Source organism: Limanda limanda, chromosome 6, assembly GCF_963576545.1.
Source record: "Limanda limanda chromosome 6, fLimLim1.1, whole genome shotgun sequence".
Taxonomy (NCBI): domain Eukaryota; kingdom Metazoa; phylum Chordata; class Actinopteri; order Pleuronectiformes; family Pleuronectidae; genus Limanda; species Limanda limanda.
The window spans coordinates 21,008,502-21,130,397 of NC_083641.1; the positions used below are offsets into that span (position 1 = coordinate 21,008,502).

A 121,896-nucleotide genomic window follows, 5' to 3' on the forward strand; every position below is an offset into this window, starting at 1 on the left:
GATGATGGAGCTCAGTCTGAACACTCTGGATAAAGGTCCTGCAGCCGCCATGTTTCACCCCCAGCGTTATGTCACCCGGCCACCGCTACTGCTGCTGGGAAATGTAGTTTATCAGCAAGAAGGCTCAAAGCAGCTTTTTTTTTATGAAATACAGCGCCCTCTGTGGCCACATGTGGTGATTGATTATGTTGGGATATATGAATTTAAAATATGGATTTTTAAAGGGGTGATATTGATTGATTGGTGTCTTTGTTTGTTAATTATCTTTATCTACCTGCACATATCTATCTATCTATCTATCTATCTATCTATCTATCTATCTATCTATCTATCTATCTATCTATCTATCTATCTATCTATCTATCTATCTATCTATCTATCTATCTATCTATCTATCTATCTATCTATCTATCTATCTATCTATCTATCTATCTATCTATCTTTCTTTCTATCTATCTATCTATCTATCTATCTATCTATCTATCTATCTATCTATCTATCTATCTATCTATCTATCTATCTATCTATCTATCTATCTATCTATCTATCTATCTATCTTTCTAAATATAAGTCCTCATTAAACCAGTGATGATGTAAAGAAATATGAAATGTGAAAATAATTTGTTTATGCAACTCTGAGTTCAATTTACCCTGAGTGGAGAGAGTGCTTGTGTGTGTGTGTGTGTGTGTGTGTGTGTGTGTGTGTGTGTGTGTGTGTGTGTGTGTGTGTGTGTGTGTGTGTGTGTGTGTGTGTGTGTGTGTGTTGTGTGAAAGGAGATAAAAACCCTCATCAGTGGAACACAGATGTCATCGTGTTGACTGTGACTCTAGCCTCCGACTTCTCCTAGGTGGAGATTGAATTTGAATTCTATAAGAGGATGAACAGTCATTGCAGAAAATTGTGAGTATCAATAAAGTATTGTGTGAAATGTGCATGGATGTGTGTGTTTTAATTTTCAGAGAGGTGCAAGTTAGTCAACGGGTTTAAAATGTTCATCACAGCTACTGAAAGTTAAATGTATAGAAACACAGTACTAACAGACGAGTTATAATTTGATTACAAGTCTAACAAAGAGAACACTCCTCCTTTCCAGCTCTGCGAGGATTTTAATAAAGGCTGTTTGAAAGTAACACCTACGACCCTTCATACCTGAACGTTTCCAAATGTGTGTTCACTGCATATATGACCTCCACTTTAGTCAGTTTAAATGTTTCAGGTTTTTATAGATACAGTTGGTGTGTTGGTTAACAGCCTGTTTTTATTTAAAAAATCTGAATAAATTCTTTCCCATAGTGTTGTGCGTCTCTAAATGTCAACACAACTCACCCTCAAGTGTATTCTAACGATACCAACTTAAGAAAATTCACTTCTTCAACACCAACAATACAGACTGAGGTTTTTCCATTTGGCATCAATTTATTAGACTTTTGGGGACAAGGAGTAAGAGATTAGCATTTTGCAAAAGATAGATCGTTATACTGTAACTTCTCTTGAGTTAAAATACTAAAATCATGTTCGAGGCAGGAGGATTTAATTTGCTTGATACACTGAGGCACAAATTTCAAGTCTCTAACAAAGATGATAAAGAGGACTTCATACTATCAGATCTGAATACAAACACTGTGACACTCTTTTCCTAACACCACTGGAATGCCGAGGTAAGCACATGGACATGAACGTTTGTGGCACCGTGTACTGTAGAAGCAGTGTACACAACCTAGCACAGGGTAACAGGATTCATCTGGTCTTATGTACAGGTTCCTTTTAAAAATGTGTTGGAAAATACTTTAAAATAAAAAGATTCCAGTTTCCACTTCCACTGTTTTTTTATATGCAAACACACAAACACAAACCCAAAGAGAAAAGGGTGATCAGCAAGATATAGCAGTGCAAAGTTATCTCAGATATCTTGACCTAATAGCAATGTTAGGAATGCGTTTATTACACATGGAATGTCGGCCACATTTAGATGGAAACTCATGACATTTAAGTTGCATTAATAAGGAGACAAACAAATCATTTTATCCCCAAAAAGCGTGAAAATGTAACAAAAGGCTTAAAAATCCAAGAACTTCACATGAAACATTTGACACGGTGGACATCGCGACAGGTGATTAGTTTGATTCCCATAAAGAAAAAGGAAAGTATTAATGAGGAAGGTGAAGACCAGCAGCCTGAGGCCACGTTAATGCCTCATGCAAACGGTTTCATTGGTCACATGTCTGTCTCCCTTCTTCCTCCCCAATAAAACAGCTGCTTGACGAGATGATGTACAGTTGACGGGTGCCTTCACTACTCCGACGCAGATGAGTCTTGTGTGAGGAGACGGGGGGGTGCGGCGGCTCTACCCGCTCTCCTCCCTTGCCGCCTGCTCCAGGGCGCTCTCCGAAGCCGCCGAGCCCTCGAACCGCTGAGAGGCGATGGCGGCCTGGTGGGACATGCTCTTCCTGACCACGTCACCTTTCCTCCACAGTGTGATTTCCTGTGGAAGGAGAAAAGGTACGAGCACGTTAGTAATATGATTATTTATATGCTTTATGTCTATATGCACTGGTAAATTTAATGGAACTGTATATTAAACTTAAGACCATCTCAATAACCTGGGTTTGCTCACTTTAAAATGTTTTATTGTTTCTGTTGGTGGTTTTTTTTTTTATTATTTATTTTCTTTATAGAAAATAGAGCAATGTTCTTTGTCAGCTTCTCAATCAGGAATAGTTTCTGGTTACCTTATTCTCCTATAAATGCAAACTCAGTATGTTAGTGTTTTTGACTATTTGAAGATATGACACTGGTTGTTTGTGAAGTTGGGATGTGCATTTTATTGATTTTAGTAATCATCAGAATAATAGGTAATAAAATACCTGTTAGTTGCAGCCCTACTATGAATAAATAATAATAAAGGTGTCGGCTGGTTTCAGCTCTTTATCGGTTTGCAGATCGGCTCAATAGAAACTTACACAGACTTTGTTCTGAATGGATGTTTCTATCTTGGGTCTTTACCATACACACTATTAACTCAATAAACCTTTGTGACCCATTCATGGGTATTAGACATCTCTAAATTAATCAGCTTTCTCCAGCAGAGATGTAACTGTATTCAGAGGGTCAGTGAAACCAGGTGCTACATTTTCAGGGATAATTCCAGACTCAGATTAGTGCCAGATGTAGAGAATATTCAGATTATTTTAATACATGCTAACACTGAGCACGAGAGAAGCCGCTCCCTCTTTCATCCCGATCTTACCTGCTGTTTGAAGTAGCGTCGTTCCTCCTCATCGATCAACACCAGGTTCAGGTAATAGCGCACCGAGAACTTCTTGTTGATGTCTCGCATCGTGGGAGTCAGATCATAACCGGCCAGAAATAACCGGATTGGAATGGATTCCCCTGAAATATGAAGTACAGGGGATCAGATTAGATAAGGACTTATTTTAACTGAAAAATAAATGCTCTATATTTTAAAGAAACTTGATCATTTTGAATCAGGGTTGTTTACCCCTGACTGGAGCGCCGTCCATTATCTCATACTTGGCAATAGTGTCATTTTCATGGTATACACTTGGGCCGGTGCCTGTTGTCTCACGTTTGATGATATCAATCTCCATGTGTCTTATCTTAATCCTCACCAACAGGAAATAGATTTTCCCCACAATTACATCTTTCAGATGGTACCTGTCAAAAAATAAATAGAACACAGACACAAGCATAGAATGAGAATTAGAGTTGTAAATAAATAGGTTAGTATGTGTACACTCATCCTTTATAAACTGAACAGATGTTTGTCTGAACGCTTTCAATTGTATCCAGAAATTGCTGTTGATAGATTAATAAAAGTATTCAGTCTGAAACTTAATATAATGTCATTTTATGATTTTCTTTCTTTAGAGGCATTTTGTAAATTCAGTTTGAAAAGTACCAGATAATCATGTTTATTATTTGTGTCAGAGATTTTCATGTCTAAACAAATAGTTGGTGCAGTGTTTCCCCTAGGTTTACAGCTTTTTGGGGGGGGGGGGGCGGCACAAAAACTTAAAGGAATCATGATGTTAATGTGTTTCTTTTAATGATTTTGAACTGTACATTGGATTTCAGCGCTGACAGGCTATTCTGTGATGCTCAGACGTCATGTGTTTGTCCAGTTTGTCCCTTCTGTAGGACTGGCAGGGAGACTATAAATGGCCGGGTCTGGTTTCCTCGCACAACTGCCTGTTTATGCTGTCTACGTATGCGACATAACATTCTTAAAAACAGTGGTGTATAAAGTACTTTAAAGCCATACTTGAGTAAAAGTACAGATATCTTACTTGAAAGTGACTCCGGTAAAAATAAAAGTCACCCGTCAGAAAATGACTTGAGTTAAAGTCTTAGAGTTGCTCATATTAAATGTACTTAAGTATCAAAAGTATCTGGTGTTGAAATGTACTTAAGTATCAAAAGTAAAAGTACAAGTACCAAATTTTATTTCAACTGACTAAAAAATTAAAACAACACTATATATATAATGTAAAATTTTACAAATTTTGAACCCGAGATGCTGAGGTTAAAATAGTATTGGACAATCGATCTGAACTTCTAGCGACAACAAAGAATCAACACAACAGAATAAACAAGTGCCTCTTGATTCTACCTAAGAACACTCATAGACCAAATTAACCTTTTGTGTCTATTAGCTGTATTTTGCATTTTAACTGCCTGGATGTTTACCTGCCTGCTTACCTGCCCGCCAGCTTGTCCACGCATCTACATGTAATCCTGTTTATTTATCATTAGACTATCTTCACTGAATGGGCCTGGGGTTGTGTTTGCATTTGTTTCCAGCAGGGTGACAATACACCTGTAGGGTATCTTGCCTGTAGGGACAACAAAGTGAAGACACAACCCTGCCTGAAGTTGTACACATTGGCCAGTTGTTACAATACATATATAAGACTCAACAGCTTCTAAGTTGTGTTGAGTCAGCACAAAGGGCGACTAAGGATTGGAATTGGCAATATATAGATATATAATATCTTTGCAAAAATTATATTGGCATTATAGTGACTGGAAAACTGGGCCTGATTACCCAGGGTTCCATTTGGGAGGTCCATTAAAAAAATGAATTGTTTGCGTGAATATGCAGTAGTAATAGTCCATGACACAGTGTTGTTTTTGGTTGTGTTGGCTGAAAGTTGTTTTTGCGTTTGCTCATATAATTGGTTGTGTTGTTTGTTTTTCCATCTCGACTTGTTTTAAATCTGTTTGTTTTGTTTACGTGGACGTGTAAGACTAAGTAGACACAGCCAACCAATGATAGTCTATTTGCCAACAGTTTTTGTTTAAACCAACTACTTCCAAAATTTTCTTTAAGAAAAGTTAACCACTTGCTGCTTCAAGCTATGTATTTATGTGCAGATGTTGACACGAAGCAGGAAAGGGAAAACGAATGTGAATCGAAAAAGATTATGTAAAGTCACCTAATAAAAGCCCTCAAAAAGCCAATTCATTTGCGCACGTGCCAGTGTGTGCGCGCATGTGTCAGTGTGTGCGCGCATCTGGATGGAACTCCGCCGTGCGCGATACAGAGAGCAGAGGAGAACTCTAACCGCGCGACCATGTCGAGACAGAGATGCAAGCTATAGACCTGTTTTATAGGTAATGTAACCTTAAAATTATTTAAGTAGAAATCTGGCGCCATATTAAAAAATAAAAAATAAAATAAATAATTAACTTGACCTTCCAGGGGGGGCGGGAGGTGCCGTTGGGGGGGGCGCAGCGCCCCCCTAATAGAATGGTAGGGGAAACACTGTGGTGAATCAATCGATAGAAAATCAGCTGACAATACGTTAGTTTGATCAATTGGTGAAAAAAGCTCTTACTTGGATTTATTATACTCAAACTCGATGTGGAGACAATCTTCAATTCCAACCTCCATCTTAATGGAGGAGTTGAGTTCGGGGTAAGTGCTCAGCGTGTGGACCACGATGTCCATCTCTTTACTGATGTCATTTAGTCTTCGTATCACTGTGGCACGAAGGAAATATCTGCAAATGGAACAAACAAATGTTAAGTTGCTATGTTAAGGCTGGTTAAAGAGTGACACTCAGAGTCACTCATTTCACTGCCTGTAAAGTGAATGATCAAACTTACCTTAGCTTGACATTCTGGCCTGTGTAGGACTCGTAAGGTTTCTCAACGTGAGTGAACTCAAAGTCGAAGGTCTGCGACTGAGTTATTTCACCAGGTCTCGCCAGATCCTTCACCAGCGAAACAAACTCATGATGGTTTCCTCTGTCGTAATACAGCTCTAGAAAAGAAGAATCGGTTGCAGTTATTTTATTATTGAGTCTCATAAAGTAAATTTTGGACAGATATACATCTATGATTTGTTGTATTTGTTGTAACAATTGGGGGAAAGGGCATTACTTTTTTTATTATGACAAATAACTATCTTTTTGAAAATCTAAAATTATTCAGAGGTAAATTTAACTTGCACAAAGCAATGTTTTTAGAGTTTTACCCAAAGAGACAGTGTGGAAATAAGATTATAGGAGGAAGGGATGCAGAAAGGGGAAGTGTTTTTGCTTAAGGATGGGAGGGGGGGCATTTCCTATCTTCACAGAAAGCAGAACTTAATAGTAAAATAAAATTGAGAACTTCTACCCAAAGGCAGAATTATACTACAGGAATATTAGTTAAAATCGTTAAGTGTATTTAAAAAAAAATAAAATGCTTACTAAGTCAACAGGACTCCTCATTTCCCACAATTGTTGTGCTTTGGTTTCATATGTAGTGACGTTCAAACTAAAGTTGCAACCTTTTGTGCAAGTTTTTTATTTTGGTTAAAATTCATTCTTGGACCAGTCAATGGTTCTAAATGACTGTGTTATTGTGAGGATGGTGGCACAGTTTCCCTAATAATCAAATGCAAAGAAGATTGTGTCTTCTGTGTATTTTACAGATATTGAGTGAAAACACTGCTAACTTTTTAAAAGGTAATGAACAGAAGCCAGAGTGTGAAATGTGTGTGAACTTGGTAGGATTGTCAATGTCATTTTCATCAATAGCAATATAACAAAAGTTAAATTGTCCAAGCACAGTGAGGAGGATTCACACACAACTGATCTCCCTTAAAGAGCAACGGAGCAAAAATGACTCAATAATAAACTGATATTATTAAATAATAGGAATAAACAATAATGGTAGTAGAAAAATAAAAGTAATACAAGAAGAGCTTTGAATAATAGTGTGACAATAATGATTATGAACTCTAAACATTTCACTTTTTTACTATAATTTGTAGGTGTGTGTGTTTTTTACCTATTTGCCCAACGAACTCGATCTTGATGCCCTGGTGCTCCAGCCTCTTCCCGGGACTCTTCAGCGTGACGTTCACCTTCCCACTCACCGTCTCTCCATCGTAGAAGAGGAAGTACTTGTCCTTCTTCCCATCCTCTGTCTTGTGCTCGGCTTTCTTCCTCGTCTCCGAGTCGTTCAGCACCACGTCGATCTCTGCACTCTGTCCGAAGCTGAAGAAACTCATGGTGGCGTCGCGCTCCTCTTATCTGGAGAAATGAGCGCAAACCCCCCAGCAGTTTGCTAACGTTGTGAAGAAGAAGACAACAAACACACAACTCAGCGGAGGCCTTCTTCTTCTCTGAGCTCACACACAGCTACACACACACACACAGCTACACCTGGAGGAGACGAGGATGCTTCTCAGAAACACTCCACGTTAGCTACATGTCCGCCCTCGCCTCCGCCGACGAAGATAAACGTGAAACGACGTCTGGAGGGAAAACGCGTAACAACACGTCCATTAGCACGTTAGCATGTTAGCACGTTAGCTGCCTGTTTCCTCTTCTGTCTCTGACTCTGCAGCAGCTTCACAGACACACACAGCAGCTTCACGCTGAGGACGAACCCGACATGTTTGTGTTCTCTGACACAAACTGTTGTCAAACCACCAGGAAGTGCGAAACCTGTGTGACAAGACTGCTTCCGGGTGGGGGTTTTCAGAGTAAAAGCAAACAAGACTGGCGCCCCCTTACCGGAAGTCTGGACCTCTCATATATTCAGGTGAAAATAGTATGATTGTTTAAACTGATTTACTCAATTAAACAACTGTATTCATAAATAGCTATATGCAAAAAGTATTTTGGTCTTTGATTAAAACTACACATTGAATTTTAAATAATACTTATTATAAACTGTATTCGTGTAACACCTTTCAATGCAGCTCAAAGTGATGTACATACAATATAAATATAAAAATAAGTGTAGTTTACAAATGCTGAATCTCTGATTTAATCTCTGCTGTTGTTGCTAACCATTCAGAGCCTTGTATGTAATGACGGGAACCTTAATGTCAGTCCTTTGTGTAACAGGCAACAAGGGCAGAGCAGCTAGAACTCCACTAATGTGTTCTTTCCTCTTGGTTCTTGTTCTAAATGTACTCAGAAGTGTATTTACGTTAAAGTATCTAATAATATACATAATAACAATAACAAAATACAGGCTTCAAATTATCCAAAGTAAATTGTTCTGATTATATATTCAGGAGAATGGTCCCTACCACATAACTAACCTAGACACTGTGGTATTTGGTTATTATTACAGGTTTATCGACTCCTTTATGTCCAGATGTAGAGTGCATGATATCTGATCATATATATAAAGCAATACAAAAATGGTGTAGTATTAAAGTAACATAAAACAGATGTACTAAAGTTTTGTATAATAGTTTTTTTTTGTGTGTGTAGTTTACTGTTTTACTCAAAGTGTTTGATACTTATTGTTAATTCTGTATCTGCATACTTTTGCCTGCCCTGCATGAATACACAACAAAAAAACTTTTAAGACAACATTTACAGTTCAATTGTATTTAATAGTAACAAAATAACATGAACATGTAGAATTAATATCAAATGAACAGTGGACATTTTACAACAGTTCCTGAGTTGTTACACAAATCATTGACACAAATGTTTGAAATTAAAATAATACTGTTATTACTGATGGGCTTGACACTGCAGAAACACACTGAACAGTAAATACTGTACATTTATTTCCAACCAACAGTTTTATTGCCATATTTACAATAAGGTATGGTGTGCAATGTATGAAAATCAAATGATCAAAAATGTTTGTATTTATGTACATTAAATACCAAGTCAAAACTGGACAATATGTCCAATACTCAAGAAATAATTATTAAAGTACAGAAGGTCACTTATTCACAGAAAACAGCACTCTAAAAATCATACTTCACCACCTTTTATATTTTATAATGACTTTGCAGCATAGTGGGATACATGGATCTCAAATTCAAGGTTATATCTGTACTTGCACTTACTTGTTATGTCTGTAAATAGAATAAAGGCTAATGAATTGTGCCATATCAGTCTGAGCTATTCAGCCTTTTTGCAGTCTGCTACTTGTCTGTATAACGACAGTATATACAAAAACTTGTTTCTCCTCTTCCCCACGTGAAACAAACCCGAGAAGAGAATGTGTTGATCTTATGAACGAAGAAAATGTAAAGGAGATTTGTAGAACAATTGCAGTGTACACAGTAAAAAGTTTAAGATTTATAAAAGAGGATTTGTCCAAAAAACAAGGAGAGAGGAACGTGGCTTACAGCATCTTTAGCAATGACACCGTGGAACAAATATCACTGCATTCAAATGGTTTAATAATTAAAAAAAATCTGGATAATGACTCAAACTAAAAATACGCCCCCAATGTTTCAAATGGAAATGAATACTAACAAAATAAAAAGAATGCTGTTACTTTTATAAATACTGTAAAACAGTGCCACAAAAATTATATCAAAAATTATTAAAGTACAGAAGGTCACTTATTCACAGAAAACAGCACTCTAAAAATCATACTTCACCACCTTTTATATTTTATAATGACTTTGCAGCATAGTGGGATACATGGATCTCAAATTCAAGGTTATATCTGTACTTGCACTTACTTGTTATGTCTGTAAATAGAATAAAGGCTAATGAATTGTGCCATATCAGTCTGAGCTATTCAGCCTTTTTGCAGTCTGCTACTTGTCTGTATAACGACAGTATATACAAAAACTTGTTTCTCCTCTTCCCCACGTGAAACAAACCCGAGAAGAGAATGTGTTGATCTTATGAACGAAGAAAATGTAAAGGAGATTTGTAGAACAATTGCAGTGTACACAGTAAAAAGTTTAAGATTTATAAAAGAGGATTTGTCCAAAAAACAAGGAGAGAGGAACGTGGCTTACAGCATCTTTAGCAATGACACCGTGGAACAAATATCACTGCATTCAAATGGTTTAATAATTAAAAAAAATCTGGATAATGACTCAAACTAAAAATACGCCCCCAATGTTTCAAATGGAAATGAATACTAACAAAATAAAAAGAATGCTGTTACTTTTATAAATACTGTAAAACAGTGCCACAAAAATTATATCAAAAATTACTTTGGCAAGTTGGCTGATTTTCATGTGCCTCAGAGAATATGTGCCATGTTCCACCTCTAGCTTCAGCATCTGGAGCATCATTGTTGCAAATTAACCTCAACAGTTTTTGCTTGTGTGTTTGATCCTTTTCCTGCAGCTCTTACCCTGAACCGAAACCCCGTCAGATGATGAATGAACTCTTGTGGCGGAAATGGCCCTGTAAAAAAATAAGAATTAGAAAATCAGTATTTGCAGAGTTAATGGAACATAAATTAAATGCTGTGTATGTTTCAACGATTTTGTTTACCTCATCTGCATCACCGTAGTCAACACCATCAGTCTGTGCTGGCCAGTTGTAGCTGAAACGAATAGATACACAAATTAAAATTTAAAGGAAATCATTCAAATAGTGTTGAACGTTAGACAGAATGACAAAGCAACCGTTTATCAGAGGTGATATTTATACTCACTTGTTTTCATTGTGACCTTTTTTGTGGAAGCATCCACGTCTAAGGTAATGACACATGGAAGCAGCCACACAGAAGAATATAATCACTGCTCCGAAGCACTTGAGGAAAATCCCAAGGATGTCGATATCATCTGCAACAGAACAAAGATCAGATCTTAACAGATTTGTAGGTGGTCTGAAAAATGTCAGTGCCTGTAATTTTGAGTACAAGAGGAGGTTGAACTGTGCAAAAACTTTTGTTTAGGGACCGACTACTAAAATGGATTTAGCTTTGTTTGTCTTTATAAAGTGTTGAGTGAGAAATTATAGTAAAAAAAATCATCTCTTCTTTTCAGCCGTCTTTGATTGAGGTGTCTTTTCACATTTCAGAAACCACCACGGTACATTTTCACTCAGGACATCTGCAGAAGACGTCTCAGAAACTAGCTCATACCTTTGGATGTTTCAAATCTGTGAACAGAAAAAAACATGACACTCACAGACTTCCATTATTTGCACGGGACACTGTGCATGTCCTGCATCGTTCTTCGCCTGGCAGTAGTACTCTCCTGCGTCCTCCTTCCTCAGCCTTCGGAATTTCTGTGAAGACATTTTTTGAAATATTTCAGTGCATTGACAAAGAGCAGCAATGTCCAAAGAATGCTTCAAGATGTCATCCTGTAGATAAATCCTTATTGTCTTTAATTGTTCTGTTACACTTTATGATATGGACATGAAATGTGTTTAGTAATACGGTTGAATTCCTTCCTGTGTGTAAGACTTTTTCTCAGTTATTATATTTGTGAAGTGAACTATTTACACATCACATCACCTTGGCTTTGGATGCATCATTATCCTCCTTTCATATGTGCCAGTTTGGGGTTTAGCTTCCACACGGGCTATCTTTACACACATGGATTAATCCTGCTATTAGTCATATGATGGCTACGGGTTTATTTGGATTAAGCTGTTCACATTTACATTAGATAAGCTGCCATTAAGTATTCTGGATGCTGAAGAGTCTCATCCACAAACAGGTCAGTCAGATACTTCCTCCTGCTTGACTGAGACAAATTCTATTTCTAAAAAGTCATAACTGTACCAATAACGGGCAACAACACGTCTCTGTCTGTCTCACCAGGCCTCCGGTGTCGGGGTTGATGCTGTATGAGGAGTTGAGCAGCTTGGGGGTGTTTTTGGGTTCCTGAGGAAGCTCCTCATTGTTGTGGAACCAGCGGTAGAGAGGAGCAGGGAAGCCCTCGTTCTCCAGACATCGCAGCTCCGTTGATGTCCCCACGGTGACCGCCTCTGGCACGCTGCACCGAGGAACAACTGGTTTCACTGCACACAGACACACAGCAGTCAACAACAGGCGCAACGCATTAGCAACAACCGACTGTTTTTGTTTTTAACTATTTAGTTGATGCATAAAACATCAAAATGAAAAAACCATAACATTTTAGGGAATACACTATATGATAATGCTCTTATCTCTGTACAGGATATATTATAAATAATCAAGATTTTTTTATTGTTTCATCTGGTTGTGTAATAAATTATAAAAATAATAGTTATAGTTAATTAAGTAATACAAAAACAACAATAATGGTAGTAATCAGATAAATACAGTTATACAATAATACAGATATAGAATAGAATTTGTGTGATAAAATAGAATAAGAATACTCATTACAACAATTCAGAATGTATCTATAACTATTACTATAAAATTTGCCTATACACCCCAAATCATAAAATATGAATTCCATAAAAATATAAACACACAGAAAAGCAACAACATTTTAGATTTTATGAGGTGCAGTGTCATTTTCTCTTTGTCTGTTAACAAACAATAATGTAATTCTAGATGTGGTGCAACCATCAGTGGTGGGTATCTGAACCCAGTGTCGGCCGACCGCACCTCTCACTGCGAGACTGATAAGTATCTCATCAAAGTCCCTTTGATCGTCGATGGCGGCTACCTCGCAGCGGTACTCTGCCGTGTCAGAGCGAGTGGAGTTGAAGATCAGGATGTTGGCTGGTTCTCTGAGCTGAGCTCTCTGCTCCAAGTCCCCTACACAGAGAAGAGGAAAAAAACACTTAACAATTCCTCATTCAAATACACAGTGTGACTCTTCACAGAGCAAAAAACAGAATCCGCTGCCAACTTCTTTCAAGGTTCCATTCATTCAATCTTAGCTTTGAGTCCTGAGACACTGTGTTTCCACTCCGTGCTCTGCAGGCTGATATGGTTCTTTTAAAAAGAGACTTTCTGAGCGGTTTACCTGATATCTTGTTTTGGAAGTACACATAACTGGGGACACCGTTTTTAATCTTTTTCCATTCAATCCTTGGGTTGTTTGTTGAGATGGACTCTATTAAACAGGTCAGTTCGATGGCTGTGGAGGAAACAAAGAGCGAGTGAGCAGGAGTCAGGAAGAGAAAAGCTACTTTGGCACAAATAGGTTGGAGAGATTTTCCAGCAACTTACGCTCAAACTCATTTGCCCACACAATCTTGTCCGTGGTTCGAAGGGTAACCCCGGCTGATGATGGAATTTGGCCTGTAGAGAAAAAGGGAAAAAAAAGACACCAAATGAGTAACGCTGACAGCATACACAAGCATTAGCAGACATTATCTAGTGGGCATGTTGCCTAATAAACAGAGGATTAGAAAGATAAATTTAGAAACTAAGAGAGTGTGAGAGGCTTGGGATTCGATTTAGGGCAAACATATCGTATTAATTAATTCCCATTTGTGTTTAAGAGGATTATAACCTGGGGGCAAAACGTGTCAGTTTTAAAGATTTGATGTGTACTGCACATAGTGTTTTAGTATAAACTGACTCGGAGTACAAATATTCAGGCTTCAATATTTGATTTTGTTCTTTTGTAGTGGTTAAATAGTAAATAATTCAGTTGGTGATGGTTCATTGCAAGTGAGAGCAGGTTTTAAAAGTTAAATTACTGCAATGAAATATTAATACAGTGGTATCGGTAAATACGTAGGCAGATATATAGATCTATTGTTTCGATTTTTCTCCAGCACACTGCGTTCGGACTGAAACCCCGACTGAGGTTAAAGTGCTGACTCTCAGCCTCTCAGCCTGTTTCTTTGAGGTTGTCACACCGCGCATACTGAAGAGTCTGTGTAGGAAGGTTTTCATGCACAGTCCCTCTGTGTGCCGCCCTCAGGCCAATGCAGCAGAACACAAACTATCAGCAAAAAAACAGTGCCACTGAGGAACCTTTTCCAGTCCACACTCGTTTTGTTTTCAATTAGTGAGGAAAAACATTAGAAATCAAGAGGGACTTGAGTATTTGTGCAAAGACTAACTGGCTGTAGCTCGAGGCTGATTAATCCGTGTCCATATTAGGTTTTTCAGGTTTTTCCATTTTCTTTATTGTGTTGTGCCTATAAAAGATCTGTTAAAGGCCAAAGTCAGTGGAACAGAGAGTCCATCTCTCCCGCAGAAAAAGATGCTGAAACACCTTGTTTGCATTCCAGGCTTTTTTAATGCCTCTATAAAGCATCACATGACAACCTACCAGCTAATTTGACCCGAACTGGCGCTGTGGACCCATCGCTATTGTTACCATGGCTACAGCAGTGTTTTGCAGCTGATCAGGAAGCCTCCGGGTTCGGACTGTGACATCTCCGACACGCTCTTTAAGGAGATGACCAATAACAGAAAGAGTGGGGCCAGTGACCAACCAGAGCAGACTGGGCTGTTTTGGGCCAACAGCTAAAATGGAGCGTTTCAGACAGAGGGTGAAAGGAGGCGATGATGCAGCAGTGAATGGTCTGCACTTAACAGCATGTCAACCTATTTTGCTAGACCTCCCAAATTAAAAGGATGAAACTGTAAGACATCAACTGTTTCTCATAGCAAGTACGTGTTTATCCCAAAATATCCAATCATTCACAAATCCTCATTTAATTACGACAAAGTAAAGTTACCAAAAAAGAAACAAAGTTGGAGACAATCTATCTCGTGCAAAGTGGTGGAGGATGCTTGTTTCCTTTTCTTTTTGTAGATGTAAGCATTTGCATCAGTGGCACACGAGATCTCACTCGTGTTTGGGTGATGAAACATCTCTGACTAATACCTGGGAGCAGTCAACGATGCATCACCCGCTAGAGCAAAGTGCCACCGTTTCATTTCTGTAAAAATCTTTCCAGATATTTGGTCCAGTGTGCGCTGTTATACCATATTGAAATGTGAGCTTTGTGGAAGGGTTGTGCAATTTTTACATTGTTATATAACAAATTTGGGCCAAACGGTTGGTTAAAAGCCACATATGCCCTAAGACATTACAAGATACAAGGGTTTCTTGCTTCACTAAATTGTGACGCTAAGGTACTCTGAGCTTTAGTGAATAAATAATTTATAGAAATTCCCCCAAACAAAGCAAATGCAAAGGCACAGTCGTAACGCAACAGTGAGACTGTGCTTCCGTTCTTAACATATTTAATCAACATCATCACAACATCATGCCCCCTGGCTCAAACAACACATGACATACACTTATTTGAAGTTCCGTGCTTGGTTGAACTCCTTAAAGCAATCAGTGTTATTTTGTAAATGTCACATTAAAATAACAAGAGGGCATAATTCACAAGTTTGGTAAAAACTGGGCCATGTAGAAAGCCAAGTTGAGCGTTAAATTAGAGAGTCGTGGGAAGGCGGGGGACGACAACACTAAATTAGGCAAATGTGAAAATTATAATTTTCAGATGTACACACGACTCAACAGTGTGTTCGGTTTTAAATGCTGGGAACAAATAAGCATGTCGCTGCCCTACACTCAACCTACTGTGTCTGTGACGCCTCCAAATGTCGTAATTGCTGGGTATACATGTATCTAATAGCACCCACGCTGAGTAATGAAGGCCTCCCTGTGGGGTCATGTGAAGGGTTGCGGATGAAGCAGAACCGAGACAATAACCGTCATCAGGCTTTGAGTACAGCAGGGGAATCTGCTCCTGTTGGCCTGAGGCACTCGGAGCCACTCTGAGGTATCTCTCCGAAGCGGCCCTGTGAGCACACGAGTGACCCTGAGATGTACCGTGTGACTCGGAGCCACCGGGAGTGAGCGTATAGCTGATGCTCAAACATGGGTCCTGCCAAGGCATTCCGGTCATACAGGCGCAGCTGCAGACACTGATGAGATCTGACTCCCAGGTCTCAGCTTCCGTCCCTGTTGCTGACTTTCCCACCCTGTGCATCAAGAGCTATTTTTACCCCAACTGTGACTGGACATCCTGAGAGACACAGAAAGTGCTCGTCCAGCAAACGCACCCTTGACATATGCATATAAAACAGACAGGAGCTGGGGGAATTGAAGAGACTCGTGTCCAGGAACAATAGGAAAACTGAAGCTCTGTAAGATATTGGCCATCGAGTAAAATCTGATGCAATCACAGTGGAAAATATTGAGTTATAATAAATACGCATTAGAACTCGTTATTTCCGGGATTGCGACATGACAGTGTCTCATGCGTCCGAGTCCGTTTGTTTTTGTAAAGCTCTCTGGAACCCTGATAAAAGGTCGTGGAGGAGACCTTTGCTGCATGTGACCTCCCCCGCGTCCATTTGGCCAAAAATGAACAAAAACACTTTTCTGTCTTTATTTTTGCAGTATTTAACAGACTTTACTATAGATGGAGTCAACAGAGGACTGAGTAGATACAAGGAGAAGCAAAATCCAAAATTAGTAACAACCAGGCAGTATTAACATGATTTCTAGTGAAGGTTTATCTAAACAAAACAAAACTAGGCCGTGGGAACCACAGTCGATTAACAAGACAATGTGCAACTAATTACTAATACAGGCTTAGAATAAAAGCATTCATACAGCCAGGCTTGGACCCCCAGTGACACAATGTAGGCTGGGGAGAAGACAATATTTTTGAATTATGAAAATAATCCCAGCGCCTTCTGGAAAGCGAACAGAGGCTGGATTTTAATCCGCCTGCTATTGTAACGCAGAGACAATCTAGGTATAGAGCCCGTTCTGAGGGAAACACGCTCCTAACTAGCCACATTCTGAAATCCTCTTACGGGCTAAATGTGAAAACAACCACCCATCCCCATCCCTGCAACAAAAAGTTGTTGATCCAGTGCATCTATAAAAAGCCAGCTTCCCAGACATTCCAGTGCAGTCTGCTGCAAAATATGCTAAAGGCAGAGTTAGCTGCGGGCGGACGGGGAGCGGAGTGAGGACAAGGACCGGTGGGATTCACAGCATAGTGGAGTGAGTGTGTAAGAACAATTAATCACTCCAGTAGATTAGAGGGAGACAGTCGTGTTGTCATAAATAATTGAGCGATATGTAAGAAAGAGACACGTGAACTGTACTTTGCTCTCGTGTTTTTCTAAAGACGCCTGTGCACGGAAAAAACTCTCAACACTGCAGGATCCCTCACTGACTAGAGACCGAGAGATAATGTCGCTCCGGTAGATTTAATCTCTGCAGTGCCACTGACGCATCAGAGTGCACAGAGTATTGAATTGAACAAATAAATCAAGCAGAATGTTTCGGGGGTAATGTGCAATAAACAACGGAAATATTTTCATTTGACAAAATGGTGTAGAAAAGGAAAGGTTTCATGTGACGCTGATAACTCATATATCACTTTAGTCATTTGAAACACAAAACTACCAATGATTCTCTCATTCCAGCTTCACAGATCTGACGATTTGTCTTCATTGTTACAAACGACTGTAAACTCATGCAAGCGAATCTTATTTTTACTCTGAGGGAAATTCTTTCTCACATTTTTCACTGACTTCTTTCTCCCAAAATAACTCGAGGAAGGAGGCAACAAGGACTTAATTTAAATTTAATAATTCAACTTTCTGCTCTGCTGTGTCCTAATTACATGAAGCATGAATTAAAGAATGCTAATTCCGACTCATCCTCATTATTCAACCCTAAACACAGACGGAAACTTAAGGACAGAATTTTCCATGAATCTATTAATATTAGTCTTAAAACATGACTGCTGCTGTAGTTCTGAGCGATGAGGTCGGACCTGATTCAGCACCAAAGCAGTGTCAACGGCCTAATTAGAGCGAGCGCTGCCTGTCGGCCTTCTCTTGGTCATTTGATTCACACTTTGCAGAAGACCAGGGTCAGAAGTTCAGCCCTTACTGATGCAATTTTCGCAGTGTAACCGACCCACTCCAGCGGGGTGACCTCACAGCAAACGCACACCCGGCTGGACGCAGCACATCGCTCAGCATCCGCCACATTGATCAACTCAAAAGCTCCAGCTGTTTCTAAAGGCAGCCGCCATGAGATGTGTCACCTCTGCTGTGCGGCCTCACCATGACCGAGTACGTTTTCATCTGACGGCCTCGACCTGCGGCACTGACAAAACCCCCCCGCCCACCGCCATCAATCACCACGTGATCACCAAAGGTCAGCGCACAATGTTACTTGTGGAACGGGAGTCGAGCTGGTTGGAAAGATGACCTTTGAATATTCGGTGTTTTGCTAGTTGTGACCGAGAGTAGAGTTGAATCCATTTATAGATTATTTTAATTGACAGATGATTGACCAGCAACTGTTTTGATAACAGATTAATCATCTGAGTAATTTTTCAATCAAAAAGGTGCCTGTTGTTCTACAATGTGAGAATTTCATATCAGAAAACTCTAAATATCTTTACTTTTTAAAATCACAATCAAATACAACCAGACTGTTACAGAGTGACCTTTAAAACACCAACAAATAATAGCTGACTGAACATAATGGTTGGCAGTTAATAGAATATCAATAATGAAAATAATCCTGAGTTGCAACCTGAACCAAATGGTCTGCACATGATGTGACTTCACATTCTGACCAGGCACCAGCTATAACGGGTTCATGACATATCAGGATTAATATTTATATTAATATTTTTAATCTGACCTGATCCTGTAGGCTACTGTAGATCCTATAAGTATCACACATTTACAGGAGACCAACTAATTCTTACTTGTTCACCTGCAGCCTTCAACTGAAGCTGGATCAACAACTTGGTCAACAAAAGCCCCGGGTTCACTAATATATCAACTGTTTGTACTAATTATTAAATTAAGCAACTATCATCAGACACAGTGGACCCTTCATTACTTAATGTTGTGGGTTTTGTCACGGTTCTGTCTGACTTCCAGTTATTTGGGCCGTTTATAAAAAAAACGAATCCTTATCATTAGATTCGCCTGCAAATATTCCCATTGATGATTCTAATCCTAATGAAACCATCATGTGTTGTATGGTGGGGGTTTGTAATGGAGGTTATAAATCCGGCTGTTAAGTGAGAAATTGTTCTTACATAATATATAAGACTTTTAAATAAAGCCATTGGATTAGACTTAAAGATTCACTTACCCGTTAACATCTCTATAAAAAAGCTTTAATCGTGTGATGTCCATTGCTTTTATTATCTGTATTCTTATTATTCATATATTTAAGTTTTATATTAATACTTGTAAAGCACTTTGATTAAGTTATTAATATTATTATTAACATTGGTTGCAGTTTACAATGCCTGTTTAACTTGCACCATCAATGCATCATGGCACATGGAGATGCAGCCTTGACAAACACAAACACACATGTTATATCTGAAATGATCACACACACAAACACACAAGACTGGGATTTGTTATGGATCTTGTCCCCTTCGTGTCAGGACACACGGGACAGGTCTCTTGTCCCTGGAAGACACGCTGGCTCTATTCGTCCTCTGAGGAACGATCCTCCATTGACACACACAGTCACATCGAGGCTCTTCTCTCACAGGTTCATTCAGTGGAGACGTTAAGAGAAGCTTATCTCTGCTGTGTGTGTGTGTGTGTGTGTGTGTGTGTGTGTGTGTGTGTGTGTGTGTGTGTGTGTGTGTGTGTGTGTGTGTGTGTGTGTGTGTCAGGAAACAGTCACTGACGGTTAGTAACTGACACACAAGCGATTTAACGGCTTAACGTTAAATAAGAATAAGAAACGTGTCGGTGACATTACAGTAGAGAAAGCGTGATGAACACCAGGCAGCAGCGGGAGGATCCCTGACCAGCAGCAGCCTGTTTGTGTCGAGCTAGCGGCTGTTCCGGCTGTTCCGTCTGTAGCTCCCACGGCTCCGGATCAGCAGCTTCACCACACGGACATGTTTCTATCCTGACGGAGGGAGAACAGAGGATCAAGCGACTCACCCAGACTCGCGTAGAGAGCGACACAAGCCACCAGCCGAGCGAGCGCCATCTTGCAGCGTCTGGTCCCTCGGTCCCGGAGCCGCGGAGTCAGGGAGCAGCTCGGAGGTTCCAGCAGGAGGAGGAGCAGCGGCGGGAGGATGGAGAGGAGCAGAGCAGCCGACTGCTGGATGTTGCCATCGACGAGTTTCCATAGCTACAAGCGTCGAGGGGGGCGGGCCCTCAGTGCTGTCTGTCAGGCAGGAGGCGGGGCCTTCGATGTGGTCTCCTCCTCCTCCTGCAAAACTGTATCTATCTATCTATCTATCTATCTATCTATCTATCTATCTATCTATCTATCTATCTATCTATCTATCTATCTATCTATCTATCTATCTATCTATCTATCTATCTATCTATCTATCTATCTATCTATCTATCTATCTATCTATCTATCTATCTATCTATCTATCTATCTATCTATCTATCTATCTATCTATCTATTTTTCTATCTATCTATCTAATTATCTATATCTATCTATCTATCTATCTATCTATCTATCTATCTATCTATCTATCTATCTATCTATCTATCTATCTATCTATCTATCTATCTATCTATCTATCTATCTATCTATCTATCTATCTATCTATCTATCTATCTATCTATCTATCTATCTATCTATCTATCTATCTATCTATCATACCCTTTAAATATATATACAAAAAAATCTCACTCTTACTCTCTCTCGCTCTCCATTTTAATGTCTCTCTCTCTCTCTCTCTCTCTCTCTCTCTCTTTATATACATTTATATATCTACCTCTCTCCATCTTACTTTGTCTCTCTCTATATATATATATATACATCCCTATACCTCTCTCTCTTTATATATATATATATCTTATAATGTATCCCTCTCTCTCTCTCTCTCTCTCTCTCTCTCTCTCTCTCTCTCTCTCTCTCTCTCTCTCTCCCCCTCCCTCTCTCTCTCTCTCTCAGTAAATATCGAGGACACTCATTGCATCATTGCATTCCCTATGGCCACTGTCCTTGACTATTACAACTAAATGCTTAGTCCTTATCCTTACCCTCATTCAGACCCTGAAACCAAGTTTGCACAGACACACACGCACACGCACACGCACACGCACACACAGACAGTCATGGACTTCTGTTGTCGTGAGAAAGTGTCGACCTACACCCTCTAGTGGTTTTATTTTCCTATGAGAGTATAAATAGTAGCTGAATATAAATGTACAATGGTGTACAAAGACTAAAAAAGACTTATTCAAAATCAGACTGTTTTCTTCCTACACAGAAGTAGGATTTCAACACATTTGCAATCTCCCCTGCATGCCTCAGAGTATTCAATATGATTTACCTGCATAACAGTAAAAAAAATACTTATTCCACAACGTGTTACTGCTAGAAGGTAGCAGAATACATTTTCTAGAGTTTTTATATTTGCTGTTACTTCACATTTCAGTACACTTAGCTTGCAGAATACAATTTTGCATGAAAAGCAAGATAATCTTATAAAATAGACACAGAATTTCAGGTTAAATTAATGTTAATAACCCCCTCGTGTTGCCTTTTTAGCATTCATATCATCTGTGCACAAGCAAACCACTGAAACATGGTCCAAAATACACTTTACATTTATGAAATGTGGCAATTCTAGCAATGCCTTTAGACAGCAAAGGACACTTTACGATACATAATAAATAATAACAGTAAAACCAAATATCCAAAATCATATTTAGAGTAGCCATATCAAGAGAACATAAGTGACACAAGAATTGTTAAAATGTAAAACCACCATGCTAAGAGACAGAGAGAGGAACTCATGGTTGTGGCCTGTAAGACAACACTGAGGGCAAAAGCAGCTGTAATGATCGCCACAAGGGCATCGGGGCGGAAGATGGACGGTTCACAGACAGGAAATGCCTGAACATCACTGTGCCAGTGTGCCTGACGTCCAACATCAACACTACATCCTCCACTGGACCAATGCTGATTCCCAATGCTACGTCAAAAAAAGGAAAATATTACCGAGGCAACAGAAAGTCCCTGATCTGAAACAGATGTGAGGATAAATAAAAAAACATTTCAACATCTGTATTCTGCAGGAAAACAGCAGGATGCTCTGTGAGTAGGACTTTAGAGCTGGAAACAAAATGATCCTTCTGATATATAATTTATGTCATTTACTTTCTCATTCTATTTATTTTCATGCTTTGCACTGATATACTGTTTGTAACTGTAGCTGCTGGGATTCCTGCAAATAAACAGCAGGTGGCAGTGTAAAACCAGACATTATTTCAGCTGTCAAAACATTAGCATAGCCTCTTATTTTAATGTATGAATTATTATGATAATTATATTGAATATGGTTGATTGTTTGTTTTGTTGGTAACATTATAATAAAGGTTACAGAAAGGGATTATATGCCATTCCAATTATATGTCATAGAACACAATTTAAAAACTATGTCACAGTCACTTTAAATCTCATAACAACCATCTGAACCACCCACTTAAATATAAAAAACACAAATAAGATGAACTTGTTGAGGTTTTACAATTGACCTGCACCATCCTGCCTGCCTGTTGCAGTATTAGTAGAATATGTTGCTAAGCAATCATTCCTGTGTTGCAAGGTCCCTACTGCTGCATCTCTTTGAAAACTGTACATTTCTATTGTTTCACACATGAAGCGACACAATAACTAAATATCCTGGTTTTTAATGTGTCTTGTCTGAGAATACACTTTCCTGGGAGAACATTTCAGAGTATGGAAGAGGGAAACAAATCTAGGCAGTGATGTAAAGTTTACGGAGCAGATTTACTGGATGAAGAGGTTAAAAGAGCCTTTGTCATAAGTGACTGTTGACGTTTCTAGGTGGAAAGTCTCTTAAATGACGAGAAAAAGGCAAGTTACAACCACAGCAAGATGCGAAACGGCCACAAAACAAGTGGAAGATGACAACAAAGAGACACAAAACCACAAAAATAAGGCAAAGCTGTCATAAAAAGATGCACAAATGAAATGACTGAAAAAACTATGTAGACACACAAAGTGACTAGAAAAAGAACCCAAAACCGTTTCATCCAGCCTGTTCATACTCAGTCAATTGAGGTCAATTTCTGATTCATCAAAGTGACTCACATACACTTTTATTCTTATCGCCACATTTCCTGTGGAACGTATTTGCACAAAGCGACGACGGTTTGTTTTCTGCCTCCGTGCATCATTTACTCTGTGAATGTATATATTTCATGAAATGAATAATGCACTGCAGCAACTTTTTTAATCCATTCATTTATTCAGTCTGAAACAGCCACGGTGTTCCTGTAAGCTTGACAGACGAGTCTGACACCAAAGAAACTATTTAAGGTGCTGGAAGAAGCACAGGATATTAAAGCATATCAGCCTAATAAAAGAAACCTGCAGTGAAATGAAACTGTAAATTTATTTCATAGAATAGATTATAACATGGTGAATAATCTAAAGTGCATAAGGGAACATAACAGAGATTGTCCCTGCATTTCTGAATCATTATAATAACAGTTAATGAATCTTGATGGTGCGACACTTGGAAAAAAAAAGAAATACGTCAAAATATATAAAGATGGTATTATGTCTCTAGGATTAACTATACTTAAAATATCAATGTCGGATTTTTAAAATTTTCATTCCAGACATGTTTTTAAATACTTTTAGCTTTTTGTTTTTTAATACTTTATTTACAATTTTAATATTTTTAGCTTTTTTAAATTGAAATCAAATAAAAACATTACTTCCTGAAATGTAAATACTTTCAAATCTACTTCAATCGATATGTAAAGCACAAATGTATGTCCTCCTCTTATATCGCACACTCCAGTCATGTGACTCCTACCTTCTCTTAACTGTTCACTGGTTATTATTAGAGTTCAAACAAAATCCAGAGCAAAATATTCACAATAAATTGGTAAATTCGTTTTGTTTTGGATAAAAATTGGGCAACACGCCTGAAAATTACAGTTAATTTCAGATCTCAGTGCAAACACTAGGAGAGAGCTGTCATTGCAGATGTTTAATGTAATGCATCATTATAAACCCATTTACAGGACAGTGGACCAAGCAGAGAGAGCAGTCATGGCTCAGGAGGCACAGCGGGTCGTTCACTAATCGGAGGGTCGGTCCCCAGCTCCTCTGCTCTCTGCATGTGGAAGCGTCCTTGGGCAAGACACTGAACCTCAGATCAGTGATTAGTGCATGTTGATGTGAGCCACTGTAACACATCGTCTCTTCGCTTACTACTCAGGATAAGTGGTGCACAGGTCGGGAAGATAATGGAAACCCACGTCTAGAGTGATTCAAAGAAATGCTAATGTTCACTATTAAGTGGCTGTATATGTTGGTCATAATTGTCCCAGTTCCTTTGATGGATATTCGTGCGGCTGAGTAACCTTCTGTGAGTGCCAGAAATCTGGCACTCTCAGAATCCCCCTTCCTGCAGCTGTGATTAGTGAGCTTAGAAGCAAATTCATTTTCTCCTCTTAACATTTCTGATATTATTGTTCTGCCACTAACTGTAGTTTTAAGCATATTGAAGATATCATCTGAATTTTAACCAGAAACTGGGTAAGACTGCTCAGGAGGTGTGGGCTAGTTTTCCTCTCTGATCTTAGTTTCTTTTTTAATTCTATATACTGGAGATTTCAGCTGACACACTTTCTGCTTTGGATTTGATTTAAAAGCTGCAGCCGGTGGTGTTGGCGGAGCTCCTCAGAACAGGAGTGGGACTTACAGAAGCGTCCTGAGGTTCAGATAGAGAGGCGGCTCAAATTCCCAGACATGAAGCGAAGTTGGAGAAAGGAGGACAAAGTTTCACATCCTGGTGACTGGGAGACTTAAAGGTGTCTATATAGGTGTCTGTATTTCAGCAGCATGCTCAGTTTAACTTTGCAGCAAGTCAGAGGACAAATGCACAAAGTTACTTTTCAAAAGATGGGATTTATTTCACCCAAAAATATCAAAATACAAAGGGATGAAAAATGCGCTGATTAAGTAGAAAACTGGGCCCATTAAAAGAGGATCTCTGCTTACAAACCACTACATTAACTCAAACACCTGACCTTACACTTTACACAAATGCAGACATATAACATGGCAGATGAGACAAATTTGGAAACAATTAGGGGGAAACTAAATCAACAACACATAAAACTTCACACAAAGAAACTGTATCCCCAAAATACTGGTGCAGCACTTGGTCTTGTCCTCTGTATTTAAACAGGCTCCACCCTCAGACACACGTTTGGCCAAACCAGGAAGTGACGAGTAATTTGGCAGATAAAAGGTAAATCACAATGTGAATCTTCTCAGCTACAGTAACGTTCATCATCTGGCTAGCAAGCGGAATCAGTGTGTGTTGCTAGGCGCGCCACAAAAGTTTCTATATTGGGTGCAGTGGGATTAACTTTCTTAAAGTTACCTCAAGTAAAAAGAACAATGAGTTACTTTTAAATCCCTCTTCCTCTGTGTTTCTCCCTCAAACACATTTACAGATCCCCCCCCCTCGGCCACAGCAGCTCGAGGTCCTTATTCTCTCTCATCAAAGAGATGGCGTCACCCACAGTGAGGTTCATCACATTCACTGAGGCTAAATGGTAAACGATGCTGTGCTTATCCAGGAATTAGCAGCTCCGCTCAATTAACACTGTGGTATTAATAGATTTCACAAGTGAACTGAGAGATGATGACATGATGCACAGGGAGGCAACAATATTTAGAGACCTGGTGATATCAGTGTGATATAACGGGAGCAGGCGGCTTTAAATTTAGATTTTTGTTTTAATTGTCCATACTGTGACTGTGTTTTTAGACAGGAACATTAACGACTGGGTGTATTTTAATCAGACTAACCGCTGAGAAGCATTACTTCTGACAGTACAACACACCTGTACAGAGACGTTTGAAACCATGGCAACCATACATGTTGAAAGGGGTTCAACTTTGTGTTTGAAACCCTGCAGCGATGATGCTAAAGGCTAAGTGCAGGGATTTTACAGTAATGGGTTTGCAGATATCGTGTGAAAATAGTCAGACAGTAGAGCTGCAGTTGAATCAGTCCGTGTGAGGGTTTGATGGACGGGCATTCGATTTATTAGCAGTCCTTTATTTGGAGTTATGTTTGGATTAAGTAAACCAAACTGAAGATGTAGACACTTGCACTTGGAGATCCACCATTCAAACGGGTTGACCACAGACTCCCCCGACGACCACTCAACTTCACCAGTGATTCTCATCTGAGCATCAGTGCAGAGAGTGGAAGTGACTGTGAGGCCCTGAGTCATCCTGCCAACGCGACACACGTGTCAGTCTCCTCTACAGAGATGGGGACAAAACTGTGAAGTCAGTGAATGAGACATGTTTCAGCCCTGTCATTAGAGTTTTTATTTAACATTAAATTCCCAGTTGAAATCACATTATGTATACAATCACTCTCTGAATGTTGTACTGTCCCTATTGGCAAATAAAGGCAGGGACTGAAAAATGACATTAGGTTTAAGCATAACTAAGAAAATAAGAAAAGAGAAAATACAGATCAAAGAAGTTATATATTTGGTTGATATCGTAGTTAAAGGATTTGGAAAAGGAAAGTTCAGAATAATTAAAACTCTCTTGTTCTGTGTGAAACCCACAACGGAGATCCACAATAGTATAAATGACTAATAGAATGTAATTTTGTCAAATATCCACAGTGCGTATTCCCGCAAAACCACATCAACAACGGAAAGGCCGCGGTTGAGTTCTTGTATCAAACGCTGCTGACGTGTTGCTGGTCAAAATCCTGAATGATGCTGACATCAAGTGTCAGAAATAAAGACGTGCAGAGTTTAAAAAACACCCTAAACCGACATGTTTATGATGCCTGGTTGCAGGCAGGTCAGTCCACAGATGCTGAATGAGGCCCTCAGTGTACACATCCACACGTCTCTGTCACTAAAGCATGTGAGTCTGGTAGCTTTTGGGTTAGGGCCTAGTCACACCAATGTATGGGTTTACAATACATGGGATAAAGGACCAATGCAAAAAATGACTGCTTATTTTGAACATTATGGATTAGGAATGAAATGCTCTCCTTTTATTTTTACATTTTTATCTCAAGAGTATAAAATAAAACCTTTACTGCTGCTGAGATTAAAAAGCTGCCTGCTCACAGTGGTGAGGGACTGAGAAGATCCCACTGGACTATGACTTGAAATATAAATCACTGTGCTGCACTCAGAGATTAATATATACATCGTCTTTGTTCTGATTTTCTATTTTTAATTCCTTGTATAAAAATATTCATACATGTATCTTTATAATATGTTAACTTAGTCTCAGTTTGAACAGTTTTTTACTTGTGTTTTATCAATCTACAGGCTCGCTCCGCACACCATTTGTTTGCAGTCATACAGTGAAAATAACAAAAAATACTTGATGCAAAAAGATCTCACTCACAAACAACTCGTAAACTGCTGAAATGAAGCTAAATGAAGAAAATACATAATCTGAAACAGTGGAGTTGAATTTAAAATGTGACCTTTCTTGATAAAAATCAACTGACCTTCCTCTGCTGCTTTTCAGTTCATCTCTGCAGCAGCTTTGAACATAAAGAGCGGAGTGAACACAGGGTCCATTAACGGCAATATACTTTTTTTCTGATCAGCGCGAAGCTCAAACACCCACGTGAAACTCGATAAAAGAATGATGAACCTTACATTTAACCATGGATATGAGAGTTTTCTGCCGAATATAATCCTTAAATTGTTTTTCAGGCCAGCAGCACTGGTCCCTGTTGTATTTGAAATTTAGAAACAGTTCATGTTCCCTCTCTGCCCTTTGGTGAGAGCCGTCCCCAGCTTCCACTGGCAGAGCTGCAAAACTGATCGTCATGTTGCATAAGAGATTATCTTAACTGTTCTTATCTCTTCTCTGTCGTGGTTTGTAGGAAATCAAATTCTTCAAATCTCATCCTGTGGCTTCATGGAGCAAATTACATTATATTTGTGTGTGTGTGTTTGTGTGTGTGTGTGTGTGTCACTGTGGAAAGAGGCTTTATGCTACTGCACATACAGATACAGTGTGTCCTGCTGTTGTGTCAGCACGTGCATTTGGCTTTACGTGAGGCTTTTAAGGAGGTGTGTTGGTAATGTGACCTTGATTTAAATGCAACAGTCAGAGCAAACTAATGCACACCTCCACTAACAGTAACCGTGACACTCTGACAGATGCTCCTCCTTCCAAACGTCTTGGTCACTGATGTTAAACAGCTCCTCTGTGCAGCCCTCGGTGCAGAGGAGACTTTAACATGTGAAAGCGTCCATTCCTCCTGATGGGTCAAACAGCAGCACGACTAAACAAGGACTCCCTGCTGCTGCACTACTGATGATCAGGAGTCAAAACTTGTGACTCATAGCTTGAGTTGTTAATGCCATTGAGTTTGCTGCAGGGTGAAAGTCTCCCTGTAGTGATGCTGCTCTAGAGAGAGGCCCATGTTCTCTGCAGCATCCAACACTGGCTCTGATACCTTTACCTGCTTACACTGGCACATGTACAGAGCTTTTTGTATGAATGTATGTACGTATGTATGTATGTTGTATGTATGTATGTATGTATGTATGTATGTATGTATGTATGTATGTATGTACGTATGTTGTATGTATGTATGTATGTATGTATGTATGTATGTATGTATGTATGTATGTATGTATGTATGTATGTATGTATGTATGTATGTATGTATGTATGTATGTATGTATGTATGTATGTATGTATGTATGTATGTATGTATGTATGTATGTATGTATGTATGTATGTATGTATGTATGTATGTATGTATGTATGTATGTATGTATGTATGTATGTATGTATGTATGTATGTATGTATGTATGTATGTATGTATGTATGTATGTATGTATGTATGTATGTATGTATGTATGTATGTATGTATGTATGTATGTATGTATGTATGTATGTATGTATGTATGTATGTATGTATGTATGTATGTATGTATGTATGTATACAATGCCAATAGAGTAATCTTTAGGCTTGTAATGTTTTACAGAGACGCCATGCTAACTTCCACCCCAATTTTAGGTTTGGTGAGTTGGAAAATGATGTGAATCATATGTTTTGGCCTCTACAATCACCAAGTCATAACCTGACCCAGGCACAGGTAGAACCCAGGTTGTACTCAAACACCTGCACTTTATGCAAGACATTGTTTTAAATTTCTTGTCTAAATTGATCTCTACATTTTTTTGATGTGGCTTTCAACCCTCCAGTCGCACTTCAGGCAATGATGCGGCACTTCTGGAATTCTTGTGGACTTGACACAACGGACGAGAACCTAAAATGTTTGTGTGGTAAATGGTCAATATGGCCAAAAATAGCACAAACTAAATTTGGACCACCTTTGGTTGACATGTGGTATGGTTATGTTTTACTCGTGGACTAGTTCTGGCAGACATGAGTGATCCAAGTGCCAACATCCCACACAGTAGTGTGCCGGATGACCGTGTGACAGTGGGCCAAACCTGGGCCAGAACAATTTTTCTATATGGAGTAGGGTTCAGAGATTTGAACCCCTATGCATACTGAGCCCCATCTGTGTGTAACATGCACAGGCCCTGATGTGATGACTTTATTTGAGTGCACATGAGGGGTGAATGGTTGAGGGACCAGGCTGTGTGCAACTCTTCTCAGACAGAGGGGTGACGTCCTTTCCTAAAAATGATCTAATCCCCCTGAGCAGGTTGGAAAGAATCGTGATAAAAACGTTGAGATGTGTCATGAGAGTATTACTCAGCAGGATTTTACTGCAGGAATTAAACGCTCTGCATAAGAAAATGGAGAATGTCTTTGATTTTTTTAAGTCTTTGATTCCAGACAGGAATAGCCTATGACAGGCTCCTAAAAAAAAAAAAAAGGGAAGGGAAGGGAAGGGAGGGGAGGAGGGAGACAGACAGACAAAAAAAAATGTGACAAAATCTGCAGGAAGGGAAAAAAAACGAGATGTACAGAACGTGGCGCTGAGCAGCAGCAGCCGGTGTGAGGTGCGATGGGATGTGATGAGCAGCAGCTAGAGGCGGAATGCATCCTCCCTGGTCATGCATGCAGAAAAAACAGAGGGAGGGAGTCTGAGGAGGAGGAAGAGCCTCATCACTGGTACCCATGTGTGCAAAAACCATACACACAGGCGAATGGTTTAGTATCTGTCGCCACACCCATCACACAAACCCAGACACGGTGGTGGAGAGGAAGAGAAGAGGAAGAGGAAGAGGAAGAGGAAGAGGGGTGGTGGTGGTGGTGGGGGGGGGGAGAAGCGTTTCATGTCGGTGACAGCGACATGACAACAGCCGAGGGGCGATGGGTGATCGACGGATGAGTCACTCGCATCCTCCAGCAGCTTCATGCCCCTCGTTCATAAAGCTGCGGCACAAAGAGGCGCACGGTGCCAGCGGATGAATGGATGACGGGCGGTGCTGGTGGTGGTCGTGCACGTTGTAGTGGTAGTGGAGGTGGTGGTCGTGCACGTTGTAGTGGTGGTGGAGGTGGTGGTGCACATGGGGCCAGTTTAGGAGAGAGATGCTCCAAGACGTGGACGCGGCTCTTCTGTCAATGCGCATGATTCTGCGGCTCCGGTACTACGGCACGCTCCAACTCACCTTGGAGCTGTGCGCAGAGCCAATGCGCAGCCCCGGAGCCTCGCCGGGCAGCCAATGGGAGGGCGGCGAGGGGGCGGGACCTGTGGCTGCGTCCTCCTCACACCTCGGTTTCACTATGCGCTCGTAGAAACGTCTCCACCGTCTACTACGAGCGGAGGGTGCAGGTGCTCTGTCTCTTCGGGAGAGAGGAGGATGCGGATGGAAGGACGGGGGAGGGATGAAGGGATGAAGGCACGCGCCACGAGAGAGAGAGAGAGCAGGATATGAAAAGGGGGATCGTGCTGCCGAGAGACCGCGAGGTGCAAGGTCGAATATGAGAGATTGGCTGAACGGGGCACTTTGCGTGGTAATAGCTGGTCGGCTCTAGTACTATGATTTGGTATGTGGCCACTCTGATAGCAAGTGTATTCAGCACCAGAGGAACGGCCGCTCAAGGTGAGTTGAAGTGCAGGAATATTGCATATGATCCGATGTGTGCGTGTGCGCGTCCTGCAGCTTTTCCCCTAATCGCACCGTGGTTTTTTTTTTTTCTGTGTGTGTGTGTGTGTGTGTATTGTATGTCAGGTCACATAGAGTGTGGAGCTATTTCATTGTAACGCAGACTCTCTCTTGTGTGACGTGAAAGTTCATCCCTGGTTTAATCACGTAAGGGAGACAACAATTGTCTTGCACAGGCCTGGTGCATGTGCATGATGATATCTGCTGCTGCTGCTGCTGCTGCTGCTGCTGCACATGCCACTGGGAGAAACCCTGGAGTCCACAGTGATGGAGCATGGCAGCGAGAGGCTGATTGATTCTGTCTGTGGGTTCAGGGGCCTGTGATTTGTGATTTGAAACATGCAGAGCAAATGGGGGAATAAGCGTCCTCGCATTCAGGAACGTGTGTGCATTGTATCATAGCAATCAGTCCCACTAGGGCTCTCCAGAGAGGGGTGTGACCGTCTCAGCCCTCAAGATGGAAAAGTAACTAAATAATGCATCACGTGTCAGATAAAATGCACTCCTGGGTTTGATCGAGCCCACTGCTGCGTGCATGGGATCCATGTGCCGGATCTCCACACTTCACATGCACTGGGCCCCAGTGCTGAGTGTGTGATCCTGTGAGCAGCACACAAGCTGCAAGGCTCGTCTGGCGCTGATCTAAGTGCTTCATAAACTAGTCATTCCTGGACCTGCAAACTGCACAATATCCCTTTTGTTCTTGTTTTTCCTCCTGAGCACTCTGCATTGACCCATGTACTTACTTAACCTTGCTCTTCCACTCATGTCCAGATGAGGGAGACATGTGCCAAGCTGTCGCCTGGTAACTGATCCCCATGACCCCACATACCCAGTCAGAACTGGTCTGCCCACAGGTCTGGCTCCTCCTGTGATGACAGACCCACACTGAAAAGATGAGCACAGTGTGAGAAACATATTTAAGAGAAATGTTAGATTTAGGCGCCGAGGACGTCTCAACGATGTCACTGCTTAAATTCTCTATTTCAAGAAGGCATGAATGTGGCTGAGGGACATTGATTCGTAGGTGTTGTCTGGTATCTGCATTGCTCTGGAGGTTATTTACTTTAGGATGACAGGCTGCACCGGAGAGTCACGGATCACAACGTGTTAAAAATGAGAGCTGGTTTACTTCCTCTATTGCAGTTTCCCAGAATAAAGTGTCTGATCTTTGTCTGGTGCTGCACAGAACCTCTCAAACTCATGTTAACACAAACTGTGACTTGTCAGCATCCCTTGTGTCTCAGGATGGAGACCACACAGCAATCTGTCTGCTATTTTGAGAATGTGTGAAGTCATACTTTCGGTGTAGCTGCATTTGTTTCCAGACAGACATATGTAAAGAACAAAACACAACTTCAGTTTTGTGTAGTTTGACTTTTGGACAATATGTATTAAACAAAGCAGAATTGTGCGTTTTTGCTGAGAATTAAATGAGAAAATTGCCACCACTCTTGTTTGCCTGCTCAGCTGCACATGTGAGTCTGTGGCCAGTTAGGTTAGCTTAGCACAAAGACTGGAAACAAAGGGAAACAGCTAGCCTGGTTCTGTTCAATTGTACAAACATCTACCTATGGCATGACATCTTCTGGATTAAATGTCTTTTTGATCAATACAAAAACTGAAATTTATAAATAATCCATTTATTTTGCATGGGGTGTAATATGTTATTTTATTACACCTGTATTTTCTCACTTTGGTTTCCTCTACACGCTAAAGTACAACATGTTCATTTGTGAGATGGGCAGATCCGTCTCTCCCTGCTCCGATTCGTTATGCTAAGCTAAGCTAACTGGCTCCCTTTTCAAACATCTTCTCAGCTTTTGACCAAAAATGTTGAACTAATTCCATAAGTAATGAAAACTATATAAGCTTCTTTGCGCATACTCTGATATGAAGCTACAAATCCTATACTTTCCCTTGGGATACGGTAGGCTGGTGATATGCATATTAACTGAATTAGTATCAGCCCTCTCCAATGAGGGATATAGGCCAAACCAAAAAGCTGGTGGTCCAAACTTGACCTTATAGTCTATCCAATAGAAAAAAAACCTTGGAAGTAACAGTTCTGAAAATCCAAATTTTGTCAGTTCTGGGAGATACAGGTCAGATTTGAAGGTACCAACGGACTGGAAACAGATGGTTAAAAACTAATATGCTCCAAAACAAACAAAGAAAAAGTAGGATTATTGCAGCTCAGTGGAGCTGAGATTTGGCTCCTTTCTCAGGAGTGGTATTTTGTTATATTTGCACTTTGCTTAGGCACAAACAAAGGACCAATGAGTCTACAGTTAAATTAATTTCTTTAATTTCCGCCAGAACATTTTAAAACAGCATAAATTTACTGAAACAGCTCATGTAAAATAATTTGTCTCTGTACATATTTGGATAATACTGACTTAGATGTGAGGCTATATATATATATATATTATGAAACTACATAATCAGTTTGTAGATTACTGTAGATTATTTATTTGTCAGTAAAAATACAAAAAATCACATTGTAAAATAGTATCAAATTGTGGTACTACAGAGAAAGTCGTCAACAGGTATTCCACGAGAAATTATGTGTTTAGATTTATTTTGAATTTTTGAATTTAGATTTAAATTTACACTGGTCAGAACTTCAGAAACTGTTTTCATTGAAAAGTAACAAAAAAATAAAACATATTTTCTTGAGGGTTGTAAGACAAACAACTTTATTACTTAAATGACGATTGGACTTCGATGTAAAAACGTGAAAAGAAAAGCTCACGTCCAACATACTGCAGGACCCTTGTTTTTACCACCAGTCAGTGATTTGCACAGGATTGCTCAGGTATGAACAATCAGTCACAGTAAATGGTGGTCAAAGAAGTTTTCTGGTGCCAAGTGCCCATTGGGGAGGCAGCATATGGTCAGGGAGACGGGAGGTTAGTTCAACAAAGTCAATGATGACTTGGCAACCAATCAAGGTGAAGCAAGAGGGACGCTGATGGCGATATAGAAGTAATTAAATGTCATTGGCAAGTGTTGAGGAGTGGTATATTTGAAGGACTATTTTCATCCTGAGTCACTGATGGCAGACTGACTCCTCTCCGCTCCTGTGCTGGGACTTGGCATTTTTTAAGCGTTTGTTGAACTGGCTTTTGGCCAGATGATATTCATCTTAATTCCCTACTCGTGCGACGGCTCCTTGATGCTGCACACGATCCAGAATCTCCCTCCTGAACCGTGAATTAGCACACTTGTTCTTGTTTCGGGTTTCTTCTGAAGGCCCGTTTCTTCCAAGACAGAGACGTATAGGAGCAGACAGGATTTGTGGAGGTGTCAGAACTGTCACTCACGTATCTGGGGCCTCCCAGTAGTGCTGAATTGGTGTCTGTAAGCCCTCCCACTGTCTCTGCGGGTCCAGTTTCAGATTGGCTGGGCTGTCTTGAGTTTTTGTCGGGTGTTGAAACTGTCTGGGACGTTGTTTAACGCTGCGTTTCCATGATTTGTCAGCAGTGATTGAATTTGTCTGACATCCACTGTGCTTCAATGAGTTGTAATGATATGAGTGTTTTTTTCTTTACAAGTTGAATGATGTCATTAGTTTTGCAAAGTCAGAATTCAAACCTCATAAAACTATAGGAAATGAATAAAAATGTTGTTAGAATTTCAATTTGAATATGTTGGATTTCACTCATTTCAATATGTTTCACCATCTATAAGAATTAAGGTCGCCCTCACCCCTGAGAACTACTGCAGTATAACAGTCAGTTTGTTTAAAAGGAAACAAAGCTGCAAATGAATACAGACCAAACAGTACACGACAAATGTTTGTTTTATTTTTGGCTCAATAAGGTTTTGAGTTGTCGCAGTTTTCTTTCTTGTTTTTGCAGAGATTGGGGTCGTAAATGCAGAGCTCTCTGTTGCGCTCCGTTCATGAACCCCTAATGACCTGAGTAGCTAATCAAAATCGCTGTGAATGTGTTGTATTTTTTCACTTCACAATATTTTTAATCAAAAATTACGACACCACTCCTCCAGCACACAAACAGCAACTCGCTGTAGGAGAACATGTTTTGGTTTTGATGGACCTGAGGCTGTCTACACTCACTGTGTGTAATTTGTATAACAGTAACAGTTTTCCAGTGCATCAGATGTACAAAGAAAATCTGAGTTGGATGTGATGCTCTACAAATTCAAATCCTCTCATCCTTCACATTGTTTTGGCTCAGAAAATTACTTTTATCATAGTTTTGTCATTGGTTTTTTTCCATAAAAGATCATCTCAACAGTTCAAAATCTTCAAGTCTTGGTTCACCTGAGGTGAAAGAACCAAACATCCTCAGCAGCAGATGCAAAGTTCCCTAACTGCATTTGATAAATCTCCATCGGTCAAATTAACCTGTTTCTTCAAGAGTCATTACAGTGTAGTCACTCCATCATTTTCATTAATAATCTAGATTTCTAGCAGCATTGTGTCATTGCTGTTTTTACCTTTTATGTTTTCCTAGCTTTGTCTTTTAAACGTATTTGCTTGACTGAAGCTCAACTTCATCTCTCCTACTCATTTTCCTTGGTGTCGTGCTACAGTCATGAGAGTGAAGCTTAGTAAAGAGCTTAGGAGGGAGCGTGTGCTCAAGGGGTGGATGGCAGACTCTCAGCACTGGGCATGAGCCAGCTCTTCCTGGTGATGCCCCCTCCACCCTCCCCCTCCGCTCTCCTCCCCCGGTCCACTCCCAGCAGAGTCTCCATGCAAACAAACCCTGCGGCATTCTGGGAACGCCAGTTTTTCAGATCATGCAGATCTGGTCGGAGGGACTAACTCTCTCAGCCGCTAGATTATCATCTCCTTTTGAAACAAGTAGTGCCTCTTACTAGTTAAATAAACTGTTGTGGTTGTGTTGATCCTGTACTTACTGGACGTCTAGTTACATTATCTGTGGAGCAAAGATCTAAAGACCATCTGTCTTATCATTCAGCTGAACGCTATATAAGTATAGACCCGTCTGACATGTTACCATTGTAAGTAAAATATCTGACCGGGTGATCGGAATATAACAGGATTTTTGATAGGTCTCAGACTAGGACGAAAGGAGACTGATCTGAAAGATGATATGATTATTTGTTTGCGTGTTTGAACGCTACAATACATTATATTACAATTCTATTTTCTTAAAAAGTGACCGCTCAGTGTTGTACTGCCTTAAAAGGTTTTAAGGTGGAGGTTAGGAGGTTATCTGTACAGCTGTGTCACTTCTGCACATGAGCACCTTATGTTACACGTCCTGTAATTTCCTGCAAAGTTTCCCCCTCAATTCCAATAAATGATCAGGAATTTAGATTTTAATCACAAGGATATTTCTTGTAAAAAAAAGAAAAAATGACACAACCACGCGTAATAATTATAAGGGAAATGAACAATGTGTCAGTGTCTAAAGTTGGCTCGCTGCTCATTCTTTATTTAATGCATTTAAAAATAACTAAGGTTTGGTTAATTCTCCTTACTGGTAGAACATGTTCTTTAGGACTAGTTGGAAATTCTCTGCAGGGGAGTGGATTAGTTTGTAAAGAAACAGCTTCATCAAGGGGATAAAGTCGCAGACCCCTGATTATACAAGTTAGGTTAGTCAGATTAGGATATGGATGCTCTTATCGCTCAGAAGGGGCTAAACCGACCTGATAATATCGAGCCCCTTCATTAGAGAAGGCAGAGTTGATCTTCTTCAATGTCTTTGAATTTATACAATCAAGTACATATTCCAGGGTGGTGGTGGTGGATGAAGGTCTGCAGGCTGACAGAGGTTGAACAGTTTTTAAAAAAAGGGCTGATGTCATCATTCATCCTGGAGCAGGACTGGATGCTGTCCCAGAAAACACCTCCAGTCAATCAGAGGTGACCTGATGGAGCAGTTTGTCAATTCTTTGTATAAGGAGCTATCAGACTGGTCTGTGCGTCCTGTGCAGGCGCCTCTTACTCGTTCTGCCTCTGTTTTTGAGAGGTTTCTAAAATGCAGATGCTGAATCCTTCAAGTCCTCAAACATCCCACATGTTCCACTGTCTGTAGGCCAACACCTGCTTTTTGTTCCAGGCACAAGTTTTCATGCACATTTTGGAATAACCCTGTTAGTGCTGAAACAGAAGAGGTGCAAAATCATCAAACATCTGTTGGTTTGCAGCAGATCGTTTTTTGACGTTTTGCATTTTGAAACATTTAAAAGTACTTCTGCTGTTATTTAACTCATAGATTTGTTTTTTATTTTTACCACAAAATATTTGTTATGTATATTTTACCATTGTTAACCAGTGTGGGGCGACCTAGATGTTTGACGTGTCATAGAAAACAAAACTAAATCTTATTTTGGGTATTCAAACTATTAATGATATCATTTATTGATCTTAGATTTTATTCCTCCGGATAACAATTATTTTAAATATTGGATATTTTGCAGTTTATTTTCTCCACTTATCCTTCAGTCACTAAAACTTGGGCAAAGCTTCCATTACCCAAAGTGATATATATCAATATATATTGATTGCTTGTTTTATGAAGGCATTAGATCAAAACCCAAATACATTCAGTTTGTTATACTATCAATATAGATTCTGATTAATATGATTATTTGCTGGAGCGCTTGTAGATTTCTCTGGATGAGAGAGTTTGTGTATTGTATCATAAATTACATATAGTTATAATTGACAATAATCCACATGATTTGAAAATGTAACAAAACCATCAAAAGACACTCAGGCAAATTCTGAATCTAAACCTTTCCTCCATGTATTAACAATGAGACACATAAATCATCTGATAGCGTAATTCAGCAGCTACTATTCCCTGATATAATAATTCAAATCAGCACTATTTTCTCCCCAGCTTTACTCCACCTTCAATCAGTAAGACATTTCATGCTGCTGAAAGGATCTTTTCAATCCTGAATCTGCCGTGGTTTTTTCTATTCTGAGGAAACACATATATGCATCTGCCAGAAGAAGTGCGCATCTTCAGAGATAAGTGTTGAATCCACACTGAGCACTCTTATGTCGCTCTGAGCTGCAGCTCGAGTGTGTGTGTGTGTGTGAGAGTCATAGAAAGAGGAAGTGAGCGTTAGAGAGAGGGAGGCGGCGAATGGGAAATATATGGAAGTGGATATGTTGATTGGAAGATATGTGGAGCCGATGTCGGAGCAGTTCACATGTAACACAGGAGCTCACTCCCTGTTACATATGATTTATTGACCCCTGAAAACGCCGATAACCAGTTTTAATTAAACAAACTTCATGGAAGTGCCGATAAGCAGCAATGTGCTTCCCTGTAACGTCTTTAAAACACCTTATTGTAAACAATGAAAACTCGTGAAAAAAAAATAACGTGATCGTCTGTAAAAAATGACTGAAACATGGCGAGACTGAGGAACTTCTGTGACTTCAGTCCCTGAGAGATGTCCTGTAACGTGCTCCTCTGGTAGAGCTGCTCCTCGAAATGCTGCTTCGCCCTCTGAGGCTTCTCTGGCACACACAGCCGCTCTCACACATCACTCTCGTCTGTGTCTTTCTTCCTCCCTCTCTTTCTCTGTCTCCGTTTCCCTCCCCATCTCTCTCTCTCTCTGTCTCGCCTTCTTTCTCAGTCTCTGTCTCTCTCTTCTTCCCTCTGTCTGTCTCTGTCTCCTTTATTTCCTCCCTCTTTCTTTCTCTCTCTCTGTCTCGCTCTTCCTCGCTCGCTCTCTGTCTCTCTCTCTCTGTCTCTCTTTCTCTCGCTCTGTCTCTTTCTCTCTCTCTCTCCCTCTCTCTTTCTCTCGCTCAGTCTCGCTCTGTTTCTCTCTTCCTCACTCTCTCTCTCTGTCTCTCTCGCTCTGTCTTGCTCTCTGTCTCTCTCTTCCTCCCTCTCTCTCTCTCTCTCTCTCTCTCTCTCTCTCTCTCTCTCTCTCTTTCTCTCTCTCTCTCTCTCCCTCTCTGTTCCTCTGTCTCTCTGTCTCTCTCTCTCTCTGTCTCTCTGTACTTGCTGTGTGCTGGAGCAGGTGTCAGCACATCCCTGACTGAACATTGCTCGTCTGATCGGGGACCTCTGCCTTTAAATGGAGCTAAATAATGAAGAGAGCAGATCTGTCCTGGATTGTCCCCGTGCAGAAGTAAAAGCAGCAGACGCTGAGGTCTTTGTCTGTGGAGCGACATGCTGGTCAGCATCTTTAGACAGAAAGCATATACCCTCTGGTCTGCAGACTGTTGTGTAAAATGTGAGATGAACGATTTGCTTTACACTTGGACTAAACTAGTTATGAATGCAATTTTGCAGAGTAGTTGTATGTAGTGATCACATTGGAGCTGTGAGTGGATGTATTTTTAATTTCTTCTCTGCAGATGTCAAAATTACCAACAAAGATCAGGCTGTCTGCCAATCTCATAAGAAGCAGCTTCTACCTTGGCTGCCAGGTTGGGTTTCCTATTAGATCGAGATGAAATGAAACCTGAACTTTTGGATTCTGTTCCAGAAGCAAAAAAACCTGTGTATAAATCCCACTGACATCTGTGTCTACGATAATAACTAACAAGTCAGCCCTGGAAACAGAGCTTTTATCAAGTGTGTTGTGCGCCTTGTTTTTTGTTTCCACGTATGGACATTTGTTCCCTGAAAAACAATCTAATATCCTTCTGTATTCAATAATTAAGCCAAATTTAGCAGGGCCATAAATGAGGCTACAAAAATCGAAATGAAACATTGCAACTTGTACAACAAGTAATAAAGTAGTAAATAAAAGACAGAACACATACATCTATGTGTGTAATTGTGGTACTTAAATGTGTAATATTGTGCTTGCTTCTATGGTAGAATTCTGAATATACTGGGATAAAAAAACAGGTGAATGTCATCATCTGAATATACTGTAAACTCAGTAAAAACGTAAGGACAGAAGTGTGAACGTAAATATTCTGGCTGCCTGAATATGTCTCTAGGTGAAGCCCTTTATGCATCAGTAATGAATTATTAAGGGGAAATACGGTTTCTATGCCTTGCACTGTTTTTGTAATCTGTTGTACTTTAGCTGCAGTACACTTGAATTATACAGTCCCAGATTAACACGGACACACACACGCATAAACACACACACACATACACACACGCACTCACACACACGCGCCCACATACACTCAGACCATCCTTATGTGACCTTCAGCGCACACAGGCTGGCATTCAATTACCGCCCTGTCAGTGGCCCATCCAGCCCAGTGGCTGCACGTCCTTGAGACTCTCTCTCCAGCCTCCGTCCAGTCTATATTCCATTACATCCTCCACATCGGGAGCTCTGTCCAGTGTAAAGTGGCGCTCGTATCCGCACACACAGCTCTTCATGCATCCTTTGCAGAATCTCCCCCGCAGTTAGCAATGGTTGTCGTTTCTCGAGCGCTGGATCACACTTGAACGGGAGGTAAATATTGGATTTTTAGTTTTTAATGGGTGAAATATTGCGCTGGTGTCAAAAGAATAGAATTAAGCACCCTGGACCAGACAATCCAAGCAGCGCTCGTCTAAAACAGTCCCTCGTTGAACTCCCTCAGTTTTCATATTTTTCCTCAGTATTGTTCAATGTGTTATTGGACCTCATTAGTGTCAAGACATGTCTCTAGCTCTGCTCTGCCGGATTATTGCCCAAAATTGCCTCCAGAGTCTATTTACTGTACAGATCTGATCATTTCTCATAGTACAATGTTGCAAAAGAGCCATTTTCATCCGCTGCCTCTTGAAAAAACACAGCGAGTTGAAATCTCCTCCAGATTTAACCTCACATGCCCCCGTGGTTCTGCTGCAGTGATTCATGTGCCGGTCTGGACAGCTGCTGATTGACCTCAAGCAGATGTCTCGCTCTGGTTTATGATGTTTGTTACATAACATTGTGTGTATCGGTTAACGTTCTTCTAGGGATGCTTCATTCAGTTCTGGATATTTTCCTTCATAATTGTGATTTGCTTTGATTTTTTATTGATCTCAGAAAAATTTTAAAACACCTCTTTGATTAAAAAAAATTGACAATCGATAAATCGTTCAAAGCCTTTTTTCAGGCTTAGACACAAAACATGGTTCACAGATCCAGAAGGTGTTTCTTCCAGAACCAGTCAGGAAACTTTATCAAGTTCAATTTAATTCATACATGATGCCTTGGCAGACACAAGTCTTTTCTGTTGTAAAACTGATAAATACTGTTTGAAAATACAAAAATCTCACCTTTGTGGCCAAATAAATTCTATATTGTGCTCGCTTTGTGTAATTCCAAGCTGTAGTAAGCCCATTACTGCAGAGTGCCAACAATGAGCCAATTAGTAACAAAAAGGTGAGATTAATGCTTTATTGGAACTGAATTCAAACTAGAATTTAGATTTAGAATTAAAAATAATAACCTGTTTGTTTTTACACATGTGAATAAGACGGTCCTGAACTGTTTGTTAGAGTGAAACATCTGCTAGTTTTACCTCTTTTGCCCAGAAATATTTTTAAAAGAGAAAATCTGGGGAATTCAAAGGTCAAAACAGTTTACAGTAGTGATAATAAATTAAACATCTTGGATTTTGTCAGTTGGAAAAACAAGATATCTGAAAGCTTCAGGTAACAAACAACTATTTTTCACACTTTTCTGGCATTTTAGAGATCAAATTGAAAATCAATGAAAGTAATCACTAGTTCCAGTCCTGTTCTTCTCTCTGACTAACCTGCGGTGACACTGCCTGTTTAACCTTTGCCCAACAATGAGGAATTATTGCTTTGGTGCATGTCCTACCTGCCGTATTGTGATTAATCGGACAAGTGACTGAATTGTTACGCTTCAGAAATTCATGATCATAACAGTAAACCATTCTGTGCTGGATGCATACACCATATTGGTCTCCTGGATTTATTAGCTGCCTGGTTTGTCCAGATCTTACTCAACAGATTTCTGCCTCTGTGAATTTTGGACAGTTTCACTCTTCACTCTTTAACTTAAATTCACCCTAACTTTAACTGTATTGATCCTTTTACATTTACAAAACTGATTAATTGGAAGATCTGCCTGGGCGATTCTATCACATATGTGCCTTGTCGAGAACATAAATAATTCGCCTGAATAAGCCCTCGTAAAACTGCACATTTCCATTAAGGAAATTAAAAAGTTCAAAGCGCCGTCCGAGATTGTGCTGATTGTCTCTTCTTGAGGATCTCATAAAGAAATTGGAGAATTATTAGCCCTCCCATTTATTATCTTAAGTCTTTAAAGGCTCCTCTCTATCTCAGACGTGCTTCCTTCGCCGCCAGGATCCAAAAATAAGGCCAGTGAGAAACCTGAGCCGCTAAACGTCTGCAACCTGAACTGTCTGCAGAGAAAACAATAGATTTCAGCCGCCGTCACTGTTGTGCCACAGGGTTTGAGCCCGTGTTTCATGTCAAGTGACTCTACTTACTCAAACCAAACAATGTGTCCAGTGTGTTTCATTATGGATGGGAGCCTGCACGGCCTTTTGTTCTGAAATCCACAAGAGCTGGAGCCCGTACAGTGAATGTTAAGACAAACAACACTCAGAGTATCTGCCGCAATTTGTCATCCAAAGCCCCCAGTCTTGAAAACCTGCAACCGTGGGACCCAGACAACCTTTTTTCCCAGTTCATATGGAGGTGTGAGATGTATGTTTGAGCTCTATTTCTATTGCTCCGTCTCACTGTTGGACTTGCATACTTGCATCATGTTTTTGCATTGGGCCGTGCATGAGGCCTCCTCCACCAAAGCCCTTCAATGTGGTCTGTCTGCAGCAAATAGGTTTTTGATGGAATAAAGATTTTTTCTGAAATATCCAGTAAATATTTTACTAAAAGTCTTGCTGTAACCTTGGCTGCAAAAATAGTTCATAATTTTTTGAGCTGCATTTTAGCATTTGACAGAGGCTTGGAAATTATCAGATTTAAAGCTGTAATGTTCAACTTTCCACAGGTTTAGTAGTAGGAGAAGTTTGACATCTCAGGAAAATGCGCATTTTGGCAAATTTTACCAAGAATAGGATGAGACGATTGACTCCACCCTCACATCTGAAGAGTAAAAATGAAGCTACATCCAGAAGACAGTTGGCCTAGCTTAGCATAAAGGCTTAGGTACAAAGTAGACAATCGAGATAGAACGCTCAATAAAAAGGCTTTAGAGGTGCTAGTAGAATAATAATCATGGTTTCCTAAATGTGTAACCTTTCCTCTAAGACGTCCCAATATGCCAAAGTACCCAGTTCCAGTTTGTAATTCAGCGATCACATTTTTTGGGGGTTATTTATTTTCTAAACAGTGTGTCTAAAATAATGTTGGCGTCAACACAATCAGCGTATGGCTTGTTGAGAGGGGTTATTGTAATCGTTGTTAAAGGTGTTATAAATGAGGCTGCAATGGAGTGTGCTCAGGTGTGAATTTCAGAGTTTGGCAAGCCTGAAAGGATTAGTTTAGCAGATTTCTGAATTTGTTGTGCTTATAACTGCATGGGACAGGTTTTCTGCCGAGGCGCATTAAAAGGTCATGGTTTGCTCAGTGTGCAGGGCAGCGTCATGCCCACAGAAGCTCGGAGCAACAATCAACTCCCCGCTCGTTCAGTCTGAGAAATCTCCACACGTCCTGACAGGCTGCGCTGGGTTTCATCAGGCACACACACCCCCCCTCAGTTTCATTCTAATGAAAAATGCTGCTTTATTACCGGTATGATTTAGATGTTCCAAATTAGTGCTTGTACTAGTGTAGTTTATTTTCTTTGATGTACTGTCTCTGTGGCTGGTAGCTGTCAATTTGCCTCCGATGAGCTTTTACACTTGTAACGTTCACTGTGGGCCGGTTGGAAGTTGATTCTCTTTTACGTTTGTGTTCGGATTCGTGCAGCTGTTCGTGTTCTGCTGCTGGTCCAAACCTGACGAGCTACAGCGGCTGTTCATTGCTCATGTGGGGTTCACTGAGTCGTGAACGGGCTTCACTCGGTCTGTGTGGCTCATTAAACCTCACAGTAGCATAGCATAGCTGCTTTTACCTTCTGACTACTGAGGAGCTAGCAGATTCCACGGCTGAGGCTTGTAACTGCCGAACCACATGTCCACTTTACAAAGTGTAATTTGATTAAATCTGCCCTGTTTCAGTCCAGAATCTGTGCTGGTTAAAATGAGTAAAGTGGATTAACTGTGTCACAGGATAATGCAGATTAAACTGGTGAACACAATCCCTCAGTGATTGTGCATATGGCATGTAGGGGTGGAGCTTTCTTTTTCAGACAGAAGAACTGGGTGAAAATATTTTGGTCTTAATTTCAGTGGATACAGTTGAAAAGGCACAGGGCTCGCAGTCATGACATTTCCATTTCACACAACAGTGATGGTGGCGGAACACGAAGCAGAGAAAAGCTGTAACCGACGGTCACACCGACGCCGTTTGTGGCCGTAACTCCTCCAACTCCCAGCGTGTTCGCTCTTCCTGTAAAAATGTGCCCTGATAATGCAAATGATACTGCTAATGAAAGCGTTACGTTATTCAGCTGGTGTTTCTCTGGAGTGAACCGTCAGCATGTCTCTTGATCCCTGAAGCGATTTCCCCCCTTGGGCGGAGGCGGGCAGTCATGCTTGCTCTGACGGTGGAGATACAGCCGGTTCAATGAAAGCGGGGGTGGCAGCTGGAGAAAATCCATTCCCAGAGTGAGCGTTCTGCTGAGGCAGGTATGCCGACCTTTCAGTCATCTGATAGGTCAACGCTCGGCAGCGCGCCTGGACAGTCATGGCTAAACGCCAGTTCTGGTGGTGCTCATAGTAAAGCTCATCTGAGCAGCAGCCAGCGATGATCAATGGAACCCTTTGGCAGCTCATTTATTGTACAGTATGGCACAGCCACAAAACACTCACCAACAGATGCAGGTGACAGATGATGATGGAGCCACGAGGAAAGCTGGTGAAAGCGAGAGCGTTTTACCCGGGTGTGCGGTGACCAAGCAGTCTGGGCAAATATCCTGTTGTGGGCCATGAGCATCTGAAGCAAAATGTGCTTTTAATCCATTGTGCAGCACTTTAGTCAACCGCCTTTAATTGTCTCCCAACTATTGTTTGTGAATTAGTCTTGGACGTCTCAAATACAATTAGACTATTTTGCTTCATCTGCAGGATTTCTGTGCAGAAGTATTTCCCTTCACCTTGTTGTCGTACATGTCAGACTCCAGCCCCCTCTGAGGTGAGCGTTAACATTCCTCGGTTGTACTGAGAGCTGTGTTCCTTCTCGTCCCAGGTGCCCACGCAGTGAGAGAGGAGCCCCGGTTTGTGACGGCTCGCGCTGGAGAGAGCGTGATCCTGGGGTGTGACGTGTCCCCTCCCCTGGACGGCCAGCAACCCCCCTATGTGGTGGAGTGGTTCAAGTTCGGAGTGCCTATCCCCTTCTTCATCAACTTCCGCTTCTACCCTCCTCATGTGGATCCAGAGTATACTGGTAAGATAAGAGGGGCTAAACAAGCTCGGAGATAATACAGACACGCTGTGGAAAGCTGCTTTTATCTGACACATTTAAGGATGAATCAGGAGCGAGATCTTTTTATTTGGCAAGTAGAGTAAATCCACAAGACCCACAGGAGTTGACAGCAGACCTTGAAAGTATATAATGATAAATAGAGGCTATATAGGACAGAAAGTAGGACTAAAGCATATATAATCCACATACTGTGTAACTTACTATAGTATAAATTATACACACATGGGAAGGATTGTAACTTTCATATTAAATCATGTTCAAATCTACAATTTATAACTTTCACAGGTTTAAAATCACGAGAATGAGATTTTATTGTCATTTGCTTTGATTTTATTCAACTATGGATTCAAAGTGAATGGAGACATTTCAAATGAGTGCTTGTTTTGTTTTTTCTTTTGCCTCCTATGAGCTTTCACACTGACAAAATGGAAATTCTGCAGTTCACGAGAGCTCAGAGGGCCTTTACAGCATCTCTCAGTTCTTTGTTTTAGTTCTTTTAGCTGCATCAGCACCATTTAGGTTCAGGGTCACTGCTCTCATAGTGCAATTTTTCAATTCAATTTTATTTGTATAGTGCCAAATCATAACTTACATTATCTCAGAGCATGAAAGGTCAAGACCATGTACAATTACAGAGAAACGGAACATTCCCACAACGAGCAAGTGCTCAGTTTAGGGCCACAGCATGGAACTGTTCCTTCTATAAACTGACTGTACAGAGACCAACAGCAAAGAAGCGAAGTTTGATTCTAGCTGGTGAACATAGTGGAGCCTTTAACCATTAAAGAGCCATTATTTCCCCTCAGGAGACCAGAAACTGAGAGACTCACCAGGTGGCCAGAAACAAGACTCCAAACCAAGGCTAATGTTGCTCTGTATCTGCAAGCTGCACAGATTATCCAGTTACTAATTCAAGTAGCCAACAATATCACTGCAGCAACTTAAAACAGTTACACTCAGTTGCCAGTTTATGACGTACATCTAATCTAACAGTTGGGTTATTATGTTCAGGTTTAGTTTAAACTGTCTTTTAGGAGATGTTCTTTCAACTGTATGGTCTATTTTGACGATACAGTTTGTAGTGCAGGTGATTTGTGTTACATTAATAGTGACGTGTGTGTTTCTATTGTAGCATCCAGGCCAGACTACAGAACAGAAATATGTCTCTGGCAACTGAGTGTATGTCAGGGTTGTGTTCACAGTGTTTCCTCTGGCTTCAGGTGGCTAGACAACCAACTTTTCCAATTAAAATCCAATAATCTGTTACAGCTTCATAAAAGCAAGTCTTTCCATGATTTATCTCCATTCTATATGTACTGCACCTAACGTTTTTTTATAACAACACTGTATTGATCCTGAGATATATGTACTCTGTGCTGCATCATCCCCGGACTGTGCAGTAAAGCACGTATGTACAATGCAGTCGTAAATTCGCTGAGACACAGTTACTTCCCTCTGTGCACTCAGACGCAGCAGAAGTCACTGCACGTCCCCCGATCGCCATGTTAGAGCAGAACAAAGTGCAGCTCAATAACCAGCCAGGCTCTGCAAAGACGGCCAAGTCTTTCTCTAAGTACTAACAGTAAAGACCTCAGTGTACTGCACCATGCTTTGTATTTAAAGCCCAAACAGCTGAAGTACCATTTGGAGGGAAGACGCATTCGGGATGGTGCTGAAATCGCAAGCCAGTGTTTTCAATGAAATCTGCAGCATTTCTAACTCTGCTAGCATCTCTGCTAATGCAGTCTGGTAGATCAGTGATATTTGTACTGAGATAATATGACAACTTTAGTAATAAGAGTAAAGCAAAGGCAGTTTACTCCCCCTCCCACTGCATGTAGAGTAGTTTGCATTGCTGGTTTCTTCCATGTTCAATGTCACGAATGCTCTTGAAACTGTGAAGCCCTCTCACCTCACTGACTCGCCGTGTTGCATCTTGCCCGATAAGATTAAAAATAAAAATCTATGGCATGTTGTTCCCAAGATGTAAGAACAATAAGTACAATCACTTTCTTGTCTATTTATGCTCTAACGCCCAGGAGTTCAATGCGTGTCACAACATCGCGCTGGAGAAGGTGCGATGTCTAGACTGCCAAAAAAAGAACAAGATATAAGCGCATTTACCTGGGTGTGAATTTTCCATCAGTGCAAATTAAAAAACGGTGTCTACTGCTGAGTCATGTTAACTGGAAGTGGTTCATTCGAAATTGCAGACCAAAGGAAAATGGTATAAAGTGTTTTAACTGTTGAAAAAAGGGGCTATAAAGAGTTTTAAATGACAGAGGCCATTTGCTGAGAAAAATGCATTGGATGTGGACTTTGACTCTTTACTTTGGGCCACGTCCCACCCACTGAGGAGGCGTGGTTTATGACCTGACTGCAGCCAGCCATTAGGGGGCGATCAGGACATTTTGGCATCACTTTTGGGAGCCGTCATTTTGTACATTTTGGTGAACAGCTTATATTTTTAGATTAGAAGATCGATAGCAGCATTAAATGTTCCTAGTAACAATAAATATGCGTTTTTCCCCCCATTCGTCACCGCATCTTACAACCTTCCAGTCTCTGTCTCCTGACCCAGACAGTGTGTCTGCGTCTGCCTTCGCTCACACTCCGTACAGCAGGAAATTGGTTCCTCTGATGTTGCCTCAGTGTCTGTGACAAGATGGCGAGCTGTTGGAAACGAGGTCAGAATTATCCCTCTCTGTTCGCACCTCTTTACCGAGCACAAAACCCCCGCCTGACCCGGCAATACACTGTGAAATACAGGCAAAGCACGGCTTGTCTAAAAAGCTGGAGCGTTCCTCTTCCTAGTGGCAGCGTCATGTGGACATGACAGATTTCTCTGTATTTAAAAATAGGGATCTAGTGTGAATAATATTGAATTTGCTGAAATTCCTCCCCTGTGGGCTGTTTCCTCACAAGGTCATCGCTGCAGAGGAGCCTAATGGCAGTGACTCACCGTCTGGGGAACCCTCCTTTTTGGTTTTGTAGTGGCCGCTGTAGATTCTGGCGCTGCTGGAGCGTTTCATTGTTTACTTTAACCTCCTGACTAACAGCAGGGAACAGGCGACCGGCACTTTTCAAACGGCATTGCACTCCTCTGTGCTCAGTGGGGCGCGAGCGGTGGGCCGCTGCCGTTGGCCGTCAGGTCCACCGTTGAGGAATTACCAGTGAACAGATGCGCCACAAATATGGTCAGTCTCATTACAGAAATTAAAGTGTGTTCCCGGGGATTGCATGTGCATGGTGACAGTGTGATAATGACACCGGACTGTGGCTTATGAAATGCTCTTTAAGGAGCTTAATAGATCCATAATACGTCATTTTGGCTGTTCCCAAGAACTGTTAACACTCAATATGAAAACAGTTGAAGGATAAAGTAATTGTGCTGTTATACAATCACACAGTGACTCCCACAGTAAAAGCAGATTTACCATGAATATTCTATTTATATGTAGGTGCAGAAGCTTTTTAATTCCATTCATATTAAATCAATCCACTTACAGGGTTAGTTTGACTGAGTCAGTGACGATTGTTTGGTTTCAAGTCCCACTAATTGTTAAGAAGGCTACAGTTTAATATTTAACTCAAATGTTAGAGGAAACATTTGTGTATTTCCCTGTCTAATTCACCGCTAAATGAGAAATGGTGCACGCCGTCTCTCCTCTCAGACTGAAATCTATCCGGGATCGTTTTGCCAGTTTATCCTGCGGCTATATGGAAATTACAACATTTAAAAACATCTATTTTGGTGCCCTACTCAGGCAAAAGCGCGCTCAATAATTCAGACGTGCAGTTTGTGAAATTTTAGTGTCAGTTTCTCCCGCTCTGGGACATGCTGTTGGAAATCATAGCGTACGCAGTGAGTATTTTTATCCCGATCTGAGACACTTTTCCTACTTGCACTCAGGAGGATGTTGGGTATTGTTGTAAAATGCCACGTCTTCACACCCTCTGCTCTGGCGAGAGCTGCAGCCCAGGGCTTTGTGTTCTCAGGTTGTCCTTCCATTCGCTGCTCTGTCCCTCTCGTGTGAACGTGATATCTCAAGAGTGTCATGAAGGGATTTCTTCAGATTTTGTATAAAGGTTCGCTCGGACTCGAGTGATTCGATTTTGGTGGCCATAGATCAAAGGTCAATGTTGTTGGGGTTTCATAACACACTTGATGCCTCTTGAACATTATTTTTCTCAAGATTGCTTTTGAAGAATTACCTCAAATTTGGCACAAACGTTTAGTTGGACTCCAGGTGATTAATATTTGGAGATCAAAACTGGATGCTGATAACCTTGATTTAAAGTGCACTTTATTAAGCTGTCCATTATGTATTTACTTTTTCCATGAGGGTTGCGAGGGCAGCCAATCACAGCTGACATTGGACTGGAGAGGCGGGGTACACCCTGGATAGGTCCCCAGGAAAATCCCAGGGCCAACATTAATTAACCAATCAAATTCCTATTAAAGAATCATACTATTCTTGCTTAGCTATGCCTCATATTTTTATAAATTCGAAATTTGCAATGTAAAGTAATGGGGCGAAAATATGATTAAAAAGTGTCTGAAATCTAAATTTAATGCTCACTATACTAGAGTACAGTCAATTATTAGGGAATAATTGGCCTGTGACCAAGTTTCTGTAAAGACAAGGCAAAAATGTCTTGTCCCACAGGATGAAAAAGTTTAGAAAAAGTTTAACTGTTATACATTTTAATTAGCCTTAGTGTTATTTTCAGTGGTGCTACTCTTGAATATTTTTTCCTCTTCTAATCGTGGCTCTTTGGCATTTAAAGTTGCAGCGGCGCACCGTGTCTGCCAACTCTGTCACTTTGGCTCTTTAGTTTTTCCTTTGCGAAGCTTTCCCGTCCTGACAAAGCCTTTGATGTCATCTGAACAAGGTGTTAGCTCGTCTGTTTTCACACTTGACAGAACCCTGTACTGTGTAAGTGGTGTATGCCCGGGGGAGCGGTCCTGACGTGGATACAGTGCCGTTAACTCCGTTTACAGCTGCACCTTCTCGCTTCTTGACAAATGGGAGGCTGATCCCTCCCCTTCACGCCGCCACCCGCCCCACTCAGCACTTCAATGCCCAGGCAAGAATAGACCCGACTTTTTACAGACAAGCTCCCTTTTTACCGCAAGACTGCAGTCCCCACTCCCCTCGCGCTTCCTCTCTGCTGCATTGATTTCCTGCTAACAAAAAAACATCAGTGTTCTTACCCCAACTATGGCAGCACTCCCAGGGTCGGGGTATCTATCCCTCGCCTTTATATACAGTGCTGCTGGGGCAACTCAGCCCAACCTGAGCATCAATATATTTGCCTGACATTCAGTCTGAAGTAACAGAAAGCAGCGCTTACAGTACATCTACACATCAAAGTTGGGGGAAAATGCTTCATTCGAGAACACTCGTCAGACGGAGCAGAAGCGAGTGTTTTAGTCTGTCGGGCTGTCAGAGGCAGCCATGTGAGCAGCGGGCTGCAGGCTTGAAGACAGACAGCTTAGCAGCTGAAGATTTCACCAGGCCTGGTTTCCAGAACTTCTCTCTTCCCTGGTGATTTCCTCCTTTTAGAATTCCAATTTATCCTCAGCCTTGAAGAAGAAAGAGGCGTGGATGGAGAAGTTTTATAAGAAATGGAGGATTTTTTTTCTGAAGGAGAGTTCTGGTCCCTCTCCACGAGCTCACTGAACTTTTTAAATACTGATGAAGGTGTGTGGCTCGCAGGTAAATATTAACACTTTGAGCCAGATTCTTGCTCATTTGAGGTGAAACATTAATAAAGTTAGTCAAACTGTTTATTCACCAAGCTACAGCCGGCAGCTGGTTACTTTAACTTGTTAAAATGAGTAGAAACAAGGGGAAACAGCCAGTCTTGCTCTGTCCAAAGAAAACCAAACCCTCCAACCAGCATCTCTGAAGCTGACTAACTATCACAATATACGTTGATTATTTAATTAAACAAAAACGTTTATAAACGACAAGCTGCAGTTCAACAAAAAAAAAGGTTTGTTTTTATATTTTGGGAAATTTGCTTATTGAAGCTAAGAAGAGATATTCTGTTTTTGTTTTTTTTCTTTCCTCTAATGTGTCTGTAAAGTTAAAAAGACCAAGACCACAATGAGAGCTCATGTCATGTGACAACACAACACCTCATACGTGTGAGCTGAAGGGCATCTTGCAAATTACGTATGCTTAGCAGCTAGCTAGCGACGAGTCTGTCACCATTTGAGATTTATCTTGAGTCTGTATAGTGTTGGAAATCCATTTGAGTTATCTCCAACAGTCAGGTTGATTGAAGGCTCTGAAGATATGAATTTAAGTGTTGGGGATTCTTCTTCTCTGGTAGAGACTTGAGCGAGTCAGCGAGTCGTCCCCCTGCCTTCCATTACTGTGCTTAGACAAACTGCAGAAGGCTTTTCTCCCTGAACAGGAATAAGTTGGTAGAAACAATTTGTTTGTCACACTCGACTTGAACTTTCCGCCTTGGGCTTGTGCTTATTTTAATAACTACTAGTTCAAAGTCTGAGTTCATGGAGTCTTTTCAGAGAGAGGGAAAGACATGGCGCTTTACATTACGTTGAGCGTAATCCTTATACAAACAATTCTCAGTGAAAGAATATAGTGTACGGTCTTTAAACCACTTTATTGGCCAAATAATTATTTAGAATTTCGGGATCCTGTTTAAAAATACTACACCTTCATTTATGGGTTACTGTTGAAACAAATGTGTTTCATGCTGCAAGAAAAGAGAAAGGCTGAAGTGGACCACTTAGCCCCCATCTGCTCTAATGGATCTCTGTGGTGACCAGCAGAGCTACAAGGTGTGAGTTCAAATGGAGGAGCCGACCATCGCTGAGAAAAGAGCATTTGTCTTGAGAAAAATCAGAAAAAACGCTAAATATATATGTTCTGTAGATTTGGTCCCATTGTCATTATTTTTCTCTTTCCCTTCATGTGCAGGTAGAGCCTCTCTGCACGGGAAGGCCTCCCTGCAGATCGACCCAGTGCGCTCTGACGACCAGGGCTGGTACGAGTGCAGGGTCCTGATGCTGGAGCAACAGTACGACACCTTCCACAACGGCAGCTGGGTGCACCTCACAGTCAATGGTGAGTCACTCGATCATACAGGCTGTGCTCTGACCTGGGAATATGTGTGTGTGTGGGTGTAAATGGAAAAAAAGAGCGAAATAAAAAAGAACCTGCGTCACATATTTAAGCTCCATATGTAATAATCTGGTGTTTGTTCAAACTGGTCTGATGATAATCATATGTTCAGCCCTTCGATAAAGAGCTTTCAGTGCTGCACACATCAGTGGATTTCAGTTTTTACAGTACGCTTGATTTCTTGCACTTTTGCCCTCGGCCAAGGACGAAGTGCTTTCACTGAAATTTTGTGGAGGTCTGGGTTAAGACCCAAGTAAGAAACCGTAGCTTTTTTTTGGTGTGGATCTGGGTCAGGGTGTAGATCCAGGATTTGTTATTTTCACTTTCTTTAAAAGTTTCAGAGAGTGTTTTCCAACATTTTGCTTGATTTCTCAGAGAATAATTTATGGATCTTGATGAAAAACCTGAGACGTGTTTAATGCCCTGTTATCTATGAGTATCTGATATATAATTTGGTGCAGATCCAAATGAAAATCTGCATCTTGCGGATTTACATGTGGATTCATAAGGGAAATGATGGCGGAGGAACGCACGCCACTTTGTGCCATTCTGATTTTATTTCTGCAACAGAAGTTCAGATTAACTACTTATTTTCATACTGGGATATTTTCCATGTCTGTTTCTCATCCTAACTTTGGTTCTAACTTAAATTATGACTGTGCTTTTTGTAGCTGTGATTAATTAGAACTGTGTATTCATATATTTGTCAACAAACATAACACTTTGGTAATTGTCAGCTAATGTTTAAACAAATATGCATGGCTTCATACTGTAGATATAATTTTTGACCGATTCTATATTTCCACTTGAACTCCCTTGTAATGTGTCATAATGCTTAAACATGCTGAAAAGGAAGACTTCATATTTATGTTTTAATAATTAGTGTAACATTTCCTTAAAGTGTAGTATTAAACCTCTAGAGCGGGAAGATTCAGTGATTCAGTTGATTCATTGATGCTGTTTCGGATCAGTGCCGCAGCTTCTTTTTCAATGAGTCCTCGGGTAAAACAGGATGAGAGTCTGGTTAGAGGAGAATTGATTGTGGCCTGTTTCCCTCGGCCGTTTGGCAGCGATCGTCTGTGATAGTCTGAGAGCGATCAAACTGATGACCGGGCGGAAAAAGAAAGGGGAAAAAACTGCACCTTTGCATTTCCCAGGAATGCCCCAGTGGCTCAGACGCTCCTGTGCAAAGTGTGACAGAGACAATGGAACCATTGTGTTGTAAATGTTTCCGCCCTGTGTCTGTTTCATGTAACGAATGCTTTTCAGACACATATTGTATTAAGCTTAATGCTTCGCTCCGTGCAGGTTTCCACGATGCAGCAGAGTAAATGCAGCAGGTCCATGTCCAGTAGTAATATGTTTAGTTTTGTGAAGCCATTTTATTCCATTTCTTAATTGCGTTGTCTGTTACATTTAACCAGAGTGTTGAAATATTTCCTTTAAAAAAAAAAGCTTCACAGGTCTCTAACTTCAGAAAGCTGTAATCCTCTGTGTTGTCAGAGAGAGAGAGAGAGAGAGAGAGAGAGAGAGAGAGAGAGAGAGAGAGAGAGAGAGAGAGAGAGAGAGGGAGAGAGAGACTTCAGGGAGCAAAGTGCTGTCAAGCTTGTTCACATGTATATTTTTGGTCTGTGAACTTATGAGCGCCGGCAAAAACTCATGCATATTCAATTTGATGCATATGTTTGACAATGGATGCGATTCCCATATTTGAATAATGATTACAAGGCGCTGTATGCAAAATACTGCGTAAGGAACCATTTATAAAGTCCATTGCAGCGCATAATCACTTTGGAATACAAAATGCTGATCTGTATAATATGGTTATTATCAATGCAGAACATTATGTTTTCCTTTGTGTGCTATTGTGTGTCGGGCTGTGTTAGTCGGTCACACTCTGCAAATTACTTGTGCACATTTGTTCTGCGTGTGGCGCATTACATCAACGTTGACATGTGAGCGTCTGGTGGTGTGTGTGTGGGTGTGTGTCTGTGTGTGTTCCTAAATAAGATCTCTGTCTGCTGGTTGAAGTTGTAGTCGGGGAGTGAATAGGTCGTACTCTGCGGCCAAGTGTCACCTGCACACTCTGGTGATTGGAGTTTGTGAGCGTCTGTGTGTGTGTGTGTGTCTGCGTCTGTGTGTGTGTGTATGAATGTCTTGTTGTGTAGGCATACTGCATCTCTGTAGCCCGCCTCATCAGTATTCTCTCTTAACTCCAACTGCTCGCTCCCTCCCTCCTCTGCTGCTCTCGCTCCTGTCAGGCCTTTCATCAGACACAGAGCTCTTCGGGCTGGAGCAGAACTAATAATATCCCTGAGTGTCATGTATGTATTTGGCATTTTTAATGATGACCTCATGTATTTAACGCGTGCAGCGGAAGAGCCTCAGCACCGGCAGTGCTGCGGCTCGTACTTTAACAAAGATGTAGTTTTTTCTCGGGTGCGTTATTTGAATAAAAGACAGACGTTTGTGGAAATATCAATAGCAGCAGTTGTTTTAAGCGTCTAGACGCCGAGCAGGGGAATTCATATATGAGACTTTATGCTACTGTCGTCCTCTAAATGGCTGCCTGTGAGGGAAGCAGGTGCCATCTTCGTCTGGCCTGCACTCAGACACCGAAGGCACCCATTTCCTTTGGCCATTGGTATTTGCACACACTCCTCCTTTGAGTTCCTGTTTGCTGGCCTTCACTTCCTGCCAAGTGGACAGGGAATTCATGCCCACTCAGTGGCAGGTGTCAGATGGCAAGGCCTTGTGCCCGAAAAAGACACTAAGGCTACTCTCTCTCCCTCTCTCTCTCTCTCTCTCTCCCCTCCATCCCTCCATCTCTTCCTCTCCTCCTCTCCTCTCGTCTCCCCTGTCCTTCCTTCTCCTCTTTACTCTTCAAGCATCAGCAGCCTTTTCAGAGATCAAGAACTATAAACACCACACAGCAGCATTAACCATCTACGCCGAGACATAAAAGATTAGAGCCTGCCTCTGTGTCACTGGGTTACTGATGGTCTGGCATTTAGGTCCCATTTGGTTGACCCAGTTGGGGCTCAAATGTCAGCTTGTTTGTCCGGCAGCTCTGTATATTCCTCACTAATGGGCCCGATGTGGCCACAAGTGGAGCCCTCAGGACCACAGGGGACCCTATGGTGCAGATTTAAATAATGCTCACATAGAATGAAATCCTATCCCATTAGGACAAATGTGTGGCCTACTTAGGCCAATCGGCAACGTTTTTATAGTAAATCGACAGCCTTAATATATAGTTTCAAGTCTGATTCAACACAACAAGGGTCGTTATTTGTTCTGTTTTTAAACCTGACACTGATGTCACGGTGCACAGATGCATCCTGAGGTATAATTCTGTAGGTCCGGATTTAACGTGAAAATCTACTATTTTGTTTATTTAGAGATTTTAACTTTTCAATAGCAGTGGTGGTGATGATTTTTCGTATTATCATTTTTTTCTAAAAAAATCATTCAGTCAATTAATCTAAAAAAATCATCAGAAGATAAACCCATCAGGAAAATAATTATTCTTTTTGCGATCTCATATTAATAGATAGAGATCAACAGTTGTATGTGTCATTGCCTGAGTAATAATAATTACATGTTATAGAATAATAGTTACAGGGGACTTTTTATCTCTGTTGAGTACTTTGAGCTTTTGATATGTGTGGTACAATTTTGCTGATTATAATTACTTTGACCTGAGTAAGATTGTCAATGCAATTTAATTAGAATTTAATTTAATTTGAAAGGAATATTTTCACAGTCTTGTAGTGCTGCTGAATACTGAAGACAGACCTTGACCTTCACTAAGTGACGATGACCTAAAGAATTCATAGTCCATTAGGGCTGCAACTAACGACTATTCTGATAGTCGATTAGTCACCGATTATTGAAACGATTAATCGACTAATCGGATCATGAATGACACAAATTCTCAATAGCTATTATTTAGCAAGCAGCTTTTATATTTAGCTTGAGGTTGTTCAAGGCATGTGATGACTGAAAATAAAGACAATAAAGATTGATACTTCATTATAAAAAATGACTTTTAATAAACTTTGCTGCATATAAGGGTACTGTTGACACAAAAGCAAAGAAAAATCAAGTTTTTGTCCATTTAAAACCAAGGACAGGCAAAGTGCTAATAAAAAATATTAATTTAAATTTAAGTTTCCCTTTTTACTGTGAACCAAGAACAGGCCAAGTGCTGGTACTAAAAATAAATTAAAAATCAAGTATCCATTTTTCGTGTTAACAAAAAAGGACAGGGAAAATAACATTAATAAAAACATCAACAAACGAAACTACAGTCTTCTTCAGACCAAATCATTTTGATTAAAACAAGACGTTTGTCAGGCAATAGGATAACATTTTCGCTTTTAAACTCGTTAATAAAAAGTTTAAAACATATTTTTGTAATGGATGCTAGAATCCTGCGCGCAGGTTTATACATTTATATATAACATGTGACAGAGGCGAGTCCGCATCGTCTCCGTTACGATGTCACACGTGCCTCCTCCTCACATGCGCGTGTCCTGCTTCCATGGAGAGCAGGTCCGCTGTGCAGATACTGCAGGTAGTTTTTCTCGGGCCATGTTAAGAGTGAAGTTCTCCCGAACTTTTTACTTCCTGGTGCGCGACTGCGCACGGCAGCGGACGCCGACATTGGTCCATGTTTCGTCGCTATTGCACATGCGCGACTTTCAGAGATAGGAAGGGAGCGAGATGGCTCACTCCTCAGGTACTTCCATTAGCACCTCCGGTAAAACGCCGTTTAGTTCCGCTGCGCGGCACGAGAAACACGCGCTATGACGTCACCAACGAATCATCGACGGGTAAATTCGTCGGCGACTATTTTGGTCATCGATTTTTGTCGACGACGTCGACTAATCGTTGCACCCCTATAGTCCATAAAGTGGAGCAGTGAAGTTAATCTGCAATTTGTGATAAGTCAGCATCCAACATGTCTTCATATCTGTTGACCAAGTCACGACAAGAATCTGTATTCTCCCGGCGTGACCTAAAGACAACAATATGACGTAGCCTGATCCTGCCATAAAAGAAAGAGGGGATGGTAGTACTGTGGGTATTCTGACATTTGAAGAGGAAGGAAGGTCTCCTGTGTGCCTCCTTCATCTTTTGTAAGAAGTTACACTGAAATGTTTGAGGCTGATGATGAGAAATCAATGAAAATGTGTCCTATATGTAGCTGCCCTCTCTCAGGAGCACAGACAAGAAAACAACGACAGAGTAAAGGGATGAAATAAAGCAGCAGCTCTCGAGTTGTTGAGTAAATAACAGCGATGTAAAGCTGAGGTGCTGTGTGGTCCAGGGAGAGGAGCGGCATCTTCAAGCATCTCTTAATGCATATAATGGATTAAGAGTTGCAGTAAGTAGGGCGACAATTTGATGCTCAGCATACTTTATTTTTTTTGTGGAGCAACTCCCAGGTTTCCCAGCGACAGAGATACTTCTTCTGTGATGAGCTGCACCCGACGAAGTGAGACAACTCCCAGGTCGACCAATGTACCTGCAGCCGTCAACCGCCATGTGTGCGCGCCACCTACTTCCTGTCAGCTGATGCTTAATCCCTGCAGCAAAGTCTAAATTAGCATTAGAATTAACAACGGCACTTAAGTTGTGCAGATTGTCTAGAAAAAGCAGTGGTGGAAAAGTACTCGACAGTACTTAGGTGTAACATAAGTATTTCTATTTTCTGCTGCTTTGTTATCGTTTTACTCCGCACTATATTTATTTGAAATTGTATAGAGACATTTCATTTTATGCTTAATAATAAATAAATAATAAATCATAATTTTAGTCAGATAAAGACTTTAAAATCATAGGCTACACAGCATTAAATAAAGTAACTAAACTGAGCCCAGCTTCAACATTTAAATTCTAATGCAACATTTGAAAATGATAATTCCTTTGCATTGTATTAATTATCTTAAATCTATTTCTGTATTTTTGCATAATGGGCACTATTATTTATTTATTTTTTTCTCCATACACATTACTAGTACTGTTGTGTCAGTGTGTAAACAGCATTTAACTGGTGTAGCTAAATGTATCTTTCTTATATACTGATAGGATGTTTAGTTCAGTGGTCAAGTCCCGTCCAGAGGATTGTAAAATGCTTCTGAGGAAACACGAGTTGATTAATGGGAGAGAAAAATAAAAAAAACGACACGAATGTTTATTTTTAAATGAGATGAAATATGTAATATGTTTTACAAATCTTTGCTTTACTTACATATGACAAACATATATTTAAAAAGGTCTGTGAAGATTCTCAGTCATCCAGGTCATGTTTGTTTAAGAAAGGTTGAATCAAGGGCGACTCGGTCACAGATACTTGAAGACGATTCACCTCTCGACCAAGAGGCTTCTTCAGTCGCCTGAAGAGGCTGCTTCAGATAAAGAGAGAGGTGAAACATTTTCAATCATCTACAGCCACGTCCAGTCGCCCTTGAATCGTCCTGTCTTGGGTTTATTTTAGAAATATTGGATAATTTTACCTTTTTGAGCCTCAAAAAGATATTTATATGAACCCATGTGAGAAGTGTAGAAGGAAAATGCTGCAACCCACAGACATCTGAAATATCACAACTAGACACTGATATTTTGTAATTTCGGTAACAATTGGTTAATTCTGAAAAAACTTAACACATTTGTTAATCAAAATGTAAAAAAAAAAACTTGAAGTCTAGTGGCTTAGTAAAAATTACAATATTCAATTCTGAATTGTTGTGTCCAAGTAGCAGAAAAAACTGTACTTAAAGGAAGTGCCTGAGTAAATATATGCAGCTCAGACATATATATATATATATCTTCGGATAAAAGCATAAACATAAAGTGAGACATTTGCACTACGTTGCCTCCTAATAAGTCAAATGAAGCATCGTGATCTGTTGACTGTGACCATTGACCCATCAAATATGTCGTTGAGAGGTACATAAACCAGTCATGCATTTTATTAGGCTCTCCATTAACGTAATGTATCATATAATGTAATGAGTGGGGGGTGCAGTGAGGACAGGCAGATGTCTAAATGTGCTAATTGGACGATTTGATGACTCCGTACCAGGTGTTTGTGTGCAGCCACCGCGCTCCCAGCAACGAGCAGTGACCCACTTGTATAGCGGCACCTTCTTTTCTCTTTAACTAAACACGGTGCCACTATTTATAATCAAACCATAATGTTGAGACAGCAGCCGGCTGAGGAACCTGCAGCTTGTTTGCCTGCAGGAGGAGATGAAGAGCTCCCCCGAGGCCGTCGGCGGAGCTCAGAAACCTCAGGTGGAGACTGAGCAATGCCGCTAAGTGGCCTTGTTAGGGTTTGAAGAATAAATGGCAGATCGTCACCATCCACTGTCCAGCCGGGACACAAAACTGTGGGAGCAACACATCTGATCTACTTTTTTGCAAGCACCATTGTTTCTATCCAGTTAAGCTGGGCCTACACTGAGCGGGGGTGGACCAGGTTTCTGAGACGCACGCCTCAATATGGACTGAAATTAGAACTCTGGTGTCACGACTGGCTTTTGGATGGTGGGATGATTTTCTGAAATGTTGGTCGGCCACCTTGAGAAGGTTATAATGTTCAGTTTACTTAATGATCATATAGAAGGATCTATCTTGTAAAGTATCTTGAACAAGGTCTGAATTTGGTGATATAAATAGTTGGGACAAAATATTGAACACAGATTGGCAGCACCACAGACTACACACCTCCAAATGAGCCATACAGTTGAATCAACACCTTTGCAAAAAAAAAATTCTATACATTATTTATGCAAGTTGTTTTGTCGACTGCACTATGAGTTGCACTTTATTAGTTGTACATTGTCCTCTATGTTGTTTTGATCTAAGTAATACGTCAAATGTACTATCACGTCTACAGTCATGCTAGCACGCTCACAATAATATATATAAAACAATAATATTTACCATGTTTACCACCTGATTTCAGAATGGTAGTTTGCTATTGTGGTTGCCAATAAAGAAAACTTGAGGATGCTGGGAAAGTATTGGACGAATTCAAGTTTTCCCCTCATGGTGGCACTAGATTAAAGTTGCAGAATCATCAATGTCATTAGGATTTATCACCTTGAATGTTGAAAATGTAATGGTCAGGTTGTTGGGATATTTCTGTCTGGACCAAAATTGTGAACATTGAATGTACAGCAAAAAATCCATAATAGTCTGAAATCTGAAACTCTTTAACACATTTAAATGCAACTGATTATTATTGTTTCTGTTTAATATTCATAAACTTTTATCAAGGTACTGACAACTTATCCTTTTTCCTTTTCTCCACAGCCCCGCCTTCATTTACAGCGACGCCGCCCCAGTATGTGGAGGCGAAGGAAGGGGGGAGCACTCTGCTCAGCTGCTCTGCCCAGGGAAACCCAAAACCAATAATCAGCTGGCTTAGGGAGGGGGAGGAGCTCGCAACCGACGCAAAATACTCAGTAAGACCAAAACAATGGCCATAATTCCGATTTATGATTGTGTGCAAAAATAGACACAGGGCTTGTGCACAGATGGTGTCGTCCAGTGAGTCCATCTGTGCTCAAAGTATGTAATGGACTGTATCTCACTCAGGCAAATGTCCAGTTATCATGTTGCTGTGCTGCAGAAATATCCAGTGTTTGTCAATAGATGCTATAGTCTTAAAAATGCTTGTCATAGATGATGATGAGTTGTAGAATATATGTTCACATACAAGGATAAATGGTGATATTTGAGAAATAATGTGTTTTTAACCTGCAAGAATTTCAATGTTGCAGACTTGTGGACTTTACTGTCACTCAGCTTCCTCCTGTTTCTCTATGATCTGTTCCCTTAAATGTAAAAGTACAGGTTGAATGACTTTAACAATTTTACTACTGGAAGCACACCTTATGTCTCTTTGTCGTCTGGTGATGTCTGATTTTTATTCCTGTGCATAAACTCACATACGTAGACAGCCTGATGTCATGAGAAGATATTTCTGCTGCAGCCTCTGTTTGAAAGCAGGGAGACGTCCCAGCTTCATAAACCATCGACAATAAACATCCGTTTTTTACGGTGTGAGTCGCACGGAATCACACACTCCTCACGTCGTTCCAGCAGCGATGACTAAGACTCACCGATCACTTCGATAGATGCACCGCAGCCACGGGCCTTCACATCTTGAGACAAAAAGTGCAAATGTCCCTTTTTCTTAGAGTTTGCTCAATCTACTATCACGAGCACTCTCTCCTCCTACACGTGGAGCTGACGACTGAATGCAACACCCTCCTACCTGGGGGTCGAGTTGTCAGTCAATCACGGAAGAGAAAGAAATCAGACGTATGTAGGTGAGGGAGCTGGAGGTGAAATCACAGCAGCTCATTACAAAAAAGACCCAGAATCTCTTCTTTAATCATAACAGGTTGTTCATTCTAGTATAAGAGCATTAAAGAGCGTCTCTCAGGCAGCTTGTAATTTCTTTTGAAAGGTGGGACTTTTTAAAAGGTGGACGCCTCCTTCCTTTCCCACATGCCTCCACATTGGACTATGTCACTGATATGGCAGACTGCTGCAGGCGCTATCGAGTCTTAGCAGCTGCCTGTGTGATACAGTGAACAGGAAGTGACAGGATCATACGCGAGTGTCTGTTAACGGAATCTTCCCCCGGTTTTTCCTTTTAATTTTCCCTTTTCCCTCCTCTGGTATCTCTGCCTCCGTCTTCCCCTCAGTAAATGATTAGACAACATTCTGATGCATTATTAATCCCCCAGCATCAATATTGCATTAGCGCTAATATAAATGTTACATTAAAGATGAAAATCGGTGCGAGCCAAATGCCACGCTTCCCTAGCTTCATCGTGAGGTTCTGAAAAAATATTTAGAAAAGCAGCTCAGTTTTTTTTCCTTCTGTTTACCAGACATCAAACCTGGGAAAGCTCCTTCATGTGGAGAGACGAGGGGTGAGAGTGTGTGTGAGTTTATTTGCTCACCAGCATGCTCAGATCCATGGAGACGTCGGGGAGAAAAGGGGGAATGTGACAGACAGGGTTAGAGAGGAGGAGGAGAAGGAGGAGGAGGAGTGCTCATCCTCCTCCCCTCTTCACGTCGTTATGCAGAGCAGCAGCTACAAAACAGCGATATTAAATAAAACGGTTGTGCTGGAGAGGACAAAAAGGAGGAGGGGAGATGATGAGGGTTCTTCTCCAAAGTGCAAATCACAGACACACACACACGCACAAAAAAGAGCAAGCAGGAAAACGACAGAAAGCTCCTGCTGTTTCAGAAGCGCCTGTCGGTCTCTGTGGATGTGTCACAGAGATTGAGATTCTGCTTTCATCTCATATCCCACCACGCCTATTCGGCTCCTGTCCCGTTTTCCTCATCTGCTGCAGATTTCCTCCTTTTCTTTTAATCTTCTCTCCTTCACCTTGGATCAGGTTCAACCATAGCCCGGCGTGAGACCTGTGAGACCCCCGGAGATCAAATTCACGCAAATGACAAAAAACACATTTACACTTCTACATCTAAGAATTTCGGTACAAAGAGTCAACAGAAATCCATGAGAAAATGCCAAACGATGACATTTATTTTGACATGTATCATGATTATATTTGATTTATCGCAACGACTTGCCTCAAATGACTGATCAGTAAAAGTTACAGGTACATGAAGGAGGATGCCAAGGAACAGACAATGTGCCAAATCAGCCCAAGTGTGATTAAAATAATGATAATTTTAATCAATTTCTTATTGATTTAACCTCGTCCAACTTTTGAATCAATGCAAGCGGCTGTCCAAGCCTCCAACTGACACTTCGGGACACGTCAGTGTTTGGTTTACACCTCAAGCTCTCAGCCTCCCACACGTCCTGTGTACCGCAGCAGTGATACACAAAGTGTTATCTTGTGATAGACAATGTGAGTGAAGATGATAAAGTTTGCCAAAAGCTGTAAAACACTTGAGGGACAGATGAATAGGAATGATTCTGCAGGCGAAGCAGATTCTCCCTCTACTGCATGAATGGACAGACTACAGCTGTGTGGGACTTGAATGGACAGAGCCTCCTGCAAACCTGTTGCATAATTTATGAGGGTGTTTCTATTAGCTTTGGTTAATGTGTTTCCTCACCACTTATTGGTTCTCATCAGAGCCTGGACGCAGGCGCTCAGCAACCCGGAGTTTGACGTTTCCACGGTTACCACATGCAGGAATCAGACCTGGAGTTGATTCAAATGTGACAAATTCTTGATTTTTAAATGTCTGATTTGTTTTTTTGCAAGATTGGACTCTCAATTCAAAACTTGCTTCAATCTATATTTTAATTTTAATATTTGTATTTCTATTCTGCTACTATTGTCAACTACATTGTAAACATTTAAAGCGTCGATTAATTAATTTGTTTATCAACAAAAATGTATCTGCAACTATTTTGATAACTAATTAACGCATAGTTGTTTCCCTAATATGGTTTGCTTATTTGGACGAAACAAACAATAAGGAAGCATTTTTTTTATTTTTTTTAAAACAAATAATTCAATGATTAGTTACATAAATGTAATTTACCTGAACCAACACGTAAAATCGATAGATTACTTTTTCCACGCTTCCCACATTAACTTTTGATATTACTACCAGAATATTTTACTTTTACTATGTGTAACTTTTTGCTACAACTACATTACCAACGTTACCATAACAGCCGTCTACTTGCTAGTTTACCAAAAAGAAATCAGTAATTTTCTGTCAATTAATGATTAGTCCACAAATTGTCAAAGCTCTAATCTGATCACTCACCTGCACCACTGTCATTTACCACCTGGAACACGCGATGCAGCACATGTGTTTATAACTTTATCTTCGTGTTGATCAGTGTCTCCTGCACATGTGACCACAGGTGCACGATGGCAGTCTGAACATCCTCGGCATCACCAGAGATGACAGAGGGGCGTACACGTGCCGGGCCTACAGTGACCAGGGAGAAGTGCTCCACACCACCCGACTGCTGGTTCAAGGTACTGGATCCATCCCATGAGCGCTGTGCTACACAAGGCCTCCACAAAGCAACAAGCTAAGCACTGTTCATACATGGATGACCATATCTACAAATATGTAGAAGCGGGTTTCCCACAGACTACCTGCAGCCTTGTATTGCATTTTCACCACTTAACTTCCATTATTTATACTTGAAGGCATTTACGGAGGTATCATCAGAAAGCAGAGCCATGTAAGTCAGCGGTGTAGCCTACTGATGCATGTAACACACCTTGTGGGTCTGTATCAGTCAGTCAATAGCTCAGTCTGGGGGCCTCGGCTCTTGTGCACAGCCATGTGTGTACAACAGGATCTGTCTGCGAGCACGTCACTGTCTCTCTCCGGTCCATTAACTAGGCTCTCTGCTAGACACAGATTAGATAGATGGTTGTGATAGCAGCCCTCAGCTCTCTCCGTCTCCTGATGGAGCAGGACAACGCGGAGTATTTAACAAGCTGCACAGCGTCTGGCTCTGACGGCAGAGGTGTTGTATTTTAATCCTTGACTTCTGTAGGTGGAAACAGAGCAAAGGAATTCTCTTTGTTTCCACTGGAGTGAATGTGTATGTGGACACACGCTGCAGATATGCATTTAAACACCATGGAGAAAGTAAAGAGTGTAACCAGTGGTGCATGTGATGAAAGTGCCTCCATCATATGAAAACCGGATTATGCTCCTTGTCTGTTCTGCTCCCTTTTAAAAAAAATAGTTTTATATATACATAAAAGAAAATATGATTAAACTCAAGAAAAATGTAGGAATCATTAGCAATTTTTTTTAGCTGAATGCAGCAGTAGGAATTAAAAGGTTAGTGAGACGACATTACATGTTTGTCTACTGCAATACTTTATGTAAAAAAACAGACATCTTTTCTCTCACATGTTTTACTATAAAGTTATTTTATTTATTATTTTTATTGTAATATTTCATGCTCATTCTCAAAAGATCGGATAACAACCATGACTTTTGTCCTAAAACAAAAGTACATTGTCACAAACCGGCTTTTTAAGAAAGTATAATGTGTTTACATGCACTGGAAAGCAGAGAGCAGATAAAATATTGCATTTGACACTAATGTTGATGTTTGAATATTAGGCTCTGCATTTACCTCATTAACCTCTGTCATATTAAATCAGCGTAATATCAGCATTAAACATGCTTCACCACTGACTGCACACAGTTTTACCTTTGACCTCATAAATTCTCCTGATTATTTACACTTGAGTAACACAATAGAAATGCAAAGTGTCGCAGTGAAACTAAAACGTTTTTCCTGATGCTGACTTTCGTTGGATATTGGCATGAAAAGTGCTGTGAGGAAAAGAAAGAAAGAAGAAGGAAGATGTGATTAGGACTCGTACCCAGAGCAATAACACGCAGATTTCTTTGGAGTCAGGATTCTCACTGCAGTGATCTGTTTTTAATTGTTATGTGAGACACCCGCACGGTGCAGTCAGCAGTCCCATCTCATGTTCTGTGTAAAGCCGCGCACGCTGAGAGGAAAATAACCAGGAGGCTTGTATCTGGGCCCACTCATAAAAGACAGCTTACCTTTCATGGCTTCTGCTGTTTTATTGAGAGTTAAGAGCAAACCTGGAGCACCTCGGGGGATGAGGAGGTTACAATGTGAAGCACGCATAAGCTTCAACACTGACTACTGTTAAGGTTATGATAGCCGCCTGCTCGCTGCATTTTACATCACGTTGCTGTGATAGATTGTAAATAATACATAGCGTGCACACGTTCTCACTCAGAATAAAAGTTTCCATTCCCCAAGTGGAAGCAGTGAAGTCCTCAAGGTTTAATAGGATTTAATAATACTTCTCATCCCTTTAACTGGATCCTGTGCTTTGTCACAAGATCAGGTGAGATTACTGGTACTCAAAGTAATTGAGCCATTATCGGTACTTTGTGAATGGTAAGGCATGTTTATATGTATCATGTCTTTGGATGTGTTTTATATATATGACAAATACATATAAAGATATATATTGCAACAGTTCAAATCAATAAAATCCTGAACAGATGACAAAAAAACGGCAAAAAAAATAACTAAAAAAGAACCTCCTCCATATTATTATTTTGTTTTATTATGTGACCATTAGTTCATTCTTTAATATTTATATGTATTTATCTTTTTAATGTATTATTCTTATGTGACTTATAAATGTTATATGTAACTTAATGTATTGAGTTTGAGACATTGCTCTTCACCATAAAAAACATATTTTACTTCACTTTAGGCAAAAATGTAAATATTAATACAAATTTAAAGAGTAAAGTTTAATAAAAGATTAAAAATACTATTCAGCATTCATTCACTGTATAAACACCGTGTTTCTAAATGGATTTAAAACATGGTTTAAAGACCACTATATATGTAGTCAAGTGTTTATTAATTTAAACTATATTAAGTAGTGTTTATATAGTGCATACATGTTTATTATGTGGGATTAAACTGTAGCTACTGCCCAGACAAGTAAAGAAATGCAGAATAACCTTTTTAGTGTGATTATTACAGAGTAAAAACAGAAGGCTGAGCTGTTTCAAATAGACCTTAACCCTAAAATCCTTGTTTCTTGTTCCTCCTAGGGCCTCCATACATCGTGTCACCACCAGAAAACGTCACCGTCAACATATCCCAGAATGCACTCTTCACCTGCCAGGCGGAGGCGTATCCAGGCAACTTGACCTACACCTGGTTTTGGGAGGAGGATAACGTCTACTTCAAGAAGTAAAGTTATGATCAAATTCACTCCTGTGCAGTAGCTGCAGCGTCTATGTAGGGGAAACATGTTAGTTAAGCCGGTGAGTGAGGTTAAGACTTAGTGACCGCTTGCTTTAAGAATCGGTCATTGAAATAACCTCTGCACAGGCTGAACAAGACTTTTATCACAAAGCTTTTGTTATGCGACTTACATTGGGTTGCTGCGCCCTTTGCTGTACTTTGAGGATCTGTCAGAGGGTATTTGGTGTGTGTCTGTGTGTGTGTGCGTGTGCGTGCCCTGTCCTGCTGCGGCTCCAGGGGGCAGTAAGCGCAGGCCTGGCGGGGGTTAGTCTGGAGTGTGCCAGGCGAGTTAGTGCGCTCTGATGGCGATACCACATGACTCAGGCCTTGTGTCATGATTTGCCTCTCATGCAGTGATGATCTGAAGCGTAGCCAGGATCTCGGCGGCGCTCCCCAGAGCAGGGCCCGGGAGCCGGAGAGGCTTTCATACAGCGAGCAAGTGACAGACAGAACAAGTGGGAGGGAGGAACAAGTGAATGGGATTCTGACTGGCAGTGAAAACAAGTGTCTGTGGGCCTCACACAGAGGAAGCGTCCAGTCTAATAGTTGAACAGCTTTCACTGTGTCAGACTTGATTTATTTGCAGGTTAGGTGAGTTACACATGAGAGAATTCTCAGAGAGAATAACTCCAGCCCTAACGTTTTATTGGTACCACTTTCTAATAAGGCATTTTATTATATTGAGATTATACAGGACTGTGCAACTCAGGAGAAGAGACAGAATTCATCAGACAGAATTCACTTGTTCAGTTATTCCAATAGAGTCAAGGGACCAGACTGTGTGATTTTAACCTGAGGTGGGAGTTGATGAGAAAAATGTGATAAAAAACAGTCATGTATCCAAGTTCACCTATATTTCCAAGGTCTATACAAACAGTTACGTAGTATAATCATACAGTTCAATCAAGTTCTTGAGTTGAAACAGTTTAAATAATAAAAATATAATAATGGGCATGATAAATGCAGTGGTTTAAAATTAAAGGTAGATTTTTTTTAACCAGGCCAGTAGATCTGACTGTGAGACACATCCACTGAGGCCCGATTTAAAGCTTTGTGGACCAAACACATACTCTGGTTAAGGTCAGACTGTTTCATTCAGACATGTAGGATCCGATTCTCACAGTGACATGACTGATACAACCAGACTATGACATGAAATGACAAAGTAAAACGTAGCCATGTGCACACTCGCTGACCAAAAATGTGGAAGAGACGAAGCACATGAGCCGTTTGCGTACTTCTGCTCTCATGTGTTTTATTCAATTTACGTCGTAGCGCTATAATTCACCACAAATTCATTGCACAATCTGATGTGCAGCAAACTGACATCCCACAGTCCCCCACACATGTTATTAGATCCGTCTCACACAGTGTGAAATGAAATAAACTTGCACTATGGTTTCTGTTGTCAAGTCCAAAAGCGTCTGTAGGAGTTAAAAAAAAAATAGTAACCTTCCACATCTCAGTTCATCCCTTGTTTAATAAACAAACAGTTGTGCGTGAAATTACGATTATATGTTGACTTATTTGTTGATTAGTTGTTGAATTATTTCCCTATGCGGACAAAGAGAGCAGCTCCATCACAAGTGGAGGCAAACTGACTGTGTGCTGCATCACCAGCGTGTTTAATATCAAATGGCATCGAGGGGGAGAACATGAAGGCTGTACCATTTGGCGACCATGACAGTTGGCAGATTGATTTGAATCTCTCGCTCTGTTCTCTGTGTTCTGCGTTCTGCGGCTGCCTCTCAGAGCGGCCTGCTCTTTGACTCTCTGCTGCTCTCTTATGGCACCTTGATGTAATTCAGAAAACAAAAAAAAAGATGAGGGCTCTCTCCTGTGTGTGTGTTTCAACAACATGGTGTGTGACAAAAAAATCTAAAAAAAATAAATCTGTGTCTGTGTCTTCCAGCGATCTGAAGCTCCGCGTGCGCATTCTCATCGACGGCACCCTGATCATCTTCCGGGTCAAGCCGGAGGATGCCGGGAAATACACCTGCAGCCCGAGCAACAGCCTCGGCATCTCGCCCTCGGCATCGGCCTACCTGACTGTTCAGTGTGAGTGTTACCGTGGCAACAAAGTGGCGGGGGAGGGGCGGGCGCTGCCTGTGTGAGGAGAAGGGAACAGCAGCAGCAGCAGTATGGAGGCTGCTTGTGGCGGAGGCTGCTCTAGTGTTTCGGCAGCGCTGCTCCACCACCGTAATGCAAAGTAACCTTCTTGAATTTCAAGGTCAGGTGGTTTCAGAGAGGGAGCAGAGACCCCCCCCCCCCCCCCCCCCCCCTCCCCTCGTCATTTGGACTCAGCCCCTTTGACCGTTTGTCGTTCCTCTCAAAGGAATTCAATGATTGGATTATTATCTGCTCCGACTCCACATGTTCCTGTGCACAAAGATGGAGACAGACTTCGTGCTCGGGCTCCATTTTTCCTCGTCTCTTTTCAGTCCGGCCCCCCCCCCCCTAAATCAAACTGTGACCTTCCTCTTCATCAGCAGAGACTGATGGGAGCGAAGCGCCTCTCCCGGCCATCTGACGGTTTCAGCCGTGTCGTGCGTGTTGAGCTAATTTGTTCCCAACTTAAAGCTGGTCATTGATTACTGTGCCACGGAATGAGGAGGAGGAGACGGAGGAGGAGGAGGAGGAGAGAGAGAGAGAGAGAGAGAGAGAGAGAGAGAGAGAGAGAGAGAGAGAGAGAGAGAGAGAGAGAGAGAGAGGGAGAGCTGGAGGAGTCACAGCACTGCAGGGACTGATTTCATCAGATAGAGCAGAACATCACGAAATCAGGGTCCTGGAGGCTTCATGCAAAACTTACTCTGAGCCTGAATTTTTTTAAGCATCTGAAAATCAATCCTAGGAATCCAGCTTGAGTGAATACTCTTCTTTTACGGATACTTGAGAGTACTTTCATTCAAGGTCCAACATGATAACTGTTTTCACTTTATGCTTTAAGGAAGTCTTATTGATTCTGAGTGAATTCTTTACAAGGAATAAAGTAAATGTACAAATATTCAATTTAATCTAACAGCAGGAGTCTGAGAACTATTACCAGGGTTGGTTCATTCAACAGATAATTATTGACAGCTTTTTTCATAAAATACACTTTTCCATCACAAAAAGACTCAGCCCTAATGTTTTCGAATGTGGGATCTGTTTTGTTACATTAATTTATGATTTTCTCACAGTTTTACGTGTTTATTTATCCATAACATTTTTGCCAAGGTTATATTTGCATGATTATGTTTCCGACGTCTCTAACACCACATCGTTGTTTTATGTTCAGACCCTGCCCGAGTGATCAACATGCCCCCGGTCATCTACGTCCCACGGAAACTGCCAGGCATCATCCGCTGCCCGGTGGACGCCAACCCACCTGTGACATCAGTGAAGTGGGAGAAAGACGGCTATCCTCTCCGAGTGGAGAAGGTCAGTCTGCCTCAGGACTCCCTTCATAGACCAGTCAATATTTTTCATATTTCATTTAGTGTTTTCCGCAGCCCTGCATGTCTCAGTATTGTAGATTTTATTACCTCTATGATTTATTTTAACACCATGAAAAATATATTTCCTCTTTAAAAACGTTATGATTTACTTATCTTCTTAGAGATGCTCCTGCTTGAAGTTTACAAACTCTCAAGAAGTTTAGCTAAGACACGATTTATTAGACTTATTGAACTTGTTGAATTTGGACGTAAAAAATCTCATCTACTGTCACTGAGGTCAAACAGTATTTCACAGTCCTGTTAAAGGCAAACTTGCTTTTAATAAACACTTCTTATTGCTATGATTTAAAGGCGTTTATTTGAATCCCTTGGGCAGCTCAGAAACATTTAGACGGGACCCTCACATTTCAGGACCCCTGATTTGAAGCCTTTCAAATGGCCCCTTGTCTTGTAGTACCCCGGCTGGAGCCTGCTGCCTGATGGAAGTATCCGGGTGGCGGAGGCGACAGAAGACTCCCTGGGCACCTACACCTGTGTGCCTTACAACGCCCTGGGTACCATGGGCATGTCCCCCCCTGCCACTTTGGTGCTAAAGGTACATCCCTGCTCATGTCTGGTAGTGTCTGATGTTTTAGAGTAGAATGATCTGCCTTAGTCTGCATGGTGTGTGTTTGTGTGTGTTCAGGATCCCCCTTACTTTAACGTGAGGCCTGGGGGGGAGTACCGTCAGGAGGCTGGGAGAGAGCTAGTTATCCCCTGTGCTGCTTCTGGAGACCCCGATATACCATCCATCACCTGGAGAAAGGTGCAGCTCACAAACACACTCACCTCCTGAGACTTGCTCGTCTTGTGTGTTGGGTTTCTCTTAACCATGTTACTCTGATGTCCGTGTCCATTGAAGGTGGGGAAGCCAAGCAGGAGTAAGCACAACATCCTGCCCAGTGGCAGCTTACAGTTTCTGTCCCTCAGCAAGGAAGACCATGGAGAATGGGAGTGTGTCGCCACCAACGTGGTCACAAGCATCACTGCCAGCACGCGGATCCTTGTCATCGGTACAAACCACCTGCACAGCGCTCTCACCCTCCTCAACCTCAGAGCTTTATCACTTACCTTGAATAGTGGTCGACTCATATTTGTGTTTTTAATGGTGCTTGACTCAAGGTCTATATCTACAAATGTACTCTATTTAAATGCACTTTAATTCAGTACAACTGTATTATTCACTTAAATATATAAAAGGGCCCTCTGCACTCTTTATATCTTCTTAATATGTAAAAAAAATTATATCTGAACATATTACTTTGTAAATAAACATGACTGTAAAAGCGCCAAAAAATTACATTTTAGTAAAACTCTATTTTTGTCTCAGCCTTGTGAGCACAGGCATTGGCCGATGCGGTTATTTCATAATGCCAGATAAATGGGCGTAAGAATTAATCAGTCTATCATTCATTGTGTTTGTTGTTTCCCTTCTTTGCTTTGTCTTGAAGAAATGACTCTTATCCTTCAAGTGTATTCTCTCCACCCAGTTTTCCTTAAACATTATTAACATATCAGCTGATCTGATTATACTCAATCAGCTACATTAATGTCTTAATCTGTGGCTACATCCACCTCCTGTCACTGCATCCTTTGTCGGTTCAACCTTCAGTCTTCAAACTCTTAAACTGATAAAGTGAAGTGTTGACTAAGACATGGAGGGCTTTTTAGTTTCAACAGGGTTATGATGGTCCACATTTAGCATCGTGAGGCCGAGGTTGACACATTTTTCACTCAGAAGTCTGTGTTTAGTCTGTGGTTTAAAGCTTCTGTATGTAGAAAAATGTGAAGCAATTTATAATGATATTAATAGATATTGTATGTGAAGAGCAAGGCCAAATAAATATGACCTTTCTCGATTCCCGTCAAATCATCCAGAAAGTTTTTGAGTGCTCTAGTGGCCGTTCAAGGTGCCACTTGCCATTAACTCGCCGTTATGTCCCTGCCGCTCTCTTGTGTGCAGTCGATCCCATTCACATGTTTCTGCAGGTCTGGTAACCTAGACTGCTCTTTCTCTTCCTCCTAATAATCCTTCAATAGGCTGGAAAAAAGCTCTTCAATCTGAGCACCATACAGGGATGTATTCAGTTCCTAGTCCAAGCATCAGGTCACTGTTTTGGCCGATGCCCGTGATGAACGCTCGTGCGTACCTATGGCTTATAAGCACATGCACGAGTGCGTGCAACAGGAAATTGGCTGCAAATTACTCATTAACAGCCAAATATCTCATCCATAACAAAGGATTTCAGAGTGTTACATATACAGAACCTTTAACACCAGTTATGCAAATTATAGACTCTAGATTCTAAAACCTAGTTATGGTGCCTCCTCCAGCAGTAATAGCAGCCATTGTGAGTAGATAAATGCCACATACAAAGTTTTCATTCAACCTCACTGCATTGGCAGGATTATAGAGGTGTATAGTACAATTAACATGATTATTGTGGGAATTTGTCAAAGATTATTTGTAAAAGAAAATTGTATTTGTCAATGGGTAGAGGGGGTGAGTGGGATACATGCAATCAAGGCCATATGGCGTATAAATCGATTGACTCTGCTATCAGGGTCCACTTGTTCATTTATATGGTTCATATAAACATATTGTTACTACAACAGTATCATAAATGTGTATGTTTTAACTAGTTAAAGGATTAGTTTAATATATTTGATGATACACTTGTTCAATTAGTTAAACAAAATAGATTAAATATTTATATAAATAAATAAATACCTACAGCAGAAACCTAATAACACATCTAGACCTGAAATGCAAAAATGTTGCAAAAAAGCAAAAAAAGTTGTTGATTTCTATATAAAAACATGGAACCAAACTTTAGCTGAATTCAAACATTCCTGACTCCATCACATATATGATGGATCACATATATGATGGAGTCAGTTTACTTAAATTTATCTCACTGAGAAATCAAATAATCATATTTTCCAAATGCTGAGCTCGAGCTTTTAGTCGATTAAAGGAGTAGTTGGTGTTAATTTAGTGAACTGGGAGCATGTCGGTGAGACCAGCCCCAGTAGCCCGTCGCCTCAGAGCCATCACACCACGGCCCAGCTGTGCGACCAGCCCTGGGCTCACAGGTGTCACGGAGCAGACAGCTGTGCTCCTCAGGCCAGGCCGAGGTCTCTCTCTCTCTCTGGCTGAGGAGAAGCTGGCTGCGGGCCCGATGCACAGCTGTCGGGTGGGTGGGACGAGTGGAGCAGGCGGTGCCGCTGCTCTTGAAGTCGACCTTACGCTGGTCACCACCTCAGCCGGTGTGACAATATCCATCGAGAGAAGCACGTGACGCTACACAACAAAATACACACAGTTTGTGTTGATTTAACTCAATCACTACGAGCCGGACTCAGAATGACCAGTTATATAACTTAAATACAGTATTCATTTATATTTCTAATTGCTAAATGATATGAAGTGATAATTGCAAGTGGTTGAATTTTATAACGAAATTAGCACTTGTGGGTTTTTATATTGATTCTCTGTCTCTGTCTCTATAAATCGCTCAGGCACCAGCCCACATGCTCCAGGAAATATCCATGTGTTGCCCTCGACAACCACTGCTAACGTGTCTTGGGAACCAGGCTACGATGGCGGCTACGAACAGACGTTCTCCGTGTGGTACGGCCCAGTGTGAGTGCTCTTACTTTTACTTTTTTGTAGAAACACTGCACCTGCTGCGTATTGGCCTAGTTTGGTCTCACAGTAGGAGACATCTTTATTTATTTATTCATCTATTTTTCCTCTGTCTTCATCGTTGGTGGTGAAACATGAAATTCCATCAGATGCTCACGGCAGAATAGTTTTGACAGCTGACTGTGTTACTGTGGGTGTACTGGGGATGTGCATGCATGTGCGTAAGTAATGGAGCGTCACTGCAGTAACATCCCACTCGCTATCAGATATGCTGTCGCTAATTGTCCTATCAGAGCATCGTTTTCTGACATTTCAATGCAGGAAATCATCCATCCTGGTATCACTGGATACTCATGTGTTGACTGTGAAAACGAAATGAAACTGAATGTTCTGCCTCATCGTGCTTATGTACAAACACATTTCACTTGAAAGTACACGTTTGTGCGTCAAAGCCCTGTAATTACCCTGGTAAGAGATAATTAAATCCATTTCACATTGTAGCCTAGTGGAGTGGATTACTGTGGATATAAACACAACTAAATGAGAAGTTACTTGTTGCTTTCAAGGCTGCAGTGATAATTGTGATGTAGTAAAATGATGGTTTTCATTAAAATACTTATCCTGTCAGTGTAATTCTTCAGTTGTTTAAATTGCTGATCTATTTCCGGGGTGAATCATTCATGTGGGTTTAGAAGTAAGAAGATATATGTCGTCCATGTTTGATATGAAAACTAATGTTTCAATAAATGCTCTGGATTCAGGAACCGGCTCAATATGTAATACTTCTGACTCAGACAGGGATGTGATGTTTACTGGGGACGGGAGGTTGACAAGGCTCCTTCACTTTTACATTTTAAATCAAAGTTTTTACTCATTTAAATCTCTTCAAGAAAAGTAAAAAAATATTGATTTTGTCATGTAGAGAATCAGTGGTGCCAACTTTCTTTTGGAACATAGAGAGTGATCAGTTGGTCCATAGCTCAACATTAAGAGTTTTATTCATTTGACAGCAGTGACTTATAGATATAAAATAAAAACCTGTATCAAGAAATAAAAAATGCAATTTAGCATAAATGATAAATAATGTTCCCAATAATAAATCCATGATTCATTCATATTAATTTGGATTTAATTCAAGCTATTTCTTTCAAGGAAAAAACTTGAACTAATAGAAACTGAAATAACCTTCATTAGCACAACTTCTCTATTCAGATCATTGATCAGAACCAAACACGATTCTGTCCTGGAAACCTTCGTGAATTTGTCTCCATACCTCCTATAAGCAACTGAGAAGACCCTCCTTAGAAATGTCTGTCATCATAACATCTAAACAAACAGCACATTTTCAGAAAATAATGAATAAAGACTCCGGCAAATTCCCTGGGACAAAGGGGAGAAATCTGGTGTAACTCAAGAATGTATTTAGTGTATAACCTTTAAATTTCCTGCAGATTTCCATCACATACACTGAACAACACTGTTATGTGACTTATGAGAATCAGAACATTATTCACCATGATGCAGTTTTACCTTTTTATCACACTTTATATGATTGTTTTCTGTTTTTCTGTATCATTTCTGTTCTCAGGTCAAAGCGAGTGGACTTCGGTCCTCACGACTGGCATTCGATGCCAGTTTCTGGTGCTCAGATCTGGTTGGTGGTGCCAGCGCTGGAGCCTGGGACGGAGTACCAGTTCAGTGTGTTGGCACAAAACAAACTGGGCACAGGCCCATTCAGCGAAGTTGTGACAGTCAACACCGCAGGTGGGTGCCGTTACTCAAAGGCTTTTCAATCCACGTTTGGCGCTTCTTGAATTCAGAATCAACCCAGCGAGCTGCAGAGATACTATTTATAATTTAAAATGTTCATCTGATACAGTGTTGAAGACACTGCCCTCTAGTGAAGTTTACACTGATGTGTATATGAGGGTTTAATTTCCACTGGGGATGGGGCAGGTGCGAAAATCCTAATCTTGTCCCACTGATATTATTGCAGGATGATTGTTTCTCTAACAGTTACTGTCTGACCTTCCAGCTTCTAAAGTACACATGACAGATGATCTGAGTTGGGAAAAAGCCCAGTCAGCTTCAGTTCAACCTGCTGTTGTTCACTCAGAGCAATAACCTAATAATAATAATCAGAGCCGTAGTCAACATGCATCTTTCTGATTTTGTGTCCCTGAGTTTCACCTCTCAGGCTTAAAACAGTCTGTCCTACCTTGTTGTTAGAGTCACTGGATGGAGTTGAAAGAGAAAACCTGCAGACAAAGTTCAGGCAGGAAGAACTACATCAACCTCTCCATCACCTCCACACATTTAGGAAAATAATATTTACATTTAGACTGTAGTTTTCTACATATCCCCCGATACAAGGGTTAATGCATTTAAAAGTGATTTAAAAAACATCAATCAAAAAAAGTATCTCTTTTCTCTCTCAAGTAGATTAAACAGGATTTTAAGTAGAATCAGGCCATGAACAATACAGCAGAGTTTTACAAATGTATGTTTCTGATATTAAGTTTCTTTGCTACTGTCACTGTGGAAAGCACAAGGACCCATGAAACGTACATATATTCATATACAGTGTTGTATATACTGTATATATCCAAACTTTACTCTCACTGCATATTGCACACCAGACACCAGTTTGTTTGAACAAAATATAATCTCTTACATGCACAAAGCTAACTGCTAACTTAATGCTCTTTTAAGACTGCACACAAATCCAGGCCTTTCAGCCTCTTGTGAAGCCCAATGCTTCTGTACCCTCCAGATAAAATGTGCTGAATTTTTAACCTGATGAAATGTATTCACTGGAACTGTACACATTTTCATGCCTGAGCAAAACGATAGATGATTGTCTGCAAACATGTTCAAATGTTAAAATACCAGAGTTATTTATTAATGTTATTAGTTCCACCTGTTTTTAACATGTTTGCTGTGAGAAAACATACAAAACACATTGTTACTCAACTCAGCTGAATTTAGCTGCTGTTAGAAAAGCTGTTTTTTGATCTGCAGTGTATTTTCAATGTAAAAAGAAAAAAGGAAAAGATTTACGTCTTTTAGATTCTTGTGTGTTTTAATCCACCTCATGCCTCAAGGGCAAGCTGCCAATTCAGCCTTTGTTTGCCCGCTGCGTGAACAGAAAGTGAATTAAAGGTGCGTGGTATTTAAAATCAATGTCTCAGCAGAAGGAACAGCACGAAGGGAGGAAAGTGCATGGCTGGATTTTCTATCATAGAAGTGGACAGAGCAAAGAAATGAAGGGTTTAAAAGAAGGAATGTTTAAAAATCGGTAACACACAAATCTCTGTGTGTTCGAAACACCAGACTCAGAGAAAAGAGACGACATCGACTCCTCAAACCAGTTCAGTCCATCTCATGGTCGAGTTGTATCATGTTTCAGTTCATATGGAAATCAGTGCATTGAGTTACCTTATTACCAAGGAAACCCTTTGCATAATAGTACACCTGTGTAAGTGTTCAATCACTGATAGGCAGCATATAAAGATTTCATAGTATGTGTATAACATACTTGGTTTTAACTCTATTATATTTGCAGATATAAATACATTTTAGTGTCTGTTATTGTACAATATTTGTCTACATATATTTATGTTAAGTCATACGTTAAGTGTTCATATTTGCTTAGAACAACATTATAAACCACAAATTAAATGTTAATAAACTGCAGGAGATGTTTTTGTGGTTAACTAAGATGGCTGTTTAAGCAATTATCGAATGGATTGCCATTAACGTTAATACAGACATTTATCATCTGCAGAGGATCATTACTACTGACTAGTGACTCCTTGGTTTTTACCTCTGCAGGTTGATATATTTCAATTTGAGAAATAACTGCCCTGACCACTATCAGATGGATTTCAATGGTGCCCAGTCTGATATCTGAAAATGTCCTTGATGGATTGGTACATTTGGTGCAGACATTTCATGGTCTCCGATCTCTGGTCTGCAGGCTCCCCTCTGGGTACCCCAGAACCACTGGTGCTTCTTACTCCACCACGATGCCTCACAGCCAACCGCACGCAGCACGGTGTCCTCCTCACGTGGCTCCCCCCAGGCAACCACTCCTCACCCATCGACCGATACATCATGGAGTTCCGCCTCGGGGAGAGATGGGAGGTTCTGGACGACCTGATCTCTTCCACGGAGACTGAGCTCATAGCCAGGGACCTCGTCCAGGTCGGTCACATGCACACACCTTCTGATATGTGTCTGTGGGAGGTTTTCTGGTTCAATGCTTTTTATTTCACTTTCAATGTACGTGGCGAAAATCTGTGTATGAGAGGGACAAAAGAACAGTGTGTGCGGTGCCTCTCTCTCTCTCTCTTGTCAGGAGTCCTGGTATGAGTTTCGAGTGATGGCTGTCATGGACGACCTGATTAGTGAGAGCAGTAATGTCGTAGGCGTATCAAGCACGGGTCAGTCTCTTCACAGTAAAGAGTGACAATCTACACAGAGAAAGTAGAAATAGATTCATATTAGTATGCAACCTCTTAATTTTACCTCCTGGTCTGCCCCGTCAGATCCCTTCCCTCCTGCGGAGCTGCCTGACGAGGGCCTGGCGCGCCCTGTGGTGGCGGGTGTCGTGGCAACTATCTGTTTTCTGGCAGCGGCGGTACTGTTCAGTACTCTAGCAGCTTGCTTTGTCAACAAGCAACACCGCCGCAAACTCAAACGCAAACCAGGTCGGTCTCCATCTCCACTTAATTCACGTGTATTAAATATAGTGCGTCTCACATGGATGGATGATGAACTAAAAAACTACAAAGAGACAAAAAAAGACACAAAACAAGCACAAACCATGAGGCCTGTCACATGTCTGTGGGGCCCAGGGGTCCATTGTCTCTTAATCCATCCATGTGTCTGACTTGCACTGGTGGTGTTCAACAGAAGAAAAGCTAAATCTAAATATTTCTGTCCTCTCAGATCCTCCCTTGTCGGTGACACACTTCAGGAAAAGCATTGAGTCACCGTAAGTAAAGCCAACGCCGGAGCGCCTGCAGTCGACCTGAGGCGGCCGCTGCTGTGCATCTTCTTCTGCACCTTATTAAGAGAGTTTAGTGGAGATACACAACATTTTTTCGTGGAGCTGCTTGATACACACAGTATGCATCTCCTGTGCTTTTAGACAAGAAGTAATTAGTTTCTGCAAAATGAAAAAGAAACAGAGAAGGCGACGAAGCAGCCCAGGGTTTATTGTGCATACTGATTAGAATGGATGCTTGAGTTCTTTCGGAGGGTGTGGAAGAACATGTACAGTAGCAGCCTCTAGCGGATCATGGGCAGATTAGGGAAGAGTTCAAAGCAGCCAAGTCAGCATTTTAAACGCATTACCCAGAGTGCCCAAGCTGCAGTGTGTGTATTGATTTTTGATCCATCTGTATTCTTTAACCTCAAACGCTCTCTGCTTCCTGCATGATCCTCAGTGTTTAACAATGCTGCACATTGAATCTGTACTATCTGCTACATGTGTGTACTCGTCTGTCCGTGTGTAAAACCTGTGTACGTGTATGACTGCATTTCAATCTCAGAAAGTAGCTCATTTGTGACATAATAATCTGTGTGAATCCCATTCCAGTGTAAATGTTTGTTGGCCTGAGACTTTAGAGGAGATCGTTAGTGTCAGATACTTTTGTCTGTTTCTATGAAATGGTCCAGGCAGGTCACGGTGTTCTCACTTCCTGCGAGTGGCTTAGATAGAGATGAACCAGGCCCATGTGTGTGTCTCCCATCGCAGGCCTCCTCTCACCCCCTTGCCGGGGGTAGAGCCCTGCTGGGACGAGCCAGCCAGGAGCAGTTTCTTGCCCCCGCCCGCCAGCCCCCTGTGAGTGCCTGCCTGCACCAAAATACAGAGTGTGCTGCAACGCACTGGCTTGGCTGCATGGTTAATGCATTGCATAGAAATGATCAACTGACTGATTATTTCCTATAGTGAAGTCTACCGCTGGTCTTAGTGCATGCACAGACTTTCACGCACCATACCAGGGAATAAACTGCATTAGCTCAGTTGCATGTACAGTTCAATACTGTGCACATGCACTCTTTACAATGTCTGTCTACGTGATGCATTCAGTGACCCAGTAAATGTCCACTGTGCTGCTCCTGGTGTGGGCAAATGAGGCCTGGTTAGATGTCATCTGCTTCCCTCACATCACCATTTGGTGCAGCATATGGAAATTGGGCTCACGTCTGCTCAAGAAGATGTAGACTCAATGGATAAGTGATGCGGTTGTCATGGTTGCGTCGTTGGTTTTCCTCTCATCCCATCATTCAGGCTTAATTCATTAGCCGCTGTCCCATCAGGATGCTGCCCCGCCATGAGCTGGTCATTATCATAACGCTATTCATTATGGCTTTCTTGATAGAGTGCTTTGGCTTTGTACTGTGTCGTTTGTTTGGTTTGAAACTCACCATTGATTGACAGCATAAATATTATTATTTAGTTTTGAAATATTTGCCTTTACCTTTCGGGGTTTCTTGTGGTACATGTTAAATCAAGCCAGTGTCTTGTGTCTGCATCTTTTAAATTAGGTTATCATCGGGGAAGATAAGTCCAGAGAGCTCCCCTCCTTCTCGGCCACGCTCTCTTTCTTCTGAAGGCTCCCACGGTCCAGGCCTGTACGTCAGGAGGCTGCCCAGCCCTCAGAGAGACAAAGACAAAGAGCTTTCCTTCTACAAGAAAACCAAGCGTGCCATAGCCAGCAAGAAGTACAGTGTGTCCAAGTATGAATCCGAGGTCACCACGCCTATTGAGCTGATAAGCCGCGGCCCCGATGGCCGCTTCATCATGGACATCAGCCCACCGCCGCGCCGCATCCAGGGCTTCCCCTTTGCAGAGGAGTCTGACATGTACCCCGAGTTCCGGCAGTCTGACGAGGAGAATGATTTTGACCCCGGGCCTATGCCGCCCATCATGCCCACGCTGCGGCCCCAGCTCTCACCAACGTCCTCCAGCCTGGAGTCAACGCAGCCCCCCAACTACAGCCCCCGCCTGCACAGGGCCATGGAAGGTATGAGCTTTGCAGAGGGCAGTGCACTTCACGCCTCAGGGCAGGCCCCTACCTCCCGCTACAGGGGCTTTCCCCAGGGCCCATTCTATGGGTATCTGGGCAGCCGCGGTGAATCAGGGATTCCACCACCATTCTACATGCCTGACATCAGCCCGCGTAGCTCTGCTCTGTCCTCCCCCCCAGGCACTGGAGACGGGCCCTTTGGTTACCCCTCCATCCCCGAGGAGAGTGGAGAGATGGAGCACCATCAGTACACTGCCTCTGGCCATTCTCTGTCTCACACACACAGCCCTCCTTCTCGCTCGCCTGATAGCTGGCATCCTCATGAGCTACCCTTCCTGGGTCTAGAGGGTCCACGGTTCATATACCCACCTCATCATCCCTTACATCACCCCCAGGACCTCCCTGACCCACCCCCATACCCTCCTCACCCTCACCCCTCCAGTCGCCTGCACCTCTCATCGCTACAGGATCAAATGAGTCCTGGACTCCTGCAGCTGGAGGTTCCTATGGCTCTCCAAGGCAGAGACAGGTCCATGGGGCCTCCGTCTAGGCGTTTAGCTATGCAACAGGCCCAAAGTCTCGGCCAGCTCAGACACACGGCCCACGGTGTGGGTGTACCAGTGTTGCCTTACCCTGACCCGCTAGCCCGTGCAGGGAGCCCAAGCACAGCCCCCAGTAGTAGTCCTCAGTCCTGGCTCAGCCCGAGGGCGGGGCGCCGGGCAGACCCCAGCCTACCCCCACTAGTACTCCAGCCCTCTCGCCTCTCTCCCCTCTCCCAAAGCCCCCTTAGCACCCAGCCAGGTTCTCCAGATATTCTAGTACGGCCCCCTCCGCGCCCCAGCATCCTCCGCACCTCTCGGTCTCTGGAGATGCCTGAGATCACCCTGCAGCCCTCGGCCACTGTCAGTTTCTCCCGGAGGTCCTCCCTGTCCACCTCTCCCACTCAGAGCCAGGGCACCACGCATCCCAGCCCCAGTTACCACGCCCACATGTCGTATGCCTCCACTGCAGCCAGTTACCCCTCCCAGTCCCCTTCTCCTCCACCGGAGGGCAGGGATGTTTTCGGGCAGAGGCCGTCCCAGAGAAGGAGAGAGGAGGAGATGCTGCCCTCAGAGCCCTCCCAGCTCCAGATATCAGCCTCAGGGTAGGTGATCCATTCCAGTAGAGAATAGTCACATATTAGATTAAAGAAGAGACTTGTCTCCTCGTCCGCTCTCTAGACCAAATTTCCCACGTAATTATCCACAGTTCTACTTTGATGTTTTCATTCAGGCATAATTAAGATGCATATTGTACATAAATATGCAGAAGGCATGGAATTGCATTCAGCACAGACTGTGTCAGTTCATAAAAATGACAGTTCTCTAAACTTTAATCACATGAGGAAGCTATTTGATTTTAAGATCATAAATTTGTGTCTTTATTATTTAATAGCTCAGATTCAATCTTATAAATTATTGATCACAATAATGAAAAACGAAGTCAATTTAAACTAAGAGCAAAAGCAATTACTGGAGGAAGAGTAAGACACATGAAAGCTACAGAAACCCTCAAGTGTACTGTTATGGAAACTGTAATTGTTTCTTGTCCCCCATTTTGAACATTGAAACTATAAATTAAAGTAACTTCAACAACTTCCCATGAATTAAACCTGATTTGATAAATTTTCAGAAGTTTGAAAATAAAAAATCCAAGTGAGGAACAAGAAATATTAAGTTTATGTTTAACTTTAATAAATGACTGTATATGAACATTTACATTTTTATATTTATACTATTACATAACACGATGTCAGTCTCTTAATAGGTCACACTTTATGAAACATTTGTAACATAAGCATTTTATATCAGTGAAAATACATTGATAAAACCAACTTAAGTTATTATCCACATTTGCTCAGTTGAATTATAACAAAACCAAGTATTACTGACTTATGAGATCAAAACTTTACACATCATATAATACACTTATTCAATAAACCTGTATGATATACTACTACAACATAAGCTGACAATTAAGTGAGGATTAATAGATAATACTAATTATTAGTTACAGCTTATAAATGCTTTGCAGAGAGTCGTTATAAAAGGTAACTATTAGTTCCGTCATTACATGTTTAGATAAAGCATAACTGAAGTTTCAAGAGTTTCTAGCTAACGGCCCTAGTATGATGTTACCATGTCATTAATGGATTGTCTGTATTTGTAAATGAAAATAAGTTGTAATAAAATAAAAAAGATATTCTGCAGAGGTTTTACAGGAGGTTTGAGTTCAGACGATACACCAGAGGGCTTTTCCTGATAAATTGAAGAGCCATAAAATAAATGTAGTGTCATCCTAATAGAGGACAAAAGCCAGCCACTATTTGGCAACCCAATATAATTAAATTGTTTTTAATGGCTTTTAACTGTCCTCTAAAGCCAAAGTAAATAATTTACCAGACATTAAATTAACAACTTAATGAGCTATCAAACAAGTGAGTTACAACGTATGAACTGCTCATAAAAGGTGTCCAATTTGAAAGTTGTGACCATAAGGATGAAGACACAGTGAGAATATGTTTTTCACCAGGGAATAATAAATATCAGGAGAAGACATTTTTCCCAGTTAATCCAACATTTAGATTGATCGTTGTTTGTTTGCAGAAATGTAGACATAACACAGAATAGCTTATATAAAAACACAGCGGAGAATCATGTACTTTAATGCCCTCTAGCATTTCTACACTGCACACACTCCTGCGCCCCCTCACACCCACCTCACCACCCTTAGAAGCTACAGTGAGACGGTAGCCAAAGCCACGAGGCAGAGACTCGTTCCTGCACCATCACTGGCCTTTAGGGGAAAGTAGCTTTTAGGGCTGCTGCTTTATAGAGGTAAGGGTCTTACCTGATTTGTTTTTGATTGATCTCAGCTATCTGGGCAGCGTTGTTGTGACCCGGTCCCCTACGCCGCAATAGGTAAGGGTCGGACCCATGTCTGATAGGGCAGGGGTCAGCAGGGGGAGGGCTCTAATCACTCTCTCCTTTAAAGGGGAATCGCTTTGGGTTGTGCCTCTGTGCTGGATTCAAGTGAAGTACAACTAATGGTAATAATAATGACACACAGGACACATTTGTCGATACACGTCCAAGGCGCAGTACGCCTGCCATGCCGTGGCACAGTGCGCTGCAGTAATCAGGCTTGAGAGCGAGCAGGAGGAGCGGTTTGGACAGTTTGAGAAGCATTTGATTTTGTCTTCTGATTGTTTGAACACAGACATGTTTCCCTGCACCAAAAACTAAAAAAACAACCAAAAAAAGCCTTGAATCAATAGAGGACGCACATGAATGAAAGACTGGAGTATTCCCCTTTAAAGTTTTGTTCCATGTGCAAAATGCCATGCATGCATTCTCTAAACTTCTCTCTATGACCAAACAAATAACTACAATTCTCAAACTAAATTCTTTGTCACATTTGTTGTCTTAAGTGCTTTCGTTTTTCTGTCATGTGACTGTTTTTTAATGGCCATCTCCTCTTCCTGTCATGTGACTTGTTCTTTAACGGCCATTTCCTCTTCCTGCCATCTCCTCCCGTCAGCATGGTGAAGCCTCTGTACGCAGTGTTCATGTTTATGAAATTGTGCTGTACAGTGTTTATGTCTATTGGAAATGTTCTGTATATTAACACACTGGGGCCTCTGCACACAGTCCATGTGATAATGGGAGTGTTCTCTATCTGTGCAGGACTGTTTTAAGTCTCAGATTGTGTCTCGCCCTCTCTGCTAATGCCTCTCAATCTCTCTCTCCGCAGTGACAAGTGATGGACAGCCTCTCTAGAGCTTTGTGTTCCTTTTGAAACATTTGTGGCACAACAACCTGGCTTAATGAAACATTAAGTCACGTTTTGAAGCTGTGTGTGTTCAGTCGTTTGAAAAGCAAAGAGCCTCGTGAACCTCATCAAAACGTAAATGTTGAGTTTCGGAGGTTTTGATTTAACTTTATTCACTTATTTCTATACGAGACGGACAACAGAGCCAGAGTATTGGGTACGAGGTGAAACTACTGCTAAATAATACTTCATACGATGAAAGAGACGATACTTAACGTGTTTATTGATTTGTGTTGATTGATTTGCTGATTTTAGTATTTTTCATTCAACTTACTGTAGCATGTATCACTCATGAAATGAAAATAGTTATTTCGGGTTTCATTAGCACATTGAACAGACAGTCGGAGAAAGTCTCTCACACCTTCTGCAGGGGTCAGCAACCTTTGGTGGGAAGAGAATTCATGTTTGTTAACACGTCTTTAGAGTCGTCACAGTATTAGAAGAAGTTTGATCTTTTTTGTTATAATAATAGAGTTAAAGGCCTATTATCTGAACAAGAGCCCTCATTTCGAAACCATTTAGTGAGGTGTGCTATTAAAATACTAGAAAGGTGAGAAAACCCCCGCGAAGGCTGTTTGGCCACTTGCATCCAGCTTATTATCCAGATCCGCACCAAATTTCTCCTGTTGATAGATATTAGCACTGTAAAAATGTCTGGTTTTCCTCATCAAGACCTCTACATTGTTTGTGGAGGAAAAAGTAAATAAAATAAATAGCCCTGTCTGATTTGCTCATCAAGTCAAGAAGTTTCAAAGAAAATCAGTTCTGTAGATTCTCGAGAAGAAACACATCTCACAATGTTACAGAAACTAACAAAAACATTCATTGAGTTCACACACAGTTGCGTCTCTTCGTGCTGTGAATCCACTCTCCATTGTGTAACTGGTGAAACGGCCTGATAACCCTGCTCTGTGTGTTGCCTGCACGTTGGTGCATTGCACTTTGCCTCGTGGTTACAGCTGCGCCGTTCGACAGAGGCTCAGGGACCAATCAGCATGACCTGTGTGCAGATTCAACATCATCACATCAATATTAATGGTCTGATCGTCTTTATCACTGTTATACTGTAGTATCAAATACATTAGTGACATAAAATCCTTCTATATTGTAATAAAGTTTTTACTTTCTCACATGCCACTGAAAATGTCTTCGCTTGTCATAGGTTGCTGACCCCACACCTAGTGAGTAATACAAAATAATGTATTGACGGATTTAAAAAAAGAAATTCTTTATTATTACAGGAACAGTAATTAATAGTTCCACAAAGTATTTTCATTTTATGAGTTTTATACAGCAAATACCAATATTGCCTGCATATCTCAAGCAGTCATTACATAAAGACCCAAAACTGAGTAGGCACTACAAATTGAAATGTGTTTAGCGCTGCTGCCAAGACGATATAATTTCCCTGAAATTTTAAAACATGATTATGGGACCACGAGTAATTGGACAAAGTGATTTTGTGTCACTAATAAAAAACCCTTTAATACTGAAATGTAGTTTTAACTGTGTGACCGGGTCTTTAATGTAATGACTGCATGAGGACAAACCAATAATTTCACCAAATCCACTTTATGTCATCTATTCTTTCTTTCTCTCTTTCTTTCTCTCTCTCTCTCTTTTCATGTCTAACTTTTGTCATCCATCAACGCAGATATTAAGTGGATATTCATCATGTTAGTGAGAGGGCTCTCAGTAGACGTATAAGAGCTCATCAGATCATTTGATAGCTTCTACTGGAAATAGCGCTGAATGTTCCATTTAGTCGTTTTCAGGCTGAGACGGGACCGGACATGACTGTTGGATTAATGCAGATCAATGTTTGCTGTGCTGTCTGTCGTCTTCTCAGGGAACCTCTAGGTGCGTCTAGTGATCCTGCCGGGTCTGAGAGCTTACCAGCACTGCTACACCACTGCATTACTAAAGCCAAGGGAGTGGCTGCCAACAACAATAACAACGCAGCCCCCGCACGGAGAACAGGTTAGTCAGACGATTCGAGAAATAAGACACAAAATATTAATCTTGAAACATGTGGGTGGTGTGTTACTCCTGTGCTTCTTCCCCCTCCCTTCCTTCCAGGTGTGTCTCCCTCTCAGACCCAGCAGCAATCTCGGACCCCCCAAGAGGGAGAGGGCCTCCACCTCCACAGAACGAGGAAAAGGCCAAACAAGAAGAACCCCTATCTCTATTTGACCTCCTTCCTGCACAGCAGGCAGTCTGCGGAGGACCAGACCGGCATTCTGGCCAGTGCAGACTCTGAGGGCCCAAATTATGGGACTCTACGCTGACACGTGTGCCCGCTAAGCCATTGGACTCGACTAAACCGCCTCCTCCACCGCATACACACACAGACACACACACACCTCAGCCCTCCCTGCTCCGCCCCGCGGCCTCTGTATCAAGCCAACCCATTTCTTGTAATCTCTCACAGTTCATGTTTGTGTGGGGAGCGGGAAACATTAAGCTGAATGCTCCAGGGTTGGAAAATCTTATTAGAGGACAAGAACAATGGCTTTTCTGAGTTGTCACCGCGACTTGTCTGTTGAGGAATCTCACTTGAAAACGCTCTGAAAATATATAATGTATATAAAATAGTAAAACAAGGGATTTTAGCTTCCTCCTACAGTAATAACGATGTGTTGGTTGAGTATGTGACAACACGTTAAAGATTTTTCACTCACTGGTCATCGAGGGGTCCACGTCTTTAGGTTTTTCAGTCGAACTGAACTGTCAAGCCTGGTGCATCTTCGGACTGGGACATGAGTCTACCTTTCCTACAATACAAATAGTGTCAGTATTTAAACACAGGGTTCTTACCACAAAATATACCTCAGAGTAAACGCAGAATTGCTGTAATTCTTGTGGTATACTGTACGTACTTGACCTTTTTACATATGAAACGTATGGACAAAAAGGTTTATATCACACACCATTGCTCATTCGAGTGGATAATAAGGCCTAACTTGATCAAATTTGGAAGCTTTTTTTATTAGCCGGCATATTGTGTTTGCTTTGATTTACGATCCAGTGCCAACCATTAGGGAACGGTGTCTTAATTTGCTCGATGGGCTCAGTGTGTTTACACGCGTCACGACAGCACGGCGCTGAGATGAAGATCGCAGCCTTCCTGAGAACTCTGGAAAAAATAATTTGGGACTTTCACGCCCCAACACAGGTTTGACTCGTAGGATTGGAAGAACAGGGTGATGAATTGCGAAGTGCTCTGTCGTATGTATTCCATTGTTCATCATTCGTGAAATGTGGCACGTCTCGCTGTGCCTTTTTTCGTTGCCTTTTCTTTCTCTCATTCTTTTTCTAACATTAACTGCCTTTTCCTTCGCCTTGTCATGTTTGTCTCTTCCGGGGGGGGGGAGAAGGGAGTCAGAGACTGCAATGTTAAGTGTGTTTTTACTTTCTTTGCCAAGGACACATGAGAGGAAATGCTACAGAGGATGCATAACTCTCTTTCTCTTTTACATTTATATCTTATAATGGGTACCTGATTTAACTGTATGCATCATAAATAATAGGGCAGAAACAGAATACCCTTAAAAATAAAAAACACACAAAAAAAATTAATGAATGAATAAACATAACTTCACTGGTAAAAGTTTCCATGAGGAATGAACAAACCAGAGGATGTTAATGTTTAACTGCGGCTGTTAAGAGGAGAATGTGATTGCTTCATAACGCTGTTAACAAGCGATGGGGAATATCCAAACGGCCACCCTGACTGTTTATCTTTAACAAGGGTATATTACGTGCTAGCTACTGCTCTGTATGTTTAAGTTTTTTCGACACTAACCGATAATGAATGTATGTTTTGCTGTACAGGAAATGAATGTACATTGAATGACCCATTGCGTGAGATGACCAGTTGGCACATCAAGCCCAAATTGTTTTACTTCTCTGTGTTGTGCGATAACAACCAGTTGAACCCCCGCCCCCCCCCCACAAACCCCGGTTTTCTCGACCAAAACGGCCATTTTCTTTTTATCGCTAAAAGCTCGTTCAATCACTCAAAGACATATCAGATAAAATTTTCCACCTGCTACCAACCAATCACAGGATCTCTGACAAATGTCCACACAAATGAATCAACCCAATGTCTGCTAACTGAAAAAACCTGAGTGAGAAAGTGATTATTGCCTGAGAGTGAAAGAGCATATTCTACTTTAACAAATTGGTTCCGTGTAAGATACGAGGAGAAAAAAAGAATCTATATTTGTTATGTACTGTACATGGTGTGTATTGTATTTGTAAAGATAAATCCAACCATGTTTTACAGGAAGACGTTCTTTTACGAGGGCGTGTGAAAAAGACGGGAAGGATTCCCAAGGTGAAAAGAAAATTATATATAAAAGTATTTGCTTACAGTACGGCTTTAAGTGGGTAATAATGTTTTTAAAACATTTTAAGGTGCCTCATTTGTCATACTTTAGCAGATATTATTTTATCTGAGAAGAGAAGAAACCTTAATGTTAGTACCGTACAATGTATTATTGCCATAGCCCGCTGGCTGCACAAGTTGAGTAGTATTTTCTCTGATGTATAGTACGTGAATGCCCACTGGGAAAAGCTTTAGAAGCAGAAGTGTGTCGCCCTCTATAATATTCCTGGAACAAAGTAATGCTGTATTTTGCCCGTCCATGAGCACACATGTAGATTCACTCCAGATCTCGTCGCCTTCAGGCGTCCAAAGCAAATAAACTGAAGGAAACTTTTTTCTAAGAGTCACAGACATGCTATAGTCACGTACAAACACCGTGCTGTGGAGGAAGTTGTGTTTACATTCGTTTGATAAAGACAAAGTGTGTGTTAGGGCGTAGTTGCTTCGAACATTACGACTCGGTGCTATGTTTAACTCTGTGGTGCTGTAGAATAGAGGCCTGAAGTTTTTTTTTTCTTTTCTCGTTTTCGGTTTCCACAAGCAACACTCTTGTCTCTCGGCCCTGTGTGTGTGTGTGTGTGTGTGTGTGTGTGTGAGCAGCTAAACTCGCTCTGGTAGACACTCTAGGTCCTAATCATAACAGTATCATGGTGTGATGACAGTGATAGACAATAATGGAAAATAGTAGTATAACCTCAAATAGTAGAGACGTTCAAAAATGAACTCAAGGTGACCTGTTTTCTACCGTGTGTTTGCCATGTCTGTCTGTGCTTCCAAGGTTCCCTCTCTGAAGTATATTTGTGATGATATTCAGATTATTAAACCCAGCCTAAAAGAAGCAGCATAACCTGATTTAGATTTAGTGCAGACCAAGCGAGAGGGAATCCGAGCGCATCGAATCTTTTTCTACACACACACACTTCCTGTAGGTCTACAATCCCTGGTCCACAGCTCCTGTTTTTCAAGCACACTCCCGCAGAAGCGTCTCACTCCATCCCACCAAACCTTTGTGACGGATGGAGCTCCTACTAGTACTGTACAGTTAAAGCCATGACCGGTCACCACACCCCATTTGTACTTAGTGCTGATTCTCCTGGTAGAGCGGTGTTGGGGAAAAGCTCATACATCCTCTCTTATGGGTTTGTTTTTACGAATGGATGTTGTCTTCCGGGATCTTTTTTTGCATATTCAACAGAAACATGTACAGTGTTTTAAAGAGGGCTGCTTTGGACGTACTGTTAGCTCACTTTCTTTGGGGTTTTGTGTTTGTTTTCTTTGTTGTTTTACTTTTATTTTTTTTTTACTATTTTTTTTTTTATATTTCTGCTTACAGCTTTTAGTGCATCACTGGGTGCTGGTAGGATGATACTTAGAACTGATATGATTTTTTAATTGTATTAATCTTGCATGTAGAGACAATACAAAAAAACGCCTATTTAGCAATCATTCATGGACATCCGAGCTGGTTGTTATTGGACGGAAAAATAGAAATATGTAGTATTTTCTATATTCTCTGTTTTTTCATGTGTACCAGCACTGAGAAACTAGAATGTATTATTATCGTAGGCTACAATAAGCACTACATCGTCGACTGTTTTAGCTAATGCTCATACTCAAGCAAACCAAGTAGTGCTTAAAAGGAAGAAAATTTACATTTCATGTCATTTTCATCCACTGAACTCTGTGCTGTACATCACATGTTTACATTCGGTATTATATGTTGTTTATCTGTTTTACTTTGTGCATAATGTCTCCAAAATGTCCGTATTCATGTCGTTGCATTCAACAATGTTCATATGTAAATATTTCAAAGCAAAAACATTTTTTCGTTTTTTACTTTTCTCCGTTTCAGAACGATAACCTGATGTTTCTTTCTTTGGTCGTTTTTTTTTTTATATTCTTTTGTATTTTTAGATTTGTCATTCTGTTCTCTCACTACATCAGGTAATAAGCTTCACTTAACTTTTTGTGAGCAATTAACTCATACTGTATGGTGCTGTACCAAAGCCTTATGTATAATATTTGTATTACTTTCCTCTCGTTTGCCACTGCTGTCCAGTGAAGTCTGTATCGTCTCAGATCATGTCGTACTCACTCTTCATGTTCAACTGCCATGGATCTCGTTTCTTTACCGAGTAAAAACAGAAACCTGAACGAACTCTGATCTAACAAGACTCTGGCCCGTATCCAACCGGCCTGGATTTAAAGTGACAGTTGCCATCTCAAGCCTTCATAGGGAAAATGCACAGGCTCAATGCTGGTAGCTCAACGTGACGTAGACATGGGCCTAGCACATGATCTACGCTCTATCTATGGCATGTCTGTGAGAATATGAAAGCAGTGTTGTATTCATGTCACCATATCATTTCAAATGCTTAGTCCCATACGAAATTTTCCTCTCAAATTTTTGTATTTTGATATAATAAAAAAAAAATCGAAAGAGATTTGACTTTTCCTTGTGGCTTTGTCTGGTGGGTGGAGCAAAGTGGTCTGTGAAGAGGAGGGTGTAGTTCACATGTTGAACACTAGGTGTAAGTATTGTGCAGAAGACGGGGAAGATGGTGTGAGTAGTTTAATGAGGTCAGATATTTATTTTTCTTTCTTTTCAATTCTAGGACACGCAGGCACCTGCGCATGGGTCAAAGTTCAATTTCGTTTTCTCAAAAAATAAGTAACCACAAACAAGTCAAACTGACAAATGCAAATAAGAAGATTTGTTCAGGGAAATCCAAAGGTTATGTTTAAATGCATCTGTGTTAATCAGTGATGAATATTTTAATCCTGCCTTTGTTGTCTCCACCCAGACGTTAAAGAATGACTTGTGTTGCAACTGAGCCCGGATGAGGAAAACAAACAACCTGAGAGAAGCTGCAGTGTGACCAAATTACCTTTGTGCTTTTGTTGAAAACTCCCTCTGGCAGCCTGGGGAGCAAACAACGGAGCAGTCATACATGAAGAATAAAGAACAGAGCAGTGACGCCACAGGTCAAATACACACAAAGCTTCAGAGGCCTGCGTGGTGGCTTCAATATCACCTTTCAACACAGAGGTCTAATAGTTTAGTTACTGTTTATTATAACGAGTGACTTCATGGCTTTGTACAAGGTGTTGTTCAAGTAATTCTTAAATTTGAGTATGACAACAGAAAACAATGAGAAATGCCTCGGGTGACACCTTCAAATATCCTGTTTTAACATAACAGCAAAGTCACGATGACAAGAAACATAGAAAAACTGTAATTTGTTACATTTAAAATTATATTTTGATTATGTGTATTTTTTGCATATTCATGTATGTTGTGCCAAGAGTTGGATGAGAGGGCTAATAATATTCTGGCATCAGTCTGGTGAATATAAAGCTACAGCTGACAGTTAGCTTAGCATAAAGACTGGAAACAGGTAGAAGCAGCTAGCCTGGCTCAGTCTGTACTGTAGTGCATCATGTCAAACATATTCTCAAACTCTGTAATTGCTGAATATGACATGAGCGATTGAGGAGATTCTTCTAAACTCATTATTATTTGGTTCTCCAGAGAACCTGTAAGCATATTAAGGCGAGTGCTATGGTTAAAAAAATATATTTACTTAATATTTAACCCGAACATATTAAGAGGCTGAATTTTTGCTTACACGATGTTGACCTGGGGAACATTGAACTCTGGGAACATAGATTCTAATCTCTTAACTTTATATAAAATAATTTAATCTAGAACAGCAATAATCATGTGCTGGTAAAATAAATAGTAGTGGAAATAAACACTGAGGTCAAGTTTGAACTTAAAAGCAGTGCTGGAGTGAATGTATATCCCAATACTGATATTAGTATATGTCGAACTGAAGCTTCTCTAAATGTTTGGTATATTTGCCTTATAAAAGACATACAATCTCAGTGCTTGTCTGATTTTGGACATGAACATGGCTGATATTAGTCGAACAGGGTCCCAGTGTGTCCTCCTGCAGAGAGAGGAAGCAGAAGAGCTGATTATATTCCTCAGTGGACACACACAATGAGCTGATGTATTTGGATGAGTTGCACACACACACACACACACACACACACACACACACACACACACACACACACCAGTACTCACTCCTCTCACTGTTACCACCCCACCTACTCCACTTGCTTATGTAATTCCAGTACCAGGCATTACCTAACACCACACTCCACACGCCAGATGGGGGCTCCTCGGGCTGCTATTATAAAACAAGGGGGTCCGTGCACATTCCCACTCCCACATTATGTTCAGGTCCCGGACTTTAGAGAAAAAACGAGCTGCAGCAGCCCCCCTATCATCCGAGGCGCGGGCACGACAGCAGATATGCGCGCTGCCGATGGTGGGTGCAGACTCCCAGCAGGCACACACACACTCACACACACAGAGGGAGGGAGAGAGAGAGGGAGGGAGGGAGACAGGGAAAGAGGGAGGTGGTGAGTCGCTATCTGTTCTCCCACGCTTCCTCAACCAGGTCTCAGCCGGGTCCAGTTCTCATGGTGAAGACCTCCACGGATCAGCTGGAGCTTGACTGCGTGTGTGTGTCTGTGTGAGTGTGTGTGTGTGTGTGTGAGTCCAGTCCAGAGATTGTGCGATGCTGACAACATGTTCCCGGATCGAGGAGCTGAGCGCTGAGCAGCATAGAGGAGGCACAGTGGAGCTACGTGCACGGTTACAGGTAGGCTGCGTGCGTGAGCCTGCTGTCTGACTGTCACTCTACATCTGCAATATACATGCGTTTCAATGCAAGAATGTGTGTGTGTCGTCCAGGTTTTAGGCATGTTGTGGGGACCTACATCTGTGGGAGTCCACATGAGGTAAATCATTACATTTAAATGTGAAGACATGTTTTGAGGTTAGGCTCAGGTTAGGTTTAGCCATAGGGTCTGGATGGTTTAAGTTTAGGTTTGCTGGTAGATTTATGGAAGGGTCGTGTTTGGTTTGAGTTAAGTTAAGGTTAGGTGTATTTTAAGTGTAGGGTTTGGTTTATGTTAAGGTGATGTGTATGTTAAGGGTAGGATCTGGTTTGGTTTAATGTTAGGTTTAGGTTTAGATGAATGGTAGGGTCTGGTTTGGTTTGAGTTAAGGTTAGATGTGTGTAAATGGTAGGGTCTGGTTTGGTTTAGGTAAGGTTGTGCATAGGTTTAGCTTAAGGTTAGAGCAAGGGTTAGGTTTTGGTTAAAGCTAGGTTTCTGTTAAGTTAAGGTTAGGTTAAGGCAAGTAGTAACTATGTTTAAGGTTAGATTAAGTCTCGAAGACACAAATGTAATATCCTCTGAAGTCATGGAGACGTGTGTGTGTGTATGTACTTCCACCTTGGTGGGGACCATAGGTTTAGATCCTACAGAGTGAGGACATGTTGGTCCCCACAGCCTCAACTGGTTGTTTAATGTCCACGTTAGATTTAGGTTTGGATCAGTTTTGTGTTACAGGCATTTAGTTGTGAAGGTTCATTTGAGGGGGTAAGGTACTGGGGATCACTAAGTCCCCACAAGAATGGAAACCTAAGTGTGTGAGTGTCTGTTTACAGCTACCTGGTGATCTGTCAGGCCCAACAGGTCAGAGTACAGCGGTGGTAAACTTTATCCAAGTGTGACCGGGCTCAGGTTGTGTCAGCTGTAGAGGAGCAGGTGATGTGTGTCTGTTTGCACCACAGCTTATGACAACACTATTTTTCTGTCAGGAGCATTTCTGTGTCGTTTTTCTAGCAATATCTGAATTTGTAGTGGGTGGGAACATGTTTGTGGGTAGATCTGTATGATGTAATGCAATGCTGTTGTACAGTATTGCATTATAATTATAATTGTGAGGCTTATTTAAATGTTATATATTCTTTAAAGGTTTTAATTTATATTGTCTACTTTGAGCAAATATAAGAACTGTTAATGAAACTCTCTGAGGGTGTATGCTGGGTTCCATTAGTGTGAGGCCAAAATAACATGTCAGGTTTTTTATTCAAACAATAATTTGATATATCATTGAAACCACTTGACCGAAATGAATGTGCAACTATTATGATAATCAAGTACTCATTCAGGTCATTCTTAAGCAAAGATATTTCCTATCCGCTTGTTGAAAGGCGTCTTCCTAAATGAAAGGTAAACGTAAGGTATTTAATACTAGAAATAAATGATTGTTTAGCAGTTAGACATAAAAATAAATCAGTAATGATTGGAGTCTCCACGGTTCCTCTGGTTGTTCCAGTGTCCACAATTCCTGTTACCTGAGTCAAGCTTATGATAGCTAGCAGGGAAAACTAAATGCTATCCTCTTTCAGTTTCAGTGCACAGTGACAGATGCATTTTTCTTTGTGCTGTAAATTGAGCCTTCATTTCCCTGCAATTTGGTTCTCCCCGGGGGCAGAGAGAATTGCACAGTGAAAACTAAACCAATGTAAAGGTGTCATTTTTAAAATTAGTAATTACATTGTTAAATCAGTATTTACCTCAAAAAGATAAGTTATAGCAACAAAAAAAAAGGTGCTATATTTTGCTTTAGGAAAGGGTTTGGGGTGTTTGTCCTACATTCTGTATTTAAAGGATGAATCATTAATCAATGAATCAGGGAAATTATCGACAGAAACATTTTAAAGAAAAATGTAAATTGTCAACTGTCATTAACAAGATTTTATTAAGCCTCTCGCGGGGGAAAACAAACAAACACATTAGTGTGTTGATGGCACAATAAAAGCTAGTTTGTTATATCTTGATGAGCTCAAAAGATTAATTGATCGGGATCGACAGAAAAGAAAAAAATGTCAATAGGACAATTCATTTCTGTCTTTTTTATAGTGAAAATTCCCCAAATTCTAATTCTCCAGTTACACCAATGACAGTTTTCTTTGCCCTTTGAAATAAAGATCTAAATACTTTTGGTTCTTTTCAAGCCATGACATTGACTTTAGCTTCAGGATATTGTCAGATATTCAACTGATCTAGAGCCCTAAATTGTATTGTGATGCCACAATAAATACTAATAATAGTCTGTGTAGGGACAAAATAATAGGTACACGTTGTAATGCAGTCAATTACTGCCTCACCACAATCACTTGCCTCAGAAATAATCACCAGAGAGTTGAGCCAACTCAGACATAGCTGAACACAAGCATCACAAAGGTAGTAACTGTTGCAGGGATGTTGTATTGGATTGCATTCATCAACCGTGATCTCATATTACTGCGTAGGAATCTGTGTGACACTCAGTATTGAGTAAGTGAGCCAGTAGCATAGTAGCATGAGTATATCCTCCAACACTACTGTCATTATCCCAAAGTATTTGGTATCAGGGAATCATCATTTCACTTTCTTTCCACATCATCAGTTGCTTTAGAGGTGTAGCAAATGTGTGCCTATACTTAAGAAATGTAAGCCCTACGTTGTCTTCCTTGGTGACAGACCAGCTTGTTGATTAAATATTTGGGTCTTTGTTGTCGACAACTTAATCGGCCTGCTGTTCACCCTGCTCTTTGCCCTTCATCTTGGATCACGGTGATTCTGAGTGCTGCAGGACAAAGATTGAGCTGTGACACTGACTCAGATGAAATAAAGTTAATCTCACTCTGGTACATTTCAAGAAGATTAGAGGATCATATGACCCCCCCCAACCACACACACACACACACACAAACACACACCTCCTCCTCCCTCTGGAAGTGACCAAGCTTCAGTACAGATGGTTGATTTTGGAAATGTTTTTGCGTTGAGACTCGGGCTCAGACGGCAGCAGGTGTCTGAATCCTGCGTCACCGCCTCAGGCAGATTGATGGGGATGATCTGTCAAAGCTCTTGGTCAAAGGTTCTCTACGGTTTCATTTCCCTCCTCGCGCTCGTGTTGCCTCATCCTCAGTCTAGAGGAGCATCCAGTCACGATGGACGGGAGACCTGCTGCCATGGCAACCGCAGGCCTTTCTCTACTGCGTCTCTGCTTGTGTTGTCTCCATTCCAGAGCTAAGAATGAGAGCATGAAAACCAACTTTCCTCTTCATGGGGACGTGCAGCAAAATTAAGATATGGTCCGGTTAGAGCTGCAATAATCAATATTTATAGTTTAACAATAGATCCTATGGCTATTTATATGTGAAAGGGGAGACGCAGGGCCCGTAAAGATGAACCCACAAAGGATTTTCGACCGGCTTTGCATTTCGCCGCAGCTGCGCAGCTCTTTTGGCTCAGTCTAACTGCTCAAATCTGCATAGTTCCAGCTAAAGCAGGGCTAATAACCATCTATACACTACCCACGCTGCAAATGACTCACTCAAAACCACTAGCTGTTCAACAAACATAAGCAAAGGACCTCTGCTGTGAGAAAAGGCCTAATACGATCCACCCAATCTAGTAGCTCATAGGCTATCCTCTCACGATGAAATAGCCTCTCAGGGCTTCAGCCAACATTTTGGGGCTTCCGGCTTAGACAGTGGTTATCGGGACCAAGACTCCATCTTTCATTGGCCGTACACTGTTTACTGTCAACAGATTCAACACAAGTCTAATATTTCTCCACATAAACACGAAGAGCGATAATTTCTGTTGGAGTTTTAGATCCAGACGACATTTTGACTAATCTCTATTATTAACAGCTATCTGCCAATGGATGCATTAAGATTAAGATACATTTATTTGTCCCAAACACATGCACAGACATGCACAAGCACACTCATGCAAGGAGGGAAATGTAACATCTGCTTTTAACCCACCTGGTGCAGGACACACAGAGCAGTGGGCAGCCATGTACGGCGCCTGGAGTGCAGATGTTGGGGGAGTAAGGTTCCTTGCTCAGGGGCACTAGACAGGGTAGGGCGAATCCTCTTGGATTTTTGGACAGATCAATCAAGTTTCTGCCATTAGTCCACCGAAGTCCACTAAATGAAAAAGCCTCTCACATGCACTGTTTACCTGCAGGCAACTAAAGCCTGTTAAAACCAAAAGACCTCAAGCCCCCAAATCTGGTCCCTTGCCTACAAATTCTGCATATTCACATGCATAATCTGTTTATAGAGGTTACAGTCGACCGTTTACCAGAAGCCTTTTGATGTCATTGCAATTGCTTTGGGCCAGTTGCATGTAATTGTGTTTTGTTGGAGTCTGTGTTGTCAAACCCTGATGAAGAAAAAGGTGAAATGAAGTTTCCATATTCCCTCTTCTTCAGCCGTACGTCCTCCCTCCTCTCATTTGTGACTCACTTCGACACATCTGCTGTTTGTTGCTGCAAATATGTAGGCAGCCTTGCTTCCTGTCAACACACTTGCTGATAAGTGGATTCATAAACAGTGTGTGCAAGATTGTGTAGGCTGCCCTATTTTTTCTTGAAAACGCCATGTAGGTCATATGACACCAGGGCGACATATTTCTGTGCTGCTCCAGGCTCCTGACATCAGAACAACGTATCCGCCTTCAAAGTGTGACAGGTAGACGTCTTTCCTATCCCTGCATTTGGAATAGTTTAGATTAATACCTTGGATATGACTGATAGAGAGTTAGTGGAAAGATGATTTCCTGCCGTGTGCAGTGTTGGTTCCAGGCCTTCTAAATCTAAACCACTGTCAGAGATGTTCTGTTATTTGGTTCAAAATACATTTGTTGTTTCTTGCCTATGATTCTGAACAAAGTCAGCACACGCCACCCATTCCCCTCTGCCTTAGATCATGTCACTGACATACAGAGGGAGAGCACCTCCTAAAACTGACTTTCTTTACAATTGTGACAATCGCATTTCCAAAATACTCCAAACATTCCAAAATATCTTTCACGTGCTCCTGTGTTCATAAGACCGAGGAGTGCTTGTATATTTTCCTCTCTGCTGTATTCAGTTCATCTCCTGCAAGGTCTTTCAGATAGAAACAAAAGACCATGACTTCTTTGCCAGGCAGGCAGCTTTAAAGCTCACAGCTAGTTCAGCCTCCTCTGCAATGTGAAGTACAACATGTTCCTACACTTGAAAAGACTTGCTGTCTGATGTGGTACAATCAGCAAGGTCGGCCATTGTACTGTGTACCACGCCACGTTTTTATATCATCGCATGCAGCCACAGGAAATATCTGTCCTCCGCTATCACCAAATAGTCAAAATACAACACATGTAGCATTGATAGTCACCATATCTTGATTCCTGTTTGTACAGATTTGTTTTTGTGTTGCTGCACATATTTGAGCCATATAAAGAGACAGTAAATATATTATGAAGAATTCCTTTTCTCTCGTGTCATTTTCACATACATACTTTGACCCATTGCTTAACTCATCCAGTATCTCATATAGTTTCTGTCCTGATGACATGCAGCTTTACTTCTTGGTTAAACCCAACAAACTCAAAAACCTTAACCACCCTTAATGGCCGTCTAAATTCCTTTACAGGAAATATGTCAGATCGCTCGAATAAAATCTCACTTCCTACACATGTAAACGGTTATATAGCATTTTAAGCAGCTAGACTATTAACTGAAAGTAGTTGTAAATCACACATCACCCCAGTTATTGGCACCCTTCATTGGTTCCTGGTCAAATAAACCACGGCCTATAAAACTATATTAATTACATACACATCCCTGCATGATCTGGCCTGTTCTTATATATCAGAGCTGTTGTGCCCCTTATTGTAGTTGTTGGCCTCTCTTATCTTCTCGTCTTGGCATTTTATCTGTTCCCCAATCCCATATTATATCTAGAAGGTGACCACCCTTTTAAGGTTGTAGCTTCAAACATTTAGAACATTCTTCGCTTCTACGCTGTTTCTTTAAAATCCTCTTAATATCTTTAGTCTTTATATAAATATTCTGTTCGCCTTTCATTTTCTTTAATTTGTTTGTTTATGTCTAAGCCTGTTAATATGTATGTATATACTTTGGTATAACTTTTATTTGGAATCTGAGTTTTTTATATTTTATATTGCCTTTTAAGCAGTTTGTAACTGTGTTTTTTCTAAAATTGCAATATAATTAAAATATTCTTCATATAACATATAACAATGTTTTCCCCAAGCGACCCCCCCCCCCCCCCCCAAAATACAACAGCACTTTCTGAACAGGCAATTAATTTGCTGTCCATGTAATGCACTTGCTCTCCTCTGGCAAGGTTGTGGTGTCTATTAGAGAGGAGATACAGTACGGGATGGGGATAGAGTGGAGTCCGGTCCGGCCTGTATTCCTGTCTGCCTGCTCACATTCTGCTGAGTCAGGGGGCTTTGTGGAAGTCAGTCAACAGCAACTCAATGAGGCTCAATGCCAGAGGGGCTGGTGGGAAACTGCTACTACAGCAGCGCTTGGTGCTGATGAATCTACTTTACTCCCATCACGTCTGTGTTGCTCAGCAGAACTGCTCAAGGGAGTGAACAGGTTAAACCGCCTCCATGTTGGAGATGTATTTTTAGTGCTGGACCTCTGAGGTTTGAGCCGGGCCTCTTCTTTGTGCCCACATGCCCTAAGGTCATTGTCTATCGCTAAGCACCCACATCGATTGGATGCTAGTTATGGGAAGACTATGGAGGAGCATTGGGGAGAATCTAGTTTCACTCCATCAGGACATTTCTCTTGTTTGTTTACAGTACATAAAGAGAAGAGTAGTAGTGTGTATGGAGTCTGAGATAGGGGCTTTCCTGGTATCAGTCTCTTCATGGATCAGATATGATCCAACTAGTTTGCAGCAATTGGATTCAACACAACATTATTTAGAAATGTGCACCATGCAAGGATGGTACAGTGGTGACGTATTAGCATGTTTTATCTGCGACTGTGTGTGTTTTCTGTTACAGTCCACTAACATGCAGGTCAGCTTGACTGACAACTCTAAATTGCCTGGGTGATAGGTGTGATTTCATAGCATGAATTGTTGTTTGTCTCTACGTGTTAGACTGGCCACCTGTCCAGGGTGGATGCTGCCTCCCAACCAGTGTCATATGGGATCGATGGAAACAAAATATGAGTCCCTCTAGAAGAGAATTCCAAACGTTTAGTAATAAAGCAGAATCTATGTTAGCTGTTATTATATTTGAACTGCTCGAATATACAATTAATAAATCATGTAAAGCCGGTTGTTAACCTGGGTTTTTGGGTCCTTTTAGCATATATAGATCCAAAAGCTTTGAAAATATGCCAGGTTGCATGAACACCTTTATTGGCAGGATTGCTAGTATGGACCAATAAATGGTAATTCACATGTTTGTTGTACAACATATGAATGTCAATGTGGTTTAGCCTGACATGATGGGAGTTGAATTTCATTTAGGTATGAACTATTATTAAAACACTGGTCAGACCATTTATACTAAAAGTGTGTAAAATGTGGAAACATTCAAAAGATTGAGCGTTAAAAGCGTTAAAAGCAAATACAACAAAATTAAACCTGTATAGTTTAATCCAGTGACACGTACTGAAGCTGCTGTGCCAGTCTTGACTTTTCCTTTGAGGAGGATACGAACGTGTTAAAGATAGAACATGTCAGTGAGGCAGTGATAGAAAGAATCTGATATTCTAATGAAAATATCCCATGAATTTGCAGCCTGACGTGCATTATCCCTGAAGCAGCCCCCTCACTGTAGCATGATGTCATCGCACATTACAGTCTGGGCTCCGTGGATCATAGTCTTGAGTCGCACACGATGCAGCCTCATGTGGGTTAACGTCTGGCAGCTTCATCCTACATCCTCCCATCTTGTACTCTTCTACCCACCCACCTCCCTTTCCCTCGCACTGACTCCCTCTTTCCCTCCCACTCACGTTTCTCTACAGCGGGCTGTTGCAGCAGGGCGGCATCATGGAGGCTGGATGTGTGGTTGCCGCGGTGATTGAGAATGCTGCTTCAGGACCCCAGGGAGAACCAGGAAGTGGTGACGTCCTTGAGGGGTGAGCTACTCTCTTTTTCCTCGCTTTGTATCAGCTGATGTGAATTATGTAAAAGGATACACATGCACACGATGACATGTATGTGTAAGTGCTGAGTGCCTGCCTGCCTGGTCATTTATATGCATGTTTGAATGAGATGCTACATGAATAAAAAGAAAGAGTGATGTAATATTCAGGGTTAAGATATGACCCTGTTCTCAGAGACATAAAGGAAAACTGTAAACCTCCCTCAGGTCGAAGCTCATTCAGTTTCCTGTGAATTCACATGTGTCACAGATGACTGTCTCTGTGTCATCCTGATCTCATCTCGCTGAATCTCGCTGATAAAATCCAAGGCCTGTCTCTCTCCTCTCTTTGTCGCTCATAAACATTGACCTGAATGGACCTCACCCTCCACTCCTGTGTACATTGAGTCACATTTCAAGTGAAGGTTTTTTGTGAAGCGCTCCCTCGTGGGTGGATTCCCTTTATGATTTATCTGAATAGACGAGCTTTGCTTTCCTGAGCGCACACAAAAGGCGCCGTGGCTTTTTGTTGACCTCACGGAAGATGCAACCATTTTGCAGACTTACTCAAGATGAATTCACTGCATTTTATTCCTATCTAGCCCTGATTGGTACGGATGATTATACTCTCATATGTTACTGCTGATGCCACAGACTCAAACACCACAGTATAAGTATAACATATTTTCTGGGTCTTGCTGTTGCAATGTCATGATTTTTCTCAAGCTACATTAAGTGAGTTCATCCCCCTCAGTTGCTCCCCCTGGTGTGTTTTCAAACAAACTACAAGGCTTTTTTAAAACCTCTCAATACATAGATGTGGGCATGTCACTTCTTTTATTTTGATTCCTTACTTGTGTCCGTCTGCAGAGATGTGCAACCATCAGCTGACGTAGACAACGACGACGCCTTACCTCAACCCAGCAACAAAAATCCTCCAGAGAAGAAACAGCCACAGGAGACATCCACTGCCATGGTACACAGATACACACACACACACACACACCCACATACTCTGACTCATGACTTACAGAAAAAAAAACATACATACACTGATGGACATGTCATCTTCCACGAGGCTGCATTTGTTATGATTCACACGATGAGGTCACAGAATGTGATGTCACTAAAGTCACGAGGCAGTCACAAGAGTCATTACTCACAGTGAGGAAAGTGTGGACGGGTGTAAGTTTGGATTTGAGAACATCTCACCTGAGTGAGATGCTGTGTCTGAAAACTGAAGTGAACAGGAACTGACCTCCTGTTGTTTAATGGAAGGTACAGTAAATCTTTACACGTGCTCTTTTCTTTAATAAGCTTTTTTAATTAGATTATCATATTTTAGATCATACTGCACACCCGTCGCATCACCACAAAGTATCTAATGTAATGTAAACAGATATGAACAATACTGATATTAATGATAATACAAAAAGAAGATGCTTCAGTTTGACATATTTTTATCAAACAACTTTTTGACTAATTTACAAAAAAACGGCATTAGCATAACACAAAACACCAACACTAGCATAACAAAGCTAAAAAATTACAATTACATAATAGAATAACATAATATTAGCATAACATTGTCATGACATAATAAATCATATTGCCAGAAAATAAGCTTAACATGACAAAGGATTATATCATTTTACAGCTACATTACATTATATAAAACTAGCTTAAATATATCATGTTTTAACATAGGATAGTATAGCTAATAATAATAGTAAAACATAATCATCGTATATCAACCAAATAGGTGACCAAGTGCAGACATTTTAAATGTTTTAGTTTTAATGGCAAGATTGATTAGTTATCAATCTGAAATATTGGTGTGTTCTGGCCTCGCTGCACTGAAGTGTCAGATCTGTCAGATTTATGATGTTCTACCCTTTTAGGACAAGAAATTAAAATTAAGGAGAAAAGTAGAAGTGGCTGCTTAATCATTTCGGGAAAGTTTGCAATAAATGGAATTCAAGTTCATTTTCTGAAACAAATGTAGATACATAAATATAGCTTGGTGTAATGTAGTAAACTCAAAACATGTATGTCATTACTAAATTCCAAACAATATTTCCGCTATGTGTAATAGCAAGTAATGACATAAATCAGTAATTTAATTCAATATGTACTCAGGTGTGTCTTAATCACCAGGTAAATAATGTGTGGTCAATCACACCCTAAAATCAGCACCTCCTACAAATAGATAACATCATGGTGTGTTAGTGAGTTAGTATGAAATAGCATGACATGACATCTTAATATAGGAACACAAAGCATAACATAATATTAATAGCTTGTAATAACATTAGGGCAATATAACCCATTGTCTGTTATTATCTTCTCAGGTGTCAAACACACAACTTTACTGAGACACCAGACGTTTGCCTCTTGTCTCTTTCGCTGCACAGTCATGGTTTAATGATCAACACAGTTATTCCAACATGTAATCTCTGCCTCAACAGTTGCCCTGTGACACTTACTGATGTTTGCTCTCTCTCTCCCTGTCTGTCAGGTGGGAAACGATGATATCGCCGAGCATCCAGCCGAGCCGCTCCTGCGCTCCTGCGTCAGCACGGCCAGCATGAAGGTCAAGAACATGAAGAAGTAGGTGCTCCCTGTGACAGTGTTGCTGCTATTATGGGCTGTAAACCAGGGCTCTTATCCAGGCCAGTGAAATGAGGACCTATAAAACGATGGGCGCGACTCACACAGACAAAGTCAGCCAGCTGCGGCGCTAACACATCTCTCACACACACAGGACCAATCTCTCCCTCCCTCTTTCCCCTCTTTTGCTCTCATTCATGTCTCCTGTCTCTCTCCATCACCGTGACACTGTGTTGAATACTGATGTGCTGCTGTTGTGCTGTGTGTTATTTAGGCTGACGTTCCCCAAAGGTCACTTCCCCAGGTTGGAGGAGTGCGCCCATTTCCACTATGAGACTGTTGACTTTGGCAACGTTCAGGTGAGGAAACCGTAAAACTTACACTGCAGCAGAGTGTTTTCTGAGTTCAGAGATTGTGACTTAGGCCAGAGTTCAGCCGCCATTTTGGTGAACTCCAAAAACACATGACTATAGAAATGCAAAGTGGCAACTGAGTTAATGTTTTTGTCTTTTCTGGAGAGTCCCACCTTCAATTTTTAATTTTACTTCCTTTTCATAGAGTACTATCAGTCTGTTGCTTTATGAGAACAGGTCTATATTACAGTATATTAACCTCCCATTCATCGAGCCTCTGTAAAACTGTAAACAAGCCTTTTTTATCTCATTGATGATGTCAGCCAGTGACTAAACCAGACCTAGTTGTAGTTTCCTGAATAAACAGCTGATTCTATCTAGAAACTGAAGCTAAGGTGACTCATTTTAAATCTAAAAGAACCCGCAAGAGGGAAGTGAATACACTTAACTGATGTAGGTACAAGTAAATACTATAGTGTGGACTACTTCCAAACTAGAATGGCACTCAGTTGAGCACATCTATATCATATATATCATTTTCTAGTTCTAATAGTGGTAATTTAAAAGAAACATTTTAGTGTTTGAGGATATAAATTGTTTTATTTGTCATAAAACATAGTTAACAGAAATAAAAACTGCACTCTTTAGAGCACCTACCTCCACCAAGGCCCTACAGTCCCCTTAAATGCAATTAAACCACACACTCATGAATATCAGTCCCATAAAAATGCCAGATTTTTTCCATCAAGATCCATTTATCATTTTCAGAAAAAAACTGTGAATAATAATGAAAAACATCCAATCTTTCAAAGTGAAAGAAAGTAGAAATAATTCCTGGACAGGCTCCCTGATCAGGATTTGTACCTAAATTCAATGACTTCTTCCCTGACCCACACGGCATACTGACACCAAGTTTCATGGTTATCCATAATTAAATAATGAATCTGCCCCTTAATCTGCATCCGCACCAGCTTTGAATTGGTTCTTCCCAGGACTCATCACTCAAACCAAGTTTGGTGGAAATCAGTTTTGTGGCTTTTGCACGATCCCGCAAACAAATAAAGAAGTAAACCTACAAACAACCATCCGAAAAACATGGGTGGAAACATAATCTTTGCAAAAGTAAATATTGTCACTCTAGAAATTGGTCCTCCATTTTGTTTAAAACTGAAACATTCATCTATCAATGACAGATGATCAGCCGAGTCCATATTTGCATAAGTGATGAGTAGCAGTGAAGTTAAACTAGTTGCTCAGTCATGTGTGGAAGTGGCTTTTAACCGCCTGGTTAGGCTCAGGTGCAGTTCAGGTTGCTCGCCAGCAGAGTGCAGCAGTCCTCCCTCCACAACCAGCAGCCCCTGTGCAGCAGAGTTAAACACTGAAGAGCTGGAGCAGTGCAGCCTCGCTGAGGGGGCTGCATCCCCACGTGTGCCATTAAATGGACCACAGTGCAGCGGGCAGGACGGGACATGAACCCCAGGATGGGCTCACCCTGTTGGGTCAACGTCCGGCTGCGGGTTGTGAGAACCCGTGTGGCTCCATCGTCGGTGTGAAGGGGATGTGAAAGCAGGGCATCAGTTTCAGTGACCTTGAAAGGATCCACAGGGACAAGGAAAGCTGAGCTGGAAGAGGAATATGAGTCACTGATGCTGAAATCTGTTCACGCTGCCTGTGCACACACACACACACGTACACAGAGCAGGCACACGCCACTGCAATTTATTCTTATTTGGGTCTGTTGGTTTTTTGAATCGTGCGAGATTAGTCCTCTTGAATGGTATCTCCCATGATGCATTTGCCTGTCTGCACATTGGGAGACCGTGGCTGAAGGCTGGGAGAGAGGGAGGGAGGGATGGAGGGAGAGAGGGAGGGTACTGATCAGGTCTCATGTATCCCGCACACAGAACAGCACAAGGAGAGCCGACTGTCTCTGTCTGCTGCCCGGCTGATTCCTCTCCAGATTATCTCCAGTCTCGCCCGGAGAGTGGAATGAATGAGAATTGTTTTGAAATGAAGAAGGCTCGTCCATTTATCTGGAGCTTCTCTGCCTCGGAGTGATGGATGAGCCTGTGCATCTGTGTGTGTTTGTGTGTATGTGTGTGTGTGTGTGTGTTGATCCCATTCACTGCCAAGCCCACTTTTCCCACAGGAGGAAGGAGTAGTGAGGGGGAGGGAGGGCAGGATGGTGATGGGGGGAGGGAGGCAGAGTGGAGGAGAGGGAGGAGTAGGGGTGGGGATGGGGGGGGATGGAACGAGGGAGGCAGGAAGGGGGGTTAGACGAACAGTGGGAAGCATCCTCTCCTCATATTTTCTGCTTTGAATAGCGCAGTGAGAGCCTGGTGATCCACAGTCAATGAGCATTTAAGGTGCGGTGGCAGACAGGGGGACGGCAGACAGGAGAGAGGAGACAGGGCGAGCGAGGAGCGACGTTCAGACCCCGCTGCCCTCGGCCGGGGGGGTTGGTCTCGCTGGAGGAGCTGACTGCAGCTGCACACAAAGAGAGAGAGAGAGGCAGAGCCACGTCCTCCAGCTGCGGATGGATATGCCAGATGCCTTAGTGGCAGGTAACAAGTACGTGTGGGTGATTACGTATTAATATCCAGCTCCTGGTGGCAGATATTTATGAATAAGTGACTCGATGCAGATATTTGTCCCGTGCAGCGTGAGGGGGTTTGGTTGCACGTTGTGTTGTGGAGGGGGAGGGATCTTTGAGGTGTGAGCATCACAGAGGAAGTGATGATCAAGGAAATGCTACGATTTTTCATTTCATATTGACAGAGGCTCTTTTTTTATTTTGTTTGTTTGTTAGTTGAATAAAAGAAGCTTTTTGTTCGTCCGTAATTCTCTGTGCGATCCTGCTTCCTATTATCCTTTTGGCCTCTTGACCCCCCGCCCCCCCGCCAGTACTTTAATTTAGCTGTTTGGATTGGACGGTTCCTGCCAACAAATCCGAGCTCTTTCATCACGACTTAGTCAAACAGCACATTCTCACTCCGTGGTTCTTTGTGGGTCTGGTGTTGGTGTATCAGCGTTGAGCAGTAACTAGGTCGCTGTGTGTTGTGTAACTGTGTGTGTGTGTGTGTGGATGCGCAAGTTATAAATATCCAGAACTTCACTTTTCTTCCAGGTCTTTGAAGTGTCGTTTTTCACTAATGTCGATCGACGTATTCCCAAAACTCCTGCCAGGCTTTGATGTGTGTATAGAATATCAGCGAAGCCAGTAAGAAATCCGTGTGGTATCTCCGACGCCTCCAAGCGCCCCATACATCTCAGCAGCTTATGTATTATACATTTCATGGTGCAGGATTTATGAAAAAGTGAGAATATGAATCACTAATGTCTTGGCAGCAGAGCAAAAATACTTATTTACCCAAAAAACTTCATCATGCTGGCATATCCAACACACACCTGTCAGGAAATGTAAAGGAGGTCATTACAAAATAAGAAATGTATCCTATTTCTCTAAAAGTGTCCACCCATCCTTTTCTCAAGCAATTTTTGACACTGCCAAGGAGGTTTATGATTCCATTTTAGGAATTGGTTTGGTTGGTTGTTAGCGGAATTATCCAAAAACTACTCAAACCATTCCTCTGATATTTTTTTGTAGGGGTGGCGGGCCGTCCCAAGGAAGAACCCATTAAATTCACTTAATTAAATAGGGCATTCTTCAACATTTTCCTTAATTTCTTAGAGAATAATTCATGGATCTTTATGGGGGAAAATCATGCATGTTGAGGGGACTGATATTTACGTTTGGCTGCAAGTTGGTGCAGATCCATTTTAAATGTGGTTTTCTGGAGAGGGTAAAGTATGCGCCCTCTGAGTTCTAGTTTCGCTGGTGTTTAAAGGTTTCTATTCTCTAAAGAGGTTTTACTATTTAATGTCAAAATGGGGTTGGACATGAGGGTTTTTCTTGTTTCACAGGTCACATACAAAAAGGGCTGTTTTACTATTCGCATCCATTATTTAGAATATGGGCCGTTTCAATATTAGCTCCTCTGTCATTCTTTTTTAACTTGCTCTTCTCTTTGGTAGTTGGCCTTCACCGAGGGGCAGAGTGAAGGACCGAAGGCTGGTCCGGACTCCAATGAGCTGGTCTTACTGGTCCAGATCACCTGCCAGGTACCATCACATGCTTGTGTGAAACAGGTCAGATTGTCAGATATCGTCTCCTGTGGTTTCAACTCTTTTGTCCGTCAGGGTAAAAACTGGCTGGTGAAGAGATCCTACGAAGATTTCCGGGTGCTGGACAAACACTTGCATTTGTGTATCTATGACCGTCGTTACTCCCACCTCACCGAGCTGCCACGATACGACTTGTTAAAGGATTCTGTTGAGGTACCGTACAGCTACAAGGGCTTTATCTGTGATCTTAACACATAAAATTCTTAATGTCACAGATTATAACTAAATTAGGAATCAGATTACCTTTTTCTCTGTAATGACGCATTACAAATGTTTGTTTCTCTTCAGTCAGTGACAGATATGTTGGCCACCTACCTGTCCCGCTTCTCCGCCATCGCTGACAACAAGATCAACTGTGGTCCGGTGTTAACATGGATGGAGGTATCAGCTCTCATTATTCACTCTCCAGAATGGACCCTGTTGTTTAGTTGTATCTTTTTAATACAGAAGTTTATTTTTAAATGAAAGTAAATGCAGCTAAGGTAAACAAATAGAAATTTAGCTCAGGACAAATTTGTTTAGTCGGGTCTGAACAGTTTATGTAATAGTTTGAACTATGAGGTTTCTCTCAAGGGAGTTTTCTGGTGTTTTTAATTTGTTGAATTTTTTAACTTACGTGGGCGTGGGTTCAAAAACACTTGTGTCTTCTTTGGTGTAAACAGATTTTCTTTTAAATCCACCACATATTGTTATAATTATGTAATTTAATTAGTTGTAATGCTCTAGTCTTATTAAATGATGACAAAACATTAACATAACAAACGTATCTTTATCGTACATCCTGTCGGTGTCAACTTTTATAATAATTACTTTGTTTATATTGGATCTTTCAAAATAAAGTCACAAGCACTTTATGGTAGAAATTTATTTTTAGAGCATGTTAAATGCCCTGCAGCAGCCTTCTTTATAAGTATATATATATGAATATAAAAGTAATTCTGCAGCCCTTTTGCATTGTTTTGTGTTTCATCTGCTGACAATTTTGGAGACGTCCAATTCTTAATTCAAGCAAAGCAGGAAAAACTAAAGGAAACATCTTTGGTGTCAGGTTTTACGGGAACTCACAGTTGCATATTATCTGCCCTAGCAATGAAAATCAATATTACGTCTACACGTGATGAATGAAACTTGATTAGCAGCCTCTCCGTGATTCCAGTCTTTCAAAGCTCGACAGACATGTAATCAAACTGTGCTGAAGACATTTCCTCAAAGGTAACACTTTGCTCTCAGATCGACAACAAGGGAAACCATCTGCTGGTGACTGAAGAAGCCTCCATCAATGTCCCCGCCATCGCCGCCGCCCACGTCACCAAACGCTACACGGCCCAGGCCACCGACGAGTTGACCTTTGAGGTAAGCCTTCAAAGACAAGTCACTCATCAGCAATCAGTCATTTTTATTATCTGTCGCCAGCTCTTTCATGTGTGAGCATTAATATTTCAGTGGACGTTTTGCACGTGCGTATTCCTGATCCCCATCGTAATGTATTTTTTAATGTGCTCGGCTGTGATTGCTCTGTTCTCACTGTGACGCAGGTTGGGGACATCGTGTCGGTGATAGACATGCCTCCTAAAGAAGACACAGGCTGGTGGAGGGGGAAACACGGCTTTCAGGTAAAACATCTGCTGCAGTCACAGCTTCAATCCACTGACATGCTGGAGACCAGAGAATTCACACAGAGACATACTGACTGCCTGGCTTCCCATTTGTTCCTGTTGAATCCACATATTTAAAAAATCAGCATAGCAAATAGAATCTGCACCGGAGGAGGTTTGACACAATAAGAATATAAAGCAGTGGATTTTCAGCCCGAGGCAGCTTGTACCCTGATGCTCACTGACCTACTTCTGCACCTTCACCCCACGAGAGTCTCCTGCAGCAGTGAACGCCCCAACGGCTGCTTTGAACGTACATGTGTATCACCCTCTCTCTCTCTCTCTCCTCTCTCCTCAGGTCGGCTTCTTCCCCTGCGACTGTGTCGAGCTGATAAATGACAAGATGCCCCCCAGTGTTCAAAACTCTGTGCCGAAGCCAGGTACTCCTCAGTGTGCGTCTGTCCGGCTGCTGATGACTTATTTAGCGCTCGCTCCCAGGATAACGGTCGGATTGATTTACAGTGGCTGTTATGTGTGTCATCTCCATCAGTGTGTAAGAAGCACGGGAAGCTGGTGACGTTCCTGAGGTCTTTCATGAAGTCCCGGCCGCCGCCACAGAAGCTGCGGCAGCGTGGGATCCTCAGGGAGCGCGTGTTCGGCTGTGACTTGGGGGAGCATCTCCACAACTCAGGATATGAGGGTAAATTGTTCCTACTTCCTTTTTTAGTCATATTCTTAACACATCTTTCATTGAGTAATTCTTATCTGCTGAGAGTTCAGAAGTTGAAAACACCTCATGAAGGGACTTTCCAGTGAATCTGCTGCCTCTACAGGCCTGGCTTGAGAATGCAGAGGCTAGTTTACGTCGCCTGCACATCTTTATAACTGTTCCTCAAACAGCAATAAATGTTGCTTTTTTCTAAACTGATTAATGCACATTTGGTGCAGTAGTGTGAATTTACAGCAACAGGACTATTGGATTCACTGGATCCGCTGAAACTAAACCACAGGGACTTTGTGTAAAGAAATCCTAAATTGATTGTGGCAAAGTGCTTACACAGCCCTGTGTTTGTATTTTACAGAAACTGTTCTCCTGACTCTTTGTTGTGTCCTGCAGTCCCACAGGTTGTTAAGTGCTGTTGTGAATTCATAGAGAAAAATGGAGTCGTGGACGGAATCTACAGATTATCTGGCATCTCCTCCAACATCCAGAAACTGAGGTTTGTGTCTCTTTTGTTATTCTGCTGTTGTGATATTGAATTGAAATATAAACCAGAATAAAGCTGCTTCTTCCTCCTAGAACTCTTCACACCTGAGACTGCTGCCCCTTGTGAAGCTAGAGCTACATACAACAGATTTATTATAGTATATATGTATAGAATTTACTGATTACATTTCTAAAGAATGGTTTGTTGTTTAACACCAGTCTGCTGAAGGGTATAGGGCTGCAAGTGAGTGTTTTTGAGTGGCAGGGGACAAGTTGTGAGATTCAGGTTTTCAACTGGGTTTTAAAAAGTCTAAAATTCAATAATCTAAATTTTAGGCCTTTAAAAAGTCTTGAATATGTTGAAACATCACACTCCTGCCCTTGAATAAGTTTAGGTACGTCTTGATTATGTTAATGTTGATTATGTAAATGTTCGGTCAGAGCTTAAGAGATTCTTTTTAAAGAAATGTTCTGGCTTCCTGCAGAGTTTGTAATGTGTCCACGTGTTTTTCTCAATGACACAGATATTAACTGATGGTCTACAAACACCCTGGTCAGATTGAATCTCTGTGCACTTGTCTCTGCTGTGGGAAAGACGATATATACCTGCTGTCTCTGCCTGTGGTGTTTTCAGGGTCATTTTCTATGAGGCTGCTTCACCTTGTTTGAGGATGTATAAATCATTCTTGGACTCAGATAATCCTTCATATCTATTGTTCTTGAAAGTTTTTAAATATGATTCATTATGGCCTTAAATAACTTCAATTTGATTTGTTTAAACTTAAAGAAGCCCTGGTTAACGTGATGTGATGGATGTTGTTAAGAGTGTTTTGGTTGTTGAGACACTTCTCTGTAAGATCCATCAAATACAGTTTGTGTCACATTGTGCGAGTTGAATGGCTGAAATGACTTTTTTATGCTCGCCAAGTGGAATTAATGAAATAACCTCGCATCAGATCCCATTACATAAACAGGAGACACAGTTTGAAGTGGAGCTGACAGGCAATTACAAAGAAAACTCGCATATAAAAACGTTTTGACTGATGTGTTGTTTTAAGAAAATGAAAAATACCTGGTGATATGTTGATATTTCTCACAGTTTATTCACATTAAGGGCCTTAAGGACATTCATTTCTTTACCAAGTACGGAGGAATATTTTTAGAAATGACAGAGTTGGAAATCTGTATGTACAAATTGGTCTGTTTGCACAAGAGAAGATATCAGATCAAAATAAATCATGAATTCCCAAAGCAAATGACCAGAAGTAGCTTCTTCTCGAGTGTTCATGCTGACAGACGGGCGGTGGGACGACTTCCCACGCTGTTGTCTATAAATTCTTCTTCTCTCTGTCTCCGTCCAGGCACGAGTTTGACTCTGAACAGATCCCAGATCTGAGCAGAGAGCTCTTCAGGCAGGACATCCACTCCGTGGGCTCCCTCTGCAAACTGTACTTCAGGGAGCTTCCCAACCCGCTGCTCACCTACCAGCTCTACGAAAGATTCTCAGTAAGAACCGGAGCAGGGAAACTGGGGCATGGATTTAAGGAGATGGGCTTGAATTCATAGGAATAGAAACTGGCGTCGCTGCTAAGCACTGTGAAGAGAAAAAGTTTTGTAGCACAAATTTCTGGTTACTTAGTGATAACAAAAAGAAACAAAGAAATTACTTAAGAAATTGGGCTCTTTTTGAAGTGCTGCTCAGAATGAGGTCACTGCATTATACTGAGCTTTCTAGGAACAGCAGGGGATGTGCATGCTGAAACCAAATAGCAGATTAAGCTGAAACACTGGCTGCTGTGAATATAAAAGAGAAAGCAAAATGAGAGCAGGAATTTGAAGACGACTCCCTCTGCTGTGGTTATCGGCCTCTCAGTGATCTGTGTTTTTTTGTCCTCTGTCGACACAGGAGGCCGTGTCTGCAGCCACGGACGAGGAGAGGCTGGTCAAAATCCACAATGTCATCCAGCAGCTGCCTCCTCCACATTACAGGTCAGGTTTGGAGCTCACTGCTGCGGCCTGGTGGCCTGGTAGGGGACTGTTTGATTTCTCGAAAAGGGAGTGATGTGTCGAAACTTAAAAAACAGAAACAGGGACTAAACATAACTCAGAAAAGAACAGACAAAAAACTACTAATACAAAACCAGCACCACACCAAAATCACACAAAACAATACCAAATCAGACCGATATATATTATCACAACCTGATACGCAAGAGTCCTGCTCTTCATCGACATTTCTTGCAATGTGACATTAAATCTTCCTCCAACAGGATAGACTGAACTCCGCAGTTATGTTTATATTTGCTGCTGATTTGCTGTGTTGGTGAACTTCCCCTATGACCCAGCATTTTACATTCCCACCGTCTACAATTGAATATTTTGAAATGAACAGGTGACTTTTATTTTAAATATTTGCATTTCTCTATCGACAGGACTCTGGAGTTCCTCATGAGACATCTGTCCCGCCTGGCCACCTTCAGCCCCATCACTAGCATGCACACTAAAAACCTGGCTATCGTCTGGGCCCCTAACCTCCTCAGGTGACTGTCCCCCCATGCATCATCATCTATCTGCACGTTCCGCCCTGTTGGCACTGGCGCTTCACTCTGTCAGCCTTTCTGTGGCAGTGAACTGGAGCATGTCTCAGTGGTGCAGAGAAGTGAAATGGGTTGTGGTGTTTCAGGTCCAAACAGATCGAGTCGGCCTGTTTTAGTGGCACAGCGGCGTTCATGGAGGTGCGGATCCAGTCGGTGGTGGTGGAGTTCATCCTCAACAACACGGAGGCGCTCTTCAGCCAGAAACTCAACGCCATCATAAGGGAAAGCACTGGTAGGTCATGTCCAGTTACCCCAGTATAAGAAGAAACAGAAAAAAGGGATTGTATGATACTCTAATGCCTTTAATCCAACACATCCACTCCAGGTAACAACACCATGTCCAGACCGAAGTCCCTGCTGGTCTGCTCCCCGTCCACAAAGCTGCTCTCTCTGGAGGAGGCCCAGGCTCGTACTCAGGCACAGCTGGGTTCCCCGGCCACCACCCCCTCCCTCAGCCACAGTGACTACATCGAGGTGGGGGAGGGACCCGGAGCTCTGATGGGCAAGTTCCACACGGTCATCGAGCTCCCGATGGAGAGGTAGATTTATGTTTGTTCTAGTGTTACTCAACATGTCATTGTTTGTTATTTGAGCCATTCAATCAGCATGCTTTAGTGTGAGCAATAAATCTTAGAATTTGTTGATTATTAATTAGTGGATAGACTGACAACAAGTTTGATAACATTCATCTTGTTCAGGAGTCTAAAATGTCAAAATTTTACATCTGAAATTAATCAAAAGTGAGAATTTGACACTTAGAAATAATTTTTTCTTTGTGATCTGTTAGTCAGGCAACAAACAGTACTTGTGTCACCTTAGACTAAATGTAATCGCTTTTTTTCACTACCTTCTTGTAGATTAGATGTTAATCAGATTGTATAAAAATGGAATTTCTAATTATGCCAGATTTTTTTCCTTGCAAATCCAGAATTTGTTCAATGGGCTTTCAATGAAAATGTGTTTTGCAATGTAAAAGAATTGGTCCTCTGCTCCAGATCCACCCCACATTTTAGGGGTATCTCCTTGGCTCATGTTACACAAAATCTCATGGAAATCGATGGTGTAGATTCTGTGCAACCAACCAACACTGACGAGCACATAACCTTCTTGGCGGATATAATAGTTAGAATTGTGTTGTTGTTGCTGGTTTGCCTTGACTTGTTCTTTCCTTAGCTGAGACAACAGGTGTCGACGATAATTTGTTTCTGTGTTGAAGCAGCAGGCGGCCTCTTCCTGCGAAGGCCAAGAAGTCTCCTGTGGGGAACTGGCTCTCCTTTTTCCACCTGGGCAAGTCCCATTCTTTGTCTAAACGTAAACTGAAGCGACACCCCAGCGAGCCTAATGAGATAAAGAGCATTGCACTGCCAGGTCAGATCACCGCTGCTGTTAAGTCGCCAGAAAACCTGTGCTTTTTTTATTTTCTGCCCTTCTTAAATAATTTGTCAACTTCCTTAAATTAGGCCATATGTGTTGACAAGTTCTTTTAGAGGTGACGCTTGCTTTTAACTTGAATAAATAAGTTGTTGAAACGCTTGCAGGCGGAAGAGGGGATGGCGGCACTTTACGTTCGACCAAAAGTGAAGAATCTCTCACCTCTTTGCACAATGTGGAAGGTACAGTAACTGCTCACTCAGATCATTCTCTGCACTCTGATTATTTCATGTTTATTAAGATTCAGTCTATACTGAATATACATGTTTGTTTTTTTGTATCCCAGGGGAACCTCCAAGTTACCGTCCCCTCAGACCTCGTTCGACTAGCGAGGCCCTTTCTGCCCTGGGTAACGATGACCTCCGGCGTCCTAGAAGTAAAGATGAGAACAAAACCCGGCCTCTCAATGAGAGTCATCATGGTGCTGATCGTGGCTACACCCCCACGTCCCTTTCACCTCCACCCCAGGAGGACGAGCTCGACCTCTGTCCGCCGGATGCAGGCATCTCTACTCTGGACTTTGACCCCATGTCTTTTCAGTGCAGTCAGCTCGCAGCGACCCCTGGACTGCAGCGCAACAGGGATGGAAACAAACAGAGGAAGAGCGCTGGTTGTTCGAGTGAATCGGAGCCAATTTCTTCTCCCAACAACTACATTAGCTTCTCTCAGTCACCAGATATTAGCCCCGTTCTCGGTAGAGGTGGGAAGAATGTTTCCTCCAAGCCGCTGTCTCCCAAACTCAGGAAGAAGTCATTTAAGACTCAAGCAGACGTTCGGACTGCAGCCACCCCCCTGCCACCCCTCCCCTCCTCTTCTCCCCCAGTGCTGAAACGTGGCGCTCCTTCGGCAGACGGAAAGCAGCCGAGAGTCTCCTACCCTCACTGCAGCCCGCTCAGCACGGCGAGCCAGGCATCAGCCCTGACCGACCTCAGCCAACCTGCACAGAACCTGCCAGATCCAGGTCAGTCCCACTCCTCTTTAAAGGGATAGTTCACCCAAATATTTGATTTCACTCATCATCTTCTCACCACTATGCGGATGGAGGGCTGGGTTGAAGGGTTTGAGTCCACAAAACAGTATGGAGGCATTTTGTGTTTTCTTCTGTTGTTGTCATAAGTTTGAAAAATCAGTAAGCATTGACTACAATTGTATTGGATTTGGCTGCAACTCTGTTTACCCCTGAAACTCTAAAAGTAATTTGTGGACTCAAACACTTCACTCACCACCTCCATCGCCATAGTGGTGAGTAGATGAAGAGTGCATTTTCATTTCTGGGCAAACTATCCCCTTAATATCATGCAACATTTACTCCTTAGAGTTAATTTCTATTTATATAATACTGCACTTTGTAGTTTCTTATGAAAGCTTCTGTGTCTTGTCCCATCATGTCTTACCATAGCTTTGTTTGTCCTGTCATACTGTAGCGTTGTTTGTCTTATCCCTCCCCAGGAACAGATAGACTTATGAGTTCAGTGTCTGTTCTCCCTCCTCACCCTCCCTCGACGAGTGCTGCCCGCAAGTTGGCCCTGGCTCTGGCCGAATCCGCCCAGAAGGCCAGCAGTGTGTCCCAAAGACGAAATAACTTCCCATCGTACCCGCTCCAGAGACATGAAGCCTGCCACGCCCAGGACAGACCGCCCCGGCCCTCCGTTCTCGATCTCAACATGTACCCCGACGAGTACTGCGGCCCTCGGGTCTCCTCTTCGGTTTCCCACTGGCAGTCGTCAGCGCACGGCCCAGTGGAGAGCCGCTTCTGCCCTCACCCTGTCCATTTCCCAGCCGCACACCTCCGCTCGGGGCCTTCACAGGTCGCTGACGGACAGGAAGGCGGCTGCAATTTCACACCTAATGTGAGCCCGCTCGGGTCAGGGAGTCTGGAGGAAGGCTGTGCAGAGAGGAGGGACCGGAGGGAGGAGAAGCAGCTTAGAGATATCAGACAAGCAGAGCCCACCTATCAGAGCGTTGGTGTTTCAACACCCACTCAACCTGCCTGCTCGGCTCAGAGCCCAACGACTTCTCCCGTGTACGTGAACACAGACTCTACCAACGTCTTTAATTTCCGTGCTGTTCTGGCCGAGACATCCATGCCTGCCTCCATCGAGCAGGTCTTTCCCCGGCCGGTACAACCCTCCTCAACTCACAGCTACAGCCCAGACGAGGACAGACCACTGGGCATGGTTGATGATGTCTACAGTAATCATCCTTACCATCATCATCATCAACATTGGCCAGTACAAGCAGGCCGAATGCCTTCACCTCACTGCCCTCGGCTCAACGCTCTGCCACGCCACCTTTTGGGGCCTAAAAGCCTGTACAGGCAAGCCTCTGAAGGCCGCCACAGCACTTTAGGTTTGAGGCAACCTTTGTCCCCTCAGTACAGACGTTACCGCAGAGACGAGCACCTTATCGGTGGCTGCCACAGGCAACCGGACCAATGGCAGAGGCCAGATGATAGAGCAGTTGGGCATCCAGCCATCCGGAGGGCTCGTTCCTTCCATGCCCCACAGATTAGTCACTATGAGCTGGCAGGGACTGAGGTCCTGCCGCCGGACACCTTGTTTTACGTCGAGCAGCAGACGAGCAAAGAAGCGGCCTATCAGAGGCTGATCCAGACCGGCATCCACCCTCTTCGGCTGCAGTTCGACAACACAAGAGCTGAACCCCGCTACTCCGCCTTCTCCGATATGAACCCAATGGATAATTCCCACTATTATGTAGAGCCCTACCGGCAAAGCAGTGCACGACACAATCATTCTTATATCAAGCGTAACGGCAGAGAAGGCGCTCCATCAGATTACTACAACTACTCTCCACACCGTGTCCCCCCCGTGAACAGGGAGCTCTACATACAGAGCAGGGACACGGTCGTTTACGAGACAAGAGATGCAGACACTTTTGAAAGAGTCGTATATCAGCCAGTCCAGCAGGAGAGTCAATCCAAACGTAAGAACACATCTCCCGCTGTGTCTCCATATGAGAGTCCCGTCTCACTGACTGACACGATAAACAGAGACATAATGCACACAAGGAGTAAGTCAGACCCTGGAAACGCCTGCCTCCTCTCCGCCGACAGGACAGAAAATGATGCTATATCTCCGACATCCATGAGGTCTCAACACGCGGGCCCTGAGGCCACCAGGCAGCCATGCGGTCAGCAGTCGGGTGCAGAGGTCGGTCCATCAAGGCGAACTCAGCATCAGGCACCGCTTCGTAAAATCCCCTCACTCCCAGAAAGAGACGGTCCTCACCTCAAGAACACGGAGCACATAGACAGAAGCCACTCACGAGGTCCTGACCAGGGTCAACCGATGATGACCCACGCTGCCAACAACTACCCTGGGGTTGTGAAGCCCAGCATCCTCAGGAGACCCGGGCGGTCGCAGAGCACTCGAGAAAATCGCCACTACTATCACCCCAACGCCAAATCCCCTGTGGATCCTGAACATCCGGGATCCCTTTCCACTCAGCTCAACAGAAGGACTCAGAGCACTAAAGTCAGGCCAACACAATACGACCACATGAAGGAGTATTACGCAGCTCCCAGGCCTAAACCCACAAGATCTGGTAAAGCCATGCCTGGATATTTGCCCGGCCAGGGCTGCTTGTCCCCCCGCGGGCACAGACTGCTGTCCAAGGCTCTGGGTCAAGAGGGCTTTTGTCAGGCTGCACTGAGATCAGAGGCCGGGGTCTACGAGGGATTCTGACCACTGGTTTTCATCGGAATCTCCATCAATCGGGGCCAAAGGAGAACCGCACTTTATCCTCTGCCGGACCAACAGACTGTTGCATTGAAAGTGTGTTTGTTTGAACCTCCAGGAAGCTGCTAAAGGAAGTGTGCAGTGAGGCTGCTGCTGCTGCTGGGGTTCCGCAGTGTCGCCATCATTGGTTGTTTCATTTATTGCAAACGGCTCTTGCAGACTTAAAAGGGAACAAATTAATCGTACGCAGATTTTTGTCTTATATTTAGAGATTTTGAAAAATAACAGTAAGAGAAGGCATGCTTGAGAAAATGATGGCTTATATATATTTTATTTAATGTCTAAACAACAAGAAATAACAAGCTGAAGTAACAGGTTTTATTGATATGATTTTTAAATTGCGTTTAGGAATGTGTATAAAGCAACATTCATTTTAAATGTATTATATTTGTATAAATAACACACAGCTAACACGTGGCCAATGTACTGTACATTTTGTTTTCTATTCTAGTCTGCTCAGACATCAACAAGCACTTTGGAGGATAACTGTGTATGAAACACGCTGTCTTAACGTGGTGTACATGAAGCCTCTCGATAAACAGTCTATTTTTGTTCTGTAAGAAATGGCTTGCTCTGAATAATCAGTGAATTAGCACTTTTTGGGGCGGGGTGGGTAACGGATGATAACCTCATGGTTTCTAACTTTTCACATATTTCTTTCACAACATTGTATGATGCGATCGCAGCATTACAATGCGAGTGCTATGATTTCCGTGTCAAAGCTACCGTGGCAGAATCCGCTCGACATAATTCCAATTGCGCTCATTCAGTGAAAAAGTGTATTTTGTATGCCAACGTGGTTTTTGTCACAAAAGTTTCTTTCCCCTTTTCAGGGGAACTTTTAACAACGTGGTGTTTTACATGAACTTTGATGTTGTTTTATCCATTAAAGTTGCTATTTCAAATCCAAACATGTAGAAGAGGATATTCTGTTAAGATATGTTACATGCGTTATTTTAGTGAGAGTCTTAAAAGAAATAAAGATATATTGACAGTGATTATAATTTGTCGAACTCTTGTGTCATTGGTTTATTTTAAAGAGAGAATTTGAGATGAACATACAAAGTTGGGATGAAATTAGCTTTTGATCCTTTGATTCTTAATGTCACACCTACTATGAACCTACTACCTACTACTGTTATGATTATTATGAACTAATTTAAACGGCCAATGATTTTATATTTATTTATATAAATTTTG

The 121,896-nt window shown here is 41.7% G+C and overlaps 5 protein-coding genes across 7 annotated transcripts in view; 2 read left to right on the plus strand and 3 right to left on the minus strand.

The window, feature by feature from the left end:
- The window catches only part of acad8 (acyl-CoA dehydrogenase family, member 8), a 6,072-nt gene extending 6,019 nt beyond the window's left edge, over positions 1-53 (minus strand). The window contains exon 1 of the mRNA XM_061073034.1: positions 1-53. This exon is cut by the window's left edge and continues 70 nt beyond it. Within this exon, the coding sequence (XP_060929017.1) occupies positions 1-51 (51 nt within the window). The 5' untranslated portion in view covers positions 52-53.
- A 1,344-nt stretch (positions 54-1,397) lies between these two features.
- On the minus strand, positions 1,398-7,950 carry LOC133003331 (vacuolar protein sorting-associated protein 26B-like). 2 transcript variants are annotated; one of them, XM_061073037.1, is made up of 7 exons: positions 7,678-7,950; positions 7,301-7,579; positions 6,131-6,287; positions 5,860-6,024; positions 3,501-3,676; positions 3,249-3,391; positions 1,398-2,483 (listed from the first exon to the last, which is right to left on the minus strand). In XM_061073037.1, the coding sequence occupies exons 2-7, from the start codon at positions 7,521-7,523 to the stop codon at positions 2,346-2,348; spliced, it is 1,002 nt and encodes a 333-aa protein (XP_060929020.1). In that variant the 5' UTR covers positions 7,524-7,579; positions 7,678-7,950; the 3' UTR covers positions 1,398-2,345. The 2 variants fall into 2 exon arrangements, with proteins under 2 accessions (XP_060929020.1, XP_060929019.1); XM_061073036.1 differs by having other exon boundaries at positions 7,301-7,950.
- A 1,884-nt stretch (positions 7,951-9,834) lies between these two features.
- jam3a (junctional adhesion molecule 3a) lies at positions 9,835-20,268 on the minus strand. Its single transcript, XM_061073372.1, is given in 10 exon segments — positions 9,835-10,644; positions 10,735-10,786; positions 10,898-11,027; positions 11,376-11,475; positions 12,014-12,216; positions 12,797-12,949; positions 13,161-13,274; positions 13,367-13,438; positions 20,078-20,207; positions 20,209-20,268. Coding segments are annotated over 10 exon segments (1,050 nt in total). The 3' UTR covers positions 9,835-10,608.
- Positions 20,269-31,134: 10,866 nt separating this feature from the next.
- On the plus strand, positions 31,135-88,024 carry igsf9ba (immunoglobulin superfamily, member 9Ba). The gene is made up of 21 exons (XM_061073615.1): positions 31,135-31,198; positions 45,481-45,678; positions 52,677-52,823; positions 61,209-61,360; positions 64,777-64,894; positions 67,506-67,647; positions 69,614-69,759; positions 70,979-71,121; positions 71,593-71,733; positions 71,824-71,943; positions 72,040-72,190; positions 74,700-74,823; positions 76,415-76,590; positions 78,806-79,032; positions 79,187-79,271; positions 79,377-79,538; positions 79,780-79,825; positions 80,591-80,677; positions 81,385-83,010; positions 87,586-87,716; positions 87,816-88,024. Exons 1-21 carry the CDS (start codon positions 31,135-31,137, stop codon positions 88,022-88,024), a joined length of 4,395 nt encoding a protein of 1,464 aa, XP_060929598.1.
- Positions 88,025-94,545: 6,521 nt separating this feature from the next.
- Positions 94,546-121,694, plus strand: LOC133003248 (rho GTPase-activating protein 32-like). Of its 2 annotated transcripts, none has more exons than XM_061072915.1 (22): positions 94,546-94,802; positions 102,842-102,955; positions 103,831-103,936; positions 105,479-105,570; positions 105,845-105,929; positions 109,959-110,045; positions 110,124-110,261; positions 110,397-110,489; positions 111,339-111,461; positions 111,644-111,721; positions 112,062-112,143; positions 112,254-112,403; positions 112,821-112,923; positions 114,272-114,416; positions 114,817-114,899; positions 115,343-115,450; positions 115,594-115,739; positions 115,833-116,046; positions 116,724-116,875; positions 117,046-117,120; positions 117,225-117,899; positions 118,388-121,694. In XM_061072915.1, exons 2-22 carry the CDS (start codon positions 102,867-102,869, stop codon positions 120,640-120,642), a joined length of 5,079 nt encoding a protein of 1,692 aa, XP_060928898.1. In that variant the 5' UTR covers positions 94,546-94,802; positions 102,842-102,866; the 3' UTR covers positions 120,643-121,694. The 2 variants fall into 2 exon arrangements, with proteins under 2 accessions (XP_060928898.1, XP_060928899.1); XM_061072916.1 differs by having other exon boundaries at positions 116,727-116,875.
- Positions 121,695-121,896: the final 202 nt, after the last annotated feature.

Bases quoted from the DNA above. Each gene is read 5' to 3' on its own strand.
- LOC133003331 (XM_061073037.1), bottom strand. From the start codon at position 7,523: ATGAGTTTCTTCAGCTTCGGACAGAGTGCAGAGATCGACGTGGTGCTG. The intron at 3,677-5,859 runs GTAAGAGCTTTT...ATTTTTTGACAG, and splicing joins TTTGAGTATAATAAATCCAA to GTACCATCTGAAAGATGTAA. The intron at 3,392-3,500 runs GTAAACAACCCT...TTCATATTTCAG, and splicing joins GGACGGCGCTCCAGTCAGGG to GGGAATCCATTCCAATCCGG.
- igsf9ba (XM_061073615.1), top strand. From the start codon at position 31,135: ATGATTTGGTATGTGGCCACTCTGATAGCAAGTGTATTCAGCACCAGA. The intron at 71,734-71,823 runs GTACATCCCTGC...GTGTGTGTTCAG, and splicing joins CTGCCACTTTGGTGCTAAAG to GATCCCCCTTACTTTAACGT. The intron at 76,591-78,805 runs GTGGGTGCCGTT...TCTGGTCTGCAG, and splicing joins TGTGACAGTCAACACCGCAG to GCTCCCCTCTGGGTACCCCA.
- LOC133003248 (XM_061072915.1), top strand. From the start codon at position 102,867: ATGGAGGCTGGATGTGTGGTTGCCGCGGTGATTGAGAATGCTGCTTCA. The intron at 102,956-103,830 runs GTGAGCTACTCT...GTCCGTCTGCAG, and splicing joins AGTGGTGACGTCCTTGAGGG to AGATGTGCAACCATCAGCTG. The intron at 103,937-105,478 runs GTACACAGATAC...CCTGTCTGTCAG, and splicing joins AGGAGACATCCACTGCCATG to GTGGGAAACGATGATATCGC.